The following is a 123,088-nucleotide window of genomic DNA, read 5'->3' on the forward strand; positions in this document are numbered from 1 at the left end:
CAATTTTTTCGCAAAAGTAATATTTTTTCAAAGAAAAATAACTCGTAAGCTTCAATTTGATATGTCGATGATATGAATCGGTCCAATAGTTCGAAAGTTATGACTTTTTGTAGTGGGAAAAATGGGGAAAAATTGTTTTTCGAACCATCGATTAGTTTTGCAAAATCATATTTCAAAAACGAAAAAAATAGCATCTCTGATATCGATATTTTTTTATAGATATGCAAGTTAAATATTTATCAATTAAAGCTCATTGGCTTAAATTTGATATGTCGATCATCTAAATCGGTTGAGTGGTTCGAAAGTTATAAATTTTTGAAAAAAGTCATTTTGGGAAAAAGTGGAAAAAAAATGATTTTTGGGATCACCCTAAAATGGAAATGGGCACCCTAATGACAAATTAAAAAAATACGAGTTTAATGTTTTGCGATAAAGAACAAAATTACCACTTTTGACGAAGATCTGAGAACCACTATATTCGTTTGGCATGGAATGGCTGTATATATATACAGAATACAATCTTACGTGCATCGTGATGTACAAAGTATTAATGAATAAGTGAAAATTAACGTTAAAAGACATTTCTATAGATCTGCACACTTTTACAGACTTTTCCACATTTTTAACAGACATTCACATGTTTTTACAGACTTTTTTTAAAAATCATCTGGCAGCTCTTCCTTCCACTTTTTATCGAATATTTCCAAATCGCAGGAGTAAACATTTACGTGACTCTGACTTTGTTTGTTTTTATTACGTTCGGAAAAACGTTATGACAAAGAGAGGGGACATTAAAAATGCGTTGCTCAGTGAAAGGCTGAGATGCTCTTTTAGAGATGCAATGGTTAATTAAATAATTGACGGAAAAATGTAGTTCATTCATTTTATAATTTTACTTATTTTTGCCCTTGACAACAATACCTCTTTTATAGTGTTGATTATCATAAGAAAAATAACACTCCTGATCGTTGGATCTCTTTTGACATTTCAATTGGATCTTTTTTGACAGCCGTTTTGATTCAGTCCGCACTACCTAGGTTTAAAGTATATTTGAAGATGATTATTACGCTGTTGACAGCGGGATGCGTAGATGCTGTCAGAAAATCAGTACCTCGCTGGTGGTATCGGATTTGAAGCAACGGGTTGTCGCAGAACGAATTCCGATGAATATTTTGAAACTTTAGGACGATACCTATAGCGTTGCATATGAGTTTTTAAAAATTCGAATAATTGCCGAAATGGCAGCCATTTTTGTTAAAAATAAGTTATTTTTCATGAAAAATCACTGTTTAAAAGATCATAAAAAATCAAAAAATTAGATATCAAAAAACGGGTATGTAACGCTTTTGATTAGCATGTTTACATGCTGATAAAGCTGAAATTAGAAAAATCTGTTTGTTTGTTCATTAAAGTTTGTATGTGTGCAAAGGGGCAGTAGCACATTTTTGGGGGTGGGGGGCGGTGCAACTAGAAATTACATGAAGACTACCCCGTTAGTGGAAGACTACAAGTAGCAGAACTATCCTACCATGGGAGGCATGAAGATCATATGTAAGTAAATGATACGTTTGAAAAAAGTATAAATTATACAGTATGGTTGGCAGATATTCTAATGCTTCATGTTAAACTGCACGTTGTCTTGAATGATAGCCAAATTGAAACTTGTTGCCAGACACAATGATTTATTTTTCAATTAATGTATCTCTATACTTTGGTTGCTACAGGCTAACAAAACAAAGTGTTTTTTTAAATTATATTTCTATGTTAAGTAGGGTAAATTATCTTGGTTTGTCCAATTTACGGTGTTTTCATGCAACTAGTAAATGCAAATTGATTTTTCTTCATGAAAATCACATAGAATCAAGACGAGTTTGAGTTTGTTGAAAAGACCTAAGTCTCTATTTTCTAATTCTACCATAGGGCGTTGAAATTATTTTCATATAGATGCTTTTAACGATTTTCCTCAAAGAGAAATAATGATCACGGATCATGGTTTGTCCAGTTTTAGAAATCATAATTTTTGAATGAAAAAATTCGAATTTAAAAGTTGATGTTGCATTTCTCATTGCTCGAGTTTACTGTCATCATATTGATCCATACATAATTTAGGCTTTCTTCAGAATATTGCCTTTTTTAGGCATTTTGAAAATGTTCACCTCAACACAATCAACACAGAGAAACTTTATTTCTGCTATGCGCGAAGCACACCGTAAACAAACATAAACAAAGTGCAGCGCGCCAAGCGGTTGCCATAGAAATCATGTGGACAAAATAACATTAGATTTTATAATCCTTCAAAATATGTGAATCCGTAAAAATATACTTTAAAACTACTGTAAATCATGAAGGAAACAATATTATTTATATGTTTTGAAATATTCGAATACCTAATTTGACACACGTGCGCTGAACAAGAGCATTTAAGACAATGTACAAACCATGATCATATTTTCGACTAGACAAACCAAAATCATTTACCTTAGGTGATATTAAAAAAAAGTATGCACATCAATTTTGTAGCTCTTTGCATTAATACATATTACATATTACTTATATTATGTTTCGCAGTAACGCAATGAATCTCAAGATTTCGGGTCATATGTTAAAAATAAGCGTTACTCTAAAGATGTACAAATTATTAACACCGATATGTTCCACTTTTTTAAATACAGCAAGGTAAAAATAGATGAATCTTTTTTAATAAGTAGAGATCGGGAAGACCGTATAGAAAATTACAATGATGCGGAGTGCGGATCGGGACGACCACGCTGTGTGAAAATGGAATTGCAAAATTATTTGCGGATCGGGACGGAAGCGCAGAAGAAGTACGACTCGACACGAACGTATGAAGAACAGAACATGGCTCGATGTTTTGTTAGTTAAACGTCATAAATAAGCTCAAACATCCCAAAGGTGGTTCAATTGTTTTCTGTGAAGGAAAATACGCTGAAAAAAAATCCACATGCATTAGTTCTTTTCGTCTTTTTTCATTCAATTCTTTTTTTTTTTGTGGAGAAGAGAAGATGTGTGACATGCCCAGTTCTGGCAACAATCTGTACCATATTTTGAGTATAAAGAGAAAACAAATATGTGTTGTTGTACTATTCGAAAACCTGTGCGTCAAACTATGGTTCCTTTTTACCATAGATCGGTTAGTGACGTTTCAGACATTTATCTGCCTTGTGGGAAGACACCATGTTGCTGAAGTTGTTTTCGAATTTGGTAATTTTATTATAATTATTCAGCATGAAATAGTAGGATAATTTTTGACTAGTAAGGTGCAAACTGTTTTTAAAGCCCTAAATGATTCAAGTGAAATATAGCATGCTAAATTTATTTGAATTGTGGAAACTTTTACGACACTGAGTTGCAATACAGGGTGTTCAATAAATTCGAATACACTTCAAAAATGTGTTAAAAAATAAAAAAAAAACAAGATATTATCTTCTATTTTCAAGGTTTGAAAAATTTAGAAGGGTGATGTCCAAGACTTTACCGCATTGACAACGTAGGACTTCAAAATTACTACTGGCGGGGACAAGCGTTGCGAAACAAACTTTCATCTTCAGTTTTCACCGAAGAACACAGCTCACACCACTGAATAATATCTTCATTATATTCGGCTTGAAATACGCTGCACTTTAAATTTATGAAATTACAACGAGATTAAGTTTGAGGAACAACAATGCTTTATTGAGGATAATTTGTATGTAGATGTATCCCAGAGTTATTAATGTAGGAATACGTTTCAGAGTGTAAAATTACTCAAGAGAAAATTTTTGAATCCACAGTCAATACACTTTATATGTAGTTTGTTCGTCTGGTTCAAAGTAAAATCAACTTTAATGATGGGACTATGGTAAATATATCTATAACCGTACTAAATATAATAAAAATTGGGAAAAAATCAACAAGTCTTCCACTACTGATATGCTTTCCATATTTGTTGATCAAAGATTCATTCCAAAGCATGGATGATGAATTCAATGAAAATTTGAATATTGATTTCTCTGCATTGACTGTAGTGATGCTGTAGGTTTTTCGGAAAAAAATATAAACAATCAAAAAGTCAGGCGAAACACTAGCATTTCCGCTTATGCGAGGATTTATACCATACTTATCAATTCTTTTACTTATCCGGTCTTCGCCCGAAGGGAGATCTACTCTGTTTCTGGTGGGATTTGGAATGGATTCCGTATGATGAGTAACCTGTTTCTCACATGTATAGCTCGCAGCAGTTTTCGACGAGGAAAAAACATGTTCTGGGAGGATAGAATATTTAAGCTGTGTGAAAGATGGCGAAAGATTGTGAAATAGAACTATGAAAATAAAATTAAATTATGATGTTTTGATTGAAAATGATGTTTTTGTTGTCCCGAAAATCGACATTAACTTTTCGGACAACCCAATATGACCTATCCTGATTTATCCTGATTTTTATTTTCATTTCTCCTGATTTTTGAAAATTATGGTTGGTAACCCTGCTTCAAGAACATGGTGGTGGAAAAAAAATCGCCGTGACGCCAACAGCAGTACTTAATTTGCTTGTGAAATCAAAACCAGGTCAATTGAGTCTCCCTTCCAATCCTGCATAACTAGATGGGAAAGTTCCGATCAACGTATGGAAAATTGAGGACATCAGAAAGTTGAAAGGCTGTATTCCGGATGTAAATTATATAACACAGAACTCCGAGATGAACATGGCCAATGATGCAATTCAAGTAATAAGGTTCATATATGAATTGTCCAAGAAAACCATTTGAAAGTTTGCCTGCAAATAAAATTTATTTCTTTTAACGAATAAAAAATAAAATATTCAAATGCCTCATAACTCTTTTCTTACCAGCTGCAAAAAAATATTTTAAATGACTGTAAAATCTGACACAATCTGGCAATAGCGCAGATGGTAAGCGCGTCGGTTTTCCGCCACTGTCTAACAGTATTTTTCGGGTTGTAAATTCGTTCGACAACCCTTGAGCAATAAGCATATCGTTCTGCTTGCCACACAATGCATGATTCGATACTGGAAATGCATAGTTAAACTCAATCAAGAACTGTGAAAGTGACCCCTCCCTCCTTCAATGCAGAGCATAACTTATAAACAACCCCATTCTTACTTGGTATGAACATCATATACATTACAAGGTACAAGGTACACAAAATTGAATTGAATCACTTCAAATCGATAAATACACCACTGATTTCCCGTTTGTTTGAGAAACTCGCTAAGTTCACCAACTTTAAAACGTTATATTTTGAGCTTAAACTGTCATATTGAGGGAAAAGTGGTTTCACATAAAATGGTATGGGCGTGATAACCGAACCTGATAGCAACAAACAGGAGGACCAGGCCAAAATGTTGAGAAACACAGTTTTTAGTCGTTTTCTCGCAAGCACATCAAATGGGCTTATGGGGTTTCCCAAATGAACGATTATTTTATTCAATTCGTTACCTTGCCTAAAATGATTTTGAAAGTTCAATAAGCTTGACCTATTTGGTGTAGGAATGATTTTCGTTAGAATAAAACAATTAGTCTCTTCCACGGCATCGTTCAAACAACACTGTGTAAAGGTTTGGAAACTAGTCGTCAATTGCGATGCGTACTATTATTATCCTCTGGTGTTTAATCGCTTCGGAGATCACAGACGCGCTGAAAGGTTAGTGAATGCTCTCCCCAAACCGCGTTTCATACCCTTGTTTATTACATCTCGCAAAAAACAGAAGGTGATGAATGCACAATCAACAAACAAAATGGTATCTGTCTGTTGCGCTCCGATTGTACCGAATATCCAGAACTACTAAAACTAGGCATCAGACCAAACATCTGCGCTTATAGTAAAAATCGGGCTCCAGTTATTTGTTGCCCAGTGCCGGAGCAGGAACGGAAAAGACCTTTGCGAAAAAGCGAACAGTGTAAGTTTGACAGGTTGATCAAGCTCAGATTACGTAACATTATTGGAATTTCATACTTACAGACTGTGAACAGTATCGCGAGCTCGCTTCGAAGGAGATCTCCTTCAAGCCACTATCGCTGAATCAGGAATCGGATCGGCGTGCGTTCGTTCCAAAATGTGACGAATCGATTGGACTGATTGTGGGCGGCCATGCGAGCAAACCGGAAGAATTTCCGCACATGGCGGTGCTGGGCATACGCGAGTCAGACGGAACAATTCGATTCGAATGTGGTGGATCTCTTATAAGTGATCGATTTGTGCTGACCGCCGGGCATTGTGTAATCACTCAGTCTGGGGCTCCCAATGTGGTACGGTTGGGTGATTACAATCTCTACAGTACGACGGATGGAACGACCGGTGTTGATTTTGAAATCGAACAGATACTGAAGCATCCAGAGTACAAACCGTCCCGGAGCAAATACAACGACATTGCGCTGGTTCAGCTGAGTAGAGTGGTCGATTTCGGATCTGCGATCCGTCCAGCTTGCTTGTGGCCGTCGAGCGAACTCAATGTCACCAAAGCGGTCGCTATCGGATACGGTGCGACGGGATATTGTGAGTTCTCATCAAGAAATGTTTACACTTTAAATTAATCAACGTATTCCCACACAGTTGGTGCGCACTCGGACGTGCTTATGAAGGTTGAGTTGGACATGCTACCGAACGAAATATGCAGTGGAATGTACCTGGGTGTTAGGAGACTGGACCTTTCCATAGTCGAATCGCAGCTGTGTGCCCACTCACCGGAAGGCGGGAAGGACACGTGTCAGGGAGACTCGGGAGGACCCCTCCAAACCACACTGCCAGGACACAGATGCTTGTACTATGTGATTGGAGTGACATCGTTCGGAAGCGCATGCGGAAGCTCTGACTCTGCCGGGGTGTACACGCGGGTCGATTTCTATTTGGACTGGATCGAGTCGTTGGTGTGGCCGTGATAATGGCCACAACAGATAGCGTAGAAGCATGTAGCACTAAATGTACAATGTGTACTATTTATTTTTATGATTTTTATGATGGAAGTTTGGCAATTTCCCACATAGGCGGATAATGAATGCGAACTCGAGCGAACATCCATGGTCGCTCGACGCGTGTCTCTAGACTTGTAAGTCAATCAAGTGTCTAACAGCGTGTGAATATTTAAACCATTCAATAGAATCATTTTCTAAGGAACAAACAAAAGTAATACCAATATAGTTCATCAAGAAAACTGAAACAAATAATTCCTCGTTGAAGTAGATTTAGAGTTCCCGTGAACGTGAGCGCGGACAAACACTTTTTTGTTTATAATTCATCAGTCTATAAATAAAACGAGAGGAAAACATCTTGAAACGATGGGAAGAAACATTTTCTAGTTGAAAAACATGTGCCAACGCAATTCAAATAAAAGTGGATTGATTCAATATTTCACAACGATTCTGAATTTCCACCGTGGAATCAAGATGTTGTTAAACTCACCATAGTTCACCGACTTCGGTGAACGTGAACGTGAACAGTTGTGATTATAGATGTCAAAATGTTTCCTCGTTCGTGTTCTTCGTTCGAATGTCCCAAGACATTCTGAAAATTATTTCACCGTGAAGCCTGGTTTAGAGTTCCCGTGAACGTGAACTTGAACTACATTGCGAACAAACAACTCAAAAGATCGTGGTGAAAACAATGTTTTTGTTCACGTTCACGTTCATATTAAAAGTTCGGCAGTAAACGCGAAGTAAATAAACATCGATATTCAATAGAGTAATTCGGATAAAACATACAGTTGTTCACGAATCAACCCGAAGCAACGAAGTTTTTCAACCCGTGCAGAGATCCGATTGAATGAAATTGCATCCATATTGAAATTTTCACTGAACACTCGAGAATTTCCAAACATATCCTTTTACAGTTCACGGTGAAATCATTTTCAGAATGCCTTGGGACATTCGAACGTGAATATGAACGGGGAAATATTTTGACGTCTATATTCAGTACTGTTTTCTCGTTCGCCGAAGTCTGTGAACTATGGTGAATTAACCAACATCTCGATTCCACGGTGGAAACTCAGAATCGTTGTGAAATATTGAATTAATCCACTTTTATCAATATAAATTGTGTTTAAACATGTTTTTCAACTATAAAATGTTTCTTCCTATCGTTTCAAGATGTTTTCCTCGCGTTTTATATATGGACTGATGAATTATTAACAAAAAAGTGTTTGTCCGCGTTCACGTTCATGGGAACTCTAAGCCCAGCTTGAGCAGCAATTCTCAAGTTTTCAATGGAAATTTCAATATGGATGCAATTTAATTCAATCGGTTCTCTGCACGGGTTGAAAAACTTCGTTGCTTCGGGTTGATCTGTGAACAACTGTATATTTTATCTGAATTACTTTATTGAAGCTCGATGTTTATTTACTTCACGTTTACTGCCGAACTTTTAATATGAACGTGAACGTGAACAAAAACATTGTTTTCACCGCGATTTTTTGAGTTGTTTGTTCACAATGTAGTTCACCGTTAAATGATCGTACTATTCCACCATCTGTTCAAGTTCACGTTCACGGGAACTCTAAACCAGGCTTTATTTCGAATAAATGCTGTTGATACCGTTCAACAGTCGGCGCACACTTTCTTCAGCCACGGCCTTGGCCAGCCGGTTCCACCAATTCCTGATTTTTCAGGATTTCCCAAACTTTTTGATACTTTCCCTGATATTCTGATAATCACTCAATTTAGCCCGATTTTTTAGAAGGGATACTGATTCACCCTGATTTTTGTACTTTTTTACTTTATCAGAATGAAAATTATTAGAAAAAAATGTACGGAAATGAGAACTGTAACATTAGCTCTCCGGTTCGCACAAGCATAATGCTCAAATTAAATCAAATTCTCCTGGTACAAAGTTTGAGCAAACTTTTTCATCAATATGTGTGATCAACGGAATAAGCTTTTCCAGAATTATTTTCACTACGCACAAATATTTCGAGGCTTTTCATAACAGTGCTAGATAGTTTCAAGAAACCAGAATGAAGAATTTAAAGAAATAATAACGATAACAGCATTGCCTTGTATGATTTGAATGTACGAGTAGCTGCAAAATTATTGATGAAGGAATACCTTTTAGAGTGCAATCTTACTCAAAAAAAACTTGAAATTTTGAATATTGATTTCTCTACAATTCACTGTAGTGATGCTGTAGGTTTTTGGGGAAAATATATAAGTTAAAGAAGTTAGGCCTTTGGGAAGGTTTTTAAAAAATTATAAACGAACTACCTCACTTGAACATCGAATTATGACTGACTTTATTCCTTACTAATTAGCCTGAGCTGAGTTCCCTAACGCGGCGTACGGTTATGCTGATTCTCCAGTTTGGTTCCGGTGAGCTCGATCGTGGTGGACTTCGACCTGGCCAAAGCGCTGAGCCTTAGGATTGTGTATCGAACGATAGGTCGATGTTTCGATGGGTCGTTGGTATCGATGATGTTGACGGTGCAAATATTCAGGTCGATGCGCCGTCAATGATGATGCGCTGTTTGTTCATGTGTCGCCCGGAGAACTGATGCGTTAGCTCTATTGGAAGTGGGTCACCGCTGTTGTTCGGTGGTTAGTTGATCTGTTCGTGTAGTACATGGGGATGTGGATGTTAACTACTCTCTCCCTAATGAAGATTCGTCTCGAATCTTAAGTTGTTTTCTTCGGAGGTACAATTCGATGAGGCTGCTAGAATTGAAACCGCTGTTGTTGATTGTTGCATAGATGAACTTCTGCGAGTATCGTTGAAGTTGTTTGTGCTGGGTTTTCTAGTGATTTGTCTTGTTGGGTTTGATCTGAGGAGAGGGAAGATGTCATGCTTTTTGTGTTAGCATAGGGTTTTACCTCTGTTGATACATTTCGTGGTGTGGTGTATACTCCAATATGTTTCTTCAGGCTCATGATTGCCAATCCTATGATCATGGCTGCGAGTGGAATCAGGAATCCAATCGTAGTATGTTGCAGTGTTATGTGGTCTCTTTGCAGTTTATGGATGTGGTCTCGGTTTTCAATTCTAAGCAGGTTTACTTGTTGCAGATCAGGTTGGTTGAAGATTACTGTTGGCTGAAAGTTCACTCCAATTGTTGAAATAGTTCTGATCTCGTGATGATTAATTGTCCTCTTGTCGTCGTATTTGCTTCCATTGATTGAAACAGAGCAGTTTGGATATTTGATCAGTAGAGTTCCCGTTATCTGTCTCGATTTGATGTTGCAATTTGAATCCAGAAGAACGGATTTATCAGCGTTTCTCACGATCAGCGTGTGGTCGTCGATAGGCTTAATGTCCATTCCGATGCGATGTTCCTCGTAGGGGCAAGATGCGTTGATTCCTCTTAATGCGTTGTCGATACAACCGTCGCCTGTTAAATTCGTGAGCTCCTGTCTTTGGCAAATTCTATAATTTTCAACAATTGTACATTCGTTATTTATTCCTAGTGTCAGTGTTTTACTCAGAACAGCTGAGTTGTAGGGTGTCGATATAATTCTGTTTTTTCTTGGTAATGTTTCAAATCTAATATATTGGAACTTTTCTGACATAAATATTGGGATCTTGATCACAAATATTATTTTTGTACTTTCATGATGTGTTTCTATACTAAGAAATTCATAAATTTGGTCAATATTGTTAATGTGAATATTTTGTTCTTCTAACTTTTCTAGTACAAACTCTGTTTCATTATTGTTTAATATTGCCCTAGATAAAATCCCTATTTTCGATAGTTGTACAATTTCAAAAATGTCTCTTAGTTGGTTGTTTAGTAGATCTAGATTGAAAAATAGATCGTGAACTATTCCTTTTAAATGATTTTCATATTCTGTGTTTACGTTATTGGCAATTCTCGATATTCTTCTTAAAACCTCAATTTGGTTTTCATTTACGTGGCTAATTAAATTGTTAATTTTAGCTTCGAATTCCTGATTGATTCTGATTTGTCGGTTGTTGTTGTCAATAAGTGTGTTGGTTTTGGTTTTTGAATTTTCTATCGTTTGTCGGATTAATTGTAAATCGTCGTCGTCTAAATTGCCGGTCAATGATTTGATAAACGTTCCTAATGGGTTTAAGAGTCCTCGTTTCTGTCGGTGTATGGGTTTCAACTGTTTGTAATTGTCGGAAATTTGTTTCATCCTAATGTCCAATGTTTTAAGGTATGGTTTCGTGAAATTTTGTCGTTCGAACTGGTGTAACGTATACTGGAGGTTGGTGAAACTACTTTCGAACTTTTCCAAATCCACGATGTGGAGATGGAAATGTTGAGATGTGATAATCTTCGCTTCTCTCTCGCTAAATGCTATTATTCCATCATGTCGTGAGAGGTCTGTTATCGTCACTTCTGCTGTAACATCAAGGGCTAATCTGGAATAGAGAAATATGTGAGTACTACTTTGGGTTTCGAGACGTCATTTTCTTTGACGTCTTATTTTTGTTTTATGTATCGTTCTTCCATTCTGATCTTGGAAGGTTTTTGTGTTATCTCTTGCGATTTGATATCGTTTATACTTATCCTTTGTTTTACTTTTGACCCCTTGGCGCGCGACGTATACAGTTTCGTCCACTTCCAGTGATGGGTCAGCTTCCTTGTTTTTGTTGTGGTGCTGTAAATCTTGTTTTTGTTTTTTAATGAGAGCTAATGTTGCTTCATTGTATATTTCATTCCTTTTCCTAACAATTTCTTCAATGTTACTCGGTCTCACCTCTCCCTCTTTTATTCCAAAGAATACTTCTTTGGGTCGCATCTTGGTTGAAGAGTGAATAGTGTCGTTATAAAGTGCTACAGTGACTCTAAACAACTCTTTCTTACTTAATCCCTCATGTTTCGATCTACAACAGCGAAACATTTCTGCAATTGTTGAGTGAAATCGTTCAACGATTCCATTCACTTCGCTTTTATTAGATGGTGTGAAATATGTTTCAATTCCTAGTTCTTCTAACATGCCTCTTACTTCAACAGACTTTAGTGCTGGTTCATTGTCACTGACCAAAAGTCTGGGTATCCCATATGTTGAGAAGAATTTTGTCAGTCCTGAACGGACGTCAGGAATCGATCTCGATTTAATTGGAAAAAGCATTCCGAACTTCGATAATTTGTCTACCACGGATATGAACGTGTTTGGTTGACATATGAATATATCAACATGAACTATGTCTAGCGGCTTTTTAGGTATTGGAGTTTGGGCTAGGTTCAATTTATAAGGATGTCGCTCATATTTAGCAGTTTTACACGTATTGCACAATGTGACGTGTGTTCTAACTTTCCTTTTCATGTTCGGGAAGTAGAATTTCTGGCTGATAGCCATCAGATTTTCTTCGATGCCTCTGTGAGCTCTTGTATGTGTTGTATTTATGACTTCATTCTGTTCTTCTTCAGTTTTTAAGTCAATTAAGAACTTTTGTGAAATAACTACTTTAAACGTTTTGACGCGAGAAAAATAGTTTTTATACACAATTTGAAGGGTGTTGATGAGATTTTCTGGGCAGTAAATGCAATTTACTCTTTTAGGATCCATGAATTCTTTGAATATTCTTAGTAATATTGGTACACCAAAATTCACTTTTGTAAACGTGTGTCTTAGGACTTTGGGAAAAACTTGTTCTCCGGTGGTCTCACTCTCAGTTCCATCTGTTTTCAAAATGATCTGATTGGAAAAAGTGTTTACCGGTTTTTCGGTACATGCGATAAATTCCGAGTCATCGGTGTCTGCCGAATGTTGCGTAGCAGCGTCTGATGAAGAATCATTTTGTTCTTCATTCAGATTTAAATTTTGGGGAATTCTAGAGAGGCCATCGGCAACGACATTTTGTTTTCCGGCACGATATCTTATATCGTAGGAATAGTCCATTAAAGCAATCATCCATCTGGCAATTTTACTTGATGGATCTTTCAAGTTCACGGCGCAAGTAAGCGGCTTGTGATCTGTGTATAAAATGAATTTATTTCCGAAAAGGTACGGTCGGAAATATTTGGTTGCCCAATAAATAGCTAGTAACTCCTTCTCAATAGTGGAGTACTTTTCTTCGGTTTGACTGAGTGTTCTCGATGCAAAAGCAACAGGTTTATCTCTTCCGATTGGACCTTGTGAGAGAACAGCTCCTATTGCGTATTTGGATGCATCTGTTGTCAATATGAAGGTTTTTTCGAAATCTGGGTGTATTAGAATAGCGCTGCTAGAAAGTATCTGTTTGCACTTGTTGAATGCTTTTAGAAATTCTGGAGTATGTTCTACTTTCTCATTTTTCCGAAGACATTGTGTTAGCGGTTTCGTTATCCGGCTGAAATCCTTTATGAATTTTCTATAGTATCCCAGTGTTCCTAAGAAGGATTTAATGTCCTTCTCGGTTTTGGGAATTGGCCAATTTTGGATAACTTCAATTTTTTCTGGGTTTGGTTTTACACCTTCTTCATTCACCACGTGACCGAGGAAGGAGACCTCTTTCTTCAAAAATTCACTTTTGTCGAGCTGTATTTTTAAGTTGGCTTTTTTAAGAGCAGCGAAAATTTTATTTAAGTTGTTGCAGTGTTCTTGTAAACTGCTGCTGAATACAATGATATCGTCCATATACACTAGGCAGATAAATCCGGCTAGGCCTACCAGCACAGCATTCATTGTTCTCTGAAATGTTGCCGGGGCGTTTTTCAGCCCGAATGGCATTCTTAGATATTCGTAGTGGCCGTTCTCAGTTGAAAATGCAGTTTTTTGAATATCGTCTTTTTCCATCAGAATTTGGTGGAATCCCGAAGCTAAATCTAGGGTTGTAAAATATTTACTTCTCCCTAATTTATCTAGGATATCCGTGATATTCGGTATGGGGAATTTATCATCCACAGTTTTAGCATTGAGCTTTCTGTAATCAACGACGATTCTCCATTTTTGAATACCTGCAGCATCCGCTTTCTTCGGAACGACCCAAATGGGTGAATTCCATGGTGACGTAGAAGAACGAATTATGTTTTCATCAAGCATTTTCTGAATTTGTTTGCCGACTTCCTCTTTATGGCAATGAGGATACCTATAGCTTTTCTGATACACAGGTATCTCATCATGGGTCAAAATTTTATGTTTCACAACATTAGTAGCTGTAAGGGGTTCGTTGTCGAGGTGAAAAATATCTTGATTTTCCTCAATGACATTGATCAAACTATTTTTCTCTTCTCTGTTTAAATGATCCAGACGAAGTTGGTCCATAAGTTTTCTGAATCTGTCAGGACGAGCTTCCAAAAAATTGAATTCGTTTTGCTCAACCAAGCATTCAAAGTTATTAAGAGTGATCTCAAGTGGATAATCTAATGAAAGTGTTTGATTCTCAGTTGAACTGTTCTTGAGACTGACAATGGCTTTATGACCTACTGCTTGGTATAAACCAGCACATATGAAAAGGTTTGTATTGATTTCGAGATCATCTTCTAGTAAAAAATCACCTGATTGCTCGGAAACTGGTATCTCTATATTATGAATGGTTTCTCTTGAAATTTCCTTTGAGAAAGGTTCTGGATGTTTTCTGAGCATCTGAAGTTTTGTTCCTAATATGGTTATGGAATTGTCATCTGTTTCAATCTTCGCTTTAAGTTCCTGAAGCGTTTCATACCCAATAAGGCCGTGGAAAAAATTATGAAAATCAAAAATATGAAATTTGAACGATTTATCAGTTAAGTCGGGAAATGGATTGAAGTCGACATATCGTTCAATTTTGTGAGTGCCTGAGATGTTGGAGACAACAGTTGGTGTAGGCAGCGCAAAGGATTTTGTTTATCTGGATATCGGGCCCTTGCCCTCGGTGTGGTTCTCCTGGATTGCGATATATCCACGATATTCGCACTTGGATTTTCGGCCCACTTGCTTTTCGCAAACAACGAATTCCAATATTTTTGGTATGGAAACACTTTATTTTTTATCAAAACGTAATTTCACACTCCAAAACTTTATTCTACAATACTATTTACAGCAATCTACTAACTCTTAATTCTTTGTAATTTGGTAAATTTCTCCACTCAATGACTATCCAACTATTCTCCTTAAGCTTGGGGTTAATAATAATTTCCTTTCTTTCCTATTGTTCACACTTTCCCATTTCATTTCTCAGTGTTTTAGTGCTCGTGAACCCAGGTACCCACAATATAAAAATCTAGCCCATGCCGCAAAACTGATCATGTCAGAGGAATCCGTCTCCATAAAATCGCAGTGTATCCAACATTCTCGGCCGCGCTGAAATTATCTAATTTCTGAAAAGACAAAACTCTCGCATACTAAACCGGCAGCCATGTTTTTTTTAAGTTTCGCAAGGTTGGCATGCTGGGGGCAACAAACATATTTTTTCCACTGGTCTCTTTAGTAGTCCAGTAGCTGTCCTCAAAGTGACTACTCTGACGACTCCGTCCATACCAGGATGCAGTTGAATGATGCGAACCATTTTCCAACGAGTTGGTGGTAAATTTTCGTCGCGTATAACTACAAGCTGACCCACAACAATTTGGATTGGCGGTTGCCATCGTTTTGTGCGCCCCTGCAATTGTGCCAAATATTCCGTCCTCCATCTTTTCCAGAAACACTGCAAAATTTTCTGAGTTGCTTGCCACTGCTTGAGTCGGTTCATCGGAATATCGGTCACACTCATCTCTGGCAATTGTTGCAAGCTAGTCCCTATCAGAAAATGCCCTGGAGTGAGTGGTTCCAGTTCGTTTGGATCTTCGGACATTGGGATCAAAGGTCTTGAGTTCAGGCAACATTCGACCTGAACTAGTAATGTGCTCATGTCTTCGAATGACAACACCGAATCCCCTAAAACCTTCATTAGGTGAATTTTTGCTGATTTCACCGCAGCCTCCCACAAACCTCCAAAGTGTGGGGCACTAGGTGGGTTGAAATGCCACTGAATACCCTCATTCGCACATTCTCTAGTTATTTTCTCTCGGTTATCGGTTCCTCTTAGAAATCTTGATAATTCCCCTAACTGGTTACGAGCTCCGACGAAATTAGTACCGTTGTCCGAAAAAATGTCCGAACATTTTCCCCTTCTTCCAACAAATCGTCGCAAAGCCTGGATGAAACGATCCGTAGATAGGTCAGTTACCATCTCCAGATGTACTGCCTTTGTACACATGCACACGAACACAGCGACATATGCCTTAGAAGCTGGTCGACGTGATGCATGCCGTATGAAGACGGGTCCAAAGTAGTCTACACCCACCTTGATAAATGGTCTTCCGGGGGTCACACGCGCCGCTGGCAAATCTCCCATGAATTGCTGTATTTGAGTCGGCTTCAATCGAGCACAACGATTGCAGTTGTGATACACAAAACGGGCTAGATTCCGTCCTCGTAGCGGCCAATATCGTTGTCTCACTGTTGCCAAAAGCAGTTGTGGACCTGCATGGAGCAATTTCTTATGAAAATGTTCAAAAATCATCCTAGTTATAGGGTGCCGTGCTGGTAGAACTATCGGATGTTTCCTATTGACACTTTCTAATGAATGTTCCAGTCTACCGCCAACTCGGATCAAATTCTCTGCTGAGAGGGTTGGGTTAAACCATCGAAGTGGAGAGCTCTCTGTGACCGGTTCGCCCTTAGATAATGCCTTCCACTCCTTCTTGAATTCTCCCTTCTGCACGCTGCGAATTATAGCATATTCTGCCTCTACTAACTCCGATGTTGTGAGAAAATCCCGTGAATTCTCCTTCTTTCCTTGTTGTTTCAAAATGTTCATCAACCGGAGCCAGTATGCGGTACGCCTCACCAGGTCCGTGAACGATGAAAACTTGCTGAGATACCAAACCGTGAAAGTATCCTGCTGCAATGTCGCGCAACTAACCGCTGACTGACGGAACTCAGCTTCTGCCTCTGTTGTTTTTGCTGGAACTGGATGAATCGGCCAGTGCCGTTGGGATTCTCGTAGCCATGACGGCCCTTCCCACCAAAGATTGTTCCCAATAATCTCTTCAGGAAGCACGCCCCTTGAAATAAGATCGGCTGGATTCTGGCATCCTGGGATGTGGTTCCAGGTACGATTCTCCGCAGTCTGCTGTATTTTTGCCACCCGATTAGCCACAAAAGTTGTCCATGTGGAAGGGGTTGCCCTTATCCACTGCAGTACGCACGTTGAATCCGTCCAAAAATAAACCACTGGATTGATTTTGATAGCAGTTGAAATTTGCTCGGCTAGCTGCGTTGCTAGCAGCGCTCCGCACAACTCCAGTCGTGGAATGGATTGGGTTTTCAATGGCGCTACCTTGGATTTCGAGGAGAGTAGTGCTATGTGAGTTGTTCCCATCAAATTGCAACTTTTCAGGTAAGCACACGCTCCGTATGCTTTCTCCGAAGCATCTGAAAATACGTGCAGCTCAATGATGATTGGATCCGGTACCAAAACACAACGTTTTATGGAGATAGTGTTCAAAATGGGGAGTTGTCTGTGAAATTCTCGCCATTCATCTCTTGGTCTTGAGGGAATTGGACTATCCCAATCCAATTTCCTTCCATTCGCATCTTCAAATTTCCACAGTCGTTGCATAAAAAGTTTCCCCACTGTGATAACTGCGCCAACTAGTCCTAGAGGATCGAACAGTCCTGCGATAATAGATAGTACCCTTCTTTTTGATAGCGTATCTGTTGGGTGTTGCTCCGGAACTGAAAACTGTAGTTTCAGTCCGTCAGTTTTTGGTAGCCAAGTCAAGCCTAACATTCGCACTGCTGGTTCTGGATCAAGTTCAACATGATCCTGTCTTCCCAACGCTAAATCTTCCTCTGGTACACCATGAAGAACTTCCTCGCAGTTGGAAACCCATTTCCGTAGCTTGAAACCTCCACTTCTCATTAATGCTTCAAGCTGAACCCTCAAATCTACCGCCTCCTTCACATTATTCGTTCCCGTCAATACATCATCCATGTACACATCCTCGTTTATTGCCTTGGCTGCTTGGGGAAAGTTGGTTTGCTCATCATCCGCTAGCTGTTTGAGCGTCCGTGTAGCCAAAAACGGTGCGGGTTTCGTCCCGTATGTTACGGTGGACAGCTCGTACGTTCCAATTTCTTGCTCGGTGTCGGTTCGCCATAGGATACTCTGTAGCGGCTGATCCCCTTCATCCATGATGATTTGACGAAACATCTTCTCAACGTCTGCTACCAACATTATCCGTTTTGTGCGACAACGGAGAATTATCGATCGAAGATCTTCTTGGATTACCGGTCCCGCCAATAATGCATCGTTCAGAGAAATTCCACTCGAAGTCTTGCAGGATGCGTCGAACACCACTCTAAGTTTCGTCGTCGTACTTGTTTGTTTGATTACTGGATGATGTGGAAGGTAACATCGTTTAATCAGATTATCTTGGTTCACGCGTACCCTACGCATGTGCCCCAGGTGTATATATTCCTCCATAAATTGGGTATATTGACAACGTAGCTCTGAGTCCCTTAAAAGTCTGCGTTCCAACCATTGAAAACGCCGTAGTGCTATGTCCCTAGATTCACCAATTTTATCCATGACATTCGCATCCTTTGGAAGAGAGACCTTATATCTTCCATTTGAATCTCTCCTAACCGTCCGAACGAACTGCTCTTCACACAGCGTTTCCTCTGGAGAATAATTATTTGGAATGTCCACTTCTTCACACGACCAAAATCTTGTCAACAGTTCTTCAAGATTAACCGTAGACGCGACGTTACAGTGATATGACGCGATGCTCGATGAGATTACTGTTCCCGCTACCACCCATCCAAATACCGTTTCCGAGAGCTTGGGTAGTCCATCCCCTAGATGGATTTCCTTTCCTGGTTTGAAAAAGGTGAAGAATTGCTGGATTCCGAGAATTAAATCTACGGATTTCGATATAGCGAATGCTGGATCTGCTAGGGTTATGCCGTGTGGTATTTTCCAATTTGTGGTATCGATGCACGTAGATGGAAGATTTCCCGTGACTTTAGGGAGAATTAGGAATTCCAAGTTACATGAATACCCCCCTACCCTGGATCTGACCTCTGCCTTGACCGAATGCGTCACTCTCGTATTGACCTGACCGACACCTGATACTGCCATCTCAGCTCGATTACGTTTGATTCGCAAGAGTTGTGAAAATTGGTCTGACATAAAATTACACTCCGACCCCGAATCAAGTAGTGCTCTGGCTGGATACGTAATTCCATTCTCACCCACCACTAAGACTACCGCTGTAGCAAGTAATACGGACGATGTTCCCTTGGATGCTGTATTTGAGGTTACTACAATGGTGCCTGATGATGTGCTTGGTGTGTTATCCTCCACATTGTGTTGAAGTCCCTTGCTGCTGCTTTCCGTAGAGACCCTTATCTCCGACGTACGCTTAGCTGGTTGGACTTCTTCCGGCCGGAAGCATACTAAGGTATGATGCTTTCCCTTGCAATTACGACACACATATCGAGAATTGCATTCCGTGGCTTGATGCCCACGCCGGAAGCAATTACGACATAATGCTAGGCTTCGCAATAGTTTATCGCGAGCTGATACAGGCAGGGATTGGAATTTCGGGCATTGGTATAATAAGTGGCTACCTGGACACGCTACACATTGTCCGCTCGAGGATTGCGATGCACTGTGACTCATTTGTGTCGGCAATTTTCTTTTCGGTTGAGGGACATAATTCAACTTTGGTTCGATGGATTTGGTTGGCAGCGAGCTTAGCACCCTTATTCTCTTCTGAAGAAAATCTGTTAGATCCTTCACTGTGTCCTGATCTATTGTTGCAGAATGCTCTTCCCAGCTTCTGCGGGTGGTTGGGTCCAATCGTGAACACAGCAAATCCAGCAGTAACAAATCCTTGTACTCGGCTGGCTGTATCAATTGATCCAGCGTTTGAAGAATGCGCTCAAAAGCCTCTAGCAGCGACTGAAGTTCCACGACCGACTCCTTTGCGACGTTAGGTAGGTTGAACAATGCTTGCACTTGTCTACGCTTCAGTAATTTACTGTCATTATACCGCTTCATCACCGCCTCCCACGCAATCTTATAATTCGCCTTGGTGATAGCAAGTGAGTCTACCAATGACCTAGCCTCTCCTACTAAGCAACCCTTAAGATAGTGGAATTTTTCTACTTCTGGCAAGTCGGATTTACAGTGAATTAACGATATATAGAGATCCCTAAAACTCAACCACTCATCAATATTACCATCGAATGTTTGCAGTTTGATTTGTGGGAGCCTAACGCGTTCATAAGTTGAATGTTGGTTTTGTTCTATTCCGCGAATTGAAGGGTTCGACTTCACCTCCGGGTCCTTCACCTTCTCTAGTAGCAACGATTTTGTCTTAAAATATCTATCGCCGAATTCCGATCGTTTCGTGGGGTAGGTATCGTCAACTTCCTCGAAATCTTCGTGCATCTCGATGTCCATCGTTGCTTCGCTGATTTGTTCCCACAGTTCGTCAAGTTTATCCAAACGAACTGTCGCTTCAGTCGTTAGAGTGTCATCATTCATCGAATTGACGAAACGGCAAATATCGTTGAACATACCCTCCAGTGCCTTTAGTTTCGCCAGCAGCGCCTTGAGTGAATTGTTCCTCGTAGTTGGTGGCATGATTCCAAATTCCAATTGGGTTTGAGATATGGGAGAAATAAATTTGTGTAAAATCCGCCAATGGCCTAGCTTCGACTAGACATATACAATAGTACCACTGACCTTCACAAAAAGAAGCGTGTAGCGTTTCTTAATTGTATACGCTAACGTCGAATAAACTTCTAATATTCAATAACAGTGTGCCGGCTGAACATCGGAATCACATCTGCGGCTCCTCAATAGTCAAACGTGTAATATTTATTTTCCGATTATGTGCGCCCCTCGGTTACACGTCCAACGAAATGGTAAACAAGTGTCAAACCAGTACAAGTGTGCGAGATGAAAACAATTGGTGTAATATCAAAACAAACTCCAGCTTCGGCTGGACATATACCGCATATTATTATATGCGGTGATTTGCGACGGATTTTCCTGAATGAGCGGTGATAATGTGCGGTGCGATGCTCAATTCAGTTAGCAATTAGTCTTCTGTTCCTCAATGATGCCAATATTGTGGTACGACCCGGTGCATATATCGGTTCGACTTCGGTTGTGTGGGTGTTTTTACCGTGGAATAGAAATGTAAACAAACGGTGTAGATCCGACCAAAATGTCTCAGCAGCGGCTGGACATAAACTTGTGTATATTTACCTGGACAAACCAGGAAAACATTCCGGTTTGAAAACAAGAGTGTTGTGGCAGCAATAGCAGTGAATGAATTGTTTCAACTCGTCGTTGACCTTGGCTCAATGTGATGACGATATGGTATCAGCATAAATCGATTGTGTTTAGTGGTGTGCGTAGACTTCGTAGGATTCCCACTGTTGTTTCTCCGATTGATTGATGAAATGTATGCCGTGATAAAATGTTTTGACGTGTCGGTATGGTATCGCTTCAAGTTCGGTCTCGAATGATATTTCGATTCGTCTCCGTGGATTGTGACGGCGGATAGAAGAAGTAAAATCGAAAATGTGTGTAGTGGTCCTGATTTGCCCAGCAACAGCAGGACATATAATTATTAGTTGTTTACCTGGACGGGCCAAGATAATTTGCCCAATTTAATACGGTGTGAATCCTTTTGCAGTTTATTGTGTGCCTCGATGTGAATTAGCAGATGGCAGTAAAGTTTTGTGTGAGCGTGATGGCGATTCCGTTGGTTGCAAAATCCTTTTGTACGGATCCGGTTCGAAGGACCAATGTTTATCTGGATATCGGGCCCTTGCCCTCGGTGTGGTTCTCCTGGATTGCGATATATCCACGATATTCGCACTTGGATTTTCGGCCCACTTGCTTTTCGCAAACAACGAATTCCAATATTTTTGGTATGGAAACACTTTATTTTTTATCAAAACGTAATTTCACACTCCAAAACTTTATTCTACAATACTATTTACAGCAATCTACTAACTCTTAATTCTTTGTAATTTGGTAAATTTCTCCACTCAATGACTATCCAACTATTCTCCTTAAGCTTGGGGTTAATAATAATTTCCTTTCTTTCCTATTGTTCACACTTTCCCATTTCATTTCTCAGTGTTTTAGTGCTCGTGAACCCAGGTACCCACAATATAAAAATCTAGCCCATGCCGCAAAACTGATCATGTCAGAGGAATCCGTCTCCATAAAATCGCAGTGTATCCAACAGATTTTTTCACAAATCGGGGGCATAAATAATTTTTGTTAGCTCCCGTATCTATCAATAATTTCAATCCAAACCCTTGACGTGTGGGAATTTCCATGTAAGGGATGAAATTTTTTGAGTTTACCTGGGGAAATGGGATGTGCTTTCCAGTTGAAAATTTAGGTTATCGACTGCTTCGCTAGAAGTTTCTTGTTCGTAGGTCTCATTGGAAGTTTCTTGCTCATTTTCTAAATGTATTTCTGAATGGTCTTCTTCGTATGAATAATTATCCATTGGCGTTGGGTAGTAATCGTGGTGATAACTTGCCAAGGGATAACATTGATACTCGTATTGATACTCTTGAGCGTTTTGTTGAGTTTGTTCAATATTTCTTAATTCCGTTATCCGTGCTGGTCTCGGTGGGACAGCAGGAAAGAATTGGCTTCTTGCATTATAATTATGCGGTGGTCTATTAACGTAATTTACATATTTAGAGCGAATGGATTTATCAGCATTCATTGGACTCGGTAATGCTTTCCGAAGTTGTCCATTGTTGGTATTATTGCCCTGAGGTGGAGCTGGAAAACGAGGCGTAAAGTTTGGTCTGGTTGGAATACTTTCATGCTGATATGATTGATATGGTTGACGGGGAATAAATGGTCGATGATTAAACATCGGTTGACGAGTTTGTAATTGAGGATAAAAATGTATTGGTTTGGGTAAACGTGGTGTTAAAGTCGGTTTACTTAAGCCCGTACGACTTTGATAGTTACGTTCTTCTACCGCAGCATCAAATGCTTGTTTTATATTTCTGGGTTGACGTGCACGCACGTTCCCTCCAATCGGCTCTTTCAGCCCTGCTAGGAAAACCTGTAGAGCATTTTCCTTATGCGTCGAGTTTCTATCATTTTTAATATTCTCTTCTCTTGGAGAAATATTAGTATTATTAATTAGTAAGGATAGAAGATTTTGTACTTGTCCAAAAAATTGTTCAACTGATCCGTTTTGCTGAAGTTGAAACAGCTCGCGGGTAAGTGTGACTGAGTCACGTTTATCATTATAATAAGCGATGAGATTTGCTTTAATCTCATCCCAGTTGAGAGAAGTTCCATAAGTTTCTAGGACTTGGTCCGCTTCATTAATTATTTTGCTTCTTATAGCTTGAAGCCAAATTTGCTCGAAAGGTGTATTTTTAATAGGTTCCATGAATGGCATAAAATGTTCGACGGACCTAATGAAACTATGCAACTTAACGGGATTGCCGTCGAATGGTTGCAGTTCTCTCACCGCTTGGGGTGTTTGGAGAGATTTCGTAATCTTTTCAGCCTGTTCGAATATTCTGTTTGTTTCTTCAATTCGATTCATGTTCTGTCTAGGGGGTAGTAAAGGATTCGGTTGAGGTGGAGGAGGAGGTATTGGGTTAGGAGAATTGTTCATTTCCGTGTTCATTTCTCGATTTCTTAAATTATAGGGATGGAAACGGTCCATCAAATCCTATATCTCGGGGGTGAAGAAATTTGATTAGTTTTTCTTTAGAATTTTCTTAAATCTAAACGCGATATTTTATATGGCGATTGTTTTTTACAATCTAAACGCGGCTGGCTACACACGGCGCAGATATTCTCTCTGCTGTGTAGACACTGTGCTTTCGACCGGGGGAAATCTTATTGTACCGATCGCATCTACCACAGATATTCACTCTGCTATGCGATCAGTCTCCTACGCGGTGTGAGATTAGCACTTCACCGTTGGATGGTCTGATAAGAACTTTCCGCACTAGTGGAACTACAGATATGCTCTCTGTTTGTTACACACTAGTTACTCGCTACGCGAGGTGGTCTACTTGCACATACGTTTAATTTCTTTTGATAATGATATTATTAATATTTATGCAGATATCAATTCTGCCACATTGGGTGTTTTAACTTTAGTTATATAGAAGGTATAAGATAATAATTGTGGAGAATTACTTACATGGAGAATAAAACTAATATTCGCAGAGTGGTTCTTCCCGATAGCACCTTCATTGATTGATCTGATAAATTTCTTCTTTGAAACAAACATTAGTAATGTTCAAGTCTTTTTCGAAGCACACGTATTGTCTTTTGTATTTGGGCCTCTTTTTCTCGTTATTCAGTTAAACTTCACTTTGCACTAGATTATTTCTATTTTCTGTTAATCCGATATTGTTCTGCACTTAATCAATTCGATCACTATTTCATATCTATTTCGAAACACTTGAGCGGTAATCGCATCCTACCGACTGCGCCAGTTAAAGAAGTTAGGCCTTTGGGAAGGTTTTTAAAAAATTATAAACGAACTACCTCACTTGAACATCGAATTATGACTGACTTTATTCCTTACTAATTAGCCTGAGCTGAGTTCCCTAACGCGGCGTACGGTTATGCTGATTCTCCAGTTTGGTTCCGGTGAGCTCGATCGTGGTGGACTTCGACCTGGCCAAAGCGCTGAGCCTTAGGATTGTGTATCGAACGATAGGTCGATGTTTCGATGGGTCGTTGGTATCGATGATGTTGACGGTGCAAATATTCAGGTCGATGCGCCGTCAATGATGATGCGCTGTTTGTTCATGTGTCGCCCGGAGAACTGATGCGTTAGCTCTATTGGAAGTGGGTCACCGCTGTTGTTCGGTGGTTAGTTGATCTGTTCGTGTAGTACATGGGGATGTGGGTGTTAACTTATAAACGATCAAAAGATCACTTAAATATTCTCTCAATGACAAGGACTTCAGCTCCATGGCTAGCATAAAAAAATATGAGAAAACAAACATGTTCTAAGAGGATAGAATTTCCAAGCTGCGTAGAAGATGACGGAAGATTGTAGAACAAAATAATAAAATAATGTAGAATAAAATTGAATATATGTAAGTCTGCCTATGCCTTTTTTTTCGCGAAAATCGACACGAACTTTCCGGACAACCCATATCCTAACTCATATCCTGATTTCTTCCTGATTTTTATTTTCAACTGATTATAGTTGGCAACCCTGTTGGTGACTACTCCCTACATCTCTCATCATCTGGCCAGATCTGGCCAACACGTAACTGGAGTATCATGAGAGTTCCTGAATTGTACAATCCGTTTGTTGAGATACTCCCTTTAGTATATATGTGAGTTCTTATTCTTCTAATCCGATATTATCTTATCCGTAACGAATCCCTTGTCAAATCATGAACTTTTTTCGCGAACCTATCCGCAAAAGTAAACTTGGATCTGCTGGGAACCTTGCCGCAAGCAGGTTCCTTCAAGAAATTGACCTCCGAGAATTGGTGAAAATTGGCTTTCGCATAGATTCCATAGGCCATCATAACACATCCATCGCGTTTCGTCAGAACCTGGCCGTACACAGTTTGTGAACCCGAATTCTGGTCACTGTATGTTACTTGGGGCTTCGGTGGGGTTGTCTACTTGCTCGGTAACACTTGTAGCCTTCACGGAAATGGATTCGCCGCACAGTACAGCGGTCAGCGTTCAGTTTCGCTAAGTCGTAATAAGAGATGTTGGAATCGGCCTGATCTTCCCGAATGATCCGCAGCCGCAGTTGACGATCAAGGGTTCCATACCGACGCTTGTATCGCATTTTTCAGGTGAGAGTTCCCTTGGACTTGCTAATCAATCGCACCACAGTATTTTTAGAATAATCCAGTAGTTTCCATCCAATTCCCGAGTTGAATTTCCTCCTCTTGCATGATGAATATCTCGTAAACTCGTTTGGTTTTGGCGTAGGACTTCGTCTTACATTAAGGGTGCCAAATCAGAAAACAGGTCACGTTTTTATGAAATAAAGATAACGTTAACGATTTGCATACCAATCGAATCGGAAATTTTCTAAGATTTGTTTGATATGCTATACATTACAATCCCTTAATCTGTATATGATTTAAATTGATGAAAATTGGAAGCAATCCCATTTCCCCATACATTTGTTCTGTCCATTTGTGTGCGTTCCCGAACAGAGCTGTCAATAGCGGACAACTTATGAAGCCGCTAGAATAGAAACAACGAAAAGGGATAGCGAAAAGAGAATATTTGCGTAGTAAACTCCACCCTTGCATAGTAAGTAAGCTGTCGCTAGCGTATAAGTACGCTGTGAACGCTAGCGAATATTTCGTTAAAGCGCATCTGGCATTGCAATTAACACAACCTTCTGAGCCATGGCAAAGCAGGCGAAACAAGAGAAGAGTGCAAATGATTTTAGGTCACTTCTAGCCATCAGCGTTTGACTTTGTGTGAGCTGCTTGTTTTCGTTGGACGAAACTTAGAACTTGTTCATTTTTTTTTGTTTTGACCGAGAGTCGAGGAACGGTTTTTCTTAAACGGTCATTATCAGCAGCATTTCATTTTTATCGCTGCAACTGCGTGCATCTGTTAGACGCGTGTTTGATGCTTGTTGAATGACGTTGCACGGAAGATGCCTCTCGTTAAATACTCAGTGCAATTCATGCATTGATAGAAAACAAATTGTGACATATGACCAACTAGTGTATTGTTCTCGCAAAGGCAAGAAAGAACCGCTGCTTCTCGAATTGATTTTACAAAACCACGCAAGCCATTAAACCTTTCCAAGAATTTTTTACTAAAGAGTTATTCATGAAATTTCGACGTATTCGCAAAAGTCGTGTCTCGGATACAATCCCTCGAATTTTGAATTGTAAGAATATAGACCGAGCAGAACTGCTTACAAACAAAAAGCAGTCAACAGTTTGCATAATCGACCACTGGGAGGTGCCATTGTCGCCAAAATTAAGTGCCCCATTTTTAAATGATTAAATCTTCGGAATCAGGAACGGGAACGTTTTCCTGCAATTCTACGTATTGATAGTTTTTGCGATATTCCCTCACCACTTATTTTTTGTAGCCAGTTTATCCTGAACACATCACCCTGCGAACTAGACGCCACAACAGAAGCTTCTCGTTTGTGCACACCCCTGCGATGCTGCTTGTCATATTGATCAGTGAGCGAGAGCTAAGCTTCGCGACAGCACTGTTATCTCTTTCCAGTTGGCGTATTTTGACCACCAGCCGTTCGCCGCTGTCAGTAGGCTGCCGTTCATCTTTTTGAGCAGTCTTGTGCAATACTTTCGGTGTGGTATTTTCGTGTCTCTGTGTTTCTCGTCAACATCAAGTGTTTGTTTCAAAAAAAGGAAAACAGATTATCATAAGTAGCCGTAATTAAATGCGGAAAGTTTGTACTGTTTTGTGTCGTAGAATAGCGGCGGCAACTCGCCGACGAAAACCCTACGAAAAATACTGTCGAAAAGTGAACTGAATAGAGGTAAGTCTGAAATACGGCTGAATTCGTGAAAAATCCTCATTGGTTGCTGAACTGATCAGTAATCAGAAATCGTTTGCAAACGTTCTGTGGAGATACACTGAAAATCAGCTGTAGGGTCGCCATTTTTGCAAAACTTCCAATTTTCAGTCTCAACGATGAGTCATTCATTCAGGAAGGGAAAATATTTGATCCATTTTCAGACACATGCTTCTGGTTCCGATTTCAAAAATAGCATTTCAATTTCACCTAATCCCTTGGCGATTTTAGTTCCAATTCGAACAAACTCTCAATCAATACGTTCTCATCAATTAGTGGTGTTTGCAAACAGCTGAATATTCCAATAGCATTTTCCCGGCAAACACAATCCTCGCAGGCATGCAAATTTAAAACTTTACGCACCCAAACAAAACAAACGCGCGCGGCATTAGAGTCTTGCATCATTCCTGTATGAACATGTTTTCTTGGATCCAATGGGGAGAGAGAGAAAAGAAGACAGGCAAGGGGAATGTGTAGCATGTATGCTGCAACTCCGTTTATGCTAGCACTTGTGACGGTATGCAACTTCACCGCCTGTTGCACAGCACCTAGATGATGCTCTGCGCAACACTCTGTCTCGTGATTTGTTTTGATTTACGAATGCAACATTGCAACCCGGCGTTGAGTTATTGCGTCATTATATCATCGCCTAGCGGCTCGAATTTGTGGAGCACCAACAAAGTTTTGTTGATTTATTTAAATAACGCGCTCGGTAAACCCATCGTCGTTCGATCATTACACTACTACCTAATCGGGTCCTGTCGGGCTCGGATCCAGATGCCAGCATGTATTTGGTTTTAGATGCATTGATTCTTAGTTCAACTCTCTCTGCTTCTTGCTTAAGGCTGGTGTAATGTTCAGCTACCGTCTCAAATGTTCTGCCGACAATGTCTACGTCATCAGTGAAGCAGATGAATTGACTGGATCTATTGAAAATCGTACCACGCAAGTTAAACCCCGATCGTCTCATAACACCCCCATCAGTGCTATGTTGAACAGCAGGCAATAGAGACCATCGCCTTGTCGAAGCTCCCTCGCACACAGCACCGTATCGTAGCCTTAATCAGTCTTGTCAGCTTCACGGAGAAGCCGTTTTCGTCCATGATTCTCCAAAGCTCTTTTCGTGTTTTTGAATCATCTGTGGCTTTGAAGTCGATGAATAAATGGTGCGTTAGGACTTTATACTCACGACATTTCGGGGGGATCTGCCGCAAGGTCAGTAGTAGAGCGACGTTCGATTAAATCGGCCTGATAACCGCCGACGAATCTATTTGACCGTGGCGATAGACGACGGAAGATGATTTGGGAAAGCATTTTGTAGGCAGAATTCAGGACGGTGATTACACGAAAGTTTTCACAGTCTAGTTTGTCGCCCTTAGTCGCCGGTAGCTGTTCTGTTTCCCAAATTCTGACAATCAATCGATGCAGACAATTAACCAACTTTTCCGGGCCAATTGATAAATTATGCTCCGATGCCATCTTTTCCAGTTGATTTGTTGTTTTGAGCTGTTTGATGGCACTCTTAACTTTACTTATCGTTGGTGGTAGTACACTTTCATCATTTACTGCACCAACGTAATCATTTCCATCGTTATCTTGATCCTCTGCCTGTACGTCATTCAGATGTTCATCGAAGTGCTGCCTCCACCTTACGGTCACTTCACGCTCGTTCATCAGGATACTCCCATCCTTATTTCACACTCCTCCTCTTCCTAGCGGCGCTTCTTTTTCCTGAAGAGTTGACGGGTAGCTTGACGCAACATTAGCTCCCGCGCAGCGTTCTTCTTGTGTAACACTTGCTGACTTGCTTGTTCGTACCGTCGTCTCCGTATCCTAGGATGTTCTCCGTTACGCTGTTTATGACTGTTATAATCATGCTTAATTTGGTCCTTTTCCGGCAGCTCAGCTTCAGACGAATGCGCGTAGTTTTCGGCGAAATCTGTTTGTTTCAGTCGAGTGATATTGTACCGTCACGAGCATCGGTATCGAATGTTGTTCTCAGTGGATTTTTGGGCGCATTTTAATCATCACTAGATAGTGGTTCGAGTCGATGTTAGCGCCTTAAAGGTGTTCTGATGTCAGTTATGTCCAAGAAATGCCGACCGTTTATCAGAACATGATCGATCTGAGATGCTGTTTGATTTGGTGACCTCCAAGTGTATTGGTGGAGAAATTTGTTGGAAAAAGTACTGCGTACGGTCATACTCTTAGAGGTGGCAAAATCGATGAGTCCTAGGCCGTTTTCATTTGTTAACTGGTGTGCGCTGTACATACCAATTACAGGTTTGAACTCCTCCTCTTTACCGATCTGAGCATTGGAAACTTCGATGATGATCTTGAGGTCATGTATTGGGCAACGTTCGTATTCGCGTTTCAGCTGCGCGTAGAAATCGTGATGAAAATCGGAGTCTTCCAGCCACAGCTGCAGATTTTCTGCCAGATCATTGGCTCACCGGCAAACTTGTCGACAAAAACCAATTTATATTTTTATAGGCATCCGTTGAATTTGTTCAGCACTTGGTCATACAGTCTATGATAGATATAACCCACCCATTTTTTATTTTATTTATTCACTTACCTTAGTAAAGCATTTCCGACAGCATCAATCAGCGTCTGGTCGATACAAATTGCCTTCAATATTCTGATACTACTACTACTAATCCTAACATTTTGTTTGAATAACTTCTCCGTCAAATTAAATTCATATGACATATACAAAACAAATACTCAGCTCTAGAAAAAAAAAAATTTTCTGCTGGCGGTGTTGTTCTTCGATAGTCCTGGAGTGACGTTTGAGAGAGCTGCACTTTCAACAGTCGCGTTGAAAACGCTCGATATCCAGTGTTTCAATTTCAGTACTGCCAAACTTCATGATATTCGATAAGCAGTCAGATTGTGGTTCCTCTATGAGTGATGTCACGACATTCATACTGTCGACAGTCATTTGATAGTCTCGAAGAACTTACAGCGCCTGAAATCCAGCTCGTGTTTGATGGTTTGAAAAAAATGGTTTGAATGTCGATACCGACTGATTTTCTCTGATATAACTATTGTTTATGCTCCCTTTGACTTTTCGTCCTGTGGGAAAATCTTTGTTCGTTTGATGTATTGAAGATCTGGAAAGTCAAAAATACGTTCAATTTTTTGGTGAAAGCTCCTAAATGGTTTTCTTACGATCGAGTTGCGGAGTAATTTCTTGAGAAATAGGTGACGTTTTATCACCAAAGGTTCCTTCGCCAATCGATTGAATGCTCTCGAGTAGAATAGTGGATATGGTTAGCAAAAAGCGTGGGTTCTGTGAAAAGAAATAAAATGTTCAATGAAAAAAGATTGTTTTCTTTTTAAGTACAATTTCCTATTCAATCAAGGCTGGCTTTACAGTACCCTTGTCAACACCCCTGTCCGACATTCGTGTCCTGTCACCATAGCCATGAGATAAATAAAAGATCTCATTCATATGTAATCTGTGCAGAACCTCATAGAATTAAAGCGAAAAGCGGCAATTTCCCAACGAAGAAAACGAGAAGAAATTAAGGAATTTTCGGAAGAAAATAGGAAGACTAGCAGGGGAACGAATCAGCAAGAAAGAAAATAACATTGTCTAAGACGATGCAGATGAAGCTGGATGCTTCTTTGATACACATTTTGGGGGACGATATTCATCTCCAGAAATACATTATCCATTTTATCCACTTCGAGAGTAGCCACAGATGACTTACTGACGAGGGAGAACTGGACAATGATGCTCTAAACGAAAAGTCGCTGCGCCAGGAGAAGATAAATTAACCTACGACCTGCTCAGGTACCTAAGCTCAGAGGTAATGGACAAGATCATCGAAGATATCAATATCATGTCACGTCTCCACAAAGTAAGCGAATCTTTAAAAACTATAAAGGTGGTTGTTATTCCAGAACATGATCGTGACCCGAGCTCACCCACAGGAAACGACCGATTGCGTTAGTATCAACGTTGGCAAAGGTAGCAAATTCAGCAGTACTACACCGTTTACAACAGTTCCTTGAATCAGGTGGGGTACTTTTGGATATCTCTTTCGGTTTTCGTAAACAGTTATCAACGACCACTTGCGTTTCCTTTGTGACAAACTGGATAAAAGCAAGTGAAAGGGAAAAAAAATAGAAGGGTCTGAGCCTAGAGGCACGGACGAAAGTTTAGAACACTTGGTTATTTTAGATGTAATTCTTTTTATTGTTCAGAAATCTGTTAGTTTAACTCTTTTGAAACTCTAAATAGAAGCCCTGAAAAAGGCCGTTTGTTGTATGTACTCATAACCTTCAAACGGTTTGTAACGAACAAAGAAAGACAATAAGCTTCTGGCAGGAAGTTCAACTGTCTAACTGAAAATGATTAATGAATATCAGTGGGACACATAACAGGGTGGAATGGTAGATGAAGTATATGTGAATGGGTAAACAAAAAAATTATATTCGTTATTGATTACATTGAATATGAAATTTATGGGGAAGAAACAAGTTGAAAATACTCACGATTTCGTGATATTTTGAAGTAAAATACACATGAAATCATGAAGTCGCTTTATTTATAATGAATAGCTATGGTATTGTGATTTCTCTCCATTGTCTTATTCCTATTATTAGGCATCGCGAGCAGTAGTTTTTTCGGTGAAATGATGTTCGTTTGCAGACAATCACAATCAAGTCGTATTGGTTCTACTGCTCAATCTATTATAGAAGGAATTGAGTCATTGAGAATTATGAATATGAGTCATGAAGATTATTAATATTTCATTTCGTTTCATTTTTGTGATGCGATGTAATACCGATCTCAATAGGTCCTCGCATGATAATCGCTGCCTCCTCCTAATTAATGAACGATCACTGTATGGGTGACACTTTTCTCGTTGCTTTGATAAAATCTTGCATGAAGTTTGAATGATGCATGGAATCTTGCATCTGATTTTTTAACAACTTGCTTCATTAGATAGAACGAATTATTGCACGCAATTGTGTGTTACATACAACATTCATGGGAACGAAGTTGGAAGAAAGAATGCATAATACATGATTTACCTTCGCATCCGCTCGCAAATCATACCTCTTTTATTTGTTAAATTGCTCACTTATGTTATTATTTCTACTATTGATGTCTCAGGCGATAAAAATGCTGGATAAAATAGCCGTCTAATGATATATATTATAACACATATCGTAAGAATGATTCTACGTGATATGCATTTGAAAACTCCTAATAAACGTTACATTTTTCGTAGAGTGACCCCCCTATATAAAAATCAAAGATGTTGTCCTACGTCAAAACTGTGACTGCTTCAACATGTATCGATCTTTCAAACGCATTTAATGCGGTTAGTGTAGCGTGTCTGCGGATATACAGTCATGTATCTTATCGGTTCTGTCACGGTCGCCATGTTATAAACTCATGGTGTGAATTTGAACTGTCCGCAAGATAATCATGTTTGCCGTGATAAAAGATCTTATAAAAAACAATTTGCAACTCTTACTGAGCTGTTCGAATCCCGGAGCCAATTATTTTATAAAGATATATTGGAATTATGCGGTCATCAGAAGAACACAGGACATATAGTCCGCAGTAACTGGCCCTCACATCGAATCGTCAATAATGGTTCCTCGAGAAAAAGGAAGAAGAAGAAGAAGGCTTATCAATAATCAATTATTTGTTCTGTTCCGTTTCGTGTAGGTAACAGCAGCAAATTAAGGAAAACTACTACGAAACAGATTCTCCTCAGTTACCAGCAAAAAGATGGTCGACTCCCAAGAACTCAACGGCGACTACAAGGAAGAGATTGAGTAAGTCATTCAAATGTAATTTTTTGAACAATTCCCCTCATTCCAATTCGTCATTTTCGGAAAAACAGGATCGACAGCGAGACAGAGATGTTTCCCTTGTTGGGAAATTCGGTAAGATTGCAATGCGTTCGCCCGTAGAAATCAATGCTAACCAAAAACTCTTCCTTCACAGCAGCAATACGAACTGAAGGATCTGGACAGCCAAACGATGGAGCTGTTCAACAGCCAAACGTACGCGAATGACGCCACGATGGTGTTGAACTGTGGCGACATCACTACCTCGGCCACCGATTTCGAGCTCCCGATCTCGGCGAAAGCCCTCGATAGTTTGCTGCCGAACCAGGCGATCGATCTGGAAGTGTACGCCACAAACATCGACTGCAAGCCGACGACCACCTGTCTCGAGTATCTGAAACAGTTCCCTTCGCTGGAGAAGCTCTTTCTGCCCTGGATCAACTTCCGGGTGAACCTACCGAGCGAGGCTAGCGACAAAACCAGCTGGATGTACTCGGAGAAGCTGCACAAGCTGTTCGTTAAAATGGGAAACACGTGCACCTTCAATGTGTCCCTTTCCGCCTCTCCGGAGATCACCACGAGCGTTCGTGCGATGGTGGTCTGCTCGGCTCCGGAAGATCTTCACCATCCGGTGTCGCGGTGCGATAATCATCGATGCAGCGATATTCAGAACATTTCCGATGACATAAAGCAGCACATCGTGCGCTGTAAGAACGAGCAGGTGGAATACGTGGGCACCAAAGATGGAAAAATCTTCGAGGACCGGTTAGCGGTGGTGATCCCTATGGGTTACTCCGGTAAAACCGGCATCACGTTGGAGTTTGTCTGTCAGAACTCTTGTCGGAACATAAATCGCCGAGCTACGGCACTGGTTTTCACCCTGGAGGATGAGAGTGGCCGCATACTGGGCCGCGAGACGTTCCAGATTAAGATCTGCACGAATATCAAACGAGACAAGTTAAACGAAGAGAAGACTGCGGTGGAGGAGAACATTCGCAAGCGCAAAGCGGAACCGGTCGAGTTTAAACGAGGCAAAAAACTGATGCGATCCCAACAGCATCAGCAGCAGCAGCCACGAATAAAGGAGGAAGCGGGTACCAGGCGGTGCGATATCGATCCAGTTTTGGTTCAAATTTCACTACCCAACCGCCGGATGGCCAAACGCATGCTCGAGAATGCGATTGGGCTCGTCTCGACGGCCATCGTGCACTCGTCTGACGAGACCGAAAAAAACCAGTTGATGCAATTCGTACATGACATACGACGGAGCAAATGTAAGCAGGGTCGCGACATATTCGGGTGTTTCGATTTTAACGATCTTTCCGTTTCCGTTTCTAGCCACGATCGGGTTGTCGAATAGCCAGAGCAGCGTGGATAGTGAACAAAATTGATTTCATGCGGGCATGAGAACGTCGTATCATTTTACTACTTATTACTTTTAAACCAGTGAATAGAAAGTAATTGTGTTAAGTTTATAAGATAGGCTATAAAGTATTGTAAACAAATTTTACCTGAGCATTTAGTATTAAGGATGAAATATTTTTTAATCATGATGAAAACAAACCCAACAGAGGTTATATATTAAAACAAATTAGACCCAAGAGATAGCATGGATTTTCTTTCGAGTGATGACAACGCGAGTTCTCTGTTTCAATTAACCGTGCTGATGATAGCACGGAACATACAGTCAACAACTAGATTTTATTTGATTTGTGTGCTTCTTTACAGTTGTCCTACCGGCCCTAAGGAATATCGAAAAGATTATTGCGCGAATGAAGAAGACTCTCCGCGGGGGAAACTAAATCCTAATATTTGGAAGTGAATGCTCCACTATATCTCGATACGCATCAAAATATTATCTATCGAAAACAGCTTTATCCTATAAATAATTGCTCACAATTGGACTTATGCTTCGAACACTCCGTGCATTTTTACCGGAAATGGAATTTAACATAAACCACAGTGTCCAGTAGTGTTCTGGTACAATTCACCTGTATATATTCATTTACTCCTATCACTAACCTACGTCTTGAATCCTACGTATTAGGGTCGATAATGAAAGAAGGGTGAAAAAAATCGTCTTTGGTAAATTGTCAATTTGAATGGAGAAAAAAATAAACATGAATCGTGCACAAAACGCGTAACTAAACGTAAGATGATGACATTAATAACACACGCTTGATAAAAATGCTTCGTCGAAATATGGAAAATAGCGGCTTTGCCCCCGTCTAATTGTAAACACAAAAAATAAATGGCTCTGCGATTTTTGTTTTTCAAGTAAATTGCAAAACTTTGTCTCGTCTTAATTTGACACCCGCGACTGCTGTATACGAAATTCAACAAAAATTGTGCTCTCAATTTCGCTAGCTACTGATAGTTCTATCCTATATACCGCCCCTCCCGAACCGTTTGCGCGGCTCCCGAATTTCCCCATCTTATCTACTTTCGCGTTATACTTTTGTACTGACAAATTTTGATTCTCTGTTATCGTCACCGTATCTCTGCTCTCTTTTTACGCAACTATCAACAACAACAACGAATCATACCTTGGAGTTCCGGGCCGGCTTCGGTGGCGGCGTCGGTGGCCTCTTCCGCTCATCGCACGCGCCAATCAAAATCACACTGTTGTTTCTCGTTTCGACCACATCGTACGCGGAATTGATCACCCCCGGAACGGGGGGCAGTGGCTTACAGCCCGCGTAGTGACCTGACCCGTCCGCGGTCCCCATGAGGCGCCGATGGAGCGCGCTCTCGTTCAGCGGCAGATTGCTGTAGTCGCTGTCGCGCGTTTTCAGCGGCAGCGGTGGCGGAACGAGATCCTCCTCCGATGTCGTCGAATCGTTGGTGATGATCGAGTTTCGATTGCTGCTGCTTTCGGCCGAACCGATCGAGTTGGTGTCGGCGGTCCCCGCTCCCCCACCCGTAAGCGTTTTGATGCTGAGTGTGGGCGTTACGACGCTCGGTGGACGCGAGAGACGTTTCTCCTTCTCGACCTCCGAGCGGAGGGGTCGTTTCGGGTGGAGCTGAAAGCGAAAAACGTAATTAACAATTGTACTCGGTCCTCTTATTCTTAGGAGATGAATTTTTTGACGTAGGACTTCGTCAAATAGAAATATAAGGGGTGGTAAAATAAAAATCCAAACACTAAACTTGTAGGAAAAAATGAAAGATAAGACCGTCCGAAAGTTTGGTGTACTATGCAAAGTCAATCGCTTCCTGACAACAGATGTGGAAACTATAATTTACAAATCAATCATTGCTCCCCACTTTGATTATTGTGCTTATATTTTGTTCCTCGCAACGAAACTACAAAGGAGACCTGCAGATCCTCCAGAATAAGGTGATGCGATTGGCTTTATGTTGTGATCGGCTAACACCAAGAATAAGTAGGTTAAACTGTCTGCAATAAGTGCGATTCACATACAACATCCACGTCACGTCCACGTTCCGTCACGTCCCGTTACGTCAGTTATTCTACCATGCATTTCTTATGGAAACATTCACATACACCGGCAACGTAACGACCCGTCAGCATACGTTCAACGAAAACGACCGGCAGGATTTGTAGAAACGAATAATTGACGGAGACGGACGGCTCGTTTGGTTTTTGTCTGGGCTTTGTTTCTCGGCTTTTGTTTCGATTTCAGTTGTATTTTTTATGCCCACATATCTCTTGATTCAAAACTTCGGAGTCAAAATGATTCGCGACTAGCCGAGAAAGATAGTCTATATATTATTATTGTTGAATAAGGGTCGGGACTACAGGGTTTAAGCATTCAAATAACATAATTCAATGGTTTTCATTGATTTTCTCCATATTTAGAACTGATTCTAGGTATGCTGATTCGAAAGAGGTCATTGCAAGTTAAAACTGTTGTAGGTGGCGACACCATGAATAACATTTAATAAATCATTCATTTGACATTTGACGTGACGGTGCTGGTGTGAGCATTGACTGCATGTGTGAATTGGTGAAGACGTTGACGGAACGTGGACGTTCTTTTCCGTAACGTTCTATGTGAATCGCACAATAGATGTCTGTGCGACAATGAATCGGGTTTAACACATTATTGCGGATTTTCATTAGGGAGATCTATAGCTATAGATGGATTTATTCACGTGAAAATAGGTGTAAACAAGTGAGAATAAATATGATACACTTATTCACGATATATATAACTTGAATAAATTCAGCATATGTAAACGCTTGAGAATTTCTCACTGGTGAGAAATCACTAAAGTTGGATGCAGTTCTACTAAACTCAGTTCTAATAAATTCACCTAAAATATGAATATATTCATTATAGAAGTTCACGCTAGTGAAACGGTTGATGCGATTTCTATAAATCTGGCAGGCAGGACTTTATCTCAAAATTCTTCGTGGCGAAAATTTGTTATTTTTTCGTTAAGTATTCTCCTCACTGAATTTCCGAAAAATGTTTCGTTACGGCACCATATCCGTACTGGGGTACTCAAAATTACTCAGTTTTTCTGCTCTCTTTTGTTTAAGAAGACTTCTTTTTTTTTGTATTTCGAGTGTGTTTTTTTTACTTTTTTGCAATCGATTCTGTGTGCTTAGTTGCTCCGGAATCCGAATCCAGAACTTCCAGCTTAATCAAAAACTCTTTTTTCCAACTGACTGAAAAACTATTTTTTCACAGACAAAATGGCATCCTTTAGCCTATCGTGGGTCCTTCTTCACTAATCATTGTGAAGAAGAGATTTCTCTGATTGATTAATGATTAATGATTAAGATTTTTGTCTGAAAAATTCCACAACCGAACAACTTCTTGCCTAATATGTCACTATGAATGCTTTGTTATCGCGAAAATTCTAAAGTTTCCGTTACCTATATTGCAGCGTTCAGAAGGTAGTGTAGCATTAGAACATCAACTACTAGGCCATGAGTTTGCGAATCGACGTTTAAAAATACACAAAATGTCGTCCGTGTTGGAGCTGGTTAGAAACATCCTCACACCGAAATCTCGCCAACAACAATCAATCTCCCGGGCACGACATAGCGCCCAAAAGTTAAAACAGGCTACCGCAATTTTTCTGGATGCCACAATAAGATCCACAAATATACAGGGGCGGAAATCTCTGACGGTAAGCGACAGTAACATAATTTTGCTTACCCTCCACGCTGCTTGTATAACATTACCGTTCAGATTCTCAACCAAATTGTCAAGCAAACGGATCGCGAAGTTCTGCAATACATCCCGGAGAAGCAAATCATCCTGGAATGTTCGCTCATCCTAGTGCAAACTTACGTTGCCCATCTCAGGCTCCGCTGGGAGGTTGTCGACCGTCTCAAACTGCAACCCTTTGGCAGTGCCAAAAAATGCTTCCAGACACTTATCCACCTGTTGATCCCGGAAATGCAAGACATGGTGATTGACACTATACTGAGCTTTCTGCAGAAAGAGAACCTCTGGAAGGTGGAATTCATATGTGTGGAGATACTGATGATGGTGCTGGAGTGTAAGAGTCCTGCTTCGCTAGTCCTCCAGAAAATGGTTGACTACATAGAAGGACTGTTGGCGAAGAATTATGTGACCCAAGCACGACACGCTGCAGCGGTGCTGCAGAACATCATCCAACCGCAATACTGGTGCGAACTGGAACACTGGGACCTGTCGAAACTTCTGCGATTCTACCACAGTAGCGCCGTCATCGGTGAGATAAAGAATCAAATCTACGAGCTGCGGAGAGGTTTCGAAATTTGCATCCGAAACTTGATTAAGGTACTTCATAGTGACGAGTTGATTCGGCTGCTCACAACTATGCTTCCGCTAACGTTTGACACACAGCTCACCGATGAGGCAATGCTGGAGTTTGGCACTACCGTAGAATTCGCCGCATCTTCTTTGATTTTAACAGAAGAGCCTTCCACTGAGGAATCATACGTTGTTGAGTACCTTATGTCGAACATTTGTTCGGAAGTTCCCTCAAAAAGTGTGCTCGCTAGCCGAATCTTCACCAAATTGCTCGATCGTGGCAAGAACTTTGTGGAATTCAGTACACCGAAAATTTTCCACGAACACACCCATTACAACATCGACATCAACAAGAAAAATCCAGCACGCCAGCTGGTCTTCCAAAGCCATCAACGTGACTTCGAGGTGGCGCTCATTACCGCCTTCGAACTGCACAGCAAGCGTCGAATCAATCTGGAGATCTTCTACAACGTGTTAGCTATGATTCTGGTGGAGATTCCTTGCGGATTCACCGCTTGTTCCGTAGTATGTCTACTGTTGAAAGTGCAGCATCGACTGCTTGAGTCAACGAATGTTATCTATAGCCAACAGCACACAAGCTCTATCCACGCGACCATCATCAGCCTCATGACACTGATAAATTGGGTTCACCGAGGTCCGTCGCTGACCGCTTATGTAAACACGATTTTGAACCGAAGATTCGATGACGCCCCACACTTGAACCCACCCCTGAAGGAGATTTACCAATACGCCCAGCACCACATCACCTGGAACGAACCGGCTCTATTTTTCGATGCACTCGAGTTGCGTTACGGGCTGTGGAAGTGCTTCCGCATCAACGAACCCAAGAATCCTATTCCAAAGGTGATCTACTCACGGTTCGGAACGTCCGGAAGTAGCAAGAAACGCAGTCGCAGGGTGACTGGCTTCTACCACATAGGACTGAACGAAAGTAGTCGCGATTAGGGACGAAATCGTTCTGTTGTATTGCAAGATTAAGTAAATATTTGCTTCGAAAAAAAAATGTAAGAGGTTGTATCTAGAACACGACGCATTTTTGACGTAGAACTACGGAATTATATCATTTAATCCATTTGTTTATCACTTCGGATATTATTAGGATGTCAAAAAAGTCCTGCGGTATTTCCGCGAGGTGTCGTTGTAAGCGCGTAATTCTAGTTGTATTCATTGTATCGAGTCATACTATAGCTTGTTGGAAAGGTATTTTATAGTCCTTGACGCGCTATAATATAGTCCTTGACAGTGTTTTGTTTGGTTAAGTCGTTCGTGAGTTATAGTGTCGCAAATATGGAGCAAAATAAAGAGAAAATCCGACATATTTTACAGTACTACTATGACAAAGGCAAAAATGCATCTCAAGCTGCCAATAAAATTTGTGCAGTTTATGGACCCGATACAGTTTCCATTTCCACCGCACAACGATGGTTTCAACGATTTCGTTCTGGTGTAGAGGTCGTCGAAGATGCGCCACGCTCCGGAAGGCCTGTCGTCGAAAATTGCGAGAAAATCGCTGAATTAGCCGAGAAAGACCGGCATAGTATCAGCCGTAGCATCGGCCAAGAGCTGGGGATAAATCATCAAACCGTTATTAACCATTTGAAGAAGCTTGGATTCACAAAGAAGCTCGATGTATGGGTGCCACACACGTGGACGCAAAAAAACATCTTTGACCGTATCGACGCATGTGAATCGCTGCTGAATCGCAACAAAATCGACCCGTTTCTGAAGCGGATGGTGACTGGCGATGAAAAGTGGGTCACTTACGACAACGTGAAGCGCAAACGGTCGTGGTCAAAGCCCGCTGAAACGGCTCAGACGGTGGCCAAGCCCTCATTAACGGCCAGGAAGGTTCTGCTGTGTGTTTGGTGGGATTGTCAAGGAATAATCTATTATGAGCTGCTTCCCTATAGCCAAACGCTCAATTCGGACCTGTACTGCCAACAACTGGACCGCTTGAAGGTAGCATTCATGAAGAAGAGGCCATCTTTGATAAACAGAGGCCGCATTGTCTTCCATCAGGACAACGCCAGGCCACACACTTCTTTGGTGACGCGCCAGAAGCTCCGGGAGCTCGGATGGGATGTTCTTTTGCATCCGCCGTATAGTCCGGACCTTGCACCAAGTGACTACCACCTGTTTTTGTCCATGGCGAACGAGCTAGGTAGTCAGAAGTTAGCCACAAAAGAGGCCTGTGAAAATTGGCTATCCGAGTTTTTTGCCAATAAGGAAGCGAGCTTCTATAACAGGGGTATTATGAAGTTGGCATCTCGTTGGGAACAAGTCATCGAACAAAACGGCGCATATTTGACTTAAAACAGATGATTGTAACTAATTTTATGAACAAATGAAAATTCAAAAAAAATACCGCAGGACTTTTTTGACAGCCTAATATATTCCTATATTCCGCTTGAGATGTGATCAAACCTCACAATATGCAAAAGTTAGGTTTCCCTGTTGGGATTTGAAAGTTTACTTCTATGAAAATTAGGCTGTATTGGAATAAATGTAGTGTATATCTATATTTCAAAATTTTGGATACTCTTCCATATCCGCGTTAGGCCAAAAAAAATCCGTATCCACCTTATTTGTACAAGCACACTTTTGTAGAGAAATATATATAATAGCAAGCCATGCAATATCTTAGGAACAGATAAATAAACGAAAAAATGTATTCTTTCTCGGACTAACCGAGAACGGTTGTTCTCCGTTGAAGATTACAATATCTGGATGTAAAACATTATTGGTTTCTACAACTTTGATAAAGAGAACTTCTCCTGCCATACAAATCCAACATACATTTCTGCATAACTCGATAATTAAACAAGCTAATGGAACCAAATTCGACATGTGGAGGTTTTAGAGGGCACGAAATGTTTCTATGGTGATTCGACACTGCTCTCCCCTCTCTAAAGGAGAGGATGGGAGTTGCATATTGCATAACTCGAGAACTAATTAAGCAAATGAAGACAAATTTTTCAACTGTCAAGTTTCTATAAGACCAGTTACATTTTCCGTTGTTTTAGTTGTTTTGATCAATAAATCTGGAAAATGCCGAAGGGAAAAGTGCTCACGGAGAGAGAAGAAAGACAAATCGATGCATTTCACCAAGAAAATGTTGATATCAGAGAAATTGCTCGTCGAATTGGGCGATCAAATCCAGTAGTGCTCAATTATTTGGTGAATCCTCAAGGATACGGTAAGAAGGAGAAAACTCCACGTAAATCGAAGCTCTCTGACCGGGATAAGCAGGAAATAGTTAGTACAGCTTCGAATACCTCAAAATCGCTTATGCAAATAATGGAATATTTCAACTTCTCAACTACTCGGGTGACAATTCGTCAAAATTTGGTGAAAAATTCTCACATAAAGAGGGTTTGAAAGGTTAAAGCTCCTCATTTTATACCATCTCACATCGGAAGACGTCTGAGTTTTGCCAAAGCTCACATGAACCGACAGTGGGACATGGTATGTTGTGACAAAGAATGTTTCCAAAAGAATACATTTTGCTATATACCATAACGAAAATTCCTTCAATATATAGGGTACTCTCACTGATGAAAAAAAGTTCAATTTGGATGGTCCTTATGGTTTCAACGGGTACTGGCGTCTTAGAGGCGAATGAACTGCAAAGTTTAAAGCCTCTTAAAAACAAAGAAAGAAGAAGGGTACTGGCGTGATTTACGGAAGAAGGAACAATATTTTTCAATCAGGAATTCTGGTGGAGGCTCGTGCATGGTTTGGGCGGGATTCTGTGCAAGCGGAAAGCACAAGATAGCTTTCACATCATTCAAGGATTACAAACATGTTCTGGAATCCTCTCTCCTACCGTTTTTGCGTGGATATCGTCACGAAAAATTCACACTCCAGCAAAACAATGCTACTATTCATACCAGCAAGTAAACTAAGCAATGAATTAAGGACCAAAAACTTATTTTTTGGACTGGCAGGCTCGCTCTCCAGACTTGAGTCCTGTTGAAAATCTTAGGGGGGATCCTTGTTTGCAGAATCTACACTGAAGGAAAACGGTACACCACGATTGAAGAGCTCAAGGTCGCAATTTCTGAAAAATGGAAAAATATCGAGAAATCTGTTCAGCAGAATTTGGTAAATAGTATTCCAAGTGTAGAATTTTCAAGGTTATTAGTCGAAATTACAAGGTTACCAATTATTGACATGTAAATCAGCCGATCGTTTTGAATTTTTTTATTGATAATACTTATGAATTTTGAAGTGGTCTTATAGAAACTGGACAGCTGAAATTATCATATTCAAGCACAGAAATAAACAAACAACTCTTTTGAACGAAATTGACGTTAAATATACATTATTCTAAGCATTCAACAATGTATGAATGTATCTGGTTGAAATTCTAACTGTTTGTGTTGCAACGAAATAGAATCAGGGTGGTCTTATAGAAGTTGGACAGAGTGTAGCTGTTACAGGTGTCCTCCGACCAGATGGTGTCCCTAGTTATAAGCATTTAAAATCTTTCATTTTTTCCTACTCACGTCAAAAACACATACCTCTTCCGTTAGTTCCACCACTGGTAGCGAACTCGCTCCACTCGCGTGTCCACTAATTGGCGTTGAACAGGCCGGGACACTCATCGGTCCGCTCTGAAAAACCGCGCTGTCCCGGTCGCTACTACTGTTGCTGACATTTACAATCTCACTTGCCACCGTTATGGGCGACGTGTAGAATTGGCTGTTGGACACCGGCAGGGTCAATGAGTCACGATCCATCTAAACGAAAAAAAAAATAACATGTCTTAACAGCTTTCGAGCTGTGGCACGTCGCCGGTCATCAGTTTACCTTTCGACTGGAGCGCCGCTTAGTGAGTGTTTTATCCTTTTTGTTCTTCGAACCGGGAGAACTGCCGAGCGATGTTCTGCACAACGGAAAATAAAACACGGGAAATGATAAAGAGAACGTAATTATAAAACGAAAACACAAAACCGTTAGAATAAAACAAACAATCGTGAATAACGAAACGAACAAAGGAACTCGAACCAGCCCTGCCTTCACCTCCATAACAATAACAAAAAAAACACAAAGAATAGAGAAAGTGAGAACCAACAGATGCATCCTAATGCTGCAGAAAGGAAAAGATATGCTGCGACATTATTTTTCCATTCGAGTGAAGGAACGAATGAGACGACAGGTCGATTCTGATTCAGCGTTCCACAGTCGGATGGTCGGTGTTCCGATGATCGACGCACAAAAGAGACAGAAAAATGTTGATAGTTGAATATTTGTTGTCAAAATGTGAAATATGAGGATAGTCATTCGAAGTCTCGTAAGGCGCAAGTACGGAAGTAATCATGCTTAGTATTGTGCGAGCTATCTCCTAGAACTTTCTTGTCCTGTAGAAAAGTCCATGTTCTTAGTGGCACTAAGTCCCACAGGCATAACACACACGGCAAATACAAAAAAAAAGAAATATTCACTAATGTTATACCCAGATTTGAACCAATTTATTCGTACTTTCTTAGGGCGATGCCAATTCGTGATTTTTGGAGTTGTTTTTTGGTGTGACGATATCTCTCGCTAGAAAATTTGCAGCGAACTAATTTTCACGCGCACACCCACACACGTAAGAGCGTGAAAAGAAAATTATAAAATGTCAATTGCATGAAGCTGAAACGTGTGCGAAGGAGAGGAATACAAACTGTCGAATTTTGCTGCCAATCTTCGTGGAGATGTTGGAGATCAGCTTGCCGGAGTTGGTTCCAAGCTTAACGCTGGACAGGCTCAGCCGATCGAACTCGAAAAAATCGCTACGGAATGACGAACGATGATACAACGATCGGTTATGTGTATGAAAATGATTGGTTGTGGTCGTTGTGTTAGGGAGGAAAAGTAAATCAAACCGTTAAATTTTGATATCCATCGTTTTTGGTATATGATTTACCCTTTTTGATGCCCTTTTAAAGTAATCTTCGGTGTATTTTTTGTGGAACAGTACAGGGTTAAACTTTGAAATATTACTCGAATTTCCACTCAAGAATATAGTGAGTGTTCCAATTTCTTCAATGTTTCCTAAAATATCTTACAGTCTTGAGGTCCAGCATTGTTATGCTGTCAAATATCGTTACCGTAGTGTCTCATCGTATGGCGCTAACAGGAACTGCCTTCAACAAACTCATTCTATGCTACGCCCAAATGTTTCAACCCATGATCTTACATGACTTTTTTGCGCCGTCACTTTCCCCCACGGGACTGGAAGTAACACTGTTCGGTGTTACTTCATTGGGAGGTGTACCCAATCCACTGGGTCATTCTCATCTTTTGCAGAGTAAAATAATATACCGTTCTGAATTATATTTCGGACACCAAGGTCCTTCATTTTGAAGCGGTCACGAAGAAATGATTTTAATTTCCGCTTTGTCTTGGTGTCGTTGTTAATATCATGAAGTCGTCCACGTAGATTGTGACGAAAATCATTTTTCCACTGTCGATCCTGAAGTACAAGCATGGATCAACCTTTGACTGCTCCAATCCGAACTCTTTCAGCACCTTGTCCAGCTGACTGTTCCACACACGGCTCGATTGCTTGAGCCGGTATAGTGCCTTTTTTAACCGACAGAAGTGTCTGCAAATCCCCGTGTACCACTGAATACAAATCCATGAACTGCACTTGCTGTTGATCCCCGCTGAGTTCCATAAGATTTTACGGTTCTCCTTCCTGTGCCACAATTATGTCACGACTGATCCGTATATCACGCTTGACTGGATCGTACACTCGATACCCCTTGGTCTTCCTCTTCTTGGATGGCACTAAAGTTCCCAGTGGCCTTCTCAACGTAGGTATTACTTCCGTCATTAGTAGTACTTAGTTGAGATTTATATGCCGAAAAATACGCCTTGAATGTATTCTGGAATGGCAAGCTCTAGAATACGCGTGACCACAGTGCAAGCCGGAAGAAATTTCTTTGACGAAAAATCTCCCGACCAGAACAAAATCGATCCGGAACCCCCGGCATGATAATGTGCGATACTAACCAATCGGCCACGGGAGCACACCGATACCCCTTGGCACCATCGGCGTATCCCACGAATATCGCTTTCTGGGATTTTACGTCAAACTTCTTCCTTCTTTGCTTTGGAACGTGAACGAGTGCTAGCAATTCGAAACTCCGCAAATGTCGCAGATCGGGCTTCTCGCCGGTCCAAGCTTCTTATGGTGTTGTTGCGAGTGACCTCGTCGAGCTTCTGTTGATTAGATACGCTGCTGTCGAAACCGCATCTGACCAAAATTGATTCGGTAGACACGAACCGTTCAGCATGCTTCTGGCCTGGAGTGTCCGGTCCATTCTTTCCGCAACACCGTTTTGCTCATGCGTGTAAGGACAAGCCTTTTCGTGATGCACTCCATCTTTCGCCATGCTGCGTCTGAAGAATGAATTGACATATTCGGTCCCATTGTCCAGTATACGATTCGTATACGATTCGCACACTTTCCACTTGCCAACAACGATGGTCTGCGAAAGGTATCGTCGATGATGGATTCGTGGCTATCTTTCCGGAAAGTGCTGGTGATACCTTCGTTCAATAACGTTTCTTTCAGCTTTGCAAGAGATTCCGCCCAAGCGTTGAAGTTGCCTCCAATGACGATCGGTTTCCTACCGAATAGTTCCATGGTCATCGTATCTAGAATCTGGTGGAACTGCTCAGTTGTTCATCTCGAGGGTGCGTAGCAACTGCACATGAGGATTCCATTAATTTTGTTGATTACGAAACCTTCATATGAACCTCAAATCAATTCCTGGATCGGATAACTGCCCATTACCTGTATTGCAGCCATCCCTAATCTATCCGTCACCCAGATCCCGTTATCACGAGGTACTCGATACGGCTCAGCTATGATTGCTACATTGCATTTTGTTTCTGTTGCTGACTACCACAATAATTGCTGAGTTCTGCAATTGTCCATATTGTTCTGGGTCACTTCCATTACTGCGAATCTACTAACACCTTCTTGTACGAGGGACACTTGAAACCTCCTGTCGCATGGTCGCTACCGTCTCCTGATATGCACAGTAGGCATTTCGCTTGCTTCGTACAGTCTCTCATCAGACCTGTCGGGATCTATGTAGTTTCTTGTCTTATATCCAAAGCCCATGCAATTGAAGCATCTCTCCATCCGCTTGGTCACCCGAGGCACAATCTTCAGCGGACAAACCGACCAGCCGACTTTTATTTTGGTCGTCTCTACTATCTTATTGGCTGCGTCTGTTGAAAGCCTTATCGACGCCGTCTACGTACCACCATACGCCTTACTCGTACGGATCGTCATTGGTATATCGTTCAGTTTGCAATTCGCACCTTAGGTCCTCGTCTGTAGAGATTTCGTCCAGATACCTGCACTCGATCCCTGATACCTGGGATAAAGCTCTCACCTTCGCCTACTCACCGAGTGACTTTACAACCAGTTTCATAAAGGCTGAACTTTCGACCGCCGGATACCTCTTGAGCTCGAAGAGCATCTCATCTTTCAGAATACGCCTTGTTTTCACCACATTCTCTCCCAGTTCCTTCAACTCCGGATCGTCCCTCACCAGGCCTTTCCGTAGGAGTGATGCATAAGTCACTCCTTCCTTCATCTCGACGATCAGGACATCCCCCTTACTTCGCTCACTTCGGTGCCTAGGTTTTTTTTCTACAGCATCATCTCCTTCCTCTTTCTTCTTCTGTTTCTCCGTCTGGTTTTCGACAGTACGCGCCCCACTGCCTTCACCTTCCTTCGTATTACCCAGGTTATCATTTTTAACCTTCTTCAGGTGTTCTTCTTCTGGGATATCCCCCTTCCTTTTGTCCGATCGCGGATTTCGCGGTGTCTTCGGTGTCTCCTGTATCTCGACGGTTATCTTCTCCCTTGCCTCGGCGAGTGCGTTTTAAACAACCTCTGCTCGCGTGATCATCTCCTTCTGTTCACCTCCTTCTGCGGGGGTTGACACGGTCCTTCATGGGGATCGTGTTCAGAGACGGATCAGTGTAAGTCAGAAATGTGATATATGAGCGTTGTAACATGTGCCAAAGCCAAGACGAGCATCGAACGTACCCGAAGACTTGCAAAGTTATTCTACGGACTACAGAAAGTAACGTCGATAATAGATTCGCGGTCGTTCCGGCAGATAGTGTTGGATCCATTAGCTTGAACTCTCTCGCATTAGTGAGAGCTTTGGCCACTTTATGGATACTGGGTTCATCGGCGAGTTGCTCGATTATTCCGTGTGCTCGCAGATACTTTTCGAGCAATGTCAACATCTCGTGCTCCTAGTGACCAACCGATCTTATGAGCGTTTTTTTTACAGGGAACATTCCGCACGATCAATAAGTCTGTTTGACATCAACTATTTGTGGATACCATACAGTAGACACGACTCCCATTGATAATGCGTCTTCCACAAATGGCAAAATCAAAATAGAGGTATCATTCTACACGCACATACCTTCAAAATACTAATAAATTAGCTTGTCTTCGTCTTCCTTATACGAAACGGCACATCTAATCAATGCTAAGCGCATCAGATTCAGTTCTAAACGACGAATTCCGAGTACTGTTCCACAGAATCTATTGCCAACAAAAACTATTTCTACTCACCTCGTCAAGTTTGACGTGTTAAAATTCGTTGCAAAGTTTGTGAACGTCGATTTGAATCCTCCGGAACTGGTAGTGGTTGGTCGGCTGTTTTGACTTTTGGAAATTCCGCTACTACAAAACATTTTGAAACAGGTTAAAACACATCTTTCTTCGAAGAAGCTTTCAAGATACTCACTCCGACGAACCTATGCTGGTTTCCGACAGCCGGCTGGAGTCGATGCTGACCTGAGGCATCGCCGAAATCTGCCTCCTCAGGGTAACCTCACAATCCCGATCGATCTTGATGTCGGTCGTTCGTTTGCCGTACTTCGCCTCAACACTCGCTTGGATACCGGCGAAACACTTCTCGAGCCGATCGTGGAACGGTAGCAAACTGGCGGGTGTTTTCATCTTGTGCACAAGAATCGCAACCTCGAGCAGCGGTATCTGCGATGCGATCAGATCCTTCAGCCGTGCCACCAGATGATCATCGTCCGGGTAGCGCAGCAGATATTCCGGGGTGAGAAAAGCTTCTTCGTAGATCGGAATGCCCCCGTTCACGGCCGCGTCCACCACACCGTTGATGACCGCACTGAGCGAATGGATGGGAATGTTGATATCGGATTGGTGCTCCAGAACGAGTTCCCGGATGTGGCGGTTTTTGGACTCCACTGTCTCGATGGCCATCTCAAGGGGAGAAATCTGAGAGTAAAGTGAGAATGTTATAGCTTGTTGTAGCAAGCAAAAAGAAAAAAAATACTCACTATCACAGTTTCCGACGATCGTACGGGGAACCAACGTAAAATTCCTGGCAGTGCATCGGTGGTCCTCAGAATCGTACGCTCATACGAGGTGTTCGCAATATCGTCACCACCTCCACTCGAATCTCGAATAGGACGCGAAAATTGGAACTCACTCACATTGTTGGACTGGTAGAACCTCATAATGTTCGACGCAATGTTCTTCTTATCCTTCCCTATCCGGATATCCCGGCTGACAGGATCGACCTTCACAATCTGAATAAATTGACCTTCGCTCTGGCGGATCTCCGAACCGGGATTCAGCGTGGGTACGAGCTCTGCCTGCGGGTGTTGGCTCAGAATGCGAGTATTGAATGACCCGGCATCTTCGTACTCGTTTCCCCGGTAGACAAACTCCTGATTGCGGAGAAATTGTGGAAACCCGAACCCATAGAACGCCACCCGGTAGTAGTTCGATTCGTAGCGCTTCTCGCGCAAAATCTTCTCGTAAAACTGAGCCATCTTTTTGTACAACTCAGCCAAATTCAGATAGTCGTAGATTTCGTTCTCATACTGTTGCGAAAGTTCTTTGCACATATCGATCGCCGATTCCCACATTTTACCACGATCGAACAGATCAATGATGTCCCGATAGAGTCTCTCCTTGAGTGCCCAATGTGTACTGCAGGACAGGTGTCGGCTGGATCTCAACAGTGGCGACAGGGGAGTGTCGTCCCAATTCAGCTCATTGCTATGCAGCTTAAGCGTGTAGGCAGCCTCTGTGAAGTTATCGAACTCCATGTGCAGATCGCACAGTTTATTCACGTAGCGAATGTACATCTCCTTGCGGTTTACCTCGGAGTAATACTGCAACAAGCTAACCGTGCAAGCCATTCGATTTTCCTTGCTTTCGTCATGGATGAGACATCGGTATTCCAGCAACTTCTCCATCAACCTCGTCAACACGTTTACGCACTGAATTCCGTACGTTTGAATCGTGTTGTGATTGCTGCACGAGTCGAACATGATCTCGTAGAACAAATTCTTGTACTCTTCGTCTCCGTAACCGCCCTCAATGTACTGATCTAGTTTTTCGATAATTTCCTTCTCGAAATCGTTGAAATTACCCTTCACGTGAGTGGGGTTTCGCTTGGTGTCCCCGTAACTCTCCACCATATATTTGGAACTGTAATACTCGCATTGCATCATATCGAAAAAGATGGGGATCGTGGCCTTCCTCAGCTCGATCTCCGGAATCATACTCATTTCCAGAATGGGTCCCACCAGCTGCGGCACGAACATGATCTTGTGCTCGCCCAAATTGAACCACATCTTCCTGATTTCGAAGGCCGTTTCCCTCCGAATGTCCCGGTAGTTGTACAGGATCATCGACTGCTTCGTTGTGCTGAACACATTCAGCTGCAGCGCGGGCTGCGTCAGAAACGTGATCGAGCACTGGAAGTAATTGGACCATACCTGCTTCTCGAACGGCGAGAAGAACCACTCCATGATGATACCCGAGAAGTGTCGCAAACTCTCCAGTATGACCGTGTTCTGATGCATGATCATGTCCAACCAGTCAACCGGGAAGACCGGTTTCGATACCAGCTCTTTGAACACCAACAAAATTTCCATCAGAAAGTCCAACAGATCGAAGCTGGTGAGGAAATTCCTCACGTACGCCTGGTAGTGACTGGCGGTCATACTGCGGAAGATACCGAGCATGATCGCGACCAAATTACCCACCAGCGGGTTGTCCCGATCCATAGCGATCGAGCTCTGGATCACGGTTCGCAGCAGGATCAGCATTATCTCGCGGATATCGTTCTCGGTTGGACCGATGTCCTCCTCGCTGTGAAACAGCAGCTCCAGCATGTTGTTCATGATGTTGACACATTCGGCAACCTACGGGCGGGTAATAGCGGTAAGTAACGCAGTAGACACAGGAAAAGAAACCGTAAACGGAGGATCGGTGATTAGTATCACACTGCACACTAAGAGGGCCAAACAAATGTTCGTCAAAAGGAAAGGCACATATATCGCAGATAACACGGAAAACCAAACTCGCACACACACACACCCATTATCAGACGCCTACGCAGATACGGCCCAGCTCGGCACGCATCGCCTCGTCGGCTTCGTCGAATACCAGCTTCCTGTACGGGAGGAGGAGTTTATGGCTATCATCGATAAATACCTTCGTCTTGGCGGTGGTTTCACGTGTGTGCAGCTGTGACTTGCTTTCGCCCAGCACCTTGGCCGCCTTGGTCAGGTTCTTCTCCTGCTGCCGGATGTCGAACATAAAATCGCCCTAGGTTTGCGCGGCATTTGTGAGTTTAGTAGCACACCAAAAATATGCACGCACGCACGCACACAGCGTTACCAAGCGTTACGCACATGCGCAAACGGAAAGTTGCGTTTCGTATTTATTTTTGCGATACGAATAATATAGGAGGTGTAATAGGGTGATGGAAAGCGCAAAAACCCAATCCGAGTCCGAAAAGTAGTTGTGGTGGTGGTTGTGACCGTGAACGCAGATTGCCAGAAGGAGGTTTATGAGTTCCGGAAGTGTCCGACCACCAGGATTGAACAGTTGCAAAGATGGAGGTTATATATGGAATACATTTTGGAGTGGATGTTTGTACCATTACGTTCGACCGAGGGATCAGGAACATGGAATATCACGTGTGGTGGGGGGAGAGATGGAATAAAAATACATTTGTTAAAATTAGCGTTTGATTTTTTGTTTTGTAATACATTACTGGCTAACGCGAACAATTAGTAACAAGAACAACTCCAACACCGGATATATTAGTTGAGGTTACGATCGATGAGGGTTTTTTAATGGGAGCTAGTTGTAAAATGGATCGCGAAAGTGAATGTCTAGTATAAATGAGGACTCCCAAAGAAAAACAAAGAGTGATTTAGTATTAGATAGGGATGGTAACGGAAATGGAGCTACATTGTTTAGATTCTATGACAGATTCTTACCATAATTGAGGAAAAACTGGCGATGAAAAAAAACTGGATCCCAAGTTAATTTGAGCCCACTTTTGGCTCGATTCAGTTCAAATCTGGAAGCAAGAAATCTACACCTCCAAGCGCTGGCAACATCCCTTGAGCGATGGCGATGACATCTTCTCGAGCGTTAGCTGTATGTCCTCGGACGATGGCGACACATCTCCTCGAGTGATGACGACATCTCTTCGAGATGGCGACATTTCCTCGAGCGATTGCAACAGCTCTTCGAGCGATTACAACATTTCTTCGAGTGATGGCGGCTTCTGCTCGATTGATGGCGACATGTCTTCGAATTGAAATGGATTATAGAGACTTTGAGCTGTTTGACAGTCATTCGCTTCTTCTTTCCCCCTTGCACACTAGAACAACCACTCAAAGTTACACAATACTTCTACACCCAAACAAGCGTTGGCAGAAAACATCTTTGGCAGAAATGATGCCATTCCGTGTGCTGGAGAGTCAAATGCGCAAATAATGAGCTGTTTTAAAAGCTTAAAAATTGTTTGTATGTATGCGAGTAGACATCTTTTTCTGTTTTCTTTTCTCATTTCATTTGGGATTGTGCCAAAAAAAGTCCATACGACGTCATTGGGGATCGAACCAGGGCCGACTGGAATGCAAAGCTATTTTACACGAACACGCTATCCACATAACTAATGATGCTTCAGCAGTTGTTCAGCAAAAAAAAAAAAAAAAAAGTAGCGCATGAAGGAGAACAATATCTATCTCGGTCTGGGCCGTGTGTGTGGCAAAGTACACCCAGGTTTTTTTACGCGGTTTTTTTTTACGCGGATTTTCGAATTAACGCGGATTTTCCTATTAACGCGGTTTTTTTACGCGGATTTTCCAATTAACGCGGTCACCGCGTAAAAAAAACTGAGCAATATCAAATCTGTCCCTCATGCTTCCTGAGACCATATGACGGAACTTAGTGCTATTGACGGATATTAGTGCCGCACCTATGTGCCAGGTTCGATGCATCTGTAGCGAACACAGACTCAATTTGCCCGCGTTGTTCACCACCGCCTAGGCCAGTTTCGATGGGAACGACCACGTCAAGTCGGAGGACAGATTTTGCAACGCAAATGCCTGACAGAACAGAAAGAATTAGACCAGAAGCAGTTAGAGTTGGAACAGAGGCAATTAGCGCTGCAGAGAAAGCATTTCCAGGAGAAATACAAGCTGGGTCGCTAGCTGATGAATCTGCAAGTGCAAGAAGAAGTATCTCGAGATAGCATAAAGCTTGTGCAAGAATGGGTTGATGAGCACACCACTGCGAAGCAGAAATCCTCCGTACGACCTTCGTGTGCAACGAAGTTTCATCCAACCCCACATAACGGCTGGGGGAAGAAAGATTCATGTACATGTATTTAAGTCCGCTCGTCGAGAGCCACACACAATGAAATTCATGCATAGCATCAATCCCATTTAGGAATGAAATAAGCGCGATTTTTGCGCGTAAACCTGAGCAACATCACTTCTCTCTCTCAGTTCATATCTCTCCCTTTCATGCTCCCTCAGAGCGTATGCCGCACCCCATCACGATTCTCAAGAGGATTTTTGTGTGACCTTTTTTTCTTTACGGGTGCAGTGACCCTCTCCCACGAATAGAACATCTCAGATAAGTTCAATATGAATAAGTATTTACAATAAGAAAGATTCCTACTGAAGATAGGGGAGAATCCAAACAAGGATTTTCCAACAGGAACGATGGAATTTTCCATACTGTGCAAGTTGAAAATTCCCTACACATAGCAGGTAGCCAGTAAGTTAGTTCTAACGTTTTTAGAGTTCTGTACATCCTCACAGAGGGATCGAGGATTAGAGAGAAAAAAATAAAGGAGTTGATAGTTGAACATCGAGAAGAACAGTTGTTTCTCTCGATAGAACAAAAAAGAAAAGTGCCCCAGACCGCTCGGGCGTTACACGGGGAGTTTCCAATTAACGCGGATTTTCCAATTAACACGGTTTTTTTTACGCGGATTTTCGAATTAACGCGGTTTTTTTTACGCGGATTTTCCAATTAACGCGGTTTTTTTTACGAGGTACGTATCCCCTGCGTAAAAAAAACCTGGGTGTATGCGGAAAGCTTATTTGTCTTTTGTTTCGCTTGCTCGTATTAATCTTGCTATTATTGCTGTACCATGTATATTATACAAATGCTTACCAGTATTTGTGAGTCATGATATTTTGACAAAACATGAGCTAAAAATCAATTTTGGGTGTAGATAATCATTTCAGGTGGGCGCTCTTTTAGTTACCCTGGTACATAATGCACACAGGGACACTCCAAGATGCATGCTCTGCACGACAGAAGAAGAAACCGATAACGCTACAGGGTGCCCGAGATGTCCGGTCTTCAAAATGGCGTTGGCTGCAATAACTAAATGGAGTTAACGCAGATAAACCTAAATCATTGCGACACGGCTCAACAGTTGCTATGGCAAGTCGCATCAGAAACCATAGCAGAGCCGTATCAAGTACCTCCAGATAACGGGAACTGGTTGACCGATAAAGCTAGAATGACTGCACTAACGAAGATGGGAAAATACCCAATCCCCAATGAATACGAAGGGTGCGTGATAGCTAAAATAAACGGAATCTCCGTATGTAGCTGCTATGAAAGTTAATAAAAGTCAATAAAACACCTGGCCCCAAAGGAATCCCAGATGTGACCCTCAAAGCCGCGGTCCAAGTGAATTCAGACCTTTTCAGAGCAACGATGCAAAACTGTCTGAATGAATGATGCTTCCCAGATATTTGGAAGAAACTGATACTGTTACCGAAACCAGGAAAGCCGCCAGGGGAACCCTCTTCGTATATGCTTATTTGCCTACTAGATACCCTCGGAAAGCTGTTGGAGAAGATCATTCTAAACAGGTTGACGAAGTGCACAGAAAGTGATGACGAGCTTTCGAAGATGCAGTTCGGGTTCCGGAAATATCAATCCACGATGGATGCCATCCTGTTAGTTGCCGAAGCAGCCAAAAAAGCGGAAATCGATATTGCGCTATAATAACGATTGACGTGAAAAATGATCTCAACAGCACCAGCTATTGCCGAAGCATTGCACCGAATGAAGGTACCGAACTATGTGCGCAAGATCCTAAAAGGCTACTTTCAAACTCGGGTTCTGGCTAATGTCACAGAGAAGGGACAGGAGTCATTGAGTATAACAGCGGGTATCCCTCAGAGCTCTATCTCAGGTCCAACGATATGAAACGGGATGGACGATGGTGTGCTGAGGTTGAAGCTTGCTACAGGAACGAAAAGATACGCATGCACGAAAGCGGCCAAAGTCATCGCGGCACTAACTAGAGTTATGGTGAATAATGCGGGGCCTAGTTGTAAGAGACGCCTTCTGGTCAGTGTAGCTACGTCAATACTCCGATATGGCTGTCCAGTTTGGGCAGCAGCCCTTGAATGCCAATAAAACCGCACGGTGCTGACTAGAACATACCGAATAATGGCGATGAGAGTATCGTGCGGTTATAGAACTATATCTGCGGAGGCGGTTTGCGTCATAGCCGGAATGATTCCGATCGATATCATTCTGCCCGAAGACGACATGTGTTACAAACAGAGAACAGTAAGCGCGCAGAGTAAGTGCGCAAATGTCTCGACAAGAAATGGTTGATCGGCGTATGGGAAATTGCTAGTTAAACGTTAATTTTAATACTAAACCTTACATCATATAAAATTCCAATTTTATTTCCTTTGGTTATGACGTCTATTTGTACCAGTATGTGAGTATAAAAACAATACTTTTAGCAGTCTTCAGAATGCAACCCGGTGCTGATGTGTAACAAGATTTTTGTACCCAGTTGAGTTCCCACTCCTTGTGTACACATGCGCTTTGGCGAATGAGCATGCTCCGAAACACAGATGAAATGTTTTGTTGTCAGTGCCGTTTTTGCACCCAGTTTTACGCTGAGTTTTACGCTGAATTTTGCGCCGTATTTCTATACTGCGCGCTTGAATCTGGATTGCTCACTCTGTTGAGATATTTTTCTTCATAAAAGCGTATACGGCTCGCATGGAGGCGCGCTGTTGTTTTTATGCTTTGCTTAGAGCGAGCGAAGACAAAGCGGGCGCTAGTATTTGATGTGTATGTGTGTGTGTATAGAATGAGGCGCGCAATCACATAAGTGAGAAGGGATGTTTAGCATCTGAATTTTGTGCATTTTGCGCTGTCGGGTTTATGAATTTTTTGCACTTCACACCAAGAGAGAATACGGGTTTGATTTGAACGCGCGCTGATGAAAATTAAACTCAAGCGCAGCGCTGCGTTTGTTTTCTGAAGACTGACTTTTAGTATGTTGCATCGCACTACGGGATCACAAAGAAACACAATAAGCAACAACTCAAGAGAACCATTTGACGGAGTTCATGGAGGAACATTCAGATCTCGCCCGAAATTTGCTGAATATCCCTGATGCGAAGAGGACTTCTCACAAATTAAGGGTCAGTTTGAAGAAAGCACCTAATAAGCCAAGGACCCTGGTGCGGGAAGTTGCGGAGTGGAAAAAGTACATGTGTTCATTTTCCGTAGGCCTTAGAATGGGTATATGAGTTCCATCACTACTCCGGGTATCTCGAATTTGTCGAAGAAATATTGCTTTGTTTCATTAAACGATGTTGTATCCGATTCGATCCATTTTTCGCGTAAATTTCTTACAAAAAGTGGCATCATTTCGTTTAACACTGATGAAACTATTGGTTTAGCCATACCAAGTGAAAAGATTCCTCCTACATTAATTTGGTACGACCCACTAGCCAAAAGGTTCAATGCGGCCGCTAATTTCAAAGCTGGAATAGCAGTGCTTCCGAAAGTTGGTTGGAACACGGTTGTGTCCAAAATATTTTTAAATGCTTCTCGGCTAAGCCTGAAATGCTACCGAAACCTTAAAACAAAAGAATAATTATTTGTCGAAAACGTATATTAGACAAACTTACTCATTTTCACCCAGCGAAAGAGAATTACTTTTATCCCTTAACTCCCGCCTCTGGGGAATAAGCGTGCTCTCTAATATAATATCAACTTGAATTTATTTTTCGGCATTGTTATTTGCAATTTACGAACCCAAAAATTTGACATCTCTCTTCGAGGCGAATTTTGTTCGAAACCTAATACACTGAAAATATAAACTCGAAAAAGATACATAATACTAAAATCAATTCGATTCGAGTTTGAATTACGAGTTACTCGTTTCGAAATGCGAAATGCCACCCCAGATTCAGTTATCGAATGATTACTGTATTCCAAAACCGTCCACTGGCAGCGCCAAATTTACTTTTCGCGGTGCGTCTAGATTTGAACTGAATCGAACTTTATTAATCACAATATGTTAGGAAGACAATGTACGGGTTATGGGGAAGGAATGAGCATATGAGATGATAGCAAACACAAGCACCCAGTTATCGAGTGTCGACGGTTGGTTCATGATGTGCTAAACAGTAGTGATAGGGGTGATGAAGTGTGAATCGCTCATTCGGGATCAAATGACGCAGCAGTTTCTCGATGACGATGACGTTGTTTGTAAATAGAGGGAATAAGACGAACGGATGCAGTGAAACAGGAGAAGAGCATTCGCATTAACACGGGCAGGAGAACAACGCAAGACACAGGCGCACAGCACGCGGCGCACGCGACAAGGCATCAACACAACACAAACGAACACATAACAGATATGAGAAAGAACTTCAGGAGATTCAGACTTCAGATGAGGGGCTGATGATGAAGAGAGTAGAATGTGATGCTTATTTTGGTTTCGTTCTTCTGGTGCATGACATAAACGTTCACAAACATTGAAACGCATGCAACAATCCTGTGGTTCAGGGCAGAACCAGTAAACACTTACCTCCTCTTTACTCTCGAGTTTGTCTTTTATCTGCCGGCAGAAGACCGGCAGCAGAATGGCCCTGCACTGGGGCAACTTGAACAGTTTCGAATCCACCACATCCTTAATGCAGGTCATTTTGGACTGATTCAAACGACCCGTAGGAACATTGGTGATGATATCCACAATTCGTTGGCTCAATTTGATCGGATCGTAAACTTGCATCAGATCCGAAGCAATGATGTGAAGGTACTTCAGCAGAGCGCCCTGCGATTTCAACAAATCGCTCTGATACTTAATCAGCTCGATGAACGATTCCAGCAGATCCTCCAGCATGGTCTCGAACAGCTCACGATCCTTCCCCTGGTTCAGGTCCGAGAACAGAATCCGGGACCGGATGATGAACTTCATGATGTACTGCAGATATTTGGTCGTCCGGAAGAGCGTTTCGTCGTTTTCGTTCACGGCGTAGATGCTGAGCGAACTCGATCGATCGCACGCGACATTGTTGATCGCGTTCTTGATGTGCGTCTGCACCACATTGATTAGTTTCCTGTCACAAAACAGAAAGTTAAAATCAACCATCGCTCTACGCACCATATAAATAAACTTACTCGTAGGCCAATGTAGCTGAAAAGCTTTCGTTAATATAGAGATCCAACACCGACTGGAAGTGCTGATACTTTAGATCGTACACAATTTCGATGAGACGCAACAAACACTTAAACACCAAATTGTCATACTTGGGCGGATCCTCGTTCAGTACCAGAATGTTGAACAGCGCATCCAAAATGTCCTGCAGAAACTTGACCACCTCTTCCCCCTTCACGTTCATCAGCGCGTAAAGCGATTCCTCCATCTTTTCCTTCCGCGAGGACCAATTCAACAGACCCAGAATGTCCACGTTCTGCGTCAGCTTCGTACTGCACAAATTCGTCTCGATCGTAAAGCTATCCTTCGAAGCCAAACTGAACCCATTGATCGAAGGTTTCCCCCCGCTCGAATTGACTAACTCATCGCCCAGCGCCGGCAGCTGCAGATAATTGTACTGCGAGTCCTGATCGAATTTCTTATGATCGATCTTATACACCAGCAGATGGTGTCTTTTGTGCTGAAGCGTCGTCCCATCGTCGTTCATCAACTTGACGAAGGATAACCCGAAGGGTTTCTCCGAACGATCCTTGGCTTCATTTGAGCTGCGGTGCTTGAAGGTGAACCGCAAATGGCACTGCTTAAACTCCTCAATTGGCACATCGATCTTGAATGTTTCATTCCACTTCGGTTTATCCTCGTGATAGTAGATCACCGATTTGTACTCGTTCAGGACAGAACCACCGCCTCCGTAGCAAATAACCCCTGGAATGGCCACCCCATGCCGGTTACAAACGACCGCTGTAACTTCGATGTTCTTGTCGCTGCTCTTGGACCCTTTGGAAAATTCTCCGGACACAAGCGTCAGATAGAGATCGTTCCGCACATCCCCAGGGAAGATCACCTCCGGGAAGCCCATTTTCCGCGCGAATGCCACATTACCCAGCACCAGATGGGGATACTCCTCCTTGACCTGTTTGATATCCCCGTGCAAAATATCCACACTGATCCAAATGGCCGAATCACTCTTATCGGCTAGATCTTTGTTGGTGATAAGCTTCCTCAGGGTACTTTCGAGTGACTCTTTCTCACATGGAATGAATGGCATCTTTAGTTGGGTATCGCTCTTGAAATCCTCCGAGCGCTTTATAATCGGCTTCAGATCCAGAGTAGCCACCCCGAATGGTCTCCTCATTTGTTGCTCATGGCCAGACAACCCAGTTGACGATTCTCCCGCCGCTGAGCTCCCACCGGGGCTGGCCGGAACGCTCATTTGATTCGTTAGCTGATTTTTGCTCTTCCCAGAGCTTGAACTCCCCACTGAATTGGCCATACTACTCCGCCGAGTGTCGGTATCTTTCCCATCCATGGCCCCTACCCGTACCACGTACGCCACAAGGAATATCCGGTTCCTGCTCAGATCATTCCCACTGAGGTCCGTGAACAGCACTTTGATGTTGTTGAACTGGTCCAAGTCGGCGGCCACCCCCTGTCGACTCCACTTGACCACATAGTTCTCCGTGATGGCTTTCATCTCGTCCCCATCGTACAGCGTGAACAGTATCTCCGTGTCCTCGCACAACCTACACACAAAATTGTGCACGGAGAGCAGCAGGTTGTGCGAGTGGCGATTCATCGTTTCCACGATGCGGTTCTTGTTATTTGAAGTCTGTGGAAGAGAGAAAACAAAAACACCTATCAAGCTGACATAATCCACCAATCCACCATCGCTCGTGCACTTACACTCGCCCTCTTGATCCGATCGACCGCGATCAGATGATGCTCGTACAACTGCGTGGTCGAGGTGCGATCGATGTTCAAAATATTACCACTTTCGTCCCGAACCACCATATCCAGTCGCAAAATCTTGTTGCCGGTGTCGATCTCCGACGTCGCCTTCAGCTTGATGTCCTTCATTTCGTCCACCGGCAGATTCCCGGACAGCAGCTGCGATCGCAGCCGGATCAGCTCCAGCATTTTCAGCCGAATCGCTTTGAAGTCCGGATGGATCTGGAGGTAAAACCGCCGATAGAGGTGCTGCCACTCGCGCAGGACGGTGGTGATTTCATCGACGATTTCGCTGCGAACGATCACCAGCGAGCCGGCCCTGGCCGTCGTGCGGCTTTCGACGATGTGAACGTAGCACTTGGGGAAGATCCCCCGCACTTGTGGACGGCTAAAGAATGGGAAAAAAAGTGGAGATTATTCGGTAGAAGTTGACATTGTACGCGCAACGCTCACCTTTTACTGTATCCGTAGTACCAGTTGGCTGCTTCCTGCAGTATGACCACCGAGTCGCCCACGTCCAGCTCCAGTCTGTGCTCTTTGTTGGACTCATGATAGTTTGCTTTCGCTGAAATAATTTACAATACCGAGAGAGAGGGGGGAACATTAGCACTCGTATTTGCAAATTGCGCCCTAGAAAAAAACTCTCCCCGTCAGAATTGTGAATAGGGGAGAGTATAACGCTCAGCTTCCACTTCCAGCAGTTGGAACTAATTCGATTGATCTCGATGATTTGTACTACCGGGTGTGGAGGTCACTCGCACCAACAGGAACACGCTCATCAACGGTGAATTTCTACACCAGCGAGCTGTATTTTCGAACGGACATGAGAAGGTTTTTCTCGCAGAGTGTGTATGTTCGCATTTATCTGAATAATCTAATTTTTCGACAGGTTGAGTGCAACAGAACGATATATTGCTGCAGGTCAGAATCGGATGAATCGGATTAAGTGCGATTCATATACAACATCCACGTCACGTCACGTTGCGTCAATTATTCTTATTGAAGCATTCACATACACCAGCAACGGCAAGTCAAAGTTCCCGTTGCCGGTCTATGTGAATGTTTGCATAAGAACTGCTTGGAAGAATAATTAACGCAACGTGACGGAACGGAACGTGAACGTGACGTAGATGTTGTATGTGAATCGCACTTTACTGATAAGTCGTAGTTCACTGAGGCGGTGCAGAATGGATTCTTTGTACGATACACATCTTCACTTCTATCGAAGTCCGTTTAGCATTTCATTGAACCGCTGCTAGTCACGTGCACGGGTAATCAACTATAACACATTCATGATTGGGAACGAGAAAAACGCTAACTTTCATATGGTTTACTAATTTAATCCCTCTAATGAAAGATTTCGAACGAACAAACGAATTTACGGTCGTGTGGCGATACTAAGCAACGGTTGACAAAAGAACTGATGGTAAAACGTACAGGACTTCGACTTTATCTTTGAAACTTATGTTATTCCGCAACGTTTTTTGCAGTTCAATATAGAGGAAGGTCGGGAAAGATGGACACTAGGGTGCCAATGAATGTATGGGAAAAATCGACCCTAAAATTTCAAAAAGTTACCCTATACAAAATGTTCACCACCTCGAAAAAACACCCTATGCCAAATTTCAGCTCAATTGGACTTAAAGGAGAGTGGCGCAAAGTGGTCAAAGTTTAAGTTTTTTGAAAATCGAAAAATCACCCGAGGGAGTAAAGAAAATTGCGGTTTTCCAAAAAAATTTTTTGATGCAAAATGTCTTAAAATGGCATGAAACGTAGAGATCTAGTGCCATCTCGAAAAAAAAAATTGTCAAAAATCGGCACTCTGGAACTTAGTTCTTTTTCGGAATACGAAACGAAAAATATGGTTTAGGGTGCCAATAAAAATAGTTATCTCGATTTTTCATTCGGAACTTACTACGAAATGTTGATTTGCACGATAATATACCCTATGCAAAATATTAGCTCATTCGTCCCAGAAGGCCATTTTTTGACAATTTTTTTTTCGATATGACACTAGATCTCGACGTTTCATGCAATTTTAAGACATTTTGTATCAAATTTTTTTTTTAGAAAACTCCCATTTCTTTCCCCCCTTGGGTGATCTTTCGATTTTCAAAAAAACTCAAACTTTGACCGCTTTGAGCCACTCTCCCTTAGGTCCAATTGAGCTGATATTTTGCGTAGGGTATTTGTTCGAACATTTTTTATGGGGTAATGTGAGCATTTTTTATGGGGTAACTTTTTGAAATTCAAGATAACCATTTTCATTGGCACCCTCATGGACACTTATATATAATTGCTAAAGACATTTTTATTTTAAATTTGAATTATGTACAAACTTGCAATAAAGTGTATAAATTGATTTGACACTCACTGTGTACACCCTGCTGGCCGTTTGTCAAAATCTTTAATAAGAACATAAAAGTGATCTGAAAAGAACAGTTCGATGTAAATTTTCATCTGCAGAAAATAAGGAAATAAGGATATTTTTCGTTACTTAGGTATTTTAGCATCTCTTTCCTTCTATTCAATCGAATCAGCGGTATGTTTTCTCATTTTTACTCCAGAAATATTGATGCTAAAAGAATACTAATAAAGTCGGGTAAGACGACACTCCATTTGATTATCACCTCCTTCTTTTTTTAACAAATGCTCACTAAGTACGTTTGCAAGAGCAACCAGATATCATAGACGAATCAGCAGACCGGCTTTAAAACGTAATCCGAATCTGTCATTCGAATGCCGGAAACTATTTTAGACATGAAAAAATTAGAAAAATATACAAGGCCTTTTAGTTGATTTTAGTCTTTTAGACCTTTTTGTTCGATCATTTTTGAAACCTAGTTGAAAACCTCCAAAACTTATCGAGTATATAAGCTTGAAGTTTCGGTTAGTGTCCATCTTGCCCTTCAAATGTCCGTCTTTCTCGATGCTTCTTATTTTTCAAAGATGTCGGACACATTGATTTTGCAAAAAATTTGCCTCAAAAGCAATTTTAATTATAAAAAGAAACCTAGACTATCGATTCATATTTTTTTGTGAGATTCACGAAAAAAAAAATCACTTTTACTGGTGTCCGTCTTTACCACCCTTCCCCTACTGTGTTTTTTTTTTCAAAAATCAATGCTTTATTCTGTTCGACGTTCGACGTCTCGTGGCTTCAATTCATACGGCACCCAATGTCCTATCTTTCGGATCATTCCCATTGCTTTTAAACCATCGGATATGGTTTGCTGTATATATGCAAGTTCTTGTTGCGTTTGTGACGGATCTTGATCGAGTGAAGCCTCCAATTATTCATCTTCAAACTTTTTTGGCGGTCCGGAACGCTCTTCGTCTTCCAAGTCAAAATTACCACTTATAAACCGTACAAACCACGTCTGACACGTTCGCTCAGCATGGTCACCATAAACTTCCACCAAAATGCGATGACTTTGCGCAGTTTTTCTCATCATATTGAAGTAATGAAGTAACACTCCCCGCAAAAACACACAAACTCGTTGGTACGAAATTCGACATATTCGAAGTGGCAAAAAACTATGTTGTTTACGCTTCAACTTTTTGACATATACTGAAAAAGACGCGCAATGACAGTAGCTTTCCAACGAATGTTCAGAAATTTGATTCACTGGAATAATAATCAAGTTACACCATCTGTTGTGAAACCGAAGAAACTTACCGGTACACCTAATAATATCTCGAGAATGGCTGCATTTAGGAGAAGGTGGATAAGGAACTTTTTTGTTTTAAGTCACATCAGGATTCATATTTTGTGGCTAAAATTGATTGTTAAAATACAAAAATTCTATGTTACGAATATTCATAAAAAATTGACGTTCCGCAAAGTTCGTCAAAAATAGTTTTACCATCTTGAATTTTTTTCCTAAATTTTCTTTCATGACTTCCACTTTATATGAAAAAAAAACTATTAAAAAATGAAAAAAATCATATTTTAGATATTGCAAATTAATGTTAAGAACTATTTTTCCTCAGTGTATATTTTTTTTAACATTTAAACATCAATACTCTAAAACTATTTCTAGGACACTATTTCGGTACGACTCATAGTTTTATAGATAATTTGTCAAAGATTTCTCTTACTAAAATCGATACGCCCTATTGAAAAGTTCCACTTGAGTCAAATTCCCAATTGCTGTGGGAAACTTATATTTCCTCCAACCCAAACGGAACACAAACTTTCATTCGTATCAAAAATATATGTTATTAAAATCTGCATTTTTGAAACGATTTTATTTGGAACTAGCTAACCCGGCAAACTTCGTCCCACCCATTTACTTGATTAATTCTCGAGTAATGCAGAAATTTGTGTTTTATTTGTATGGCAGCCATCCCTAAGAGAGGGGGGAGGGGTATCTAACCACCATAGAAACATTCATTGCACCCTAAAGTTTCCATATGCCTAATTTGGTTTAATTTGCTTGATTAATTCTCGGGTAATGCAAAAATTTGTGTTTCATTTGTACGGCAGCCCCCTCTAAGAGAGGGGGAAGGAGTATCTTAACACCATAGAAACATTTATTGCATCCTAAAACCTCCACATGCCAAATTTGGTTTCATTTGCTTGATTAATTCTCGAGTAATGCAGAAATTTGTGTTTCATTTGTATGGCAGCCCCCCCTTAGAGAGGGGGGAGGGGTCTCAAAATATCACGAAAACCTTCCCCGGCCCCAATAACCCCTACATACCAATTTTCATGTCGATCGGTTCAGTAGTTTCCGAGTCTATAAGAATCAGACAGACAGACAGACATCACTCCATTTTTATATATATAGATAGATAGATAGATTAGATTGCTCTATTGTTTGTTGAACACCACCAAAGATTTTCTCTATACTTTACTATACTTTACAGTTTGGTGTTGATAAAACCGAAAACATATTTCAGATGGCTGAAAATGTGAATATTGTTTATGGTTCTGGCATTGTAACAATCAATCACGACCAGAGTGAACGAACAAGCATAACCAAATTGATTTCAAACATTCCAACGACAAACATGGATTCAATAATTTTCTGAAAACAGAAAAAAAGGCACAGAAGGGTTCAGTTCGAGACACGACCGCATAGTTGACGTAGGATTCCGTAAGGTTATCTGTTGATTTTGGATATGTTTGAAGAATCACATCGTTAAACTCTTTGATAATGATTTGGTTTTAATGTCTCTGTTAGGGAATACATTTCGGTGGGAGCAAAAGTTCCCTCTACTTTCATGTATTTGCAATGCCGATTTCCCCAGGCAGCTTGGTTTTGATATCTCTGTTAGGGACCCGCCGCATGTGTCGTCAATTTCGACCAATCAGAAGTGGGTGTTTCCGTTAGGATAGAGGTTGAAATTTTTCAATTTGTTCGATAGTTAGTTTCATGACAAATATTATTTTCTTCAATATAAAAAATTGTTATGGAGTGCCGAAATCGATTGACACTAAAATTTCATCAATGCATCATGAAATGACTGAGCAATAAGCGTTTGAAATTGGACAATTTTCACGATGTGCTCGATTTTTGATTTTCAATTTGTACCCCAATATGTTTCCGAAAGGCGTAATCCTACGTCAAAACTGATTGAAGGAAGGGGTAGTGGAGTGTGGAGCTGGTCTGGTCTTACCATTGCCCGACAACCGCACTCAAAATGGTAAACGTCGAGGTCTAGAGCACGGATTAGAGTTTGTGGGATCTCTAGTAAATGGAAAGAAAAACTAATGAATGTTCCAAGGCTGAAGTCTCTCGATCCCAATTAAAGTGAAACCAACGTTTGAGTTGCTGATCTGTAATGAATCAAGCAGCCCATTTGTTAATTCAAAGTGAAAATCGTACATCAACATGTGGACGTATTTTCTCTCTTTCAATCTCCCGTCAAAGGGTATCCAGCATTGAATAAACAAGCCAACCTTTTTTCCAGCAAATCACACGCAAAGAAGAGGCTCAGCAAAGGATTGCGAACTTCGTAAAAAAACCGCAACAAGCGGCGTGCTGATGGACGGACGGACGGACGGCCGGGAATTCACACGGATGCAGTCATAAAAACGCTCCTCCCCTGCTTAGAATCCCGGGGGGAGGGGGAGATATAATTCATATTGCACGCAAATTTGCCGTGTCGTGCTTCGTTCCGTTCCGTATTTGGTAGTCGCGCGGTTGCGGTCGATGACAAGTGGGGTGGTGGCAGGATGGATCAGAGAAGAATCGAGTTCTTTCAGAGTGATTGCATTGATGGGGGAGCGAGAGCACCCTGTGGTAATGGTTTTTCATGGCCCGGAATAGTTAGGATAAATCGTGCACGAGAAAATGAGGGGCCTCTTGAACTCAGTGCTATCAAAATATTCCGTAGGATGCATTCAGCGCATCGGAACGTCCGTTATCAATCAGTTAGTCAATCAATCAAAGGACACGATACCGTTCCTCATTTTGCTACACAAAAGAGCGGGGAAATATTCAATGTACTCAACTGAGCGTCGAAACAATAGGAACAAAGTGACAAACGGTAATGAACAGAAACAACTAGGTCACTACGACGATGACTGTTTTATCCTTGTGATGCAGTAAAAGTCGTGTGTTGAGCGTAGTCCAATAACCTAAATATTATTTTTCATTTCCGTTCCCCCGTTGTGAATGAGTTGCGCTTTGATCGCCAGAGGGATTGAGGAGCAACAATGTCTATTCAACAGTGGCGACATGTATGGAAACAAAAACAGTTACAAATGAGGTCCTGGTTCTCGCCGAACACAAATTGTCAACACCGGCATCGTGTTAACGATGTCGAAAGTGTGCATGGAAGAGGGGAGCACACTCTAGCGCAACTAGAATAGTCTGTTATGTCAGGAATCAAGTTTCAGCGCTTGACCTGCATTTTACCGTAGACATTCGATTTGGGGGGAAATAAACAGGCTGAGTAAATGACAGCGGTTGGGCCAAAATGCGTAAAACGACACTGTTTTATGGGTTTTCGAATGGGTTTTCTAAAACATCATTTTATTGTATAAGTGTGCGAAAAATTTCCGAAACGACACATGGTGATGGCGGTGTTTAGTAGAAACGCAATGCACCAATTTCTATTCTTATTTCCTATATTCTAATAGGAACTATACTCTCCTATTTCCTGTTTCATTTTCCATATTTATTTTTTCTTTTTTTCCATTTTTCCTATTTTTCTATGTTTCTATTTTCCTATTTTCCTATATTTCTATTTTCCCATTTTCCTATGCTCTATCTTCCTATTTTATATTATCCTATTTCCAAATTTGGTATATTGCATATCTTCTTATTTAACTTTTTTATTTTGCTATGTTCATATTTTCCAATTTTCGTATTTCACATTCCCTATTTCCCATTTCCTACTGCATTGTTCAAAAATACCCACAAATAGAAACCCGGTGGAGCCAGATTCAGAGATCCATTTTGGTCAACTTAACAACGTATTTGGTTTCCAGATTACAAACTCTCAACCCTTTCACGTACAACATCGAGTCTCTCTCGTGGTGCGCTTGCATATGACAGGGCGCTAAGACACTAAGTAGGGTAGTGAAATTATTCGATGCATGACTCAAAAGTACGTAAAAGTAAGTAAGTATAAAAGTACGTGTGTTTAACACGTTCCTCGCCCAAAACGACTTTTCTGAGTTTCTTGCGGAGCCCAATTTCCTCGAGTGGTCGATAATTCGCGTTTACATAATCAGATTACCTCAGTGAATCCTGATTCTTACCTATCCCCCCGAACAACTACCCCTCCGATGATAATCGCAAGGGAACCAAGCTATAGAGGCGCCCCTTATGGCCGCGTATATCATACTAACATTCCTTCCCTTCCCCTGGTTACTGTAAGGACGTGGCCTACTTAAAGTTCGACTCACAGACACTTGCACCAACCAGAGTGATTTGCTACTCCCAAGCGTCGTTCAATGTGTGCCTAGTGCAATTTCGTTGTTTCAGGTCAATCACGGAGAGCAACTACGAAGTGTACAGTCTACTCAAGCTCGTTTGCCTGGGTAACATTCTTCACAGTCTCAAACAACGCCTGCGGTATGCGTTTTCGAAGAACAATGAGTAATTGAATCGTTTGTTTGAGAAATCCCATAACAGCACTTGCAAGAGGTTCGATTATTAGACCCAAAACATATTATTTGAGACACTACTTAATCAATAAAACGGGTAAAGCTCAACATTTAACGCTGCAAAATGGGTGGACTTAGGGGGTTTCTCAAACAAGCGAAAAAATATTTAGCGATTTTAAAGTGATTCAATTCAATTTTATGTACTTTCAATGTTCATAATGCTCATACCAAGTAAGAATGGGACTGTTTCGGATAAGTATTATTTGTTTGACTCTTAATACATAAAACATTTTAAAATACTTTTTGTGTTACGTAATATTTGAGAAGTGTATAGTGCCGGGGCTTTGCCTGCCACTCAGCTTAGTATTCTTCGTGCACTTCAACAGTTTTTAATCAAGGGCTTACTATGCTCTTCTGCAGCATCCACTCGTGCATTGTGTGACAGGGCAAGCACAACGATATGCTTATTGCTCCGGGACTATCAAAACAAATTACCAACCCGAAAAAGATGTTAGACAATTGCTAGATTCGAACCTTTCCCTTCCTATTTTTGTGTGCCGATCCATTGATTCTTGCCCTTTTCATGACTTCCGCTTTGTATGTTCTGCTGTCCGGATTGCCGGGTCGCAATCCGAATCAGAAAACCTTCCGATTAAGGTGAAGGTGGAAGCTAGCCACAAATGGCTGCCACAATGGAGCTCATTTCTTTCATCTCCCTCCCTCACCCCTCGCCCGAAAATCAATAATTTTGCGAAACAGTGTGAAGAAAATTATCGTTTTCGCACCATCCCATCAAGTACTGTCAACCAAACTCTAATCGGTTGCTCACAAAATATTAACTTTTCATCTGCTGTCGCACTGTATAGTGAAAAACGTCGGAAAACTCGAGCAAGTGCTCTGAAAGTTATATTTTCATTTTTCAATCTTCGGCCATGGTTTTGTTTGTATAGGTGAAAGCATCGTTATTTTTTCGACACTGATGCCAGACAACATAATCGAAACAGCTATCAAAACCACTCAATAAAATGTTATTCCTGAGTCATAGCGTTTCATGTCATGAAAATCAATAGAATGAAATTGTGTTGATATCAATGCAATCATTATTTTTACGTTTATTGGGTAAGTTTTAACAACTTTAACATTGGGTAAGAAAATTGTATTGCAGAGCTCGGAACACTGCCAAGGCTGCCTATGCTTTCAAAAACAGTAAACGGAAAAGTATTACATTCAATCAAAATGCCTCGGCCAACGAAGAGAAGGGTTAAGACTCCCCAACGTTAATATGTGAAAACAATACTATCAACGAAGGAAAATATTAAGGAATTATCAACATCGAGTTACTATACGGAAGAACTTGTTAATATCAAAAAAGCCCCAATTCGCATGTGTTATAAATTTGCTCATGTTACGCTCGCGCATAATCAGAATTTTACGTCATATGCAAATGCACCTTCTGTATATATATTTATATTTGCAATTGTTCATCGGAACATATCGTTCATACATTTTACTTCAGTACTGAATTGTTATTTTTTTTCAAATGTATTCAAAGACTCGTGTCAATGAAGCGCCACACAGTCTGATAAGTGAATTGATCTATTTACGTGTGCTTTGCTCTTCTCTCACAAACACTATTACCCCATTTTTATTCATGGGTTTACCTATACTATTACAATGGCTAGCTTCCACCTTCACCTTAAGTTGAGTTGCACATGCCGGTAAACAATGAATGAAATTGTATATCTATCGCAGTGCCGCCCGTGGTGATGATTGGAAACGTGGACTTATGGGGTTTTTAAAACAGACGAGTATTTGAACCCCGAATTGAAGGAGATTCGTGGAACTAACTTTTTCTGAAACTTTGATAGTCAATGTATTTTTTTTATCTGTATTATAGTGACTTTCAACTCATTTGGCTGGTTCGTCACTTTTTACTTCCATTTTTGGAAGAATGTCGGGAGTGAGAATTGAACTCGTGACCTTTACCGTGAGAGGTATGGATGTTACCACTACGCCAGATCGCCTCCCCGGATAGTCAATGTAGGTACCCTCAAGGATTCAAAAACTAACAAAAAATCAATTTTGATAAAAGTGATGTTTATGGGGTTTCTCAAACAAACGATTCAATTGCTATCATCGTATGGTTGTGAGCATCATCAACTGTCGAGTGGTAAGAAAAAAGAACCATTGTTCGGAAATAATCACCCTGTTAAAACTTATTATAACTGTGATTACTTGTTGTGTGACTTCACTATAAAAACAGTCATAGCCATAAACAATTGTCGATGAAACAACTTGCTTCGAAGGTTTGGAAGGAATAATCTCTATATCCGTTTAACAAACTGTGAGTTTATTACTTAATCTTATTGCCACAAAGTTTACGCTGCAGTAGCAGTAACCGAGCGACCGTGGCACATTCCAAAACCCATTAAAAACACCCACTTCATATTTGTGGCGATTGTCAGCGTCAGCTTTTTAATTGTGACACACTGTCTTCCGAAAGTGCGATATGGACTTCTCGGCTTGTTTTTGTTTTTGTCGTGCGTCCGGAGTCAGCTTGGCTGCCTGTACCGTTTCACTGAGTAGTCTGTAGATAGGCAACATTCCATACTGAACGTTTATCGGTCACGCATACCATATCAGTTTAAAAAATCAACAGCACATTTTGTCCGTCCTCTGATCTTTCATTCTTGGGCGGGGTGTGTGGCAACCGGATACTGGTTGAATTTTCCCGTTCCGTAAACATTGACATTCTTCAATCCTTATCCACATACATATTTGCTTCGGTGGCATCGTTCGCATCGTTTCTCGTGTGCAGCGGTGGTTTGCCAAGTTCCGGTTCGTTTCCAAGACAAAGACCACGATGGCTGTGTGTTATTGCACTTGCACTTTCCAACTACTAAACTGCCACAGCGTCGCCCTGCCACGCCATTCAACGTCGAATGCTCGAATATGTTTCGCTGCAAGTGGCGTTGACTCTTATAAAACATGCCACGCATAGCACACATTTCTTTCGCTTTTATTTCCTTTTCGATCCCTCGACTTCCACATCAGACGGTCGTTTCGTGAGTCAAATGAGGACCGATCGTTGACAGAGTGTGCATTTTTCTGATCCTCATTTTATGGTTACCATTCGCCACCTCGTGTCTTGACTAATTCGCACACGATTGTCAATTTATGGCGCTGCTTCCGTTTCACGATGCGATCAACCTTATCCTGAGATTGATCTACCCGGATGACTTTCCCCCCGTTGTGGTCGTTAGTTTCAACCGCATCAGAGGCGATCATTCCAAATTCAATCGATTTGTTTAGAGATCGCGATCGCTCGCTCCGCTAAAACTAAACTGTGACGTATCCAACCTTTCACCTGACGCCACCCCGGGGGCAGCACCGTCACCGTGATCATCAGATCAAAGCAGGCGAAATGTAAACGGTTTCACAAAAGCGGAAAAAAAGGCGACCCCTAGCGAGATAGTTTCAACTTTTACTTTTGTCCGGCGTGCGAAATGTTGGTCAGTGTATTTTCGTTTTCGACCAAGAGAGTGACGTAAAAGCGAAAGTTTCACCATTCGCGCTGCGGGCGCGGCATGTGCCGCCAGGCAGGTGACCATATGTTTTATGGAGCAGGGAGAGAGGAAGGCTTGCAACCGGCGATCGCATTAACGGAATGGCGAAACAAGTCTTTTTGTTTTGAATAAAGCCGAAAGGTGAGAACCGGGTTGACGAGCAGGGGACACTTTTCGAAAGGGATTCCTCGAATTATTAAATCGTAATTTAAGACAAACGGTTTAACTGTGTGAGACAATGGTGCCATTAAATACATCATTTCAAGACGAGGAGCAAACAATTTAGTCTCCTTTCTGTCTGCCAATGAATCGGGTCAAACATCTAGCAAGGCACAGTGGAAACCAGAATGAAATCGCCGGCTTTCATAACATACATATTTCGATATCAGCAGCAGCAACGGCGGCCGTGTCTCGAATTCGGGTCAGTATTCGTTGTTACAAGTATCATCGTTCTCGTCGTTGTTATTTTTTTTTTGGCGTCATGCCCTCATCATTAGAGTCTCTGTGTTAAGAATCGTTGCATATTTCACCAGTTTTCAACTGGGCGGAAAAAGAAGAAAAGCAGGCCATAGAAACTGTCACACAACTCTCTCGTAGTGAAGGAGTTCTGCAGCATAAGTATGGTAGAAGAGTCGAGAACCTCGAGAACGGGTCATGCAATCCAAGTAGGCAGCAGCGCAAGTTTCCATACACACTGATGTAACCGGTTATTTTGTGTTTTCCACTTTGTGTTGTGTGTTGTGCCTCTTTTCTCGTTAGTCTCTTGACTCATTCTTTAGTGGGGCTTACATAACGTCAACCCGGCTTCGGGAGGCTTTGAAGTGAGAAACATATATACCATTATCATCGTCAGAGTGCTGTCGCAAGTTTACCTCCCGCGGTACGGATAATTACAGATTGTCGACGCGATTCGCCGCTGCGTGTTTGATTTGTTCTCGTAACGTACAAGAGTCTCGGAAAATCTTAACTCGATAACTCTGGCGTTCCTCCATTCACGCAAATGGGACGCTTTCACAACGACGGCGGAGATGCTTCCCACTAATCGCCTCTAGACACTTACACAGGAGTGGCACTCAGACAGAACACGACGGGAACGGGTTGACTCCAGCCATCATGAGCAACGGATGGCATCATATGGCTGTGGATTTTCATCTTGTCATCCCATTTGTTGTTTATTATTTTCTCCATCTTTTCCGCCAGCTTGTACTACTGAGGACTAACTTCGGGTTCATTTTTGTTGTGTTTTCCGCCTCGCTTAAACTGGAAGGATTTTCCAGAATAAACGGTAACAGTTGACGTTTTATATATATGCGTAAAATGACTAAAAACCCCGCATTGACTTGGAGCGTTGATACCTCCTAAATATCTGGACGAAATGGTATGATAAACACTCCATTCGAAAGATAAATTGTGTACGCGTTATATACTTGTTACTTATTGATTCGAAAACTTCTTTCAATAGCTTTAAAATTGCTTTCGAAACGGGCGATTGAAATCATACGAATCTGTATATAAGCCGGTAGCCGCACTGAAATCCAGGGGAGAGATGGGCAAATCAGTTCATTATGGTGAGCGGCTCAGAGCCGTTCAGCTCATCCAAGTGAACTGATCATCTGGCACAGCTCTTCACTGCCGTTCTACGCATAGTTGTCCCATGTTCCAAAATCAGCAACTGTGAAAGATGCATTCAAAGTTTTTCTGGCATATTCGTCTACCAGAAGCATTACAGTTTAGCAATACAGTGAAATGGGAAAAGTTCCCCTGATTTGAATCAAGCAAGCTTGATTACGGGTTTAAAAATTCATAGTGGGACAGTTCAGCCTAGAAAAACAACATGGGACAATTAAACTTGATGTTGTTTTTCGAAATACTGGGAAAAAACAATAAGTTTTTTTGTGTCTTTTTTCCGTAAGATTATTCATAAAAACATCATTTTATGAAGAAGGGAGTAATCTACAGCACCTTTGCAGAATATAAATCTCATTGTTATTAGGCTTTGGCTAACAAGGTATACATGTTAGGGTGCCAATGAAAATGTTCATCTCGAATTTCAAAAAGTTACCCCATAAAAAATGTTTACCACCTCGAAAAAACACCCTCTGCAAAATATCAGCTCAATCGGACTTAAGGGAGAGTGGTGCAAAGCGGTCAAAGTTTGAGTTTTTTGAAAATCGAAAAAGAAGAGGGGAGTAAAGTGAATCGGGGTTCTCGAAAAAAAATTTGATGTCAAATGTCTTAAAATGACGTGAAACGTCGAGATCTAGTGTCATCTCGAAAAAAATTTTGTTGTCAAAAATCGGCACTCTGGGATTTTTTTTCCGGAATACGAAACGAAAAGTATGGTTTTGGGTGCCAATAGAAATAGTTATCTCGATTTTTCATTCGAAACTTGCTACGAAATGTTGATTTGCACGATAATATACCCTATGCAAAATATTATCTCATTCGGACTTCATTTACTGGTGTCACAAACGTTAAAATTTGATTTTTTTTTTTAAAACGAAATTCATCGAAAATCGAGGTTTTAAAAAAATTGTTTGATGCCATAGTCAAACCATAATGCCGATTTTTGACGAAACATTTTTTTACGAGATGACACTAGATCTCGACGTTTCACGTTTCATTCCCCGATTTACTCCCCCCTTGGGTGATTTTTCGATTTTCAAAAAAACCACTTTGCGCCACTTTCCCTTAAGTGCCATTGAGCAGAAATTTGGCATTGAGTGTTTTTTCGAGGTGGTGAACATTTGTATAGGGTAACTTTGTGAAATTTTTAGATCGATTTTTTCCCATACATTCATTAGCACCCTAATACACGTGTTCTGTTAAACTTTCGTTAGTTTGAGAATTAGTTCGTTCTTCCAAACCAGAAATGAATTCATTAGCTCTTCTGAAAGCGTGACATAAAATTTTTGAACTTGAACCGATTAATTTACTATGGATCTACAAAAAATACATGGTGGGACAGTTATGCATAGAATATCAACATAGAACAATTCAGCTTGAAGTTGGTTTTTCAAAAGTTGGGAGCAAACAATAACTTTTTTTTGTCTTTTCCGAAAGATTAAACACAAAAACATCGTTTTATGAAGGAAATTGAAAATTTTTACAAAGTAACATGGGACAACTATGCGTAGAACGACAGTTCAGTGCAGTTGAATTTGGCGGTTGTTCACTGATCTAAAACGTACCAACCATGGGACATTGTAAAGTGTATGTTTTCTTGATAGACACAAACGAAAAAAAAAAAAAATAAACGAATTGTATTTGTAATTATATACAAACTAAGACTGATACGAATTCTAATAATATAGAACAAATACTGAATGCTAAAAACCAATTTTGGAGATTTTTTTTAGAAATTAGAAATATTATTATCCAAGATTTGTGAATTTCTTCATATTGTCTTTCTCATATTTCTTTCTTTCCATACTTTCTTTCTATCCTTTCCTTATTTTTCTATTTTCTCTCAGAAATATAGCCCGAAATAACGTTTTTAAATAAAACTACAGAGGGAAACTTTTTTTTTTTGCATCCACACGTATATAAAAATGTTTCCACTAATAGGCACCACGCGAAATAATTATTCGTAATGACAAATCACAAAGAGACAGCCATCCTCTATCTTTATCAGACTAGCAAATGCGAAGATAGTAGTATTTGTTTTATTCTAAAAGTCTGTTTGGTCCGCATGGAAGTGCATTACCATTATCAATCATCAGCATTGATGCCGGGTGATTTTTGAATTGTTTTGATTCAGAAATAAATGTATGTGTATAACAGTTTTTTTTAAATGAAATACAATTTATTAATTCCATTTGCAAACAGTTATTGATTTAATGTTTTTTTTTTGTAATGCGTTGTATGGAAAATATAATTGTAGAACGAGCGATTGATTTAACATCTTCAAATTAAAAACTTTTTTCCTATATGGCATCTCTGCTACAGGGACAAACTAAAATAAACTGACATCATATCACGAAGAGCGGGAGACAGATACAGATTTCGCATCTCACAACTCACACTCTCTGCAGCTCTGCCGCTCCACAGCTGCGTAGCTTTTCAGCTCTTCAGTTCTTTAGCTCCTCAGCTCTTCAGCTCAACAGCTCTGCTGGTCAGCAGGTCAGAAGCTCTTTAGCTCCTTAGTTCTGCAGCTCCGATGTGAGCTGAAGAGCCTCGTTTTGACATAGGACTACGTGTTTCGGTATATATACCGGGGTATAAATTTCGAAAACGAAAGCGATACGTCGGAGACCGAGATTTTGAGCGTTAATAGCTCCTAAACAACTGAACGAAATGGTATGATAAACACTTCATACGAAAGATAAAATGTCTGCGCGTTATATACTTGTTACTTTTTGATCCAAAAACTTGTTTCAATAGTCTAATAATTGCTTTCAAAACAGGCTATTGAAATCCCCAATCGGTATACAAGCGAGCGCCGCTCGGAAATCCACTCAGTCATAATTGAATACCGATTGGAGCATGCTGTCGCTGTTGTGGTGAAGCTAACTTCGTTCATCGTGAAAGCGCTGATGAACGGTGTCACCAAGAGCCTGTTTGTGCACTATTTAGGCCAGAAGGGAATCCATCAGTAGGAGAGTGATGCCACTGAAAAGGCGACCAAGAAAGTATCAGCATCGAAAATTGGTTCCGCTTGAGGCATCGGAGCAGCCGCCACACACACGCATACTCGCGCGCAACTTCTTTCGATTGGTTCTTATCCAGCATCGAGAAGAATCCGGAAAGATGTTATCGTTGCTGAAAAATAATCTGCCAGTTCCCCTTGGAATTGAAAATTACATTCAAGCGAAAGAGCATATTTTAATGTTTTCTATTCATATAATACTGCGATCAATGGCATTTCGTTTTGTGATTTTTCAATCAAGTGCAATTAACAGGAAATCGTCTGAAGATTATTCTTCCCCATCATTGGAATATTTTCGTATCCAATATTGGATGCATAAAACCTAGTGCCTCCAACGTAACGCTCTCGTTTTGGAAGTCCCCCAAATATTCATTCATTCATTCATTCGGAATGGATTCAGATTGAACATCAAACAAATGATCACTAAATCAACGATAGTCCTACGTCAACCTTGCGGTTGTACCACAGATATAACCCACTTTCTGTTTTGTTTTTGCGAGTCTATCCGAATCCGCTCACTATGATGAAGCGAGACGGATGAACAGCGGATGGCACATCTCTAAAATCCACTCAGTTATGATTAAGCAGCGGTTAATGTACGATCGCTAAAATCTGTGTGTTTCCCTAACACTGACATCAAAACCAACGAGCCTGGGGAAATCGGCATTGCAAATATCTGCAAGGTGCGGGTAGTGATGTCTAAATTTTTCATTTATTCGATTATCGATTAACAGTTGGGGCATTTTTCAATATTCAATTCATTCGAATAATTGTCTTTCAATATTCGGTTAATCGAACGAATATTTATTTCTTGAAATAATCACGTATCACTATCGGGTCTATCGGGTTGTCGATATTAGATGGTTGAATAAAAAATGTTGGATAAAAAAATTATATAGCCTAATTCTTAGCCTAAAAAATGCATTAACCTTGACAAAGATTCCTTTTTCCATTAATCGCGATTACAATCACAATTATTCGATGTATTCATATTTTGATTTCAAATTATTCGATACAAAATTAATCGATTATAGTTTCTGAGATTCGATTATTTGAATTAATCGAACGTTTAGCCGACGTCTCTAGGTGCGGGCATTTTTGCATTTCGGAATATGTGCGGACTTCAAAAGCGATATGAACGCCACGTTTTGGCTTGGTTATTCAAGACTGCATTGGATGATATCTCTTCATGTCTCCAGCTCACTGAGCTTTTTCCGTTCTGTTTGGCAAAATGTTGATAACAATCTGCTCCGTTAACATAGATTGAACAATGCGCGTTCAACTTACATATCAAAATCAAAATTGAGCGCTTGAAGGTCATCAAATCGAGCAAACTTGCGGTTCGAGAAGGATGTATACTTGGGAGATGCAAGAACTTCAGAGGGGAAATGTTAAATACATTGATCGTTTAGCCATTCTTCCGTTCACATATTTTGGAAGTCCACAATAAATGAATGAAATGAACAAGATATTATGCCATACGTCAGACTTGCGGTTATATATTAGGTATAACCCACCCACAGTTTTCTTCAAATAATTCAAATAATTCCGGTTTCATACTTGTACTTCTGGTATATTCTACCTAAATTATGGTCGTATATAAGGATAATATTTGCAGTGTGTTCCAATGACACCCCCGCCGCTTCCCCGCAGCATAAGCATAAATAGGGCCTCATATGGGCATACAACAAATGTTTATTCAATCATGAAGTCGCGTTTACACCCACTCCATTTGCCGGGTTTCCCTGGGATGGTGTGATCATACTCTAGCCGTAAATACAACACAAATCCCAGTCCGCATCCTTTAGTTCCGCTACGTTACTGAACCCAGCTGTTCGAATTAATCCTTTTGCCATTTCTCGTCTTTCCAAAAATACAAATCTGCTTTACATTTCAAATCGCACAAAATGTGCGGGCAAAAGCGTGCCCGAAAGTGATACGGTATGTTAGCAGGCCCCCGCCTTCTGCCGATTCGAGATTTTGCAGGCAGACAAAAGCTTGAATCTATTTGGGTGTGTGTGTGTTATTTTATGTCCGGAACGCACGCAATAGCACACACCCGAAGTCCACCACCACAAAATGGTTTGATGTGAATTAATCTTGCGGACAAATCGCTTAAATGCGTATCGATAGAAACACAATTTGTTTTTTTTTGTGGGGTTTCTCATGGTTTCGTGCATAAGCGTGGATGGGTGGGATTTGCAATCTCTCCCTCTGTGTTCCCAAATTTGCTCAATGTCAATCTCATCAGCTTGTCAATGTCATAATTTTTGGGTCACACAGTGTTTGGAACTTTTTCTCGCTTTTGAATCCACACACCAGTTAAATTGATTGTCGTTCGGTCTGGTGGAAATAACTTCCATTTCGTTGCAGAGAGGTCTCATGAACCAATAATAATACTGGTTGTTTCGAGATAAGATTAGATAGCGCATGCGAATGTGTGCGTTGGTGCGCTTCTCAGAAGCGATATCGTTTCTATTCACAGCCAATCATAATAAGCTCCACTCAGTCTTGGTGGGAATTGAGTTCATCGTTTGTCAATTGGGAACTCCTAACTTGATCGGTCTAATTGACCGATTGATCGCCGCATGAATCATTCGATTCCGAGCTGTGCGGCAGAAGTCAATTAAATAATCATCACCCCCCGAGTCGAGCGTGAATTGACAGCTTAAGGGAATTAGTCTTCCTTCATCGGTCTAGTTCAGGGGTTCTCAAACTATTTTGGACAATAGACACCTTTCCCAGAAATAAATGATACCTCAGACCCCTATTTCTAGTTTTTGTCTTATTCATACGAAATTCTTACCAATTTAAAGACTTTTACCTATTTTAAGGCCATAACAACAATATTGTCACTCACAGAAAATAGTTTTTTTGCCGCACTTGGAATATTATTTCAATATTTTTCTTAACCAAAAACTTCTAAAAGTTTCTAGCAATTCTCCAATCTTTAAGGGCTACTAAAAATGAACGATATTAATTTGGGAGTCATTTTTATGTAGAAACCCGCGATTTCAGAGCGCCGGCAAAAAAATCTGTTTACTTTCGTTGAACATGCAACAATATGCTGTATAAGTTCATGCAGTTTCTCCAATAAATTTCAGTGGCAACTATATGGCCACAATTTTTTTCAACTGTTCCAATTTTTTTTTTTTTTTTTAATCAAAGATAATGTGTTCTTCCTCATGTAAGGATTATGTTCTCTAAAGTTTGAGTCGATTCCTTGCCTAGTTTCCAAGGCCTTATAAAGGGTTAAGCCAGGGTTGCCAGTAGTATTGAACAGAAATCTGAATGTTGGAAAATCAAAAGTCTGGATTTGTCTGGATTGTTGTCGACATTTTTCATTTGCGAATTTTATTGAACATTTTCACGAGAACGTCGTTTGAGCAATGACAATGAATTAACTTTCTCAAGGCAAGTGAAGAAGATGAATTTGTCCACAAAGGCCTTTCTCAGGACTAGTACTGTAAAAGTTTAAAATTACTATAATTCAACACAATCAATCAATCAACATTTTTAGGTCTGATGTGTAAAACATGGTTATTTCTTCTTATCATATGTCGACGCATTATACTTAAATTTGATGGCATGTATGTGCACCAAACCACTTTCTTCGGAGTTCAGTAAATTTTTGGGATAATTTTTCCTAATTGCGGGAATGCCATTTTACCACCACGGGTAGTTGTGGCTAGAACTTTACCCCAAAACATTACTACGCTGGTTCTTTCATCCGGAGAATAGTCTGAAAAATCGACTTTGCGCATCTCTCTGAATTCCTCATCAACCGGCTGAATCGTTTCTCTGGGAGCCAGATCAGGAATTTTCAGTAAGCGATAGAATGGTTTGATATTTTCTTCTGATGGTATTGGACGGATCCAGCATGGTCAGATTTATCATAGCCGAGTCGTTGAAGTTGATGCATTACATTAGCTTCAAATTCGCTGAGCCGATCAACAAATATTTTTCCACAGTTTACGTACTCCCTGATGAGTTGTTCAGCGGTTGTCCCAACCTACACATTTTCCAAGCTCTCGTGATTTTGTTGATCAAACGCAACTGCATTCAGATCTTTTAGCGTTCGCATGAACTCACTTCTGAAAAAATCCAATACCGTATTCATTTTTCTAATTTCATTCTTATGGAATTTTAATTTACTGAATTAAATATTTTTAGAAGTTCATTTTTTGAAATTTTTTGTCCATGAAACGGCCGCATTGTTAACGTACGACTACGAAATCATTGCATCTCTCGTATGTTCTTTCGAATATATTTTCACCAGAATACTTCCGAAGTTGGACCTATAGTGGTATCGTTCGGACGAAAATTGAGATTTAAATTTAAAAAATATATATGAAATATGATTTTTTTTGCGAAATCCGATTTTTGCGAAAGTTATTTAAGAAAAATTATACTGAGAGTAGAATATACATTTTGCATGAAAAACTATTGAACGAACCATTCTCGCACAAATGAAAAAAAATTTTTTTACGTTACTCGAGAATTAATTAATCAAATGAAAATAAATTCGGCATGTGGAGGTTTTAGGGTGCGATTAATGATTCTATGGTGGTTAGATACTCCTCCCCCTCTCTTAGGGGGGGGGGGGGGGCCCTGCCATACAAAGGAAACAAAAATTTCTGCATTACTCGAGAATTAATCAAGCAAATCAAACGAAATTTGGTATGTGGAGGTTTGAGGGTGCAATAAATGTTTCCATGGTGGTTAGACACTCCACCCCCCTCTCTAAGGGGCTGCATTATTGAGAAATAATCAAGCAAACGAAACCAAATTTGGCATGTGAACGTTTTAGGGTGCAACAAATGTTATTAAGGTGATTGAATACTCCTCCCCCCTCTCTTAAGGAGGGCTGTCATACAAATGAAACACAAACTTCGGCATTACTCGAGAATTAATCAACAAATGAAACGAAATTTGGCATGAGGAGATTTTAGGGTACAATAAATGATTCTATGGTGGTTAGATACTCCTCCCCCCTCTCTTAGGGGGGGGCTGCCATACAAATGAAACACAAATTTCTGTATTTCTCGAGAATTAATCAAATAAATGAAACCAAATTAGACTATGGAGGTTTCAGGGTACAATTAATGATTCTATGGTGGTTGGATACTCCTCCCCCCCCCCCTCTTAAGGGGGGCTGCCATACAAATGAAACATAAATTTCTGCATTACTCGAGAATTTATCAACCAAATGAAACCAAATTAGGCATGCGAAGGTTTTAGGGGACACAAAACGTTTCTATAGCGAATAGACACTCCTCCTGTCTCTCTGAGGAGGGAGAGGGGCTGCCATACAAATGAAGCATACATTTCCTCATAATTCAGAAACTAATTAAGCAAACGAAACCAAATTTGGCATGTGGAGGTTTGAGGATGCAATAAATGTTTCTATGGTTGTTCGACACTCCTCGCCCCTCCCTTAGGGTGGGCTGTCATACAAATGAAAAACAAATTTCTGCATAACTCGAAAACTAATCAAGCAAATGGAAATTTTTCATGTGAAGATTTTAGAGGGCACGAAACGTTTCTATGGTGAATAGACACTCCTCCCTCCTCTCTAAGGGGAGAAGAGGGGAGAGGTCTGTCTTTATTCTATCGTATTTTCTGTATCAAACATTTATTCCGTGTAACGGAGAAACATGTTATTTGCAAGTGGTTGAAAAATCTTGAACGAGAATTGTGTCTGAAAATAATCTGAGCAGCAGTTATAATGATGAGTTTTGGTAGAAGTACTAGGAATTTTTTAGTAAAAGGTAAATTCAACGGGGTCGATTAGAAGATAAATCAATGAACAGTTCTGCGATTGGACTCATGAACTTGCGCTTAGTAAGAAAACGTGAAAGTTTGAAGGTATTGATAACAAAAAACAAATTTTGGGCGGGACGAAGTTTGCCGGGATATATTTATCATTGCGACTGCATAATTTGCAACACAAAACAATCGGCAATCATAGCATAAAAAATAGGTGATTGTTGCATCGTTACAGGGCCAATGCACACGGGAGCAGATGCAAATGGGGTTTCAGCGTAGCGAAGATACTCAATGACCACCGAAATCGTAACGATCGTCAATGATGATTGTTTTCCATTATATACACTTTAAACAAGTGACTATTTGGAAGATTATTCGAAGGAGAGCCCTGGGATTGAATCCACGGTCGTTCGCATTACAGGCGGACGAGCATCAGTTATGGCTACGGAGACCCTCCTGATCGACGATTGATTATTGATTTTTGCTATTCTAGAAGCCTTTACTTTGATCCGCCGTCCAGATTTAAAATCTTCTTCTGAATGTGCTTTTCTATTCCGGACATGGGTTTGTGAAACACAAATACAGACAAACCTTTTTTGTGTGGGGAATAGGTAATGATCCCCGATTTTTGAAATTAATCGTTCATCCACTAATCGAATACTTCTCAGCAGTTTGTTATTCGATACGATTAATCGCTCCAAATAATAGATTAATCGATTAATCGTCACACTGAGAGAAATAATTAGTTAGACTAATATTTCTCATTTGTTAGAAAGCCATCTTGAATCAAAAAAGTGTTCATTCCGCCTGAAAATCAATTATTATCTTTTACGCTCCCCTAAACTCGTAAACGAAGCTCATTTCGAATCGACGGCATTGAGCTTCTTTTAGGAGCGTCAAAGATAATGATTGATTTTCAGGATAAAACTGCAGCGGCCGTACGTTTTTTTTTTTGCTCTGGGTTTGGATCGAATAATCGACGTAAATTGTTCGTTCGCTTCCATTATTGGTGGTGCAGTATTCGTTCGATTAATAATCGATTTCTGTAGGAAGTATTCGATTAATCGATTAATCGAACGATTATCGGGGATCACTAGGAATAGGGACAGCACAAAAATAATCGCATAAATATCGTACAAAACTTCACCAGTAGCTTTGAAAAATCGTGTCCGGAACTAAATTTGAAAAAGAATATTTTTTGTGCGGTAGACCACATAAAAAAGTTTCCCCAAGAAAACTACTCAAAAAAAAATCGCGCAAAAAAAGGTTTGCCTGTATTTGTTTTGAAACTTGCCATTTGTTTGTCAACCGCTGGGTAAAATGCTTGACACTGCACTAAATTGTTACAATAGTTCACATTAATTCAACATGCAAAAGATGGTATGGTTTTGGTATAATATTGAACATAATGAAAAAGTGTCCAGATTTTGAAGAAATCTGGAAAAAAAGGACAAAGTGCGGAAAGTCTGGACTAGACAAAAACCGAGTAAATTTGACATCATTTTCGCATCAAAATTCAACAAAACAAAAAGATGTGAAATTACATAAATATTAATTCAATGGTAAATAAGTTAATACAAATTACTCACAAATACTGGAGTAGACAATTAATTTTTGAAAAAATATATACCCCAAGGGGTCGACCACTATCGACCACTTTGAGAACCCCTGGTACAGTTGATCAAATATTTCGTAGCACAGTCAGTATTCAGTTGCATTTGCAATTCGCCATTTCAAGTAAAACCGCAGTCAACCTCAAGTATATCTTTGTATTCTGTGCACGAAATAGCACCAATTTGTTGTGCGGAGCAAAAAACTATTCCACTGTAGCAATCAACCGCCACTAATTTCTTCGATTTGGCCAACCTCCTTAATGTTATACGCTCCAAGTTACATTCTCCAATAACACTGAAAATCGATTGCCAGCCTTGCTTACGTATAAAGATCGATTTTACCCAGAATTGATGATAGAGTTCCTGGCCACTACTGGCGCTTTCTGATCTTGGACTTGATTCCACCGAATAGCCAATCAAACAATCCAAATGATCGCGCACAGCGATCATCATCATTCCACGGCAGCTATTTTCTGCACCCGTGTGCATAATTCCTCCTAATAATGTAATGTTTTGTTTTGACTGGCTTCATTTTTCATCGTCCAGCGCGCGCTATTGATGGCGGCGGCGAAGTCGGTTTCTTCACCTTGGATTGGTACGCTTCGAAAAACATGCAATCGGCGGCACGCCGTGATATACCGCAATTTTTTTTTTTTTTGGTTTGCATTCGACGGACATTCCCTTCGCCAATAGAAAACATCATCATTATCATCATCATTACAATTACCGCGTAAAGCTTCTCCAACTCATCCACGATGTTTGGCTTTGGAGGTGAATCGCGCCTGATGATATATGGCTGGGAAACTCCGCGGCACCTGCAAATTTCTCACCGCGTTGTGGCATCGGATGTGAAATGGAAAGCGATTGTTTGTTTGTGGCGCTGAACGGAGCCTCCGACGAGGTCAAAAAATATCAACTGGTCATCGCTCTGCATTGTGTGCGATTACTGACGACCACTGGTGAAGATTTTACATAATATTTCCCAAGTCGCTCATCATGATGTTTTGTGTACTGAGTTGACCTTTGGTTAGTTAACAATTTTCTAAAGGCGCTCTTTTTTGCCACTGTCTGATTCAGTCGCTGAAATGTGATTAAACGAATGACTCATTGGTGTTTTATTTCCACGTTTATGTCATTCACATATGCTCCGCTGACTGTCTTACGCCCGAAGAATCAATAAATATGCTTCTTTGTGGATGGATTGAGCGGCAATTCCATTCATTCCACACTCGTACTCAGTTTGTGTGCAAAAACTAAGTCGATAAATATGACGTTCATTTGCTTGGCAAAGGTTATGTTTTTTTTTCAATTCGTCTGTTGCGTAAGTATTGAATTTTTAATAAGGCTGTTCAAAAAATTACGACGGCAAAAATGAGGTGGATCTGACAGTTCTCTTTTCCTGTGTTTCCGTGGAAAAAGTTTCCTGTCAAACTTTCTGCTACGTTACACGTGTTACATTTTCAATTCATGAGCGGTTCACTCAGAGGTATCACAGTGGGCTCATTTTATTCATACGTTTGTTCTAGCGTAAATGAGTAAATGCAAATCGATTTTTCTTCATGAAAATCACATATAATCAAGACCAGTTTGGGTTTGTTGAAAAGGCCTAAGTCTCTAGTTTGCTAATAATACCATAAAGCGTCCAAATTTTTCCTTTTTTTAACGATATTCTTCAAAGAAGAAATATGATCATGGTTTGGCGGGGTTAGAAATCAACCTTTTGAATGAAAACATTCGAATTTTCAAGAAGATGTTGCATTTCTTATTGCTTGAGTTTTCTGGCTTGTTCGTTGAAAAGATGCGGCGCATTTAAGCGGCTTTTTTTTTTGAACCGCGGCTCTTTTTTGAGCCGAGACTCTTTCCAGAAGCGGCTCTTTTTTGAGCCGAGACTCTTTCCAAAAGAGGCTCTTCTTTGAACCGTTTATTTGTAAAGAACCGTGGATCGTACGCTCGTTCTAACGAACCGACTAAAATGAGCGGATCGTGAGCGTTCGCCCATCTCTAGGGCACATTGACACCAATAGAATGTGGATTTTATGAACCTTTAAAAGATTTGAATACGTAAAAATTTATCTACACTCTGTCCAACTTCTATAAGACCAGGTCTTGCTACTTTGTGTCATTGTAAACAAACAATGCTTCAATTTATATTCTAGAGTGTAGGTATTGGTGACTACCAGACACTGCATGATTTTCATATGTGTGTGTGCAAGCGCTGAGTTTAAACGAATGTTTTTGTATTTTTCAAGTGTCAAGTTTCTATAAGACCAGTTACGTTTTCCGTTGTTTGAGTTGTTTTGCAACACCAATTTTCCAGCTTATTAGCCGAAATTACAAGGTCACCAATTATTGACATGTAAATCACCCGATCGTTTTGAATTTTGAAATGGTCTTATAGAAACTGGACAGCTGAAATAATCATATTTAAGTACAATAAATAAACAAACAACTCTTTTGGACGAAATTGACGTTAAATATACTTTATTCTAAGCATTCAACAATGTATGAATGTGTCTTATTGAAATTCCAGCCGTTTGTGTTGCAAAGAAATAGAATCAGGGTGGTCTTATAAAAGTTGGACAGAGTGTATATTAGGGTGCCAATGAATATATGGGAAAAAATCGACCCTAAAATCACAAAGTTACCCTATACAAAATGATCACCACCACGAAAAAACACCCTATGCCGAATTTCAACTCAATCGGACTTAAGGGAGAGTGGCGCAAAGCGGTCAAAGTTTGAATTTTTTGAAAATCGAAAAATCACCCAGAAATCGGGTTTTCCGAAAAAAAAATTGATGTGAAATGTCTTAAATTTGCATGGGACGTCGAGATCTAGTGTTATCTCGAAAAAAAAAATGTTTGTCAAAAATCGACATTCGGAGTACGAAACGAAAAGTATGGTTTTGTGTGTCAATAAAAATAGTTATCACGATTTTTCATTCGGAACTTGATTTACACGATAATATACCCTATGCAAAATATTATCTCATTCGAACTTCATTTACTAGTGTTGCAGACGTTTAAATTTGAGTTTTTTGAAAACCGAAGATCACCGGAATCAGGGTTTTAAAAAAAATTGATGCCAAATGTCTTAAAAATGCATGACACGTCGAGATTTACAGTTATCTAAAAAAAAATTGTCAAAAATCCATTTTTCAGTCGGAAAAACGACCAAGTGCCAAAAAAAACATTTTTTCGACAAAAAAAATGAGATAACTGTAAATCACGACGTGTAATGGAATTTTAAGACATTCGACGTCCATTTTTTTTTTTAAAACCTCAATTTTCTGTGATTTTTCGTTTAAAAAAAAACTCAAATTTTAACGTTTGTGACACCAGTAAATGAGGTCCGAATGAGCTAATATTTTGCAAAGGGTGTATTATCGTGCAAATCAACATTTCGTAGCAAGTAGCAAATCGAGATATCTAGTTTTACTGGCAACCAAAACCACTTTTCGTTTCGTACTTCGACAAAAAAAATGAATCCCAGAATGTCGATTTTTGACAAAAAAAAATTTTTGAAGATGACACTAGATCTCGACGTTTCATGCAATTTTAAGACATTCGGCAACAATTTTTTTTTTCGAAAACCCTGATTTCCTTTACCCTTGGGTGATTTTGCGATTTTCAAAAAACTCAAACTTTGACCGCTTTGCGCCACTCTCCCTCAAGTCCGATTGAGCTGAAATTTTGGCATAGGATGTTTTTTCGAGGTGGCGAACATTTTTCATGGGGTAACTTTTTGAAATTCGAGATGACCATTTACATTGGCACCCTAATCTATATATACAGCCATTCCATGCCAAACCGATAAAGTGGTTCTCAGATTTTCGTCAAAAGTGGTAATTTTGTTCTTTATCGCAAATCATTAGACTCGTATTTTTTATTTTCTTATTGGGGTGCCCATTTCCATTTTAGGGTGGTCCAAAAAATCAATTTACTCCACTTTTTCCCAAAAATTCCTTTTTTTAAAAATTCATAACTTTTTACTGACGGAACCGATTTGGATGTTCGACATATTAAATGGAAGCCAATGAGCCTTTTTTAAAAAAATATTGAACTTCGAAAGAAAATGGATTTTATTTTCGTAATCATTGATTGTAGTCGTTTTTTTATTTTTCTTGGCTTTGGACTAGAGGGCGCTGTATTTTTTATATTTTTTATCGGAGGATTTTTTATCTCGATATCGATATCGGAGATGCTTTTTTGAAGTAGAACTACGTCTTTCAGGAAAGATGCCAAATCAGAAAACAGGTCACGTTTTATGAAATAAAGTTACGGTAATAACTACTTTCACTTTCACTTTCACGAATTCTCATGATTTGCATACCAATAGAAAATTCTCTAAGATTTGTTTGATACGCTATACATTACAATTCGCTAATCTCTGAACGGTTTAAATTCATGAAAACTGGAAGAACTTGCTTTTTTTCCCATACATTTGTTCTGACGATTTGTGTGCTAACCCTACCTGTATTTCGAATGCTTATAACTCGAACATTTCTTAACAGATCGGAAAGATATTTGCATCAATTGATAGGAAATTAAAAGAATGTCATTTTTCATGAGATGAACAATTGAATAACTGTAAAATGTCAAGCGCTATCTAAACGCCCTAACTGCCAGCTTTTGATTGGCCCGATTTACGGTTTCCCCAACACAGACTTCAAAATCTATGTACCTGTGGAAATCCGCTTTGCAAATATACATTCGAGTCGGGGATATTTTTGTTCCCAGCGAGCTGTGTTTCCCTAACACGGACTTCTAAATCAATGTGCCTGGGGAAATCCGCTTTGTCAAAACATGCAAGTCGGGAGTATTTTGCCCACTGAGCTGTTCCCCTAACACGGACTTCAAAATTAATGTGCCTGGGGGAATCCGCTTTGCAAATACTCAGGATCGGGAGTATTTTTTGATGTTGAGTACTTTTGTACTCACTAGTCGTTGTGCAGACCGGAATATCTTTCCCTAAAACGTACTTTTAAACTGAGAAGCCTGGGAAAATCATCATTTCAGATACTAGAGGTGAATGAACTTTCGCGGCTCGAGAACTACGTAAACATGAGATGTGCAATAAGTTCAGAGGGAAATTCGCATATTTTAGTAGTCCAAGGCATCATATCAAACGTAAAAGGACGTTCATCAAATTTATTTGTAACGAAGAACATAATCTATTACAAAAGTTTCGATGCATTCTAAATCAATATTAAGGGGGTCTCCGTAGCCACATTGGTTGCGCGTTCGCTTAGTGAGCGATCGATCGTGAGTTCAAAACTCAGGGCCCTCATTGACCATCTTTGTGTTGTTACAGAATAGCTACGTCCACGCAACAATCATCAGCGATGGAGATCGATCCACGGTCGAAATAAGATCGATTCATCCATACAACTGCTCTGCTCTGCCAGACACATCGGGCTACTGTTCTATAAATAACTCAACAATGATCAATCAACTGTCTCCGCTGTCCGGTGGTCCAACTGGATAATGGAAGAACAGAAAGAATACCCTTACGCCTAAATGGCTACTGTGTGAATGTACCATATGTAATGGTATAGAAGGAATACTGGCGAATGGCAACTGTGTAATGTGCTAATTATAGATATGATAACCATGTGACATGTACACGATTCAAATTCGGCTCTGTTACAGCTAAAATGCTAATGAGCCTTAAAATAAATAAATGGGATAAAAAAAAATAAAACAATATTCGAAGTGGTAAACAAGTGTATTGCATAATGTTATTGCGTAGTTCTACGTCGAAAATATGCGGTCGTGATACCTAGATACAACCCCTTACTTTTTTTTTGTTTTTAGAATATGATTTTTCAAAGTTAACCGGTGGTCCGAACAATCGTTTTCCCCCTTTTAACCAAAAATGACTCTTTGCAAAAATTCATAACATTTGAACTACTAAACCGATTTAGATGATCGACATATTAAAGTGCAAAAAATATCAGTCTTGCACAGATTGGATTCTAGTCTGTCCAACTTCTATAAGACCACCCTGATTCTATTAGGCTGTCAAAAAAGTCCTGCGGTATTTTTTTTTGAATTTTCATTTGTTCATAAAATTAGTTACAATCATCTGTTTCAAGTCAAATATGCGCCGTTTTGTTCGATGACTTGTTCCCAACGAGATGCCAACTTCATAATACCCCTGTTATAGAAACTCGCTTCCTTATTGGCAAAAAACTCGGATAGCCAATTTTCACAGGCCTCTTTTGTGGCTAACTTCTGACTATCTAGCTCGGTCGCCATGGACAAAAACAGGTGGTAGTCACTTGGTGCAAGGTCCGGACTATACGGCGGATGCAAAAGAACCTCCCATCCGAGCTCCCGGAGCTTCTGGCGCGTCACCAAAGAAGTGTGTGGCCTGGCGTTGTCCTGATGGAAGACAATGCGGCCTCTGTTTATCAAAGATGGCCTCTTCTTCATGAGTGCTACCTTCAAGCGGTCCAGTTGTTGGCAGTACAGGTCCGAATTCAGCGTTTGGCCATAGGGAAGCAGCTCATAATAGATTATTCCTTGACAATCCCACCAAACACACAGCAGAACCTTCCTGGCCGTTAATGAGGGCTTGGCCACCGTCTGAGCCGTTTCAGCGGGCTTCGACCACGACCGTTTGCGCTTCACGTTGTCGTAAGTGACCCACTTTTCATCGCCAGTCACCATCCGCTTCAGAAACGGGTCGATTTTGTTGCGATTCAGCAGCGATTCACATGCGTCGATACGGTCAAAGATGTTTTTTTGCGTCCACGTGTGTGGCACCCATACATCGAGCTTCTTTGTGAATCCAAGCTTCTTCAAATGGTTAATAACGGTTTGATGACTTATCCCCAGCATTTTCAACAGGATTCAAGTATGGAGAGCGAGCCGGCCAGTCCAAAAAATTAAGTTTTTGGTCCTTAATATATTGCTTAGTAGCATTGTTTTGCTGGAATGTGAATTTTTTGTGACGATATCCACGTAAAAACGGTAGGAGAGAGCAAGGAAAATACAAAAACATTTGGTTACGCTCAGCGCCTGCACACACACATATGAAAATCATGCAGTGTATGATAATTTCCAATACCAATACACTCGAATATAAATTGAAGCGTTGTTTGTTTATAATGACACAAAGCAGCAAGATCAGCACCTGGTCTTATAGAAGACGGACAGAGTGTACGTACGAAATATTCTACACCCTTAATATTTAACGGTTGCATAAAAACACATTGAATTTGCAAAAAAAACTTAGCAACAAACAAAACATAGAAGAGAAATCACCTGACAGCTCAGATCAGTACCAGAGATATCTTCTCGTGCGAAACGCTAGCTATTGCTGAATTGCTGCAATTTCCTTCAACCAATCTTTAACACGTGACCACCAAACCAACGCCCACCAAAACAAACATAGTCCCTTTCGATGCGTTTATGATGCGACCTTTTTATTGCCGTGAATTTTTAATAGCCACCGCCGGACCGTGATCTTCTGACCCGGGTTTATCGAAGCGCACATACACACACACAAGAGACGACGAAACTTCGAAGTGGGGTAATTATTCAACCTCCCACGACGAGTGGCCGACAAACCGTTTAGAATATTAATTGGTGAAGGTCGGAAGTTGGAAAGTGGGTAACTAATTAGAAAACGGTTTTATAAGCATGGCCCAAAATGGTGCCATTATATTTTAAGATTTTATATCCAAAGCCTTTCCAGAATGCAATTATCGCCCAACTAAATTGATGATTTTCCCCCTGAAGAAAAGAATAATGTACCAATTAAATTCTCACGACCGGCTTCGAGAGAGAGTATATTAGTTGCACCATTTTGAGTAGTCATTTCTCCAAGAGTACACTCTGAAGAGGCATCCATATCTAGATGACTTTTTGATCTTTCGAGCACTTGTGCATACAAACGGTTGGTTGGTTGGTGGTGTAGCAAAGTTTCTTCCTTATTTACTCAGAAGTGAGCCTCAGTCTGCTGCACTGGGGAGCTGTCGGCTTCCATCACCCCCACAACTGCCAGAGAGCGGCACAAATGCATGCAATGTGTGAATGTGTTCCTATTTAGACATTTAATATTTTAACAAGCTGCTCTGGTGCTGTTTGCTACACAACAAAGTCAGAGTGTGCCGCCGCCTCAGACGGAGTAAATATTATTCACCCGACGACAACCCGAAGCTCGTAGTCTCGTGCCAAATCGCGCGCACATTTACTTACGTTTGAGATGCTCGGATGACGAGCCAATAACGAGATTATCTCATGTGACCTCATCGCTTGGTGAGCGCGGCTGGCATTGTTGAGGGGGAATAGAATGAAGATTGCACTCACTGCGAGTGCATACTTCGTGGAATAGATAATCTATCGCGATTGGAGAGTAGGTTATAGCAGAAAGAAGACCGGTGGTATTTCGCAATAGTAACAAGCGAAATCGTTGTGGAATATTCTGTGAGAAGCACCTATAAAACCATCAGAAATAATATTTATTTTATATGATTCCCATATATTTTTGGAATTACTGGGGCGACTGATCCAACCACTCTATTTCGTAGAAAAAAAAGTAAAAGGGGATGAGTCTAAAGGACGGGAGCTTAACGTAGGACTGTGATTGTTTGTAGGAATTGCATTTGAATTGAGTTTTTTCATTGTTCATAAATTTGTGATTTTTACTGATACATCAAATGGAGGTCCTGGAAAAACAATTCCTTATATTAACTTATATCCTTTAAATGGGTAGGATGAGGTAGAGTCCGTAACCACATTCACGAGGACACGAGGAACTCGACACTATTTGATTTTTTTTATATCGATGTTCTAAAATGTGCACAAAATACCATTGAAGCCCTTAACACCTTATTTATTCGAGTCACATGTTTGTACTGAGGGTACACAAAGAAATGAAAATAATAAATGTCAAAACAGTCAAGTGTTGTCCGGATGCATTGATTTGAGATACCTAAACACAGAACATGCAGGTAAAAAAAATGAAAGATTCCGAGTGCTTATAACTCGAACATTTTTTAATAGATCGGAAAGATGTTTGCATCAATTGATAGTAGTTATTTCTACGCGACTATCACAGTCAATAAATTGTTATTTTGCATGAGATAAATCTTCTAAATATATAAAAATTTCGTGTCACGATGTTCGTGGTCAAACTCCTCCGAAACGACTCGGCGGATTCTTATGAAATTATACACAAAAAACTTGATGGGCATGAGAATAAGTCGTAGATTATATATGATACCGATAGGATACCGATCACCATGTGTTCTATACCGATTTGGGCGGTCCTATGCGGACATTTTTTTCTGAAAAAATTGTTTTTTTGTATTTTTTGCAGAAATTTCGTTTGGAAAAACGCATATATAACCAATTATCACTCCTATATCCTATTTTGAATCGCGATATTTGTATTTTTATATAAACAATTCCAACTAAATGACCCGTCGTTCGTTTTTCAAACAGGACGAATTTATTTACGTTAAATGCCAGATCGCACTTCGTCCCTTTCATCGAGCTTTCGCCCCATACATACGCAAGTATCCTCAATTCGACTAAAGCTAGGCGCATCGCCAGCGAACTGAAAGCCTTTTTGGATGAGCACATTGAATTATTTAAATTATTCTAAACACACACACACACACACACACTCGGAATGCGAAGTAACAATCACGCTATTGTGGTCAACCTAATAAAAAACCGGCTGGAGAACACATTCGTAGATCCAATGCGTCACAGTTACTTCAATCATTAAGAACATCATTACTCATTTTGAATTATTTTTTTTGTGGCTGGAGGAGACGAAACAAACAAGAGAGTGCGCTCCATAGATTCTTATGTGTAAGTGTTGTTTGATGAATTGACGCAGTCAGGACAACCATGGTCAACATATACGCATGGTAGAGAGCGAACGACTGCGATTCCTATGACAAAATCAACAGAATACATTCACTTGCGAGACTGTCATGAGCAACACCAACACAGGTTAGATACACAAAAAACTAAAATTCCAGTGTTTCATAACTATAGAACCAGATTGAAAAAATCTCACTCCTTTACAAATTTAACGTCAATTTCGCATGAATTACAATAAGTTTCTAATTTTTAGGCCATCTTTAGTTCTCAATCAGTTCAAATAACCCATTCGGTGTGGTTTCGACCAAGCTGCGCCATATTATAGTGTGTATCACGTTCTACGCAGAGAATACTGACCGTTCAAGTTCTTCAAATCACTCATACTGCTTGTAAGCTGCATCTACTACACGTACGATCACTCCTCATAAGTTCTTGATAGGGTTTTGATCTGGTAAACAAGTTGACCAGTCCAGAATCTGAAGCCCCTATTCAATGAACCATGCTTTGACTATCCGGATGTTATGAATTGGTACCAAATTACCCAATTATCAAGGTGTTTTTGATGCAAAAATAGAAGTAACAGATTCTGAAGTACTTCATTGCTCTTCTGACTGTACATAGGTGTTGATGAAAAGCTATCTGAACCAGGTAGTTTTGAAAATATTTTCCTTAAACCATCAAACTGCCGCCTGCAAAATTACGTGTTGAAAAATTACATGACCCGTTCCGTAAGTCCTTCCAGTATGAAGCAATTCTATTCAAGTTGGATTTCTTTTTTATCACAGAAGGTCTCCTGAAATAAGGAAACGCATGGGATTAGCTCCCACATTAGATTTTGGACCCAGATGGCATTTTTATCGTTTGGGGAAAATATCCTCAAAAGGGCCTGGTTTAGGTAGCTTACCATCAACACAAATGAACAGTCAGAAGTACAACGAAGTACTTCAGAATCATTTACTGAAGTTTTTCCATCAAAAACAATGTGGTATTTGGGTAATTTGGTATCAATTCATAGAATCCGGAATGTTATGGCATGATTTGATGTATAAGGGCTTCAGATACTGGACTGGTCAGCTTGTTTACCAGATCAAAATCCTATCAAGAACTTGTGAGGAGTGATCGTACGTATAGTAAGAACAGTTTACAAGCAGTATGAGTGATTTGAAGAGCTTGACCGGTCAGTATCCTTTGCGTAGAACGTGATACACACTACAACATGGCGCAGCATGGTCGAAACCATACCGAATGGGTTATTTGAACTGATTGAGAATTATTGTAATTCATGTGAAATTGTCATTAATTTTGTAAAGGAGTGAGATTTTTTCCATCTGGTTCTATAGTTATGAAACACTGGAATTTTAGTTTTTTGATTGTTTCGCGCCTGAACACAACAATAAATTTCAAATGGCCAGTGTTTTAAACGAAGATAGCTATTATAGCCTACACTATATACTTCGAATCAACCGACTTCTTACATATCTTTGGAAACTCTGAAAAAATGAGTGGTTCTATAGTTGTGAAACGCAGTGTATGAGTCAGCGACAAGTGGACATGGCGACAAAAATGGTGTTCGGAATTTGAGACAAATGTGATTAAACATAGGGCCTGATCACGAACGTCACTTCACGGTGAAAACCAAATGAAGTGCAAATAACTTTGCATGCATTTTAGTTTTCACGTTCGTGATCGAGCCCATATTGTCAGTGTTATACCATGAATATGCATTTGCAAATCAAATCTATTTGTGTTTAAATGAAAAAAGGCTTTATTGTATCGAAAAATCAAATTAATTTTGCGAAAAAGTACCATTCCGAGTAAGAAGATACTATTTAACAACCATCAAAGCTCAAGTGTTCGGAATTTGAGACAAAACGGTGCAATCAACGACTCAAAAAGTCGCAAAAAGCCACATGTATCCTTGTACATCATCGACCGTCTTTCCAGACATGTCCCCGAAAGCAAATTGTTGACTCCCCACTTATAAAGTCTCACCAAAACTTTGCCAAGAAACGATCAAACGTTGCTATTGTTGTCATTGTTATCAAATGGTAATTGGCTGTGGCATATTTGCACGACAGGTCGGATGTGGATGATTATTTCGATTCCATTGTTTCGGATTCCATTCGTCTTATTTCGCAGTTAATACTAAGGCGGTGGATATAATTAACGTCCGAATGTCAGAGCATCAGGTATCTACTCCTTCGGTGGAAGAAGGCTGTCTCACAACGACGTGTCCCGCATCAGCATCTCGTTCGGGTAGAAACGCCGCCACTTTACACACTCCGAATCAGCAATGAATCATTCAGCAGTCGTCGCGTATCTCAATTTGCCCCGTGACACATTGCTAGTTGAATGACTGCCAGCAAACGAAGATCACTTTTTATTCCAATCACATCACTTACCACTACATGCGCCCCTCATGGAGATACACATCAAATCGGATGTGTGTGAGTGTGTGAGGATTCCGTTCCTCTGCTGACTGACTGACTGACTGACTGTCAAGTGGTGATTGGAATGCAGCAATACTACAAAATGCCTAACTTGTGTACACACATTAATGGCACTCTCCCTCACCTTCGCGCCGTTTGATGCGGTGATGAAAAGTGGAAACTCGAACCCTAGGACTAGCCACCGTGTAGCCACCGTAGCGCATTCCAACCGTATTGCACGACCTGAATTTGCTTGTTGGCCATCAGAGGTTCGAGAAGTAGTGACATGCCGCCATGTATCGACAGACAGGCCGCTGACATGGCGCAGCCATCGCAGTGCTTACTATGTTACAAAACAGCAACGCGCGTCAATCGGTGCAATCAATCCAGGGGTGGAATACATTTGACTTGATATGACTGCCAGCAAAACAAAACACGCCTGCCAGCGCGGTCGACATGGGAAAGGATCCGGAAGGCAATCTCGCATATGCTAATACTCTTCCAAGGGTTTTTGTCCGAACAAACAAACACGCAAATGCAAATATTTGTTCGTTCGTGTGCGTTTTGATTAGATTTTCCTTCGGAAAATCTTCGTTCTATGGAGGAGTATACGAAGGGATCGAAAGGAAAAAAAAATAAATAATCAAAAAAGCCGGCCGGGTAAACATATGGATATATTTGGGTTAGTGGTGGAAACATGTCCCGGTCATAAATCTCCGACCCGCAGGTCGACCGGTTCCCACCAAGAAGGAAAGCGGTGGAGATGGTGAGGGCAAAACGAACAAATGCCGGACGTCGGAGTAGACCTTATCAGTGCTAATATAATGATTAATTTACCTTTTTATTTTCATATATAGCTTGTCTAGGGTCGGCGGTCTGGAAAATACCCCGTCGCGGGGGGAAAGAGACGACGTGGCGTTGATGGATGCCGTCGTTGTCGATCGTAAAATACTGTGTGCGAGCGTAGTGTGTGGATATTTTCTTCCTGAACATCGAGAGCCAGAGGGAGAGCCTTGAAAAACGTCGCCGTCATGGTCAGGGTAATGATTTGCCTTGAATGAAACTTGATTTAATTGCCTCACTACGCTGTAGCAGGGCTTGCTCTGAACCCTGCCTCACCGTTTTTTATCTCGTTTAAACATTTAGCGATTGATTATATTCTTTTATACTTCAACTTTCCGCTTATTGTTGGGGAAAGCAATGAAAGTTTTCGCGGATTTCCGCTCACGGAGACGCATCAACTCCGAAGCACGTGACCAGTGCTAATAACAAGACCTGCATCTAATTCCCAACCCGCACTGAAACGCCAACTCATGGGTTTATATTACGAGGCACACATCCAAAGATGATAGCAACGGATCGAACTTGGCCACTCTCATCCGGTGATAGGTATCGTAGAAAAAAAATGCACCAAGCGAACCGACAATTAAAGTAACGAACCACATGAAACAACGACACTAGAGGGTCGAAAATCAAATCTCCTGATCTGTGTTCGGGTTGGTAAATTGGTGAAATTCGACAGCACCCGCCGGATATCAGATGCTTGGATACCGTGGAACAAAGTAAAGGTAAATGGGGTTGGATTTCGTGACGGGTTGAGTCACGTTTGCTCTGAGTGGACATCTCATTTTGTGGTTTCTGTTATTTTTCCAATTAAATTTGATGAACCGTGACATTAAATATACACCCCTCATAAAACTTAGCAACATTTCCATTTTCCGATACCAAAACTAAATCTATTCAGCGCATTTTTAATCCCCTTTCCAATAATCCTCCCAGAAAGCAAGACATATCCTGAGAAAGTTCGCTTCCCACATTTCTCACACACACACACACACACATACACACACACACGCGTACTTCCCCGAACCAGGATGAATGCAAAACCAGCTGTTGTTCGGTGAGAGTAATTGGCTTTCCCCGCCCCCGACCTTCGGGGTTCCTGTTTTTGATTTATATCCACATCGTACTTTCAAGGCTTTCTGTGCAACATCGGGAGCGGGTAATAAAATCTCTGATAATATTTACTTCAAAGCAGGAAAATCAAGAGAAATGCTCCCCTCTTAATTAGGTGACGAAAGTTCTTCCGAGAAAGTCAAAACAAATATTCTAGCCAAATAAGTTTATGGCCTCCAGAGCAAACGATGAACATGGCGAAAGAAAAGGAAGGCAGGTATAGACAACAAACGAACAGGGGAAGAGGCGATAAGCCACTGAACAAATCCCAGCGAAAGGTCGAATGGTTTCGGAAACCGGTAGGAGGCGGCTCACTGGTTTTGACATCTTTTTCTCGGCTGTGGTGGGAACTTATCAGACCTGATAGCCGGCGCTGAAGGAACATTTTCAAGCGTTTGAGAATTCTAGCGAATTTATATTCCAACAACAGTCAGGGTTTGAGAAAGTGAAAGTGGATGGCCTTCAATGGAAGAATTTGGAAATCTATGGACTTTGCCATTTTTAGGTACATTTTTTTGCGAACAAAACGAAAAAACACGGACGTATTTCGCCTTGCAATTAGATATCATTCGTTACCCAAAAGATCGATGTTCAAGCCTGCTTTTGGCATCAATGACCATTAAGAAAAACAGGAAGTGGGTTATATCTATGGTATAACCGCAAGGGTGACGTAGGACTATCGTTGATTTAGAGATCATTTGTTTGAAGTTGAATCTAAATCCATTCTGAATGAATGAATAAATGAATATTTAGGGGACTTCGAAAATGAGAGCGTTACGTTGGAGGCACAAGGTTTTATGCATCCAATATAGGATACGAAAAACCTTGTTCTGAAGAATAATCTTCAGAAGCTTTCCTGCTAACTGTACTTGATTGACAAATCACAAACCCAAATGTATTATATGGACATTTTATGGATAGAAAACATTAAAATAAACTCTTTCGCTTGAATGTAATTTTCAATTCCAAGGGGAACTGGCAGATTATTTTCCAGCAACGATTAGATATTTCCACATTTTCCTCGATACTGGAAGCCCACCAGTGGTTAATGCTAATTCGATAACCACCTGTTAATAGCACTTGATTGAAACATATTTGGTCACAGTGTTACATGGATAGAAAACATTCAAATAAACTCTTTCACATGAATGTATTTTTAAATTCCCAGAGGAACTGGCAGAATATTTTCCGGATCTTTCTCGATGCTGAATGGCATCCAAACGGAAAGAATTCCGTGCGTGTATGTGTGTGTGTAGCGGCTGCTTCAATGGTCACCTTCTCTTCTCCTGAAGGATCGGCTTCTCTGTGCTCCCTCACGGTTTCAAACAAACTGCTTGTGTTTCAGGGCAGATCTCGATCCTTCGCCGTCCAGCACCCTCAGCAACGATGTTGTCTTGTCGATGTCCTCACGAAAAATGGATGTGTCTCACCACCAGTATATCGCTTAAGTATGCTTTTTGTGTGTGATTGAATCGAGAGAAGGTGTGGTTTACGATGGCAATTTGGAAGGCAAGCTAGAGGGGAATGAACTCTCTGAGCTCGGAACTTTCGGCGACTGAGCAATAATCGATTGCGGGCGCATACAATATTGGATACGGAAATATCCTACTACTGATGGGGAAGAATAATCTTCAGAAGCTTTCCTGCTAATTACACTTGGTTGAAAAATTACAAAATCAAATGTATTTGATCGCGGTTAGAAAACATTAAAATAAACTCTTTCACATGAATGTATTTTTGAATTCCCAGAGGAACTGGTAGATTATTTTCCAGAAATGATTAGATCTTTCCGGAACTTTCTCGATGCTGAATGGCATCCAAACGCGTGTATGTGTGTGTAGCGATGTCTTCCCGGGAACCGTTTGTGGCATCACTCTCCTCCTGATGGATTGACACCGTTCATCCGCGCTTTCATGATAAACGAAGAGCTTCACCACAACAGCGACAACATGCTCCAATCGCTGTTCAATTAGAACTGAGTGGATTTCCGAGCGGCGCTCGCTTATATACCGATTGGTGATTTCAATAGCCTGTTTTGAAAGCAATTTTAAGACTATTGAAACAAGTTTTTGGATTAAAAAGTAACAAGTATAGAACGCGTAGACGTTTTATCTTTCAAATGAAGTGTTTATCATACCATTTCGTTCAGTTGTTTAGGAGCTATTAACGCTCAAAATCTCGGTCTCCGGCGTAACGCTTTCGTTTCCGAAACTTTGATTTTACACCCCGGTATAGAAATGAAAGACGTAGTCCTACGTCAAAACATTACATTCTCAACCGGTATAACCAATGAATTCTGATAGTTGAACCAGTAATGCAAATCATCAAATCATTCATTTGAATCCGGAAGAGCAATTAAATCATCCTTGACGAATATCGCGGACTCATAATCTGGCAAATGGGCATGTTTCATTGATACGGATCTCTTCTCACCGTATCCCTTCCATTCGATTGCATAACTGCTTCTTCATTCAAGCCGCTTGCCGTGCTATTCTTCAAGATCTTCTTTTGTGCCTTACAATTGAAGTAGTGACCAAGACTTAACCATTGCGAACCGCTCACGAGTTTTCTCGTTTTTCGCGTTTCGTCTGTTCCGGATGGATCACGAAATAACCCGTGTTTTCTACACTTGATCAGGGCTCTCCATAGTCATAGTCAACTGAGTATAGTCAGCTGACTATCTGACTGACTATATGCGTATTCAGTATGTAATGACTTTTGGCTTCTTCACACAGTTTCTCCGCCAAAACGACTAAACAGTCAGTCGGGCGTTTAGTCGCTATCTCCCTCTACCGACTCGACTATATCATTTCATTCTTCCCAGTCAAATTGTCCTCATTGCATTTTTAAGTGAGTTCCCCCAAAACGAATTCGTTCCTCTCTTTCTCTCTCTCTCCCATGTATCTAAGTTCGTTGGTTTGAGTTCACGATGGGTAGACAATAAACCGTCCAACTTCTTTTTTGCATCAGAAATCATGTTTTCGTTCCTCTATATATGGACAAAAAAAAAGATTGCGTACGCGGGTAACAATTTTGTTCCTCGGGGGGTAGAAATGTGGATTGAAGTCAGTTGAATGAAGAGGCAGATTTGTATTCATTAGTCGAGTCAGTTAAAATAACCACTGACTGGACTAGTTCACCAGTCATTCTCACTAGTCAACGCTAGTCAATTCATTTTCTAGTCAAGTCACTTTTTGTTGTGAGTGACTTCCGAAGCAGTTCTAGTCGAAGCGAAGCTACTGAGTGTAGAGTCGGTCTTCATTTTTCACCTTCGAAGATTTCGGGCCCTGCACTCGATGGTTAAATACTTGGTTTGCCAAGAATCTAACAAGGCCTACCGATGGCTGGCCTTCGTCTCATCCACACCGAAGGAAACGATCTCATTCGTAGAATCCGAACAAATGAAGCATTCAAGTTTGCCCCAAAACGTGCGATCCTTAATGTGTTAATACAGGGTGGACTCGATTACCATATTGTCTCATTCTTTGAAGTATAAGCTTCATTTTGACATCTTTTACAGGTATTGATACAGCCTATAATTTATAATATTAGACATTTGAAAAAAAGTGACAGTCAAAACCAACGATAAAATGTTTGCGTTAAAAAAATCCAAAAAAAAAACAAGCATCGTTCATTTTTCTGTTTTTGTAGTTGTTTCAACTATTTTGTTTGTTGTTTTCATGTTTGTTGCTAGAGAATGTATCAACCTACAATAAATGGGTGAAAAATTATATTTTATGCTGAAATCTTCATTAAAATTAGTAACTCTACTTCAGTTGGGAATATGTATCAAGTTTCTACGCGCATGATTCAAATTCCGAACACTTTATTTTTAAATGTGAATTTACTGAACTTTAATGTTATAAATAATTTAATATTCAAAAATCTGACATGCTTTGGGTTATAGACCGAGAAGAAGAAGAGAGCTCCACGTAAATCGAAGCTCTCTGAACGGGATCAGCGGGAAATAGTTGGAACACCTTCGAATACCGAAACGAAACTAGTAAAAGGTCCTTACTTCAAGAGAGCTAACAATGTTAAAGCTTCTAATCTCACATCGCGTGAGTACGCGTGAGCTAACATGAACCGACAGTGGGACAGAATAGATTTTGCCATATGCCATAACGGAAAGATCTTCAATGTAAGACGACATTTTTTTACTATTATCTTGCTAGGTTATCTTCAGTAACGAAAAAAAAATTCAATTTGAATGGTCCTGATGGTTTCAACGGGTACTGACATGATTTACGCATAAGGAACGGTATGTTTCAACCAGGAAATTTGGTGGAGGCTCAAAATAAATTTTCACATCCTTCAAAATGAACAGCAAGGATTACATATATGCTCTGGAATCCTCTCCTACCGTTTTTTACGTAGATATCGTCGCAAAAAAAATCACATTTCAGCAAGACAATGGGCTTGATCACGAAAAAGAAAGTTATTTTAAAAATTAAAATTATTTTTTCTCAAAAACGCATTTTTTAAATTCCCAAAAATATATATATGAATAGCCCTTCAAATTTCCAACAAGTCGTTCATACATCAGAAGATGGGCACTTTTACAGGGAAAAAGTTTTTCTAACAACTTTTTTATTTTTTCTTTCAAAAAAATACGACTCATCCTAATTTTGTTTAAAGTCAAGATAGCGATGGGGGTCTCCGTAGCCACATTGGTTGCGCGTTCGCTTAGTAAGCGATCGATCGTGAGTTCAAAACTCAGGACCCTCATTGACCATCTTTGTGTTGTTACAGAATAGCTACGTCCACGCAACAATCATCAGCGACGGAGATCGATCCATGGTCGAAATAAGATCGATTCATCCATACCACTGCTCTGCTCTGCAAGACACATCGGGCTGCTGTTCTATAAATAACTCAACAATGATCAATCAACTTTCTCCGCTGTCCGGTGGTCCAACTGGATAATGGAAGAACAGAAAGAATACTCTTACGCCTAAATGGCTACTGTGTGAATGTACCATATGTAATGGTATAGAAGGAATACTGGCGAACGGCAACTGTGTAATGTGCTAATTATAGATATGATAACCATGTGACATGTACACGATTAAAATTCGGCTCTGTTACAGCTAAAATGCTAATGAGCCTTAAATAAATAAATGGGATAAAAAAAAGATAGCGATATAGTGTATTCGACAAAGTTTTAGATCTCATTAGAATATGAACTTTTGTCGAAGACGTCAACTTTCTGTCTGTTATAGTTTATGGAATATAAGTCATTTTTGTATGAAGACTCTTGAAAAAAAATGTTTTGCTCGTAACATTTTTGTGTGTAAATTCTCACGTTTGCATGTTTCTAAATAGAGACAAGTTAGCAGAGCATGTAAATTGCGATAATTTATACATAAAAATGTTACGAATTAAACATTAATAGTATATTTTCAAAGAAATAAAGTTGTTCGAAAAACGTGCCCATCATCCGATGTATGGAAAACTTTTTGGAAATTTCAAGGGCTATTTATATCTATTTTTTTAAAGAAATTTTTTGGAAAAAAAATTTCATTGAAAAAAAAATTTAGAAAATTAAAATTCATTTTTCTCGAAAAACATATGCTTTTAAAATTCTGAAAGAAATTGGTATAAATAGTCCTTAAAATTTCCAAAAAATTTCCCATACATCGGACGATGGGCACATTTGCATGGAAAACGTTTTTCGAACAACACCTTTTTCATGTTTTTCTTTGAAAAAATGCTATTAATGTTCAATTCGTAACACTTTTTTGTATAAATTATCACATTTTAAATGCTCTGCTAACTTTTCTCTATTTAGAAACATGGCAAGAACATGTGAAACGTGAGAATTTACACAGAAAATTGTTACGAGCAAAAAATTTTTTTTTTTTTCAGGAGTCTTCATACAAAAATGACATATATTCCAAAAACTATAAAAGATAGAAAGTTGATGTCTTCGACAAAAGTTTATATTTTAACAAGATCTAAAACTTTGTCGAATACACTATATCGCTATCTTGACTTTAAACGAAATTAGGATAAGTTGTATTTTTTTCAAAGAAAACAGTAAAAAGTTGTTCGAAAAACTTTTTCCCTGTAAAAGTGCGTATCTTCCGATGTATGGACAACTTGTTGGAAATTGTAAGAGCTATTCATATATATATTTTTGGGAATTTTAAAAAACACATTTTTGAGAAAAATGAATTTATAATTTTTGAAATAAGTTTTTTGTCAGCGAAATTTTTTTCCAAAATTTTTGTGGTAATATTTTGCGAAAATTTGAACAATTTCCTACATTCACCCTTTGACAACAATTTTGTAGGTATCATAGTCTTTAAGTTATATATTTTTGTAAAAAATTAAGAGAAAAAAATTTGGCTTTTTCAAAAAGTAGTCTAATTGTTTTTCGAATATTTCAAGTATGCAAAGTTACTTAAATGATCCTTGTCTTTACACCCACAACGTTTCAGTACTATCTGAGATGGTGCTGCCAACTCCTAAGACGAGTTGGCATGAAATTCGTCATATAGTATTGCTGTACGAATTTTAAAACGCGTTTTTCTCGAAACCATGTTATTTCAACTGGTGGTATCGATATCTCAGGATCTACTCGACCGATTCGACTGAAATTTTTTATCAGCATGTAAAAATGAATTATCTAAGACGTTACATAGCAGTTTTTTAGATATCTAATTTTTTAGATTTTTTAAAAATCGCTATTTAGAGAGATACCACCAGCAAGGTACCGATTTTCAGACAGCATCTACGCATCCAGCTGTCAACAGCGTCATAATCATTATTCGTGCACTCAGAAATGGAAAATACATCTTCAAATATACCTTAAATAATAACCAAAATACACGAACACTTCACTTTAAACATCGTAACGTCGGAAAAAAAATCAAACGAAAATTTATTATTTTCCGACCTTCCAGACAGGGGTCCCCCCTTAATCTTTTTGTGTCACGGACAGTTACGTGTTGAAATAAACTCCGTGAAGTGAAAGTTTTCATTCCCGTTTATAAGAGACATGTCGCTTGCATAATTTCAGGCGTTTGAACGTTATGTCGGTTGCATAATTTCGAACGTTTGAACGTTACGTAGGTAAAATTAATACAGTGTATGAGATAATTTTCCATTTAACTAAACGTATGTTTTAGAATGACAAGTTTGCGATTATACGTCGATAATTCGGTATTTCAATGCCAACTATTCGGGATCATCCCATGATTCATTTGTTTGGTGCGTTAGTTCGCTGAATCAAATGCTGGTTCAAAGATCAGGAGGATTACTTGGTTGCTCGGGAATAATCTAGTTGTTGAACATATGAGAATGTTATATTATTTTCTCTTTCTATAAATTACTCTAGAGGTAAAACATGACTATTACGTTTAATAATCGACATCTCGCATGCTATTGTTCTTAACTCTATCTTACTCACTTGAATAGTGAGAAATATTTAGTATAGGTCAAGGTTTGAATCATTTTCAGAAACGTTTCTACAGTTTTGATGAATAATATATTCTATGCCTCAGAACAAACCCGAATTATCCACCTCTCGATCAGTATAATCTGAGCTACTCCCATATGGCATTCTGAAATTTAATCCTCAGAAGCATCGTCGGTCAGAAGCATAATCTTCAAATGAAACTGACTGGTTTCAAAGAATTTTCCAAAAGCCAAAAGTGATTCAGATTTTCTTTAGACGGATATCAAAATCATGGAAAAAAAACTAGAGAAGAATTTGAAAATAGTACCTTGTGAATGCTTTGCGATGATAGACTAGTTTTCCTTGTTTGAAATTTATTATCACTTTTAAATATTCTTTCATTCAAAGTATATCTTCAAAACAATACCGCTGAAAATATCTATTACGTAAAAAGGAAAAACAAAAACAATGGCCTTATTCGTTATAATGATCGTCCTGATTCGGGTCTGGTCCACCAATTGTGAATGTTAGAATTACAAAAACCAGTTCTGCAATGTTGGAAAAACTTTACAGTTATTATCTTATATTTAAAAAATCAACAAATCAATATTATACATAATCAATCATAATGATCGTGTTTGGGCCAGTGGTCTCAATTGCCATTTTATGGTGTTACAACTCTCTCTCTTATGGCGGGTTTACATTAGGGAGATCTATAGCTATAGATGGATTTATTCACGTGAAAATAGGTGTAAACGGGTGAGAATAAATATGATACAATTATTCGAGGTATATAGATATTTCCTACGGGCCTAGAAGAGCTATATGTTTAGTCCTAATTAAGCCCAAATGACGCTCCTCATACCAGCAAAACAATGGATTAAGTATCAAAAACCTCACTTATTGGACTGGCTCTCTCGTTTTTCAAAAGTCTGTTGAAAATCTTTGGTGGATCCTTGTACGCAGAATCTACGCCGAGGGAAAATGGTACACCACGGTTGATGAGCTCAAGGCCGCAATTTCTTAGACATGGCAAAATATCGACGAATCGGTTCCGCAAATTTTGGTAAATACGAATTTTCCACATTATTAACCGAAATAGCAGTGTTACCATTTATTGAAATGTAAATCTGCCGATTATTTTGAATTTTTCATTGAAAATACTTATAAATTTAGAAATGGTCATATAGAAACGGTACAGCTGAAATTACCATATTCCTACTATAAATAAAACCGTGCGGGTCTGCGTGTGTGCGTGTGTTCGTTTGCGTATGTTCGGTTGCGTGTGCATGTGCGTGTTTGTGTGTTCGTGTGCGTGTATGGGAGTGTGTGTTTTGGTTGATTGATATATACAAAAACAGTGTGAGAGATGGAGCAGTCAGCAGATGCGATGTGTTTTTTGTGTGTGAGACTTTGCGCGTTCGCGTGTGTGCATGTGTTCGTTTGTGCGTGTATGTGATTGTGTGAACGTTTTTCTTTTTTTTTAGAGTAGAGAATAGAGAGTAGAGAGTAGAAAGTTGAGAGTAGAGAGTAGATAGAGTAGAGAGAGTACAGAGTAGACAGTAGAGATAGTAGAGAGTAAAGAGTAGAGAGAGTACAGAGTAGAGAGTAGAAAAAGTAGAAAGTAGAGAGTAGAGAGTAGAAAAAGTAGAAAGTAGAGAGTAGAGAGTAAAGAGTAGAGAGAGTACGGAGTAGAGAGAGTACAGAGTAGAGAGTAGAGAATATAGAGAGTAGAGAGAGTACAGAGTTGAGAGTAGAAAGTGTATAGATTAGACAGTAGAGATAATAGAGAGTAGAGAGTAAAGAGTAGAGAGAGTAGAGAAAGTAGAGAGAGTAGAGAAAGTAGAGTGAGTAGAAAGTAGAGAGAGTAGAGTGAATAGAGAGTAGAGAGAGTAGAGAGAGTACAGAGTAGAGAAAGTAGAGAGTAGAGAGAGTAGGCAGAGTAAGTAGAGTAGAGAGAATAGAGAGAGTACAGAGTAGAGAGTAGAGAGAGTAGAGTTGAATGTTAAAGTCAAATTGAAAGAGCAACAATTGATCGCAGAGAAAGTGTAGAAGTTTTAGACATAGAGACATTTGGAATACAAAAGAAACATTGAGTCTGTTCGAGTGCAACAGCAAAGCTATTCCAATAACTTAACTTATTGGGCCGCTAGTGAAGCCCAATAAACATGCGACTCTTTTGAACGAAATTGACGCATGTTTTATACGCTTGTACGAAAATATCTTGTTGAAATTCTAACTGTGTTACAACTTTTATGTTTTCACACTTCACGGTATACTTCGGAGTTTGATATAGATTTAGAGAATAAATATACGTGTGTTGGCTTCCAGATCACTAATAGTTATTGTTGAAGGTATCAATGATCACGGCAACACTGCTAACTAACTGTCAATGTGGTAGAAGTTTCTTTCCCTCACTCTGTGAATCATTTCGTTGCGTTAAGACGTTTATATTTTTCTTAATAAGAAACTATTATTATATTGTTAACTTTATCCGCATATTTCATTATTTACGCTGGAATCTATTGTACGAGCCCCAAAAGGTTATGGGCCCAGTGTAGAATAGTGAAAAACGTAATAAGTTTGTGAACATTTGAGCATTTTTTTTCCCGTTATCGAGAAGTAAGCCTTTTTGTTGCGAGTTGGCTAAAATGGCGGATGCTAGAGTGATAGTAGAAAAATTGAACAATGAGAATTTCGATACGTGGCGGTTTAAAATGGAACTACTTCTGTTTAAGGAAGGATTGTCGGAGTTTGTGACTAACCCCAAGCCTGAAATAACCGATGCGGCCTGGCTTTTGAACGACGGGAAAGCACGTGCCATGATCGGGTTGGCTGTTGAGGATAGTCAGCTAGTACACATCATCCGGAAGACAACCGCTAAGGCAATGTGGGTTTCTTTTAGAAATATTCACGAAGCAGCTTCACTTAGCAGCGCATTGTTTATTTTGAGGAAATTGTGTTCCTTACGACTACCTGAAGAAGGTAACCTTCCAGAGCATCTTAATTCAATGACGGCCCTTCAGAACCGCCTGGAAATGATGAACGAAGGGCTCAAGGATCGGCAATTCATGGCGTTGATGCTGTCTAGTCTTCCTCCGTCATACGGCACCCTCGTCAATGTCATCGAAAATCGCCCGGACGCCGAGCTTACAGTTGAATTTGTGAAAAGCAAACTTCGTGAAGAGTATCGGCGGCGTTTGGAATGCGGAAGCGGTATGAGTGACGAGAAAGTGTTAAAGACAGCCAGTGGTTATTCGAATACGACCGAAATGAAGAAGAAGAAAGGTGAGTGTTACCACTGTCATCAGGAAGGGCATTTCAGACGTGATTGCCCGAAGTTGGATAAAGCACGACATGTCCAGAAGAAAGATGCGAAGGTGAATCTTGCTGCGGAAGTTTCGACTGGTATCGAGATGTGTTTGGCTGTTATGGATACTTGTAGCACAGGTCGGTGGTATTTGGACTCCGGCGCCACATCTCATATGACAAACAACGCAAATCTTTTGTCCGGTATCGATCCTGCAAAGCAGCCGGAAATTTGTCTGGCGGATGGAACAAAAATTAAATCTGATGGTGCTCGAAACGGAAAGCTAGTATCTATGACTGGCAGTGGTGTGAAGATGACGGTTCAGCTGAAGGATGTGTACCATGTGCCAACACTTGCTGGTAATCTTCTCTCAGTAAGCAAAATTTGCGATCTGGGATACAACATTTCGTTTGACAGTGAGGGCTGCCAAGTCACGAAAAACGACGAAGTGATGTTGATTGGTGAAAGGAGCGGTGGTTTGTATCGCTTGAAACAGTTTCCGGAACAAGCTATGACTGTTGAAGTCGGACATTCAAAATTGTGTGAACATTTATGGCATCGACGCTTCGGCCATCGAGACTTTGACGCTGTGAATAAAATCGTACGTGATGATTTGGGATTTGGACTGAAAATGAGGAAATGCAGTGTTAAGTGTGTTTGTGAGATTTGCTGTCTAGGGAAAATGAGCCGTTTACCATTCCCTAAGAAATCGGAAAGTAAATCTTCTGCAGTAGGTGATCTTGTTTATTCGGATTTAGGAGGTCCGATGGAAGTTACGACGCCAGGCGGAAACAGGTTCTATATGACGATGGTGGACGACTACAGTAAATACACGATGATTTACCCTTTGAAGCCTAAATCTGAAGCTGCAGACAAGGTGAAAGAATATTGTGCTTTGTTGAAAACACAATTTGGGCATTTTCCAAAGGTGATCCGAACGGATGGTGGAGGGGAATTTTGTAATTTAGAATTGAGAAAGTTTTTTAGTGATAATGGTATCTTACATCAATTGACAGCCCCTTATTCACCTCAGCAGAATGGACGTGCAGAAAGGAAGAACAGATACGAAATGGAAATGGCCAGATACTTGCTAGCAGAAGCGGGGTTAGGTAAGCAGTACTGGGCAGAAGCCATTTTTTCCCCCTGTTGGATGTGAACCACTGCGTCCATTATTCTGAACTATTGTGGTATATCCCATTTTTTTTTGTACTCCGCTTCAAGCTTACCTACTACTTATTGATGAAGAAGTAGACTGAATGCTATAGCGAGATAGGTGCCAATCAGGAATACTCTGTTTGATAAATTTTATAATCCTGATCGGCGACGCAGACCAAATTTCCTTGGGCTCAAAAATAGCCTTATCAAGGTATTGCAGTCTGCGTCTAGTTAGAGCTCCACAATTACAGAGCAAATGTTCCGAGGTTTCACTTTCGGTATAACAAAAACGACAAATATCATCTTGCACTAAACCTATGTTTTTGAGATGGTATTTACTCGGACAGTGTCCTGTTATAAGGCCTGTGATTGTGCCTAAGTCTTTCTTATTAAGACTCAGCAATTGTTGAGTAATTTTAATACTCGGCGTGATAAATTTTTTGACTGGTTAAGTTGTACCGCCAACCAGTTGGCTAATACTTCCCGGTCTTCCCAGTTCTTCAGCTCACCTTTCAACACACAGTCAGATATTCCACAGAAAGGTTCTGGACCAGTGAAAGGTGAGCTTGAGCCGTTCCTGGCAAGTTCATCTGCTCGCTCGTTTCCCTCTATTCCACAATGGCCAGGAATCCAGTACAGTTGTACCGAACTTATCCGACTTAGTTGCCGTAAGAGGAGAATGCATTTCCAGACAATTTTTGAGGAGCATTTAAAAGCATTTAGAGCTTTAAGTGCCGCTTGACTGTCTGAGAATATGCAGATGTTAGCATGTCTATATTTTCTTTTAAGGCAGACATTTGAGCATTCTATTATCGCAGCTATTTCTGCTTGAAAAACTGTTGGCCAGTTTCCCATAGCTACAGAGATTTTTGTTCTGGGACCATACACTCCAGCACCTGTTCTGATTCCCATTTTTGACCCATCAGTGTAGAACATGATTGAACCGTTACGAACACTGGGACCGCCTTCATTCCATATTGAACGAGAAGGCTCGATTACACTGTATGGAATGTCGTAGTTAGTCCTAGGTTCCATCCAATCACTGTTCATCTCTGAGGATGGTCCTACGGGTAAGAGATTCAGGATGCTCAAGTGACCAATTTTGTCTCCGTCTAGTATTTTTTTCCATTGTTTAAGCTTTAGAGCGCTTTTCTTAGCCTCTAGCTGAACATGTTGGTTCAGAGGTAGCAAGTGAAGGATAGCCTCCAGTGCCTTCGAGGGTGTGCTTCGCATTGCTCCAGTAATTGCAATGCATGCTAGTCGTTGGAGTTTGTTCAGCTTTTTTGTAGCTACAGTCTCCTTGGTCTTTGGCCACCAGACTAATGAGGCATAGGTTATTCTGGGCCGCACAATGGCAGTGTAGACCCACATTACCATTTTTGGTTTAAGACCCCATGTTCTTCCTATCATTTTAGAACATGCCCATAGGGCTGTATTGGCCTTACTGATTATTGCATCTAAGTGTGCATTCCAGTTGAGTTTAGCATCTAGGATAACACCTAGATATTTCACTGAAGCGCTGCATTTTATTTCCACTCCCCCAAGATATACAGACTGCAGATGCTGTTTTTTCTTTTTGGTGAATGGAACAATTGTTGTTTTCGAGGGATTTATGCTCAGACCTTCTGTGGTACACCAATTTTGTGTTAGGTTTAAGGCCATCTGCATTCTACTCGATATCACGTCGTCGAACTTGCCTCGTATCATTATGACTAGATCATCGGCGAAGCCCACAATTTCAAAACCTTTTGCCTCTAAACTTGTCAGAAGGTCGTCAACTACTAGTGACCAAAGGAGAGGTGATAGAACGCCACCTTGTGGGCAACCTTTTGTTGCAATCACATAATTAGACGACCCGCCCAGCTCCGAGGTGATTTTTCTTTGTGTGAGCATGCCATGGATCCATTCGACTATACAGTTATCAAAGTGTCTTCTTCTCATTGCCTGTGCCATTGATAGATAAGAAGCATTATCAAAAGCACCTTCGATGTCAAGAAACGCACATAATGCGGTTTCTTTTGACAAGAGAGATTTTTCAATTTTTGTCACAAGCATGTGTAGTGCTGTTATTGTGGATTTGCCTGATTGGTAGGCAAACTGGTATTTGGATAGTGGGTGTTTGGACATGAATACAGACTTTATGTATTCATATAATACTTTTTCCATAGTTTTCAACAGTATTGATGATAAACTAATTGGTCTAAAAGCCTTTGGAAGTGATTTGTCGCGTTTTCCCGCTTTTGGGATGAAAACTACTTTCACAAGTCTCCATATCAAAGGAATGTGCTCTAGTATCAGACTTGCCTTAAAGATCTCGATTAGAGACGGAATTAGTTTTGATTCTCCATTTTGAATCAAGGCTGGAAAAATCCCGTCTGCACCTGCAGATTTGTAAGGTAGAAAGGATCTCACCGCGTTTGCTACTCTGGCCCTCGTGAAGACTAACCCAGCAACTATGTTAGCGACATCCTTTGCACTTTCGGGTCCTATGAGACGCCTTCGAGAGCATATTGTGTCGCCATTATAGCCAGGATTTGTGTCCGAGTGGACAGATGTAGATCCCGGAAAGTGAGTCTTCATCAGTAAGTCTAGTACTTCTGAGGGGGTTTTTGTGAACGAACCGTCGTCCTTTTTAAGCGATCCAAGCCCGTTCGAGTGGTCTTTTGCCAAAGTCTTGTTGAGTCTAGCAACGATTGGGGTATTTTCAATGCTTTCGCAGTTATATACCCAGGATTTTCGTTTAGATCGTCTCAGTTCTCTACTGTACTCAGTTAGGGCTCTCTTATATTGAGACCAGTCCGAGGTAATTTTTGCTCTGTTGAACAATTTACGCGCCGTTTTGCGAAGCCGTTCGAGCCTTTTATTCCACCAAGGAACGTTTCTTGTCGAAGAAACTTTTCTCAGTGGGCAATTACTGTTGTAGGCAGAGATTATCGTTTCATTTAATTCTTTTGTAGCTGATTCAATCTGTTGAATCGACCTTATTTTTGAGTTTAGAGTTTTAGACTCGAGTTCAAGTGCATACCGATCCCAATTGGTTTTTTTGGGATCTCGGTATTCTCTCTGAACTTCCATGCCACCATTCCATTCAAAAATAATGTGTCTATGATCAGACAAAGACGCCTCATCGGAAACGTGCCAGTTATGGATATTTTCTTGAATAGCCGGGCAGAAGCCATATGTGCAGCAAATTACCTACAAAATCGGCTGCCATCTTCAACGATCGAGAAGACTCCCTACAAAATGTGGCATGATAAGAAACCATCGTACAGCCACCTCAGAGTTTTTGGATGTGAGGCATTTGTTTGTGTACCAAAAGAAATGCGAAAGAAATTCGACATGAAAGCGGTAAAAATGATATTTATCGGGTATGCTGAAGGAAGGAAATCTTATCGTTTCTTAGACCCGAAAACAAACGAAGTTCGTATAAGTAGAGACGCGAAATTTATAGAGCCTATAGCGAGATCGTGCGAGAACATGGAGGTCGAGCCATTTGCTGACACTGATATAGCAGAGGAAATTCCAAATATTGAAACCATGACTATTGAAACTTCGTTGAACAAGCAGGCTGCTAATATAAATAATACTGATGAACCATCGGAAGAAAATTGCGCGACTGATCAACCACAAGAATAAGGATGCGATCTAGACGAGTCTATGTACGAGAATACGTCGGATGGAAGTGTTTCGTTCCATGGATTCGACGTTGAAGAAATTGGACGTCGTTCTACTAGAGGATGTAAAGGGATTCCACCAAAGAGACTTATCGAGGAAGCATTTACTGCAAACCGTTTACCTACGGAAGGTCATGAGGAACCGAGAACATTGCGAGAAGCATTGAGTCGAAACGATTGTGCTGAATGGAAAAGGGCTATGGAAGACGAGATAAAATCACATGCTGTCAATGGTACCTGGGAACTGGTGGCTATAGCCAGAAATACGGAGAAGATTACGATGAGATCTTCGCTCCTGTAACGAAGCATACCACCCTACGTACATTTTTGGCAGTTGCGAGCAAGCAAAAGTTGAAGCTCAAGCATTTTGATGTTAAGACTGCATACCTTTATGGACCACTGGATGAGAATTTGTACAAAAGCAGCCGCCCGGATTTGAGGTCAAGATTAGAGAGCACTATGTCTGTAAATTAGCCAAAAGCATTTACGGCTTGAAACAATCGGCGCGCTGCTGGAACCACAGACCACAGGCTGTATTGATTAGACTTGGTTTTGTTCAAGGTAAATATGATATGTGTCTGTCCACTAAAGTAGCCAATGGTAAACGTGTGTATTGCCTAGTGTATGTCGACGATATTCTGGTTGGATGTCCGTGTGTAGCAGAAATCGAATCAGTTCACCAATGCCTTAAGGAGGAGTTCGATATGACAGATCTTGGAGAAGTAAACTATTTCCTGGGTTTAGAAGTAAGCAAGTCGAATGGAAATTATGGAATCTCGTTGCAAGGATACATTGAGCGAGTAGCTGAACGTTTTGGATTGAGCAATGCTAAAGCAGCGAAAACACCAATGAAGGAAGATTATAGGAAAACATCGATCGAGAGTCCAACGTTCACTGATGTTTCCATATATAGAAGTCTAATCGGAGCTCTTCTTTACATCGCGGTTTGTGCAAGACCAGACATCGCAGTTTGTACATCCATACTGGGAAGGAGCGTTAGTGCTCCAACAGAGGCTGACTGGGTGGTAGCAAAACGTGTAGTACGCTATCTATTGGGCACGAAGAGTTATTGTCTGGAATACGGCGACGTAAACAGCAACTTGATCGGTTATTCAGACGCAGACTGGGCGGGTGACCAGAAATCCCGCAAATCTACAACAGGGTTGGTGTTTCTTCTCTCAGGAGGTGCTATTTCTTGGGCTAGCAGATTGCAAGGCAGCGTAACTCTATCTTCGATGGAGGCCGAGTACATGGCTCTTAGTGAAACCAGTCAAGAAGCAGTGTGGTTGTTGAACTTACTACGTGATCTTGGAGAACCTCACACCGGAGCACTAGCCATACTAGAGGATAATCAGAGCTGTATAAAATTAGTCGGATCTGAACGGGTAAGCCGTCGGTCGAAACATATTGACACGAGGCAATGTTACGTCAAGGAGCTATGTGATAACAAAGTTTTGCAATTGGAGTACTGTCCAACAGAGGAAATGATAGCTGACTTACTAGATGATGATGATGATGATGGTCCCGCCTCCTTCCCCTACAGAGGTTTGAGCAAGACGAGTTATCTAAAAGATAATTTTTTTTTTCAACATTGAAATCAGTTTAGCAAACATGAAAAACGAACTGATTTTATTTACAGATATAAGTTCAAAAAATTGCAATGTCCAAAAAAGCCAATACTCAGTCATGTCCGCCACAGAGCCGATACGGTCCCGACGAGGCCCTTGCAGCCAAGTGGTCCACCAGAGCACAAGTCCAACCGCCAGCCTTGTTTTAGATTGACTTTGAATACCCTCATTCAGAGAAATCGAGAAAATTTCCTTTACGAAAAATTCCTAGACCGGCACTTAAAATAACTTTCAATTTAATATCCTTTATATCTGTGTCTCGCGCGCGACGCTCAAACTTTTGTAGACTACTTTTATTTTTTTTTAAACTAATACAACTATAAGAACGACAAAATAAAAATAAAAATAGTCCATCATCACCAAGATCATGACAGACATAATAGAGATCAATACAAATTTAAAAAAGATGATTTAAAAAAAATTAAATAATCTACATAATATAATCCGTTCAAAAACTTCGTCAGATTCATTGAAAATATTGAAAACAAACTGCAAAAAAATTGTCCACATTAAATTATCCGTTCGTATAAAACTTCGTCAGTAAAGATCTTCGTCATAAAAATAAACAAAAACTCGTTCAGCTGTTAAGAGAACACAGCTTTTACATGTGAAATACAGTGCCTCTTAAATTCTGTAAGTGTTGTTGCGCATTTAATATGTCTTGGCATCGAGTTGAACACATTTATTCCTTTGAAGTACAACGAATTTTGTGAAGCACATGACAAGAAATTAGGTGTTCTTATCTCATTCGCGTTTCTAGTGTTATAACTATGAAAGTCACTTCCTCTTTCAACTCGATCACACAAATATCGAGGCAGCAAACCGTTAATTACTTTAAAAATGAACACCATAGTTAAATAAACAATTCTTTGCTTCACGGATAACCATTGCAGAGCGTCCAACATTAAAGATGAGGAAGTGAATCTGTTACATTTTAGTATCAACCGCATTATTTTGTTTTGCAAGCGCTGTAATCTCGATATTTGTGTGTCATTGGCTAAAAATAAAATGGAAGAGCAAAAGTCTAAATGAGGAGAGATGATTGATTTGTATAGCTGTATTTTGCTGCAAATAGTTAAATCGTTTTTCAATCGACATAAGATTCCATACTTCTTGGCAATTTTCTTGATGACATTGTCAATGTGAGTGTTGAACTTGAGTTTGTCATCAATAATCACGCCAAGATATTTAATGTCCCGAACTCGATCAATAGTCTCATTATCAATAACGATGGAGACGTTTTCATTTAAACGATTTCGCGAGATTACCATATATTTAGTTTTACTTATGTTCAATTTCAATTGCTTATACTTCAACCATCTACTTAAAGAATGTAAATCTCCATTCAAATGTAAAACGACCTGATCTAAATCATTAGCTGCAATGAATAACACAGTATCATCTGCAAAAAGATTGATATCACAAAATCGTAAAACTCTTCCCATGTCATTGATATACATAATAAATAAAAGGGGCCCTAATACACTTCCCTGAGGTACTCCAAGATTATTCCCTAGGGGATTCGAAATTGTATCATTAAAAATAGTCCGTTGAGTTCTGTCATTTAAATAGCTTTCGAACCATTTATATGCAGTACTCGTAAATCCAAAGCGCTTAATCGTGTTCAACAACAAGGGCCTAGAAATTGTTTCGAAAGCGCGTTTTAGATCCAAAAAAACAGCAATGATATTCTCTTTGCACTCTAGTTTCTCTTTCCATTTTGCTAATACCAAGTTCAATGCGGTTTCACAGGAATGACCTTCCCGATATCCCGATTGTTCTGGTATTAGCAAAGCATTGCAATTTAAATATTCCAGCAGCTGGCCTTTAACGACTACTTCTAATATTTTCTCTAGCGTGTGCAACATATTGATGGGACGAAACTCTTCGGCTTTAATCGTTCCAGCAACCTTTTGAATTGGAATTGTTAAAGATTCCTTCCACACCTTAGGCACATGCCCAGTTAGCAAAGATTTATTAATAAGGTCCAGCAAGATGTGATCGATGACATGAAAGCAATCTTGAATAACTCTAGCATTGACATTATCCTAACCATTGGGACCGATTAAGACCCGTAAGTTCACAAGAATGCTGGGTTTCGCCGGAGTTCGTGATAATTGAGGAGGAGTGTTGAAGGTATCAATGATCACGGCAACACTGCTAACTAACTGTCAATGTGGTAGAAGTTTCTTTCCCTCACTCTGTGAATCATTTCGTTGCGTTAAGACGTTTATATTTTTGCTTAATAAGAAACTATTATTATATTGTTAACTTAATCCGCATATTTCATTATTTACGCTGGAATCTATTGTACGAGCCCCAAAAGTTATGACCCTAATTTATTATTTATCTTCCGATACATTTGATCGTTAATTCGTATAACGGCTTATGGGATTGCCCATTTTACCGAGCGCATTAGGAACACCGGTAAGTATGCGGTACGCTACAACAACGAAACATATTCAAGGGGGCCTTATAGAAATTGGACAGAGTGTATACGAAATTTGAGAAAAAAAAAAGAAATCAAACTGTTTTTGGAAAGTGATTACAACTCAGAAAATCATTCGCTATCAATTCCCAGGATTCACCAGTACCCAGTTTACCAGAATCGCCTATTTCTGTTCATCCGAAATAAAATGTTACAAGAATACTCACTGTTTTCGTTCCGTTTATATACCGTTACCGTTTCGATTTCTTAGGCCAAGTTTCATCGGAAAATTTGTTCGCAGCAAGAAAAAAAAGCGTTCAATCCAATCCGCCTTAACACTTTCTCGGCCCACGTGAGACCTGTGTGTGATACAGACGCATTTCCAGGAAAACAGCGCCGCGTCCGCCGCCGTTGTCGCCTTGGCGACTTGCAGTGAATCATAAAATGTAAGTTGGCTATGTTAGCGAAAATATTCTTCCCTGCCTTCTTGGGTGCGGAGTGTCGCTTTCGCTGCCATGCGGTTCGCGTACGTGCCAGATTGCGGATAGCATAACGAGCCATTCTTCCTTTTGTGTGTTTTGAATTTGGGATTGAATTTGAATGTATCCGTGGATTTGTCGCCGATGCAAAATTTGCCCTAAATCAAGCGAAAATTTGCACATTTTTTCGTCCCACCATCATCATCATCACCCTCGCAGATGTGTGTCACAAACAAACGATGTTTTTGTTTGTTTGTTTGTTTGTTATTATTTGTATTATAGGCACTAACACGCTAACTAGTTTTTCACGAACACGCGCACACCTTCGAGAGCATCATGGAATGAAGTAAACATCTCCCCCCTTGATGGAGGTTTGAGGTAGTTGGAAACTTGTTTTTGTTCGTGTTGATGTTGCTTCCCTTGGCGGTGCTGGAGGTTTTTCTCACCTTCATACACTGGGGCGGAGTGCGCCTCTATCTCAGCGGCGGGGACCTAATTTCTGATAAATGATTTCATCCGATAAAATGTTGTTTGCAATTTCTGGAAGTTATCCGAGATCCATTCTCATTCGATGGCGTATCAGTTGGTGACTCTTTTCATTTATCCAAGAATATGTTCTAGATACCTATATACGCAACCCATATTCCCCTCCGACATCAATCAAAATCGGGATTTATAAAAAAAAATTCAAAACCTTGATTTGACTCACTTTCCTTCCGCTCATACTGAGATCAACGTTTCAAAAATAACCAACAACAAATCACACACATCGCCCCGTTTCCACGTTTCTCTTCCTCTCTAACTTCGTCACCATAAACACAGATCAGATTACTTTTATTCTTCCGTGCACTTCTGCCGTAAAGCTGAGCGTTTTTATATTTGCCTTTTAATTCATCCACTTTCCCCCCTACACACTCGTATACAACATGCAACCAAAAAAAAATTAAACCCATTCTTACCGATGGCGAGCATTTTCGCAACGCTTTTTTTCCACACGGTCATTTTCCCGAACTTATCTCGTGACAAACGCAACGGGAAATCTTATCAACCTCACAAAATACTGACTACAGTCGTCGTCTTCGTCACCGATGCACTCACTCAGTAGGCGAGAAAAATGCTATAATTATTAAAGTTTTTTTTTCCGCTTTCGCTTGCATCTGTATTCGCCTCTATTTCTTTTCTCACATTTTTTTTTTTCTCGTCTTCTTTATGTTTCACGGAACACAATCGCCGCTACCGCTGCTGAAACACTACTGCTAGCAACTCTCGGCAAAACGGTTACGCACGAGACGGCTACCATCGTCGCGGGGTTATGCCCGGCTGTTGCTCGTAGGAGTGAGCGAGCAGCATGATACAAACGTGTGTGTGCGCGCGGATGACACAGACGGAAAAAGCACTACGCAGCACAAAAATGAAAACACGCTCGAACAGCACCAAAGCAACACATCGAATGTTTACAGTTTTGCTTCGCGTAGCGCTTCCACCGAAGAGAGAGAACATAATGCTAGAGAGTTTCCAAAGCAAAGACTGGCGGACTGGCATTGCGTGTGGCAATTCGCGTTGACGGCGAACAAATCCGATTGTTTCAGTGTTGCCAATAAAAATAAATAGCGTTAAATTTGAATTGAACTTAGAAATCTAGAGCAACATGTCAAAAGTAAAGAGCGGCACAAAGAAGAGCACGACAACACGTGGAAAGACTTCCGAGGGCTTACACAGCAGCGAATAAAGAAAACACCTTTATGCTCTGGAAGTTCAACTTGTAGTGAGTTTTATTTGACAGCAGTGGTTACACGTATGATAGAAGATGTCAAGGTTGTTACACTCAAAAAAAGGAATCGGTTGGATACACCACGGTTAATACCCCCCTTCAAGCCGATAACCCTAGCAGGCTTCGCAGCTTCTCATATTGTGGTCTTGGAAGTCCTTTAGTCATTATATCGGATATTTGGTCTTCCGACGCCACATACTTCAACTGGATTGTTCTTCTCTGGATTTCTTCGCGTACAAAATGGTATCGCACGTCAATATGCTTCAGTCGCTTGATAGGCTTGTCTTCTTCAGCAATACTGATGCACGCTTGATTGTCTTCACGGATTGTGACGGGCTCCGTGATGTCGATATGAAAGTCCTGTAACAGCATTCGCAGCCACAGCGCTTCTTTAACAGCTATACTCAGTGAAACGTATTCCGCTTCGGTAGATGACAATGCTACTGATTTCTGCTTCTGCGTTAGCCAGGATACGTTCGCTTGGTAAACTCGAAATATAAGACCCGATGTTGATTTTCGATCACAGATGTCGCTTGCCCAATCGGAATCGGCAAATCCATCGATAATCTTGCACGTTTCGCTTCGTTCGTACACCAGCTTTAAGTTCAAAGTTCCTTTAATGTATCGTAAAATACGTTTAGCGTGATTCCAATGATCATCACTTGCACAGGTTTGGAACGCACTCAAATAGTTGACAGCGGCACATAAGTCAGGTCTGGACGTTACGGTAACGTAAGTCAGGCAACCAATCAACTCTCGATACGGCTGGGTAGTGTACTTCGTTGGATCTTTACACTTCTCAAGTTTGATGCCTGCCTCCAACGGAGTTTGCTTTGGCTTGCAATCAGCCATGCCGAAACGAGCTAGAAGATTTTCCAAATACTTCCGCTGACTTATTTTCAGAATGCCTTCATCTCTATGCCTCTCTATCGTTAATCCCAGGAATGTGCTGATCTCGTTCATGTCGGTCATTTTAAACTCGTCCTTCAATTTGACTTTTAGATTCTTGATATTATTCATAGACCGACTAGCGATCAAAATATCATCTACATATATGATCAAATACACTTCCTCTTTTGCAACGATCGCGGTATACAAACAGTTATCTACTTTACTACGCCTGAAGCCAAGGCTCGTAATGAAATCATCAAATCTGGAATTCCAAGCACGGGATGCCTGCTTTAAGCCATAAATAGACTTCAGCAGCTTGACAACTAGATTTCCTGCACCGAATTCCTCTGGTAGGCGCATGTATATATCTTGTTCGAGCACACCGTTGAGAAATGCAGTCTTCACGTCAAGCTGGTGAAGATGCATCCCTTTTTGATTGGCGATAGCCAATAATACACGCAATGTTGTGTGTTTGGCCACTGGTGCGTAAGTACTCTCGTAATCATAACCTTTGCGCTGAGAGAATCCTCTCACAAGCCTAGCCTTAAAACGGTCGGCTCCGCTTACATCATTTCGCTTAATTTTGAATATCCATTTACTGTCAATGATATTCTTACTTGGAGGTGGTGTTGCAATAACCCAAGTTTTGTTTTTGTTAAGAGACTCTTTTTCATCGGAAATAGCAGCTTGCCATTGAACCCAATCGGACCGCTGCTTAAGACCATCCACTGTAGTCGGCAGATCCTCAACAAAGCTTTCAGCACACATGGCCGTTTCACATAACTCGTAACAATCATGCCAAACCGGTTTTCGTATATCTCGACCACTACGACGCACAGATGCTTGTTCCTGTTCATCAGGCTGTTCCTCTCCTGAATCTTCACCTTCATCTGACACGTCGTCTTCAAGTTCGTCTGGAATTGCACTATCTCGATCGATCGTCTCTTCAAATACCACTTGCCTTTTCTTCTGAACACTCGGTTTCTCTTCAAGTTTCTCACCGAAAATATTAGATTCGTCGAACACTACATCTCTACCAATAACTATCTTCTGTCGCGCTTCGTCCCATAGTCGGTAACCATTCACAGTGTACCCAACGTGGTACATTTTCTTACACTTTGAGTCCAGCTTCAACCTGAGTTCTTTTGGAACATGCAAATACGCGGCACTTCCAAAAATTTTTAGCTTCGATACGTCCGGTTTTCGACCGGTCCAAAGTTCATACGGAGTCTTCTTTTCTGTCACCGCTGATGTTGGACAACGATTTGTCAAATACGTGGCGGTGTATACAGCTTCACCCCACATTGCCTTACTAAATCCACTTTCAGCCAACAATGCCCTGGCCCTCTCCATCAGCGTACGGTTCATCCGCTCAGATACACCGTTTTGCTCCGGCGTGTAGGGAACCGTCAACTCCATAGAAATCCCTTTGTTCCGACAAAACGTGCGCATCTCTTCATTCACGAATTCTCCACCGTTATCCGTCCGAAGGCGTACAATTTTGCTGCCGAAATGAGGCCTGACAAGAGCTTCATACTCCCGAAAACAATCAATTACTTCGTTCTTCGTTGACATCAAGTAAATGATCGTGAAATGCGTGAAATCGTCAATAAAGGAAACGAAAAATCGCTTACCATTCCAGGTGCGGGGGGTCATTGGTCCACATACATCACTATGTATAAGTTCTAACGGTCGCGTTGATCGTCTTTCTTTGCCGGAAGTGAACGGTAACTTTGCAATCTTCCCGGACAAACACGGTTCGCAAGTAACTGTATCTGCATCGAAGTTCGACAGATTCAGTCCATCAACCATCTCGCACTTCACTAATTCACGCAAACTATCACAGCCGACATGGCCGAACCTCTGGTGCCAAAGCATTGCATTTCGGGACACTTTTCCTGAAAA

At 40.5% G+C, this 123,088-nt stretch overlaps 4 protein-coding genes across 9 annotated transcripts; 2 read left to right on the forward strand and 2 right to left on the reverse strand.

The window, feature by feature from the left end:
- The first annotated feature begins 5,336 nt into the window (after window positions 1-5,336).
- LOC129771696 (serine protease snake-like) lies at window positions 5,337-9,578 on the forward strand. Of its 2 annotated transcripts, none has more exons than XM_055775636.1 (4): window positions 5,337-5,658; window positions 5,726-5,914; window positions 5,977-6,510; window positions 6,568-9,578. In XM_055775636.1, the coding sequence occupies exons 1-4, from the start codon at window positions 5,598-5,600 to the stop codon at window positions 6,891-6,893; spliced, it is 1,110 nt and encodes a 369-aa protein (XP_055631611.1). In that variant the 5' UTR covers window positions 5,337-5,597; the 3' UTR covers window positions 6,894-9,578. The 2 variants fall into 2 exon arrangements, with proteins under 2 accessions (XP_055631611.1, XP_055631601.1); XM_055775626.1 differs by having other exon boundaries at window positions 5,346-5,658; window positions 5,723-5,914; window positions 6,568-9,576.
- Window positions 9,579-15,228: 5,650 nt separating this feature from the next.
- Window positions 15,229-20,502, reverse strand: LOC129764013 (uncharacterized). Its single transcript, XM_055762931.1, has one exon. The coding sequence runs from the start codon at window positions 20,500-20,502 to the stop codon at window positions 15,229-15,231; it is 5,274 nt and encodes a 1,757-aa protein (XP_055618906.1).
- Window positions 20,503-27,134: 6,632 nt separating this feature from the next.
- Window positions 27,135-34,856, forward strand: LOC129771688 (cellular tumor antigen p53-like). 2 transcript variants are annotated; one of them, XM_055775607.1, is made up of 5 exons: window positions 27,135-27,397; window positions 33,129-33,238; window positions 33,307-33,349; window positions 33,411-34,527; window positions 34,592-34,856. In XM_055775607.1, exons 2-5 carry the CDS (start codon window positions 33,192-33,194, stop codon window positions 34,642-34,644), a joined length of 1,260 nt encoding a protein of 419 aa, XP_055631582.1. In that variant the 5' UTR covers window positions 27,135-27,397; window positions 33,129-33,191; the 3' UTR covers window positions 34,645-34,856. The 2 variants fall into 2 exon arrangements, with proteins under 2 accessions (XP_055631582.1, XP_055631589.1); XM_055775614.1 differs by having other exon boundaries at window positions 33,414-34,527.
- Window positions 34,857-34,894: 38 nt separating this feature from the next.
- LOC129771659 (dedicator of cytokinesis protein 1) lies at window positions 34,895-119,984 on the reverse strand. Of its 4 annotated transcripts, XM_055775562.1 has the most exons (13): window positions 119,481-119,984; window positions 61,008-61,119; window positions 60,510-60,942; window positions 58,790-60,435; window positions 58,197-58,728; window positions 51,512-51,625; window positions 49,339-51,219; window positions 48,771-49,276; window positions 48,596-48,706; window positions 44,661-44,768; window positions 43,804-43,879; window positions 43,515-43,733; window positions 34,895-36,276 (listed from the first exon to the last, which is right to left on the reverse strand). In XM_055775562.1, the coding sequence occupies exons 1-13, from the start codon at window positions 119,521-119,523 to the stop codon at window positions 35,794-35,796; spliced, it is 6,264 nt and encodes a 2,087-aa protein (XP_055631537.1). In that variant the 5' UTR covers window positions 119,524-119,984; the 3' UTR covers window positions 34,895-35,793. The 4 variants fall into 4 exon arrangements, with proteins under 4 accessions (XP_055631537.1, XP_055631515.1, XP_055631522.1 ...); XM_055775540.1 differs by lacking the exon at window positions 44,661-44,768 and having other exon boundaries at window positions 119,481-119,983; XM_055775547.1 differs by lacking the exons at window positions 44,661-44,768; window positions 51,512-51,625 and having other exon boundaries at window positions 119,481-119,983.
- Between the last annotated feature and the right edge of the window lie 3,104 nt (window positions 119,985-123,088).

This window comes from Toxorhynchites rutilus, chromosome 1 (genome assembly GCF_029784135.1).
Source record: "Toxorhynchites rutilus septentrionalis strain SRP chromosome 1, ASM2978413v1, whole genome shotgun sequence".
In the NCBI taxonomy this organism is placed as follows: domain Eukaryota; kingdom Metazoa; phylum Arthropoda; class Insecta; order Diptera; family Culicidae; genus Toxorhynchites; species Toxorhynchites rutilus.

Excerpts from the sequence above, each read along its gene's own strand:
- LOC129771696 (XM_055775626.1), top strand. The coding sequence starts at position 5,598 with ATGCGTACTATTATTATCCTCTGGTGTTTAATCGCTTCGGAGATCACA. Across the intron at positions 5,659-5,722 it reads GATCACAGACGCGCTGAAAG|AAGGTGATGAATGCACAATC; the intron begins GTTAGTGAATGC and ends CGCAAAAAACAG. Across the intron at positions 6,511-6,567 it reads ATACGGTGCGACGGGATATT|TTGGTGCGCACTCGGACGTG; the intron begins GTGAGTTCTCAT and ends ATTCCCACACAG.
- LOC129764013 (XM_055762931.1), bottom strand. The coding sequence starts at position 20,502 with ATGCCACCAACTACGAGGAACAATTCACTCAAGGCGCTGCTGGCGAAA.
- LOC129771688 (XM_055775607.1), top strand. The coding sequence starts at position 33,192 with ATGGTCGACTCCCAAGAACTCAACGGCGACTACAAGGAAGAGATTGA. Across the intron at positions 33,239-33,306 it reads GACTACAAGGAAGAGATTGA|GATCGACAGCGAGACAGAGA; the intron begins GTAAGTCATTCA and ends TCGGAAAAACAG. Across the intron at positions 34,528-34,591 it reads TGACATACGACGGAGCAAAT|CCACGATCGGGTTGTCGAAT; the intron begins GTAAGCAGGGTC and ends TTCCGTTTCTAG.
- LOC129771659 (XM_055775562.1), bottom strand. The coding sequence starts at position 119,523 with ATGACCGTGTGGAAAAAAAGCGTTGCGAAAATGCTCGCCATCG. Across the intron at positions 43,880-44,660 it reads ATTGGCAGCAAAATTCGACA|AACATCGCTCGGCAGTTCTC; the intron begins GTTTGTATTCCT and ends TCCGTTGTGCAG. Across the intron at positions 36,277-43,514 it reads TGGTGGAACTAACGGAAGAG|CTCCACCCGAAACGACCCCT; the intron begins GTATGTGTTTTT and ends TTTCGCTTTCAG.